Here is a 133,876-nt window from a genome sequence, read left to right as displayed (position 1 = left end):
TGCGCCGCCTCACACCCGCGCTCTCCCCGCAGACCCCGACGACCAGTACAAGCTCACAGAGGACACGCGGCCGCTGGGCCTGGTGGTGTGCAGGGGCACCTCGGTGGTGCTCATCTGCCCGCAGGACGGCATGGAGGCCATCCCCAACCCCTTCGTCCAGCAGCAGGAGGCCTAGCGGGCGGCTCACCCGCACGAACGGACTTCCCTTTTTGTATAGGTTACGTTTTTCTTTTGTTAATAAAATCGCAAACTTCTGGAGCCCCAGGACCTTGCTTTCAGCCTCGGTTTTCTAGCAAAACCTGGGTCCCAAGGACTCGGTTTGGCCGGCAGGGTTTGTCGAGGGCCGCCCTGGTCCAGGCCGGGGATGGGATCTGAGCTGACCGCAGCCTTCACCGAGCCCCCGAGCGACTGCACGCCGTCTCAGCGAGCGTGTCTCGGTGGCATCGTCTCTGCCTCTGCTCTGTGTCTTCAGTGCCTCCATGCGCGCCAGCCGGAGGGTCCCCAAACCAGGGCCTCCGGGTCACGTCCTGTTACAGCCATGTCCTCACAGAGAACAAGAGGGAGCCTGGGTCCCCGCCGGCCCCGTGGCCTCTCCTGGCTGGCCCGGCCTCCCCTGGCCTCAGTCCCGCCCCGGCCGCTGAGGGCCTCTCTCCGGTCCTCTGGGCCCAGGACCCGGCCCGGTCGTCCTCGTGAAGGCCCCCTGTGCCCCGTCCCCAAGGAGCAGGGCCTCTTCCTGGCCCGTCCTCCAAACTCAGTGTCCTTGTTAGGACTCTGTCCCCCGGGACTGTCCTGCCGAGCACGGGCTGTGTCTGTCTGAGCCGTCGCTCAGCCGGGCTGGGAGTCTGTGTGTCGTCCTGGCAGGAGCTGTGGGCCAGGAGCCCGTGAGCTCACAGCCGGGCGCGGGCAGTCTGGGGTCGGGGACACGCCGGCAGCCGCAGCAGGACAGGCCAGGACCACAGCCGGACACGGGCCACGTGGGCTTGCGCGCTGCCCGACCACCTCGAAGACTGAAACCAGCCGGCCCCGGGGAGCTGGGCTCTGCTGCCGGGATCTGTCAGGGGCGCGAGGCGCGGAGCAGACCCCGCTGCTCCTCGGCCCCTGCCCGGCCCCGCCATCTGGCCCGGCCCTGCCTCCCCCGGCTCCCTCATCAGAGGCCTCATCGTGGAGGGAGGGGGCCTCGGAGCAGCTGGGCCAGCTGGGCGCTGGGCGGTGGGGGCGGCCCCCGGGGAGGCTGTGACCTAGAATCCGGGCACCCGGCCTGCCAGCCTCCAGCCCTCGTGCCTCGCTGTTGGGCCGGTTCCCTGTGCCCATCTGACAGTTGGGGGCGGGGGCCCGGGCAGGGAGGTCACACAGTGGGGGACTCAGACCCCAGGCACCCAGGCTGTCCTGGCTGAGGCCGAGACCTCGGGGTCGGGGGTCAGGGGCTTCGACCCCAGGGTGGGGCTGGTTAGACCTCATTAGAGCCCCAGGGGCAGCTGGGGCCAGAACAGAAGGACGCCCACTCTCCCAGCCGCCGGCTTCTCCCGCAGACAGCAGGTTCGTCCCTGGTTCCTCCCTGCCCTGCCCGTTGGACCCCTCACAGCAGCCCCCCTGGTCCAGGCTGCTCTCCGCCCACCCCTCACCTCCCAGCCAGCTGACGAGGGCAAAAGCTGCCCTCCGCAGCCCCAAAGTTCAGAGCTCAAATCCCCTCCCACCACTTGCTGTGTGGCTGAGAGTAGGTGTCCCAACCTCTCTGAAGGCTATTTCCTTTTCTCTTAAGTTCAAGAAAAGGCATCGCGCATCCACTCAGCGGCCAGCACTGGGCCACAGCTGTGTGGGGAGCCGGTCAGGAGCGTAAGGCTTTGCGTCCAAGCCTGAGGATGAGAACAGAAGGCTGTGGGGCCAGAGAGGGAGAGCCTGACCTCCTGGGGGCTCAGGCGGAAGAACTCAGAAAGGAGGGTCCATGAGCCTGCTCACTGGACCCCCCGGAGAGTCACTCTGACCTCGTCTGTAAGGGACCGGCAGTCCCCTCTGGACTCGGGGCGCCTGATTCGATGATACAAATGTGGCAGGAGTGACGTCATGGGGATGCGGCGCATGGTGGGCAAACCGGCTTTCGGACCCCCTTGTCCCCTTGGCACGCGCCCTCAGCCGCCGTGAGGGCAGGAGCTCCGAGGCCTCTTGGCTGACGGCCGGCGCCCACCACCTGCACGCTCATGAGGGTCCCGGGACCTCCAGCCCAGCCGCCCCGACAAGTGTCGACGGCAGGGGGCCCCCAGGATCGTGAGAGATCGAGTGCTTTGTGCCACTGCGCTGGGGAATGTTACGCGATGACGGGTCCCTGAGACGTGCCGGCAGACGCCCGTGCCAAACGGCAGGGTGTCACACAAGCTCGCACACGGGCGCCATCCCGCTGGTTCCAGATAACGGTCTTCAGAAAGGGGTCACGCTTCTGTACTCTGCAGCGTCCAGAGAAAGATCTGGAAGGAGCCATGCTGACCCGGGATTGCAGATGGTGATCGGAGCGGGGTGGCCGCCTGCTCTTAACGCTTTAATATTTCACCAGGAGGAATTTAATATTTCATACTCTACGCTCAACGTTACATTGAAATTTTAATATTTTAGCAGGAGTCCGAGGAGGAGGCCAGAGACAGGGAGACGCAGAGCGTGATTGACAGAGACGAGGGGCGCAGGCGGAGCAGGGAGAGAAACAAGGACAAGGCCAGGTGGCCAGTGACACTGGATCCGGCCACCCGCCCCCCTGGCCCCGGATAAACAGTATAAAGGCCTGGCCACCCGGCCCTGGGCCGCCACCATGCTGTGGGGCGGCCGCCCGCTGAGCCTGGCGTGCGTCCCGCCCTTCCAGCGGTCCCACACGGCCCGCGCAGGAGCGCCAGGGGCCGGGCTGCAGCCCTCGGCCAGGGGCCGGCCCTGCTGCACGTGCCCGCGGTCACCATGGCACACGGCTTCCGGGTGTTGGCGGCCGGGGCCCCGCTCTGGGAGTTGGCACCAGGGGCCCCCGGCCGGCGGGGAGAGAGGCCCCGGCTCCAGGGCAGACCAGCCCGAGATTCCGAGGATGCCACCCCCCCCCCCCCGGTGGACCCCGGAGTCTTCCGAAGGTGGCCCCGATCTTGAGAATGCTGATGGTCGGCCTTCCTTTCCCCCAGCCTAGCTGCCTTGTCCCCAGAGCAGGTTGGGTGACAGGATGAGCTGACCCACACCTTCTGGTTCACTGCCCTCCCCCAAGCCCTTTCACAATCCCCCTTCACAGATGAGGAAGCTGAGGCCCAGAGAGGTTGAGCAACTTTCCTAGGGTCACACAGCCAGGATTCTGACCCAGGAGGCCGGTTCCCTCCAGCAGTGTCTGCCCCCTCCCCCTCCCCTTCCTGTGCCCCAAGGCCCCCGCAGGCTAACTGCCCCTGTCTCATGGGTGCAGAAACAGACCCAAAGCTAGATGGGGGGGCACGGGTGTTGAGGGGGCAGAGAAGGGAAGGAGCCCCCGGCCCAGAGCCGGGAGGGAGCAGGTCCCTCCTTCACGCCGCGGGTCCATCCTGCCAACAGCCAAGGGGAGACCCCACCGCAGCCCCTGGGCACCAGCGATAGGAGCCGACGGTGCCGAGGAGCAGGGGGCCCTCGGCCGCAGAGCCCCAGAGCCCCCGCAGCGCCCGTGCCCGTCGCCGTCCATGTCAGGGTCCTGGGTCCCCGTCAGTGAAGCGGGCGCAGCGTCCAGTTCTGCCCGGACCCGGACTCGGACGCGGCTGTAGAAGGAGGGGGCTCTGGGAACGGGGAAGCTTTGCGCGTGCGGCTGGATCCGGGGCAGGGGGTGCCCGGGGGGTCTCCCGCTTCCCGCAGCTCCAAGCCCACCCGGAGCCCCACTGCCCGCAGGACGAGGGCCCCCCGCCCATTAGACCTGGAGCTTCTGGGGGGTCGGGGGCTCTGATGCTCAGTGAGACCCGGGTCCCACCTCCACTCGGGACCCAGGTCAGCTCACGGGGTCCCCGTGCCCCACACACCGCGTGCCAGCAGGGGTCAGGACGCGCCCAGAGATGATGGCCGAGGCACACGGCAGCACGGCTGCACGCAGGGGATGGGGCCCGGCCATCCGGGGGCAGATGGAGCCCGGGCTCGCGGCCACGCCCTCGGCCCACCCAGTGCTCCCCTTCTGGGCCCCTGTCTCCCCACAGCACCAGACCCACACCCCCTTGGGTGTCGGAGAGGCACCCCAAGGTAACGGGCCCCAAACTGACGCTCTGCCTGCCGCCTGCTGCCCCCGGCTCTCCCCAGCCAGGGACCCACCCCACGGTTCCCCACCTGCTCAGGCCCAAACCTCGGGGTCACCCTTGACCCTCCGCTCTTTTTCTCGCCCTGCACATCCCGTCCGTCAGCAAGTGCTGACACCCCCACCTTCAGAATTTATCCCGCAGCTTTTAAAGGACAAATGACGCCAAACCAAACTGAGAAGTGAGAGGTGTGGGGAACGCTCCCCAGCTGGTAGGAGGCCAGCGTCACCGAAACCTGTCGGAGACGTTCCAGGAACAGAAAACCACAGACCAACATCCCTCGTGAACACAGACGCGAGAATCTGTAAGGAAACACCAGCAGCCTGGGGCCAGCCGTCTACACAAACCTCGTACGTCCCGACCGCCCAGCGGGGTCTCTGCCAGGAATGCAAGGCTGGTTTAACACCAGAAAATCCCTGGGTGGGGGTCACCCCACTGGCCCAGTAAAGGAGAAAAAGACACGATCGCGTCGTGGCCGCGGGAGAGTCGTCTGAGCAAAGGCAACAGGAACTCAGATGAAAAACCCAGCGGGGAGGACCAGGCCGCCTCTGAAAGCCCCAGGCAGCGTCTCGCTGAACCGTCCCAAAGGACCGCTCCGCCCTTCAGCTCAGGGGCAAGGCGAGGACGCCTGCTCTCGTCGCCCCGGAGACCCTAACCGGCGCCACAGGACAGGGAAACGGAACCAGCGAGAAATATCAGGGAGTTTTGCAAAGTCTTTGCTTTTTGCAAAATCGACTTGCTCCTGCAGCATCAACTTGCTGAAGTGCCGTGACTCGCCGAGGGTCCGCGCTGCGGGTCAGGCCCCCGCGTCCCGGATCGTGGCGCCACCTGCCTCCTCTCGTCTCCCTGCCTCCCCTCGGGTTCCCCACAGTCCAGCGGGAAAGCAGACCCCCTCACCCCCTGCTGAAGACCCTCCAGTGTCTTCCTGTCACTTTAGAACAGAATCCGGACTCCTGGGTCCTCAAGGTCCTGCGTGACCCCACCTGTCCCCCTCTCTGCCAGGTGCTCTCCACTCCACCCCGGCCACAGCGGCCTCCCTGCCGACCCTCCAGGGCTCTGGGCTTGCTCCCGCCTCGGGGCCTTTGCACACGCTGTTCGTGCTCCTGGACCACGTCTCCTCCCACACGTTCACAAACCTCACCCCTCACCTCCTCCAGGCTGTCCCTGCAGGGAGGCTTCCCCGGGCCGGCCCGCTGGAACAGCCCCTCCCAGACCACCACGCCCCCAGGCTCACCCGCGGCACCAACTTCCATCCCCACCCGTCAGCCGCACTCATCTCACGTAGTTGGTTGTGTCTCTGCTTTCTGTCCACGTCCCCCGACTCATCCAGAAGCTCCGAGGTCGGAGGCCGCGTTGGCCTCAGTCACCCGTAACGCAGGGAAGACCCAGGAACCCCGGGAGGCGCGGTGCTGGGACAGCGGACGACGGTCAGCAGAGTCCAGAAGTGACTAGATCCTTCAAGAAATACATTGCCGGGAAGGAGAGAGACAGAGACAGAGACAGAGGGAGACAGAGACAGAGAGACAGAAGGAGACAGAGGGGGACAGAGAGACAGACAGAGACAGAGAGATAGAGACAGAGACAGAGAGACACAGAGACAGAGAGACAGAGATGGAGAGATAGAGACAGAGAGACACAGACAGAGACAGAGAGACAGAGGGAAACAGAAACAGAGAGATAGAGACAGAGACAGAGAGACACAGAGAGAGACAGAGACGGAGAGATAGAGACAGAGACAGAGGGAGACAGAGACAGAGAGAGACAGAGACAGAGGGAGACAGACAGACCCCGTGCCTTGACAGAGACGTACCAACCAACTGCATCGAATGGACCCAGTTTGAATCCCGATTTGAACAAAGTATGAAAAACGTTTTACAGGACAGTGGGGGCAGCTGGGCGCTGGCTGGTGGAAGGTTCCGGAACTACTGACAACCTTTGCAGGACGAGGAGGGCGTTGCTGCGGGTTTGCTGCGTCCGCTCGTCTTGGAGGAGCGGATGCCGCCGGGCAGAGAGCGGCTCTGGCGGCCGCTGGGAGCGGAGCTGGCGCCGAGGGAGCGGCCGTCGGCCGCGCGTCGGGGGCACTGGATGGTTTTCTCAGCTTTTGCTCGTGTTTGAAAATTTCCGTAATAAAAAGTGAACGTGAGCGAGGGGCCCCTTTGCTCATCTCCGCGTGTACGGGGAGAGGCTTTTTTTTTTTTTAATGGCGGATGTTCAAACTCCGCTCTGAACCCAGAACTTGCTCTGGGGGGGTGGCTAGTCAAGGGGACACTTCCCGAAGCTCCCGGCTTCTGTACCCAGAATCCTCCCACGTGGCCGCACAAAGCCAAGCCTGATGCTCCCTGCCTAGAACCCTCTGTGGCTCCCAACTCCCCTTCAGGTGAAGCCTGAGCACCCCTTCCGTCTGCGCCTCATGGCCGCGCTCCTTGCGACTCTCTGAGCTCGCAGTCCCCTCGTTGCGACTCTGTTAAGTCCACGGCCGTGGAGCGGAGCCGGGCAGGGTGAGCCGCGGCCCAGGGGATGACCACAAAGGAGCCGGGAGAGAGACGCTCATGCCTCACGGGGCCCTGGAGGAGGACACGGCCGGCCGCGCAGGAGGTCCAGGCAGGTGCAGGAGGGGGCGCGGCAGGGCCGGGGCGCACGCCTTTAGTGGGGTCCCCAGGCTACGGCCGAGTCGGTCAATTCCACCAAGCTTTGCGGGGCGTCCTCGGAGGGGCGCACGGAGTCCCATCGGGGCACCACCTGCTGCGACTGCCAGCTGCCGTCTGGGGCCCCCACTGCCTTGAGGGGCCGCTGTCAGCTTAGGGCCCCAAAGGCCCCTCGGCCACACGACACGGACGCCGGGGCGGTTTAGCCTTGGACCCCCTCCGGCGTCGCCCTCGCCGTGCCCCCCGCCAGCCTCTGTGGCCCACAGAGCTCGTCCTCGGGGGCCCGGCCCTCCTGGGACGCTTGCTCCACAGCTTGCATTTGGGGCCCCTCCGTTGCCCCAGCCTGTGACGAGGTGCAGGGGACGCAGGATCCCATTGCGCTACACACGGTGTTGAGGAAGTGTCGGCTCAGAGAGTGAGAATAGCTGCCCGCTCATGTGTTTACCGTCCATCGGGCACTCTGGTCAGTGTTACCCGGTCTTGTAGCTACTTAGCCTCCCACAGCCGGGACGGATTCGTTATTAGCATTCCGGGTTACAGATGAGGCGACTGGGGCTCAGAGAGGTTAGGTCACCAGCTGGAGGTCACACAGCAGGGACCCAGCGCCACCCCAGGGCTCTGGATTGGGAACCCAAGGCCTCGAGTCACTCATGACCCAGCCCGATGACAGAGGGGAAGACACTCATCTGGGGCCACACCTGCCCCCACGACCCCCACCACTGGCCACGGTTGCTGATCCCACACATCTCGCTGGAGAGCCAGGGCCAGACGACAAGGGCTTTTGATCTTAGAAATAATTACGGACACGTGCTGGCTCTCCCAGGCACGAGGGCACAGGACGGGGACAGCCCGTGGCCCCACTGCACCCCTACCCGGAGGGCTCCCTGGGGCTCGGGGTGGGGGGGAGGCCCTGGCAGGCGGCCCTCTCCCTGCCCCCAGCCCCTCCCGCAGCTTCTGCATCTGGAGCCGCCCTCTCCTCCCGGGGGTCCATCTCCATGGCAACGTCCCCATCACAGGTGGCCGTAACCTTGGCAACCAGGTACCGCCCCCCCACCCCTGCCTGGGAGGCTGGAACCCCTTCCCACGCCCCCCATCCCCGGGCAGCATCCCGCAGGGGATGCTGGGCCCACGTCCCTCGTCCCGCTAGACGCAGCCAACGCGCACCTTCCCGCCATCTGCTGCGCATGCGCTCCGGGGGTGGGCGGTGCGCAAGACGCCGGGGTCCTGCCCACGGCGGGCTCCCCTCGGGACGGGGCAGAAGGGACAGGACGAGCTGCAGTGTCAGGGAGGGACACGGGGTGCTGTTGCCCCACCCAGACCCCCCGAAACCCAGCTCCCTCTACCGCCCTCGACGCCACCGGACCACTCGTTCACCCAGCCCATCTTTATTGGGCGCCTGCTGCGTACCCGCTGGAGCCACAGCCCCCCAGAAGGATGGGCGCGCGGCAGACAGGGTCGATCCGCAAACCACGAAGCGTCCTCACCCGGGAGCCCCGAGGCGCAGCCGGGACAGAAGGAGCTTGTGGTAGAGACGGGCGTCAGGAAGGAAGGGGGACGAGCGCACAGATGTCTTGGGGGAGGCCGTTCCAGGCAGGGGCAACAGCCGTGCCAAAGTCCTGAGGTGGGCGTGTGCCCGAGGCCTCCCCCCGCCCTTTGGCCGCCCTGGTGGCCCTCTGTCCTCGGGAGTGGCGTCCCTGCGGCCCCAGAAGACGGGTTGTGCGCTGATCCCCGTTTCGCAGATGTGGAAACTGAGGCTGGAGGGGATGTGGCAGGACCAAGATTCGAACCCGGGTTAACTTCCCTCCCCCTGCAGGACTCACCTCCAGCGCCCCCTCCTCGGGGAGGCATCCCTGCCCCCCTGCCTGGGGCCCCGCCAGGCATCTCTGCTGAGCTTTCCACGCCCACCTTGTGATTATTTCACGAGGCTGAGTCTGCTCCCCTCCCTGCCCACGGTGAGCTCCCTTGTGCCCCCAGCATCGCCTCCCTCCAGCGCTTGGCCTGGTACACAGTAGGTGCTGGATAAATGCTTCCCTCCGAGAGCCCTGACAGCCTGGTGTCAGGAGGGAGGAAGAGAAGCTCAGAGAAGGGAAGTGACCTCCCTGAGGTCACACAGCATCCGCAGCGATGACTCCGTGCAGGGCTCCGGGCCCGCCGTGGGGGTGGGAACCACGAGGAGGGCAGCTCACATCCTCCTTCGGCCTCCAGCTCTCCGGGGCCAGGACGGGAACCGCCCCCCCCAGCCCGCGGGGGCGCCTGGCCTGCGGCCTCCCGGGATGCGGGTTCTGGGCCTCCAGCCAACGCGACAGTCTGGGAACGGAGCCTGCTTAAGTCACAGGTGGCCGAGCCGACGCCAAGCCACCATGGAAGCGGCTGGGGGGAGGCAGCTGCGGGAGGGGGTCGGGGCGGTGCAAGGTTACACGCCCGGGCCACCTGGCGCCCCTCCCTGGGGACAAACGGCATCTGTCCGTCTGCTCGTCCCTGAAATGGGAGTAACCACAGCGTCCGCCTGGAGCCCAGAACCCAAGCAAGGAGCAAGGCCCACGGTCAGAAGGGAGCCAGGTGGCCTTGTGACCTGGGCGTGCCCTGGGGGACGATGCCCCCGCGCCCCACACAGCACTGTCACCCGCCTCCCACGCCAGGCCCCACGGGGTGAGCCCCCTAAATGGGGCAGCGTGCGCTCCTGGCCCATGCCCGGCAGGCCCCGTCCGGGGGCTCAGGACACCCCACTCCCGGTCCCATTTCTGCCCTGACTCGCTTCCCCTCAGGTGCCACGGTGTCCCAGCCTGGGCGTCAGGGACAGGGGCCCCTCACCCCGATGTTCAGTGATCCCAGGGTGTCTGCTCCGAAAAGACACCTTTCATAAGGCCGGGCGGGGCCCCTGGGAACTCGAGGCCCCGGGCAGCGGGCACCCACTGCTCCCCAAACCGTGAGATGAGCACTCGGCCGGCGGAGGCTCCGGGCTGAGGGCCCAGCCGGGAAAAAGCCCAGGTAGTCAGACAAACACAGGGACCATGCACTGGCCAAGAGAATGAGGGCAAAGGCCTCCCACAGGGGAACAGCAAGTGCAAGGCCCTGAGACTGGGGGGGCGCGGTGTTTCTGGGGATGAGCGAGGGGGAGCGGGAGGGGAGGAAGGCGCGGCCGGGGCCCATCCGGAAGCTTGTGGAGTTGAGTGTGATCCTGAGGGCAATAGGGAGCCATAGCTGGTTCTGGAGCCCAGGGGCTAAGCTTCCTCTGCGGTCCTCGTGGGGCACGGGCTGGAGGGAAGGGTGGAAGAGGCTGGGCAGGTGGGCAGGTGTCCAGGTGCCAGGTGTGAGGCTGGGACCGAAGACAGCGAGGAGGCGACAGGTCCCAGAGGGGCACCGATGAGCTCTGCGTGCCCGGCGCCGCAGCCTCCGCACGCCCCGCAAGGCCACGGGGTCCTCAGACTCGCTCCCACGCGGGCGGGGCGCACGCGCAGCGGCCCCGTCCCCCCCTCCCCACCCCCCCGGATCCCCCCCGCCGCCCTGGCGCGCGTCCCGGCACCTGCGCGCACGTGTCCCCGCGCGCCCCGCGGCCCCGCACACCTGCGGCCCAGCGAGCAGGCCGCGCGCACGGCCCGGCGCAGCCCCGCGCGCCCCCGCCCCGCGCACCGGGGAGAGCGGCGGCGGCGGGCGCGCGCGGCGGGCGCGCGCACGGCGGACCCGGGAGGCGGCGGCGGCGGCGGCTCGAGTCGGCTCCGGGTGGCCCCCGCGCCGCAGCCCGCGCCGTGTCCGCGGCGGAGCCGCCCAGGTGAGTGGCCGCGTGGGGTCCGGCGACCCCCTCCTCCGCCTGCGCCCCGCGATCCCCGCCCGCGCCCCCGTCCCTCGCCCCGCGCAACCCTCCCCGGCGCGTCGCCCCTCGCCAGGCCCCCAGCGCTCCCCCGGAAACTTTGGGGGCCACTCTCCAGCTGGGGTCCCGCCGCCCCTCCCCTGGGGCGCCGAGGAGCTGGGGGCCGGGGGGGGCGTCTCTCTGGGGCAGTGGGGGACCGCCTGGGAGGATGCGCCCCCTCCGCGGGGAGAGGAAGGGGGCGCTGGCTGGGTCTGGAGGGCTGGGGGACGGTCGCGCCCGAGGCTTCAGCCCTGCGCCCTCCTGTCCTTCCCGCAGCGGGGTCTGGTCCAGCCTGGGGGCCGCCGAGCCGCGCGCAAGGCGGAGGGGCCGTCGGGGTCCAGGGAGGCTGAGCCCCCCGCGCTGGGGGCCTGTGTCCCAGCAGCACCCAGGATGCGCTGGGGGCTTCTCTGCACCTCCTGAGCTGGGCCTGGTGCCCCCTGCACCTCTGGGGCCCCGGGGTGGGGGGGGCCATGGTGCCCCATTCAACAAGTTGGGGGGAGAGGGGACAGCACCTGGTGCCTCCATCTGGGGACAAAGGCGACCCGGTCCTCCCTTTCGAGACCACCTTATAACTGGTTTTTCACCACGTGTGCCCCGGGCACTGAAGACGTGGGTACTCCAGCCCCCCAGGTCTGAGGAATCAGAACTTGTATAGGGGTTTGGACCCCGGAACCTACGTTTTCGGCAAGTGGCCCCTGATGAATCCAAGTCTGCACAGACGGGTTAAGAACCTCTTGCCTCTGTTGGGAGGGTGGGAAGTGGGTGTCTGGGGTGACACGGCAGGGAGGCACAGGGAGCGTCTGGGGACCTGATTTGGGGAGGATGTTCAGGGCTGGCAGGGCTGTGAGAGCTGGAGCAAGCCCGGAGGGCTCCCTGGAGTTGGTGTGGAGACCGGGAAGGGTTTGGCGTGTGAGTGCTCAGAGGTGAAGGCCCTCCGGGCTCCGTGTGGATGAGGCGGGTGGAACCAGGTGTCCAGGCACGGAGAGGGTGACCTTTGTTGGGAGTCTGGGCCGGGCCTGGCTGCGGGTGCCTTCCCCTGTGAGCCGAAGTGGCAGCCGCCTGAGACGGCATCGGAGCCGGAAGACCCCGTGGGCCAAGCCCGTGGGCTTTCCCGACAGACCCAGCTCCCACACCCCATCTGGATGACGTGGGGGGAACAGGAAGGGGCCCCCCCAGCCGTGGGATGGGGACTCAGGGGGGGCAGAGCCCTTCCTCCTCCCACTCTTCTGTTCCCGGGTTCCGCTGGTGACCTCCGGTGGGTGCCAGCCCCTCTCTGGGCTCCAATTTCGAGACAGACGTGCACACGGGGTTCCTGGCGGGGTGGAAGGAAGCGGTGTGCGTGGCGGCCGTGGCCTGGGGCAGCCGTGGGCCAGGCGCTCGGTTAACACGGGCCGTCGGGCCGCCCCCCGCGCCCTGCCCGCCCGGGGCCTCCGTGCGCGCCCGTGGAGGCTGGCGGCTGCTCCGGCCGCCCCCGGATCGATCCCGGGCCCCGAGGTTCCTGGCTGAGTGGGAATGCCGAGCGGATCCGAGGCGGCAGCTTGACTTCCCTTCCCACGGCGCTGTCGCTCCCGGCGCCCCTGAGTCAGCGCCGAGTCACCAGGTGGAGAGCCTCCTGGAGGACTCTCCGCGCACAACTCGTCCCGGTGGGCCGCCCACCACCGCACAACTCGTCCCGGTGGGCCGCCCACCACCGCGTGTCAATCCCGGAGCGCCCTCCGCCCTCCATGGGGGCGCCTCTGGGATTGAGCGGAGAGGAGCTGGCGTCAGACCCGCGTTCGGAGGTCGACTCTCAAGCTTAGGGATGCCGGGCGAGCTGGGGACCACTCTGACCCTCAGTCTCCTTTTCTCTTTATTCTCACTCTCCAGGCTGGGCTTGTGGGTGAGCGGGCCGCACTAGACCGTGGGCGTTCGAAAAGGGGTTCCGGATCGAGAGGCCTCACCTGCAGAGGGCGGTCGACAGCCAGCCCCATGCGCCCCCCACACCCCCATGCACAGACTGGTGAGGAAAGTGGGTCGGGAGGCCCCCAGCCCCCCGAAGGGTTAACAGGGACAAACAGCAGACGGAGGCTAATTAGGGCTTAATGAATTGTCACGGATGAGAGCCCCGGGAGGACCCGGATCTAGGACGAAGCATGCACCGCAGCCGGGGGTCAGCACTGTGTCCCCAAAAGCAGGCCTCCGAGAGCTGGGCGCTGCCTGAGCTGGGCCCCCGCCTCCCACGTCTGTCCCTCTGGAGGCGTGAACGGGGTCACCCCGAGGGCACTGCCTGACCTCGTCCCCTTGCTCCCTCCCGCCCCAGCAGTGGTGGGTGACAGAGAAAGGGATGGCCTGGGGACAGAGGGGCCGAGCAGCCCAGCTCCCGGCGTCTGTCCCCCTCGCCCCCCCGGGGGGTGCCTGGCTCAGCCTTGTCCCGGGGCGTCCTCAGCCTCCCCGGCCTGGGACGGGACGGGAGCATGTGTCCCACGTGGCCTGGGGGGGAGGAAGCTTGTGGGGGTGGGGGAAGGGGCTGGGGCCCGGCCAGACCCCCCACCCGGGAGCGGGGCCGCCTCCATCCGAGGGGAGGGGACCGGCCGGCTGGCCTGAGGGCCGCGTGGCACGTAGGTCCTGGACAGCCTGGCGCGGACGGCACGGGGCTCCAGTGCCCGGATCCAGCCGCGATGGACGGATTTCGGGGCCCCTCCCCGGGGGCTGATGCTGATGGCAGACCCCGCGGTGAGGACTCGGTCCCCTCCACCTCAGGACGGCAACGACTGTCACAAAGCCAGGGGCTTAAAACCACACACATTGGTCATCTCACATCCTGGGGTCAGGAGTCCTAAACCCAGGGCGGGTCCCCCCGGAGGCCCCAGGGGAGGAGCGTGTCCCGCCTCCTCCAGCTTCCAGAGGCGCCGCGTCCTGGGCTCAGGGCCCCTTCCTCCGTCTACACGGCCAGCAGCGCAGCGTCTCCATCTCGGCCTCTGACCCTCCCGCCTCCCTCTGCTCAGGACCCTGGGCTGACCCTGGGCCCCGGGAATCCAGGGTCACCCCCATCTCGAGCTCTCGTATCAGCATCCTTAACCGCATCCGGACTTAATCCCTTTCGCCTGCAACGTGTTGCATCCATGCGTCCAAGGACGTGGGTGTCCTTGGAGGGGCCCCAGGGCGCCCCTTCCCGGCTGCCCACACGCGCCCTCCACCTGCCCCCCTTCCTTCTGTTCGTCACCCGGAGACACCGTGGCAGGATTTTGTCTGTTTTGTTCAAAGCCGTTTCCTCAAGAACTAGAACAGGGCCTGGCACACAGCAGGCGCCCATTAAGTGCTTGTTGAATGAATGAACGAACGAATGAGGTGAAGACTTGGCCGAAAGCCTGGGAACAGGGCCTGGGACTCAGGGCTTCTGACCCCAGCCAGCACCCAGCAGACTTTTCTGGAAGGATCCCGGTGACAAAGTCCCTTCTCGGCTCGCTTCTCATTCGTCAGCTCCTATGGGGCCCCGGGGTCTCGCTGGTTCTCTCCCGCCTTCACGGAGATTATGGGGCCCTTGGAGCCCCCCGCCCCATGCATGCTGGGGGCGGACAGGGGAATGATGTGGTCCCCGCTCGCGATGTCGCTGTCCGGGCGGGAGACAGACTCTCCAGGCTCAGGGGACGCAGGCGAGAGTCAGACCCCACGGAATGGATGCCGCCCCGTGCTCCCCCTCAGACCCCCCATAGCTCCCTACTGCTCTGGGCATCCAGCCCGAACACCTCATGGGGGTCCGGTGCCCTTGGTAGACCCCCTGCCCACCCCGACTCCCAGCCCCAAATGTAGACCCGGCCCGGCCGCCAGCCCCTCCTCCTCCTGCTCCTCGGAGCCCCGAGCCTTCGTCCCCGAGGTCCCTCCACCCAGCACCCGCCCACTGAGTCCCCGCCAGACGGTCTAGGCTCTAACGGGCCTCCCCCCGCCTGGCCACAAAGGATCAGGCGGTGACAGACACCACTGTCCCCACTTTCCACTTCTCGTGTTTGTTAGGGTGACTCCTGTCCGCTCGCCCCCCGACACAACGCTCAGGGAGAGAAGCAGACACAGAAGGACACACGGCGTGTGACCCCATTGACGCGAAACGTCCAGAACAGGCAGATCCACAGACAGAGAGCGGGCTCATGGGGGCCGGGGGCTGGGGAGGGGGTGGGGGGGATGCTGATGGGGACGTCCTGGGTTCCAGGCTTGCATGTGCTTCTCCCCCGTTGTGTGGCCCTGGGCCGGTCGCTTCCCCTCTCTGGGCCTCTGCTTCCCCGTCTGTAACACAGGCCGATAATCAGCCTGTTTCCTCCTGGGGCATCAACCGGATGCCCCCTCTGTGCCCGGCGTCCCCTAGGACAGGATCTCCCCCGGGGCGGTGCTGCCCCCCAGGGACACTGGGCCATGTGACACGGCCGGAGGCGCCCACAGCCGCTGGTGCCGGTCGGCGGGGACGCATGGAGGCTGCGCTGACGGGTCCGGCCCGGGCGAGGGGAATGGGAAGGGGACGGCGCCCTGTGCCGGGTGACCCTGGGCCACCGCGGGGCCTCCTGGGGGCGGTCAGGGCTGGAGCTCAGGGGAGACGTGTGGCCGAGCGGAAGGTCAGGGGTCACCCAGGAGCAGATGGCGCTCGGTCCAGGAGGACGGAGCTGGCCCTGTGGTGTCGCCTCATCCCGCCGTCCGGCCGGGTCCTTTGTCCCCACTGCGCCCGCCACCCTTCCCAGCGCCTCCTGTCTTGAGAACCCCCCGGAAACGGGCCGAGGCCCTAGAAAGTTTGCCTGCGGAGGGACGACCGGGACGCAGACCCCACTGGATTTGGGAACCAGGGATCCCGGCCTCAGGGAGCGGAAACGCCCAGAGAGGGTCTCCACCCGCCGGGGTGCCCAGCCGCCCATCGAGGGGTGGCAGGAATTGGGGGCGTCTCGGCGGAACCCCAGCCGGCGAAGGGCCAGTCCCTCTCCAAGGACGTGCTCGTCCCCAAGGGGCCCGGAGCCCCCCCGCCGGGAAGATGACAGGGCCGCGCCTGCCGCCAGAGGGGAGAGTCGACAAACTGGGTCACAGCTCGAGTGGCCCCCGCTGGGCAGCAGGACCAGCTGGCCACTCATCCCAGGGAATAATTATAGCGCTGAAGCTCAGCGCCCCGGGTGCTCGCTCCCTGTGACAGGCAAGGTCCAGAGAGGGTGTGATTTTCATCAGAGGTCACACAGCACGGCAGGACCGAGGTCTCCGCCGGCCCTTTGAGACTGGATCGCCGTGGCTGTGCCCTGCCCGCTCCGACCTCGTGTCACTTGACTGCTTCCTCCCTCGGTTTGTCCTTGTCCGCTGTCGACGGCAACTGTTTGTCTAACGTCCTTTCCAGCTGGAAAATGGTCAGCACACGGTAGATGTTTGTTGACTGACGGACGGACGCACTGGATCCACACAAGAGGGGGAACCTCGGGGGACGATGATCACATCGGTCCAGCAGAAACAGACCCGCGTTTTAGATTCCAGCTGACGAGCCACCGGGACCTGGTCCCCGGCTGTTTGTTAAAAAAAGGTTAGCGAGTGTCCCTGAGACTTTCCTCTGCTGCCTGTGCTGCGCTGTGGGACCCCGAGCGGGTGACTCGAGTCCCTCTGAGCCTCAGTGTCCCATCTGCAAAGTGGCGGTGACAGCGGGGACCCCCGTGAGCTTTTGTGGGGACCAAATGGGACGACCCAGGGGCTCAGGACTGAAGAATGTGGGCCACTTTGCTGACGGTGACGATGTTCACAGTCCAGGTGGAGATGCCAGCATCAAAGAAGGGATTAAATGGCATTTCAGAGAAACGAGGGTGGGGACTTGAGTCCAGAGAGTCACCGGGGACGTGACCTTGGGGGTGAGACCCAAATAAAGTCAGAGAGAGAGAGCCATGCGCGGAAGGGGTTCCAGGTATGGGGCACAGCCCGTGCAAAGGGCCTGGGGCAGGACCAGGTTGGAGGGACCGCGAGGAGGTCACGTGGTAGAGCAGAGTGACCCAGTGGGGACGAGGGGAGGACTTGGAATTAAATTTTCCTTTAGGGCCGTGAAACCCTCTTCTGCAGACAGAACGAACCGGGCAGCTCGTCCCCGTGTGGGGACAAAGCGACACCGGCCAGTGCCTCCTCAGGGCAGAGCCAGCGAGGTCCCGACCCCCCCAAAGCCGGCTGCTCACTTCCTGTCCCCCATCCCTGGCTGGGGGACCACAGGCAGTGGCACGGGCCGGGACGGGGACCCGGGAGTGACCTCCAAGCCGGGGACAGGTTTAAGGTCAGACGTTGCCGGCGGCGCGAGGTGGGCAGGTGGACGGGGCGGTCGTTGGCGCTCGGTCCCCTCCCCGGACACAGCCTGGCCAAGCGCTCGGAGAGAATGACCTAGAAAAGCGGCCTGGGACCGGAGTTCGCCTTGGGGAAGGGATTACGTGCCCCGCGAGGAGGCCCAGGCCACGATTAAGGACAAGCGCGGGGGGTGGCAGCCACCCGGCCTCGCTCCTCCCGCTGCCTCCCGCCCTGCTCCCCGGGGGGACCGAGTGGGGGCTGAGACCACGACCTCCCAGCAGCCGGGGGGGCGACCCCTCGGCTTCTGCAGCCTCAGCCCCGGGAACCCCCTTCCTGCCCCTCGCGGGCCGCTCCGTGTGGCGCGTGAATTCCCGTCACCCGGCGGCGCCTCTGTCTGTGCGCCCACCCTCTCGTGGCTGGAAGCCGGTCTGGTGTTGCATTTGATTTTGCCACGAATAGGATGGTGCTGCGTGTAACCCGGATTATGTCCCCCCCGTGTCACCATATTTCAGCCATCGTCCTCGTGGGCACCTTCCGATCTCCCAGCATTCCACAGTAACGGCTTATTTGACTGATCCCCTTTGGATGGGCACTTAGGTTAGTTCCCCTTTTGTCTCCTTATACCTACATCTCGGCTCGGCCTTCTCTGTTGGTACATACGAGCCGCCTGGATCCCACAGCAGGCGGGGACCACAATTTAACCAATCCCCTTTGGATGGGCACTTAGGTTAGTTCTGGTTTCCCCCCGACCCAACCACCTCATTATAATTGCCTCTCTGCTGTCCTCCCTCATCAGTACATACAAGTCGCCCTGTGTCCCACAGCGGACACGGACCGCAGTTTATTCACCTGATCCCCTAGCGATGGACACTCAGGTTAGTTCCAATTTTTTGCTGTTTCGGACGACAGCACACCAAGCCTCCTTGTTCCTGCCCCTCTGCCCTGAGGTGTGAGTTTTTCTCGAGGGCACACAGATACTCGTTCGGGTCTCATCCGAGGGTCCTGTGGCTGCCAGGATAAAGTCCCACAAGCGGGGAGTCTGGGAACCCCAGAAGTTTGCCGTCCTCTCTGATCTGGAGGCCACCAGCCTGAGGTTGAGGTGTCGCAGGGCCCTGCTCGCTCCAGAGACTCCGGGTGTGGTCCTTGCCTGCTGCCCGCAGCGGCCGGTGGCTCCCGGCCACCCTGGGCGTCCCTCGGCCTGTGGACGCATCCCCCACCCCCACGTCCCACGGCCGTCTTTTCTGTGTCCGCGTCCAGGTTTTATAAGGACACTGCTCACTGGATCCGGGCCCGCCCTGCTCCGGCGCGACCTCATCCGAACTTGGTGACGCTGCAGATGCCACCTCTGCCCCCACTTTCCTGCGGCTCATCTCCAGCGTTAAGCGAGCGGTTGCTCGGGGCTCGGCGTGTGGCATTGTCACCTTAAATTCCCCAAAGGGCCCGGGGAGGCAGGAGGAAACTCGGCCGGGGTCCCCAAAAGCTAAGATGCCCAAAAGGGCTGCCCGGCAGGTGGGGCGGCCCCCATGCAGCTGCCAGCTGGCTGTCCCTCCCTGCCACCCCCCACTTGCACCCGGGATCTGGGCTGCGGCCAAGCCGGGGGGGCGGGGTGCAGCTGGCTGCCAGGAGAGATGAGCAGCGTGGAAAGGCCAGGTGCAGAGGCCCCAGCGTGCTGGCATCTGTCCCTCATGGGCTCCAGGCTGTGCACCATCCGGCCTCAGTGACTCGTTCAGCGCATGTCCCACTCCCCCCCCACCACTTGCCCCGGTAGAGCCTTGCTGGCTGCCCCTCTGCCTCAGGGCCTTTGCACAGGCTGTTCCCCCAGCCTGGAACTCTCTTCCCCCAGCGGGGGCACCTTCCTGCTCATCCTTGGGGTCTGTGTGAGCTTCCTGTGGCCACCAGAACCGAGCACCACAGTCTGGGGTGGGGGGCTCCAAACGACAGAAATCTCTGCCCTCTCCATTCCAAAGGCCGCAGGTCTGAGATCCCGGTGGGCGGGGCCGCGCTCCCCCTGGAGGCTCCAGTGGAGGGTCCTCTGGCCTCTCCCAGCTTCCAGGGCCCTGGGCGTCCCTCGGCTTGTAGACGCATCGTTTCAGTCCCTGCCTCCTGCCAGTGGCCTTTGTCCCCCGGTTTGTGTCTGTGTCCACATGTACCTGTTCGCCGAAGGCCCCAGTCATTGGTCCCAGGCCCACCTTCCTCCCCAGAACCCCGTCTGCGCTCGTCACAGCTGCAAAGACCCTCTTGCCCCGCAGGCCCCATTCACACGTCCCGGGCTCAGGACTCGAACGGATCTTTTTGGGGGACACAGTTCAACCCACTACGTAGTCCCGGCTGAAGTGTCACCGTAACGGGTCAGAGGCCGCCCCCTCCTTCCACCCTGACCGCCGGGACCCTCCATCCATGCCGCGTCCATCCTCTGGTCTCGCTGCCCAGACGCGTCGATGTCCGTGGAGCCGGTGCCGTGTCTGGGGGACAGATCTAGGCCCCGACGGAGCTGAGGCGACGGACGCAAAGGCCTGGGAGCGCTCATGAGCCAGTTGGAGGTGACAAGGAACATTAAAAGCTGTTCTAATGTCACGTGACGCATGGACCCGTGCGGACAAATAAACAACATAGCAGAGGGGGGACGAGGTGGGCGGGCAACCTGGTAAGGCCCCTTCAGGGGGAGGGGACATTTGGACCACCTGTTTGTTCCCCGTGACAGACGTGAGCCCCCGGGGAGGGCAGGAGCTAGTCTGCCTTCTTCTTTAGGGCATTCAAAGCCTGGTATACAGTAGGCACTCAATAAATGGGGGGGGTTGGCATCAAAAATTTTACATTAAATTTGCATCGTTCTTCTCCAGTTCAATAAATACTTTCTCTTGCAGTTTTGTTTTAGACAAAATTCAAAAAACATAACATTCACCATTTCCAAGTACACAATTCAGTGGTTTTGATATATTTGCAAGGTTGTGCCATCACCACCACTATCTTGTTCCAGAACATTCCACCACCCCAAAAAGAAACCCCGTCTGTTCCCATCAGCATCACCCCCACCCCCTCCCCAGCCCCTGGCCCCCACGAGCCCGCTGTCTGTCTGTGGATCTGCCTGTTCTGGACGTTTCATGTCCATGGGGTCACACGCCGTGTGTCCTTCTGTGTCTGCTTCTCTCCCTGAGCGTCGTGTGTGCAGGTCCGTCCACGTGCAGCTGTGTCAGGGCCTCGCTCCTCTTCCCGGCTGCGTGATGCTCCAGCGTGTGGGGGGACACGAGTGTGCATCCATCCATCACCCGTGGATGCGCATTTGAGCTGTTTCCGCTTTCTGGCGATTGCACCGCTGCTGCTGCTGCTGCTGCTGGGAACGCGCGTGCCCAGGGTTCCTGTGGACGCGCGTGCTGGGTCCTCTCCGGGTGGGGTGGGGGGACCCCCAGGCGTGGGATCGCGGGGGGCCACGGGGGAGACCCGCCTCCCGCGCGCCGCTAACGCTGCCTCCGCCCGCAGGTGCCCCGAGGATGGTGGCGCGGCCCTAGGCCAGGCTCCGCACCATGACCTGCTGGCTGCGCGTCCTGAGCCTGCAGCTCCTGCTCCTGCCCGCCGCGCCGCCGCCGGCGGGGGGCTGCCCGGCCCGCTGCGAGTGCAGCGCGCAGACGCGCGCGGTGGCCTGTCCCCGGCGCCGCCTGACCGCCGTGCCCGACGGCATCCCGGCCGAGACGCGCCTGCTGGAGCTCAGCCGCAACCGCATCCGCTGCCTGAACCCCGGCGACCTGGCGGCGCTGCCGCAGCTGGAGGAGCTGGACCTGAGCGAGAACGTGATCGCGCACGTGGAGCCGGGCGCCTTCGCCAACCTGCCGCGCCTGCGCGTCCTGCGCCTGCGCGCCAACCTGCTCAAGCTCATCCCTCCCGGGGTCTTCACGCGCCTGGACAATCTCACGCTGCTGGACCTGAGCGAGAACAAGCTGGTCATCCTCCTGGATTACACCTTCCAGGACCTGCGCAGCCTCCGCCGGCTGGAGGTGGGCGACAACGACCTGGTGTTCATCTCGCGCCGCGCCTTCGCGGGGCTGCTGGCGCTCGAGGAGCTGACCCTGGAGCGCTGCAACCTCACGGCGCTGTCGGGCGAGTCGCTGGGCCACCTGCGCGGCCTGGGCGCGCTGCGCCTGCGGCACCTGGCCATCGCCGCGCTGGAGGACCAGAACTTCCGGCGGCTGCCGGGGCTGCTGCACCTGGAGATCGACAACTGGCCGCTGCTGGAGGAGGTGGCGGCGGGCAGCCTGCACGGCCTCAACCTCACCTCGCTGTCCGTCACGCACACCAACATCACCGCCGTGCCCGCCGCCGCGCTGCGCCACCAGGCGCACCTCACCTGCCTCAACCTGTCGCATAACCCCATCAGCACCGTGCCGCGCGGGTCCTTCCGCGACCTGGTGCGCCTGCGCGAGCTGCACCTGGCGGGGGCCCTGCTGGCCGTGGTGGAGCCGCAGGCCTTCCTGGGGCTGCGGCAGATCCGCCTGCTCAACCTCTCCGACAACCTGCTGTCCACGCTGGAGGAGAGCACCTTCCACTCGGTGAACACGCTGGAGACGCTGCGCGTCGACGGGAACCCGCTGGCCTGTGACTGTCGCCTGCTGTGGATCGTGCAGCGCCGCAAGACCCTCAACTTCGACGGGCGCCTCCCGGCCTGCGCCACCCCCGCCGAGGTCCGCGGCGACGCGCTGCGCAACCTGCCCGACTCGGTGCTGTTCGAGTACTTCGTGTGCCGCAAGCCCCAGATCCGGGAGCGGCGGCTGCAGCACGTGACGGCCACCGCGGGGGACGCCGTGCGCTTCCAGTGCCGCGCCGAGGGCGAGCCGGCGCCCACCGTGGCCTGGGTGACCCCCCAGCACCGCGCGGTGACCGCCGCCAGCGCAGGGCGCGCGCGCGTGCTGCCCGGGGGCACCCTGGCCATCCAGGACGCGCGGCCGCAGGACAGCGGCACCTACACCTGCGTGGCCAGCAACGCGGGTGGCAACGACACCTACTTCGCCACGCTGACCGTGCAGCCCGAGCCGGCCGCCAACCGGACCCCGGGCGAGGGGCGCAACGAGACGCAGGCGGCGGCGCGCGCCCCGCTGGACCTCACCACCATCCTGGTGTCCACCGCCATGGGCTGCATCACCTTCCTGGGCGTCGTCCTCTTCTGCTTCCTGCTGCTCTTCGTGTGGAGCCGCGGCCGCGGGCAGCACAAGAACCACTTCTCCGTGGAGTACTCGTTCCGCAAGGTGGACGGGCCGGCCACCACCACCGGCCAGGGCGGCGCGCGCAAGTTCAACATGAAGATGATCTGACGGTCTCGGGGGGCCCCGCCCTCCCGCTGCCCTCGGCCTGCTGGGCCCGCCCGTGGCCACCTATGCACTTCCAGGGTGGGGCGGCTGCCAGCCGGCTCCTGGAGGGACTTCCCTTTTTTGTAGAGACCCGCCCGCAGGTCTGTTTTTCATGAGGACGCATCTTTTGCAGAGTTTCTCAAGCGTTTTCTAAGGTTTCACCCCAGCTTCCTGCCCTGACGTGGCCGCCCGAGCGGGGTGGGGCGGGGTGGGGCGGGCCGAGACCCCAGGGCCTGCCCCCCCTCGGCTCGCAGGTGACACACGGGCTGGGGGGGGCAGGGAGCTCACACCTGGGGGAGAGGTCTACACCCTGGATGCAGAGAGAGTGCACAGAGAGCCTGGACTGTCATACCTGGACACTCCCACTTCACCCCAGTGCACACGTGTTCACACCCAGGACACACAGTTGGACACACGGCTCCAGGGTGGGACATGCACGTGTCACACACACCTGACACTAGAGTGGTGCCCCCCGCTCCAGAGCTCACCGCAGGCACGCGGGGCCCTCACGAGGGCACAGCTCACACCCGGGACACACGCAGCTCACACGAGACACACCCAGCTCACACTCGGGACACAGCTCAGACCAAGACACACGCAGCTCACACGAGACACACGCAGCTCACACGAGACACACGCAGCTCACACCAAGACACACACAGCTCACACCCGGGACACACGCGGCTCACATGAGACACCCAGCTCACACTTGGGACTCACGGCTCAGACCAAGACACACGCAGCTCACACGAGACACGCCCAGCTCACACTTGAGACACGCCCAGCTCACACTCGGGACATGCACAGATGACTCCCGGGACACAGTTCACACCCGAGACACACTCAGCTCCCGTCTGGAGCACACTGAGCTCCCACCTGGGACCCGCTCGGCTCGCACGCAGCTCCTGCGCAGCCAGCCGGCCCTCGGGGAGGGTCTCGGGCGCCGGGCTCAGGTCTCGCCGAGCGAGCGGGTCAGGCTCACCGGGGGGCCCCGCCCCAGACGCCCTCCCCCTGGGAGAAGCCGTCCCCACTTCCTCCACCGTCCCCAGCCGCCACTTGTTCCCATGTGCACCCCTGGGCGCAGCACGTGGCCTCTGGGGGGGCGTCTCCTACAGGCCAGCTGGAGAGACCTCCAGGCCCCAGTCCGCACGGCCCCTGAGCCAGCCCCTGACCCGCTGCTCCCCTGGGACACCGGAGCCCCGAGAGTGTGGGCAGCAGGGAGGAGCAAGGCCAGGACAGGCGCATGGGCTACAGGGAGGCCTGGACCTGGGTCACTGGGAGAAGGTGACAGAGACGCCTTGGTCTCTGCAACTTTCTGGCAGATCTTGGGCCAAAGAGTAGGGACATCACAGGCCAACTGCAGCTCAGGCTAAGGAAGAGATTCCCCAAGGGCACTGTCCTGTCGCTCTTCAGAGAGTGAGTTCCCCGTCACTGGGGGTAAGCAAGCAGGAGCTGAGGTTTTGCGGCAGTATTCAGACACCAGACGGGGACTGTCCATGACCCCTGCCTGCCCCAGCCTGGTCCTCGCCCCCACTCTCTACCTCGGCCAGATGACAGGGCATCGTTGTGGGGGACGGGGGCACAGTTGTGTGGCCCAACCTCGGCCAGAAAGGAGCTTAGCCGCCGACCAGGAGATGAGGACGGTATTCTCAAGGACCTCGGAGGAAGGCTCAAAGCCACCTCTGTTCCTGCCCGGCTGGGGAACCTCAGTTGGCGACTGAGGACCACCTGGACCCTCGGCGTCCTCATCTGTGAGATGAGTCGGAGGGTGGAACCCACCGCTACGCACGCAGAGGCCCACGGGTGGGCCTGACGGTCGGCCTGGGCCCGGGACCCTCGAGACCTTTCTGAGAGGACCCGGAAGGGACGCTGGCCGCTCTCCCCGGGCTGTGGCGGGAGACATCGGAGACCCCGGTCCCCGAGGGCCGAGTGGCGGCTGCTGGCCACGGCCAGCCTGGGTGGGGACCCCGCCCCAGCCCCAGTCACGGTGGGGCGTAAGCGGCCCCCTGGTCCCCCCGAGTTGGGCAGAACCGACCGGTTTTCGTCCCCAGCATCCTCCTGACCTTGGTCGCCATGACAACCCGAGGGCCTCCCCCCCACCCCAACAGCAACATCCAAGTGCCTTCAGCATCATCGCGGCGGCGGCAGGGGGCACGTTCTTGGCGGCAGAGGGACTCAGAACGTCAGTGTGTCGGCGTCTCCCGGCCCCCCCCCACCCGCCCGCCCGCCCGCCCCCACCCCGGTCCCCACACCAACCGAGTCCCCCCAGGTCCCCACCCCCGCCCTGCTGCATTGGATTGGAACCCAATAAAAATGAAACCGATTTAATAGCAAGCTTCAGGGTTTTCATATGATTCTCATGGGAGGCGTGGGGGCGGGAAGTAGGGCCACGGAGGTCCCCCGGCGGGGGGGGGGGAGCTGCCCGGCCCCAGCCACTTCAGGAGCGCCCACGCTGTTCCCATGCTGTTCCCTGCGCTGCCCGTGTTAACTCCTTTCACGCTGATGACAACCCTGCGAGCCGGGTCCCCTTATGAGCCCACTTTACAGGGGGCAAAGGGAGGGTCAGAGGTCGGAGGGCATGTGCCCCGAGTCCCCAGCCAGGGAGAGGTGGCCTGCCTCTGAGGGTGCGGTGGGGGGGGTGGGGGGAACGCAGGCGACCCCAAGCGCTGGAAGTAAGACTGAGAAAGCGCTCTGTTCTCACTCCAGCCCCCAGTGGATGGATGGGGAAATTGAGGCACAGGGCCCCATGTCGGGACTCACGCCCGCTGGCCCCTGAAGGCCTGTGCTCTTTCCGGAAGGAGGTGGACTGAGTCAGGGCGGTCGGCAGAAGCCACGGCCAAGGGCAGCCTCTCACTTGCCACCCCAGCATGGCTCTCGGGGCCTCGGTTTCCCCGTGTGAACCTGGAAGAAGGTGCCCCCGTCTATCAGGATAGGGACGTGTTGGACGCTATGGGGTGACTGCCCCCCACCACCTGCTGGGGCCACGAACCCTCCCCAGGGTCTCATCCCCCTATTCTTCCTGTAGCAAAGGCAGGTGAGCGATGGCCTCATGTGCCTCAGTTTCCCCATCCGCAGGGGCTGCCGGAGTCCCTGGTTCAAACTGGGTACAAGATGCAACCTTTCCCAAATCCTCTCTTATTCTTGGGGTGTGGCCGAGGGGGCCTCCTTCCTGGGGTCGCCAAGGCCCAGCTGAAGGGGGACCCGTCCTGCTGGTGGCCGGAAACCCCAGGAGGAGCCCCTCAGAGGGGTGACTGTGGGGTCCCCCAAAACACAGGAAGGCAACCCAGCCATCGGCCCGTCCTGGGCGCGGGGCCCCTTCCTCCGTCTGCACCGCCAGCCGCGCAGCGTCTCCATCTCCGCCTCTGACCCTCCCGCCTCCCTCTGAGCAGGACTCTTGGGGTGACACGGGGCCCCCGGGAATCCAGGGTCGTCCCTCCTCTCATCTAATTAGCAACCTCGCTTCCACCTGCCACCTGAGGGTCCCCTTGTCACTCACGTCACGTGACGTGTCCACAGGGGCTGGACACGGGCAGCTTTGGGGGTCGTAACTCCACCCACCAGCAAGACTGGGGCTTTTTCCTTCAGACGCCAAAGTCGTGTCCCTTGACGTCCCGTGTCCCCTTCCGGGCGATGCCAGGGATATAGGGAGGCCCCGTTCCCGGAGCGTCACTGAACGCTTGTCCAGCGGGACAACAGCTTGAGCGTGTGGGGACGATCTGACCCTGAGGGGGGTGGCCGGGCGGGGCAGACAGACACGGGGGCGACCCGCGTCGATGGCCATTTTTGGGGTGAGCTGAGGCAAGCGGCCCCCGTTTCTGGGCCTCAGGGGAGGACCGTCCCACGGGGCTCAGGAGGGGACCCGGCACGTCGGGGTGCTTCCGCGGCAGGGCCGGGGCCAAGATGGGGTGACCGAAGCTCTCACCACGCGCACGACGTTTACGGGGCGCCCGGGACTCAGTCATCAAGATGGATGCTGCGTCACCAAAACATCGCCACCCCAAGAGCACGAGGGACGAAATACTGGCCTTGGAAAGAAAGCTGCCCCCCCGACCCCCCGGCCGCACCCCACCCGGCCCCGGTGCCGATAAAACTTTATCGACAATGACAGCGGCCGGCCCCGGGGGCCACAGCCCGCCGCTTTGGTTTTTTTTTTTTAATTTTATGGTAAAACGTTATTTGTCTTGATCACTGAGGGGTTTTTCGTATCCCCCTTGAATTCCGTGTCCGACATGGGCGCCCCGCACGGCTCACCCTCAGCCGGGAACGGAGCCCTGGCTCGGCCCGGTGACCCCGTGGCTCTCAGGAAAGGAAGAGCAGAATCCTGTGGGCAGGGGTTCGGGGGGGCGAGGAGGCCGTGTCCTCAGCACTTCCGGTCCCTTCTGTTCCACCTGGAACAGCCCCGGATGGGTGGGACCCGCCCCTCGTGTGATTCAGACTCTCCCTGGGGCCCACCGTGCTCCCACCGCACAGTCCCGAAACCCACCAAAAGCACGGGCTGCCCCGGGGCGGGGGGCACTGGGTGTGGAGCTGGGGTGCCCCTCGTGGCTCGGGACAGGCGGGACAAGCGTCGAACCCCAGAGCCGCCTCAAGGGGCGCGTGCTTCCCCCAGAATGTCACGCTGGCCGGTTTTCCCCGGATTGTCCCCGTTTCTGATTTGCCGCGCACGGTGATGATAAATTAAATGTCTTTCTAAATAAGTCCATCAAGGCCATGGGGGCAGGGAAGGGAGAGGGTTAAATGTTTTAAAGAAAAACCCAGCTGCTGTGGCTGTTACGAGGCCGCAAGGCAAGTGGGACCCGCTTTTTGTATTCCCCGGAGCACAGAGAGGGGCGGTGACCTGCCCCGAGTCACACAGCACATCAGAACAGAAATGGCTCAACGGAGGGGCACCTGCCTGGACTGCGGGAGGGCGGTCAATCGGCGACCAGCCTGAGGGTCCCAGAGGGTGGGCGGGAGGGGGGCGCGCCCGGGGGGCCCCTCCGTTGGTCCCAAAGAAGAGGAAGTGGTTCGGGAGGAAGCAAAAGCCGCAGAGGACAGAGCCGCCTGTTGCATTTCTCCCGGACCAGCCGGAGCTGGGGTTCCCTGCCCTCCCCCCCCACCAGGGAGCCCAGAACGTGTCACTCCCCAGCCGCCCACCCAGCGACCGTGACCTCAGCCCGTCTCCTGCACCCCTCCACCCCCGACGGCTTCAGCCCTGGAACCACTTATTTTCGAGTCCCACCTTCCGGGCTTTGCCCAGGCTGTTCTCTCTGCCGGGAATGCTGTTCCCTCCTGGGGGGCCGAGGGGCAGTGAGCCGGAAGCCCCCCCGCCGCCCCGCCCCGCGCCGGCCTGCGGGCTAACAGATTGCACCGGCGTTTCCTGTGACAGGTCAGCCGGTCCTGGGAGGCGGCCCAGGCGGCCGTTCTGGGGAGTCTGTCCCCAAGGACCCCCTCCGCCCCGCAGTCACTGCCATCCTGAAGGTAGGGGGTCCCCGGGGGGGGCTGGGGCAGGGGTGGGCAGAAGCGGCTACTTTTCGAGTTCGGGGGTGACCTGGGATCGGTGGGGGAGAGCCAGGGGCCGGGCTGAGCTCCGGGGACGAGGCCCCAGCGTGGGTGCTGTCGCCCATCCCGGCTGTCCCCCCAGCGGCCTGCCCTCAGGGCTGCACGTTGTGTCCATTTCACAAAAGTACAGGGGTCCGCTCCCCGCCCTGAAGGGTTGATGGGTGACATTCCTGTCTCACGGGTGAAAACGGAGCCCAGAGAGGGCAAGAAACCCATCCGGGGCCACACAGCAGGGTCAAGGCTGGGCCAGAGGACCCAGGTGTGCGCGGCTGACCCCGCCTAGGTCCCCGCACACCCACCCACGTGGCGCTCACGGACACCCCGCAGGTGCCACCCTCGCACGCCCCCCACTCTGACCTCCTCCCCCAGCATGAGTGGCCCTGAGCCCCCCACGGAGACCCGGGGGCCCGACGACCCCACCTTGCCGACTCAGCCCACCTACATCAACCTCGGTGAGCCGCCCAGAGGGGATCCCGGGCTGGGCGGGCAGGGGGGGTGCCTAGCAGGGGTTGGGGGCCGGCCCCCAAGGAGGCTGGAGCAGAAGGGCTGGGTCTCTCCTGGCCATTTAGGGAACTTCCTGCCTCACGACAGTGACTGTCACTGTCTCTAATCCGAGCCCGTTAGAAAGAAGCTGGAGTCACCAGCTTGTGAAAACGGGGACGCCGGAGTTCAGAGAGGTGCGGCTGTCCGCCCAGAGCCACACAGCGGGACGGGGGTCCAGGGGGGCTGGGCCGGACGTGGCTCTCCTCTGAGCCTGTGTCCTCGTCTGTGAAGATGGGGACGTCCCCGCCCCACGGGTGTTAGCATGACACCCATTTTCCAGATGGGGACACCGAGGCCCAGGGGTGCAGTCCTGTGCCCAGGGCCCCCCGCACGTCCTCAGCGCCCCACGCTCCCCCCGCAGGGGAGGTCCGAGCCCACCTGCTGCCTTCCAAGGCCTGTCGCCCCCGGACGACCGAGGCCCTGCCCACCGCCCCGCAGCCCGCGCCCCCACCGCTGCCCAGGAAGACGCTGACCAGGACCCAGTCCGTGCCCACCCACCGGCCCGCCAGCCCCGGCCGCGCGCCCCGGGGCCCGCCGCGCAGGCCCCTCCTGGGCTCCCGCAGCCTGGACGAGGGCCAGGCGGGCGGCGACGAGGCCGGGCCCCCGTGTCCCCCCGCGGAGCCGGCCCTCGGCCCCCCGGACGCGGCGCTGGGCCTCTCCGTGCGCGACCTACAGCGCCCCGAGGCCGTGCGCGCCGCGCTAGAGGCCTGGCAGCTGGGGGCGCTGCGCGCCGTGCATGCGCGCCTGCGGGCGCGGCTCCTGGGGGGCCACCCGGGCCCCTGCCACCAGGGCCACGCGCTGCGCCTGCTGGACGGCTCGCCATGCGCCGAGAGCGGGGACGCACTCTACTACCGCGTGGTGCGTGTGGACGGGGACGCCTGGCACGTCCTAGCTGCCAAGGTGAGCCCCTCCAAAACCCAGCCCGAGACCCCCGCGCCCGCAGCTCGGCCCGTCGGCTGCTTTTGTGACTAACAGGAGTCCGCACAACCGGGCTGGAACCGCCACAGTCGGCGGCAGTCCCTTCCTGGCCTCTGGGGCCCGGGAACCCACATTGTCACTCACTCCCCAGTGAAGTCTGGTGCTTGAGAGCCACTGAGCTCACCAGCCATGGCGGCTGACAGCTACCACTTTAAATAATAATAATAACAATAATAATCAGGAGGCCTAGCAGTTCAGTTCGGCACACTCCGCCTCGGTGGCCCGGGTTCTGTTCCCGGGCACAGACCTACACTGCTCTGTTAGCAGCCGTGCTGTGCTGGCGGCTGATATACTAAAAAATAGGGGAAGATTTACACAGATGTTAGCTCAGGGCACATCTTCCTCAGCAAAAAAAAAAAAAAAAAAAAAAGATACTAATAATAACCAACAGCCGCCAAAATGCACCGAGCACTTCCCTGTGCTGTTCCAAGGACTTTCAGACGAATTTATTTATCTAATCCTCACGCCAGCTTTACGATGGCGGTATCACCCTTCCGTCATAAGACACTCTGTTTTATGCACCGCTAAGAAAAAAAGAATGATTCCCGTTAAATAACCCGCCAAGCGTCAGACGCATCCCCATCCTGGAGGGATCTGGGTGATTTGACAGAAGGCGCTCCTTCCTGCGCATTTTCCAGACGGTTGTGGAGAGGGAGGGAGTCGCTGCTGGCGGTGAGCTCGTTCGCTTGTCCACAATGCCATCCCAGAGGCCCCTGGGGAGTTTATTTGTACAACACCCACCCCCGGAGCACCTGTCATTTTTAAACTCCCCCCAAACACAGGTGATTCTAATGTAATCCCCAGACCCAAGGTCCTCCCAACCTTTTTTTTTTTTTTTTTTTTTTCAGGAAGATTAGCCCTGAGCTAACTACTGCCAGGCCTCCTCTTTTTTTTGCTGAGGAAGACTGGCCCTGAGCTAACCTCCGTGCCCATCTTCCTCTACTTTATATGTGGGACGCCTACCACACAGCATGGCATGCCAAGCAGTGCCATGTCCGCACCTGGGATCTAAACCAGCGAACCCCGAGCCACCAAAGCAGAACGTGTGCACTTAACCTCTGCGCCACTGGGCTGGCCCCCCCTCCGACCGTCTAGAAAGAGCTTTGCCATCCATGCAGGGTTCGCGGGTTTGGATCCTGGGCGTGGACCTAGCACCGCTGATCAAGCCATGCTGTGGCAGGCGTCCCACATACAAAATAGAGGAAGATGGGCACGGATGTTAGCTCAGGGCCAGTCTTCCTCAGCAGAAAGAGGAGGATTGGCAGCAGACATTCGTTCAGGGCTAATCTTCCTCAAGCTAAAAAAAAAAAAACCAGAAATTACTTTCACCTGTCTATTTTCACATTGTAAAATGTTGTAAAATGTGGCTGCTGGAAAATATTAAGTGACACCGTGGCCCCCGATGCATTTCTCCTGGGCTGCCCGGCTCTGGCACCTCCGCTGTCACGTCCCTCCTTACAAGCGGTCAGACCCTGCCCTGGGGCAGGCCGGAGAGTCAGACCCCTAAACGCCGTCCTCCCCGGGACGGTTTTCCGGAAAATCATGGCGGCCGCTAACCTCTGAATGAACATCGAACTCTGGCTGCTGGAGGCCACGCAGCCGCCCCCGCAAAGCTGGAGTGGGCGGGCGGGGTAGGGGGCGGGCTGTGCTGGCGGGGGCTGTGCGCTCAGGCCCTGATGGCCCCCTCTGCCCCGCAGGTGCCCAAGCCGGGAGCCGAGGAGCCCCACCCCTGGGGCCTGGAGCTGCAGGCCTCGCTGGCCCCCCACTTCAACCTCCAGGGGCTGTGCGGCCTGGTGCCCGAGGGCGCGGTGCCCCAGGCTCCCTGGAGGGGCCCCGTGGCGCTGGCGGCCGAGGTGCCCGAGCGCACGGTGGCCCAATGGCTGGCGGAGGAGGGCGCAGTGCGGCCACTGGTGGATGTGGCACGCGCGGGGGCCCTGCTGCTGCTGCAGCTGAGCGCCGCTCTGGAGCTCCTGGAGGCGCGGGGCGCGGTGCTGGCCGAGCTGCGGCCCGAGAACCTGTTGCTGGCCGCGCCCCGGGGCTGCGCGGCCGCCGGACCCCCGCGCCTGCTGCTCGCCGACTTCGGCCGCGTCCGCCCATGCCCCCGGGGCCCCCCGGGCACCCACGCGGAGCCGTTCGCCCACCTGCTCCGCACGTTGCTCGGCCCCGCCGTGGCCTCGGCCGCGCCCTTGGCCCGGGGCCTGGAGCGCCTGGCGACCCAGCTGGCCCTCTCGCGGCCCTCGGCGGCCCAGACCCGCGGCGCGCTGCAGGCGCTGCTCTGGGGGCCCGGGCCCGAGCTGCACGGCCGCGGGGCCCCGCTGGGGCCCTGGCTGAGGGTGCGCCGTGCGCTGCTGGTCCTGCAGCTGGCCGAGCGGGCGGCGGGTGGGGAGGCGCCCGGCCTCGAGGACTGGCTGTGCTGTGAGTACCTGGCCGAGGCCACCGAGGCCTCGCTCAGCCATGCCCTGGCGCTGCTGTGGGGCTGACCCCTCCCCGGAGCCACGCGCCTGTCCCAGGGCTGGAGCTGGTGGCAGGGTCTCCACGGTCGGGGGGACGCCCCTTCCAGAAGGAATCAGGGTGGCCAAGAGGGCACCCGTGTGGACACTCCCATTTCCAACGCCAGCCCCACTCTGTGCTGGGCACTTAGGCCCGAGGCCTCCCCAAGAATGCAGGGGACCCCATTCCCGGGCTGCGAGCTGAGGGCCAGGGCCAGCTGGGGCTGCCCAATGCCAGGGCTGCCACCCGCCTCCCCGGGGGCACACTCCTGCCAATCCACCATCATCTCCGAGTGTGGGGAGGCCCTCCCCTCCTCCAGCAGAGGTCAGGTGCCCTCGTGGTGCTGGGCTCTGAGAGTCACCGTGGCCCTAGCAGCATCTGGGGGTTCCTGGCCCCGGGGCACCCCCTTAGGCTGAGCGTGGCCAGCGGTTGCGTGAGTGTGTCTTTGTCACAAACTGTCATGGTTTTGGGGAGGGGCGGCCCCCCAGCACAGCCTCCTGGAGAATCTGAAGGCACCTGCTCACCCGTCCCGTGGCTTCCCTGCCCTGCCACCTCCGCCACCCCCTCCCCGCTGTCCCTCTGTGACACTAGGAGCTGCCAGCCTTTGCAGGGGCTGTTGTCTCTGTTGGAGCCCCAGCTCCTCTAAGGAAATAAAGGCGCCTCCTGGCCCTCTCGCCTCCTCCCTCCCTCCCCCCGCCTCTGCCCCCACTGACGAGCACGCAGCGCCCGTGTCACCTGTCCCCGTCCCCCCCCCGCCAGGCTGAGAGTTCCTGAGGGCAGGGTCCAAGCTTAACACACAGTAGGCGCCTTCCGAGTATCAGAGGTTGGAATAAACTGTCACACGAGACTCACGGGGGACCCGAGGGAGAGAACGTCTCAGCTCACGCCTCTGGAAATGGACACAGGAGCCCTGAGGGGCCCCACCGCCCCCGCCTGGGGGCTCAGTCTCGCGCCCTCCTTGCCCCCATCGCACTCCTAGGGGCATCTTTCCAACCCCAGACGTGACCTGGTCCCTCCCCTGCTCAGACGCCTCCCCGGGCTCCCCAGCACCCTCAGAATCCTGCGAGCCCTCCGGCCGCCCCCTCGCCCACCGCTGGGGCTGCTCTCCCGCCTCCAGGCCTGGCCCGACTGTTCCCTCCACCGGAAGCGCCCCACCCCCGCCGCCTCTGCTTCAGACTCCTACTCTCCTTGCAGCGCCCCAGCTCCAAGACCCTGCCCGGCCCACAGACGGGCAGTGCGTCCAGTTCTGCCCCACGGTCACTCGGGGCTGGATACCCCACCCCACCCCACAACAGGGGTTCGCGGCCCTCCGAGCTCCGTTCCTCCCCCGTGAAGCTCGCCCCACCCAATTTCCGGGCCAAGGCCGGGACGCCATCCCCGGCGAAGCTCCGGGCGCGGCCAGCAGGTGGCGCCGCGGTCACTCCCAGCGCGCCGCCCGCGGCCACCGCGCCACCTCCCGGGCTGCGCCACCGCCGGGCCCCGGAAACGCCCAGGCGCCGGGGAGGCCGCAGGGGGAGCGGGACCCGGCCTCCCGGGGAAGGGCGCCGGGCGCGGGCGGCGGGGGACCCTCCAGCTGGCCGCCCGCAGCAACCCAGCAGCGTCCCGACACAGCAGACTAGGCCCCCAACTTCTGTGCCCCAGCCTCAGTTTCCCCGGGAGAAGAGGCGTCACTCAGCTCACGGTGCTTGCAGCACCCCACCCCAGGCGCCCTGAGGTGCCCGCCCCGCCGCCGTCCAGTCCCGGGGGCCACACGAACACACGGAGCCACACGGGGGCTGGAGGTGTCAGCACTTTTATTCCGGTTTGGGGAGCAACAGACGCGCGGATTAACACCGATCGGGCCGAGGCACGAGGCCAAGGCCGTTTGCAAAGGACTCCAAACGAGGCATTCCTCCTCAAGCACAAGGATCACCTGAATCATCTTAACCAGCGATAAAAAAGTAAAATATAAACTTTTATTTAGAATTAAAGCAAACACTTCAATCTCGCAAACACGACGTTGAACTGCAGGAACACACCGCTGATTTGCAGTGAGCGTTTATTTGCACAATCACGACACGCGGACACAGCGGGGAGCGGCCCGACCTCCGCCCGGCGCCGCTGTCACCCGCCGCGCGGCTCGGGGGGACGCAGGCTCCGGGCGCGGGGGCCCTGCTACTGCTCGTCCCCGGAGGACTCCCGCTCGAAGGTGTAGGCCATGAAGCAAGCTTCGGGTCTCTTGGGGACAAGGGGGTGCCCCGGTCTCACAATCTCAAAGCCCAGAAAGCTGAAGGTCCGGAGCAGGGCGGCTGCGGGGGACACGTGGTCAGAGCCGCCGCCGCCGGTCCCCAGGGAGCGCGGACGGGGACGGGGTGCCCCTCCCTCCCTCCCCCCGGGCGCCCCCACCTCTGTCGTCGCGGTTCTTGTGGAAGCAGATGAAGACGTGGTCGGCGCGAAGCTGCTCCTCGGCGAACTCCAGCAGCACTGCGAAGCTGCGGGGCGGTCAGCGCGCCCACTCCCCGCCCCCGCCGCCCCACTCCCCGCCCCCGCCCCCCGCCGCCCGGCCACCACCTGCTCGGGACCGTCCCGGGCGCGGGGCGTCACGCAGCGCCCGACCCAGCCGCGGCCCCGTCCCCGGGCCAGGACCCCGCGCGGCTCACCTGTCCTTGCTGCCCTCGGGCAGCGCCCCGCCCGGGATCTCGATGTACAGGGAGCCGCCGCGCAGCACCGCCCTCCAGTCCACCTGCCGGGCGTCGCGGAGCCGCGTCTGCACGTGAAGGATTCTCGTCTTGTCGTTAGACGTTAGTTCCTCTGTTACATTCAGCCGATTATCCTGCGGGCGGGCGGCCCAACTGAGACGCGGCCTTCGGGGCCTCGCTGCGCCCGCCCCGGGACCCCAGCCCCTGACCCCCGCCCGCCCGCCGGACCCGCGGGGCCACTCACCGAGTAAAATAAATTAGCTGAAAGATTGTGATCCCTCTGACTATTCCCTCGCCCACCTGGGATCTTCAGGGGTGGGTGAGGGACATCAGGAGCACCACCGAGGCCCCGGACCCAGGTGACTACAGCAGCTGCCGGACAGCCTGGAACTGGGGCGGGGGGGAGCCGCGGTCAGCGCGCGCCAGGCAAGACCCCGCGGCCCCGGAACCGCCTCCGTCCACACCGCACAGACGGTGGGCCGGACGACCGCTGACCAACACCGACACGAGGGATCCCCGCCCGCTCGGCCCGCCGGCCCCCAAGTGCCGCCCGGGGCGTCCCGGCTCAGGACCCGGCCCCGCAGCGGCCCCGGCGGGAGGCCCGGGCGCCGTCCACGTGGCGCCGCCTCGCCCGCGCGCCCTCGGGGCTCAGGAGGCTCGGGAGGCGGCGGCCCGGGGGCGCGGGTGGGGCCCGGGCTCGGCCTGTCCGCCCCGAGGAGCCCGCCACGCCCGCGGCCAGCGCGGCCCCCGCCGCCCCAAACCGGCGCCCTCCCTAAACCCGACCCCGAAACCGCAAACCACACCAGGAAGCCCCGCGCCCCTAAACCCGATCCCGAAGCCCCAAATCCCAACAAGGACCCCCACGGCCAAGCCCAATACTGAGCCCCCCAATCCAACGAGAATCGCTACATCCCCCAAACATGACCTAAAATCTCCAAACCCAACCCAGGACCCCCGTGTCTCCCAAACACAACCAGGCAGCCTCTCGGACCCCCAACTCCGACCAGAGACCCCCGCGACCGCCAAACCCGACCCCGGGCCCCCGGATCCAACCAGGTACCACTACGCCCCCCAAACCCAACCCTGGACCCCCAAATCCAACCAGGATCGCTGCGGCCCCCAAACACCATCCAAGACCTCCAAAATCCAACCAGGAAGCCCCCGCGCCCACCAAACCCGACCTCAGGCCCCCAAATCCGACCAGAGACCCCGCGGCCCGCAAATACCACTACATAGCCCTCCCGCACCCCCAACTCCGGCCAGGAACTCCCGCGGGCCCCGTGTCCAACCAGGGACCCCTGCGTCAGCCAAACTCGCCCCCGACCCCGCGGTCCTCTTCCAAAACTGACTCCTAACCTCTAAACCAAACTAAGAACACAGAAGCCCCCCAGATACAACCAAGTGGAACCCCCCTGACCCGCTAACTCCGATCGAGGATCCCCAACTCCGATCAGGGGCCCCGGGGACCGCCAAACCCGAGCCCGGACCCCCAAGTCCGACCCGCAAGCCACCTACCCAACTAAGGACCCCTGCGTGGCCCCAACTCGCCCCGATCGCTGCTCCAAACCCGACCCCGGACCCCAGAAGTCCAAGCGGGCACGCCCCAGTTTCCCAAACCCGACCACGTACCCGCAGGACCCCACTCCCGCCCCCGGCCCCCCACGATCCCCGCGCGCCGCAGGCCCGAGGCCCCCGGGGGGGGGGGGCGCCCGCCAGCCCCGCCCCGAACCCGCCCCCAGCGCGATTGTGGCCTCGACAAAGGGGCGGCCCCGCGCTCCCCGGACTTCCGCGGCCGGCCCCCCGCGGGCCTGCGCGGCGGCGGCGCTTCTGGAAGCTTCGGGCGGGGGCGGGGCGCTCACCTCCCGCTGCTGCGGCCGCCGCGGCTGTGCAAGCTGAGGAGCGGCATGGCGCGGCTGGCGTGGACGGTGGCGCTGGATTTATCCCCCTCCTTCTCTCGGGCGAAGCAGTGGCTGTTGAGGATGCGCTGCAGGGAGGATTTCACCATCCGGCCGCTGGGGTCCGAAACCAGCAAAACCTCCGCTGCACTCTCCGCCCCGCCGCCGCTGCTCGCCGTTCGCAAAATGGCGCCGCCGCCGCCGCCCGCCTTTATAGGCGCCGCGCGCGGGCCACGCCCCCCACGCCGCCGGGAGCGCGGCCGCGCGAGGGGGCGGGGCCGCCGGGGCCGCCGGGAAACGCAGGCGCCCCCGGGGGCCCCTCTCGGCGTCTGATTGGCGGACGGCGGAGGGCCCCGCGCCGCGGATTGGGCGGCACGTTTCTGGGCCCGCCCCCCCCCCCGTCGTCCCCCCCCTTCTTGCGTCACTCTGCGGGCGCGCGGAGGGGGCGGGGCCGCCGTGGCTCCGGGCACGCGCAGCGCGCCCCTGGCCCCGCCCCGCGTCCCCACTGCCGGGGTTTGGGGGCGGGGGCGCTGCGCGGGGTCTGGTTTTGGGGACCTCGCGGTGGCCGGGTCCCCGTCGTGGTCCCTGTCGCCCTCTCTGGGGGTCCCTTCCCCCAGCGGGCCCCTCCCCCGGGCGGCCGGGAGCGACAAAAGCGCAGGGTGTTGGGGGGGGAGGGTCCCCAGCGCCCCCACCCCTATAGGACAGAATTATTTTCACTAATAACCTCGGTTATTCATCATCGATCAGAAGGATGGTTTTCCGGATTCGGTGTGTCACGTTTACAGACGGCCAACAATTAAAAAGAGAACTTTGCATGTTGAGATGTTATCCCGATTTGGTCAACGATGTCGTGTCTCGTTGGCAGAAATATTCTTTTTTGCAGAAAAACTCAGCTATTTGTAAAACTGAAATTTGCCCCCAAGCAGACATATTCCTCTTGGGGGCTCAATTCAGAAACATTTCACGTAGAAAAACCGAATTTCGCCCCTACAGGCAGCACACACCTTCTTCCCGTGGGTCCCACTTTCTTGGGTGGTTTTACGGTTTTTTAAGTACAGAAAGAAACTCGGAATTACACAGAATTAAAGCGACTGCTGTTTGTTTCCTTGTCTTTACGACCGCAGGCCTCTCGGTTTTATCTCATCCGATCTGTCGTGTGCATTTGGGGTAGAGACACAAACTTCCCCCGAAGCGACCTCGAGTGATTAGAAAACCCACAGAAACGGACCCTGCGGAGCGTGTGGCCGGGTCCCTCTGCGTCTCCAAATTCCCTTCCACGTGGAATGCAGCATTTATTAACATTTGCTTACACGATACTTCTAAGCAATAAAAATGGCGAACTTACAGCTTCCGTGTTTACAGGATTAAAAAACTCAGCAAAAACTGTAACATTTGCAAAGCTGAGGCCAACCGCAGAATTTTCCCAGGGAAAGAGTATTGAATCGGTGGCATTGCTTAGCATTGCACGGTGAAAATAAAGAGCAGATGGGTTTCTCATGAACTTTCTCATTGTTTTTTCATTTTTCTGCGGGAGTCCGTGCTTTTAGGCCGAGGGGCCGGCTCCCAGCCACCCGTCCACCCAGCCTCGGGGGATGTTTGAGCGTCCTCCCTGTCTGAAGGGTTCGCATCTTTGTGGTTCCCGAAGGCCTGTTTGCTTGAGGCCGGAAGAGCCTGGGGTTTCGAAATCTGTTTTGCCTCTCGGTAGCTCCCTGGTGTCTTACGTAAACGGGTGTGTCGGGGCCAAGAGTCCGGGAGCGGACTTGCCAATGGCCGGCCGCCGGTCACCGGGTCACACTGTGTTTACCCACCCATGACTGAGGCCTGGAAGGGACGGAGGTCACATGGACCCCCAGCACAGTGGGCTGCAGACAGTGGCCTCGAAGGCCACGCAGAAGCTGGTCTGTGAGGCGTCTGCAAGGACCCGCCTGTGGGGGCAGCATCTGGGCAAGGAAGTTTAGGCAACAGCCAGGCCTCTCTGGGCCCCGGGGACCCAGCAGACGTCTCGGGGGCCCAGCAGACGTCTTGGGTGGGGACGGGGGAGGGTTCGATCTTCCCTGGCAGCCTTGTGCCCTTGCCGGCCCAGCCGCTGTTTGATGTGGAATCATTGTGGGTGGAAAGAAAAAAAAAATGCAGCCTCTCGGTCAAAAACAAGCTGCCAGAGCTCGAAAAAAAGCAGAGGTGGGGGAGAAGACAGGGTGCCGTGAGCTCCGGGGTGGGACGTGTCAGGGAAAGTCGTCATGGGGGCTCGGGGCCTCCGAGGACCCCTATCTCCGGGCAGGAATGTGGGGAGCCGTCGTGTCACCGTCGTGGGGAGGTGGGTCGGCTCTGGGGACCGCTCCCCCCGCCTGCCCTCAGGGAGGAGGGAGGCACCCGGATGTGGGGTGAGGAATGTTTTCATCTGCTTCACGCCCTGTGTGCGTGGGTGGGGGAGGGGGCACGGAGGCACCTGCCACCCAAGGATCGTAAACACCGGCCGGCCCAGGATCTCCTTCCGGCTGTCGTCCGGCTCTGAAGGGCTCGCTGGTGGTTGGGCCTCGGTTAGCGAGCAGTCAGCACTCGGGTGTTGAAGCAGAAATGAATTCCCACTATCCACATCAGCCCGGTCACTCTCTGGGGGGCCGTCCTGGGTGCTGTGGGGGGTCGAGTAGCATCCCTGGCCCCCACCCCTACTCGATGCCAGGAACACCCCCAGTGTGACACCCACAGATGTCCCCAGACGTGGTCCGGCATCTCCCAAGCGTCACTTTCTCTCTTCTCTGTCTAATCTGGGGGCGCCAGCGAACTCTGAGCCTGTGCGAGGGAAAAGGACACGCAGCTGATCGCGGTGGAGGGTCTCAGGATGGGCGCGGGGAGGCGGCCCGCCCTGGCTGGGCTTGCAGGGGACTGAAGGAGATCAGAGGAGTCTGTGAGAGGCGAGGAACCCCTAGACTGCAGGGAGCGAAAGAGGAGGTCAGGGAGGCCTTCCTGGAGGTGGTGAGAGCAGAGCTGCTGGGAAGGGACAGTGGAGGGCATGGGGGCATGTCAAGGACGGAGGGCCCATGCCTGGCATCCCGCTGAAGTCAGTATGGTGAGGTTAGGCCTCTGGAGGCGGGGAGCCGGGAGGCCAGGGGGCTCACTATGATGTTTAAAAAAGGATCCGTGGAGCTCCCAAAGACGTCCACCCCTAATCCGTGGGCCCTGTGGACGTGTTACCTCACGGGGCAGAGGGGACTCTGCAGATAGGTTAAGTCGAGGCCCCTGGGATGGGGGTGACCCTGGATTCCCGGGGCCCAGGGTCATCCCAGGGTCCTGAGCAGAGGGAGGCGGGAGGGTCAGAGGCCGAGATGGAGACGCTGCGCTGCTGGCCGTGCGGACGGAGGAAGGGGCCCCGAGCCCAGGATGCGGCGCCTCTGGAAGCTGGAGGAGGCGGGACACGCTCCTCCCCTGGGGCGTCGGGGAGGACCAGCCCTGGCCACCCATGGAATTTAGCCCCGTGGGACCGTGTCGGACTCCCGATCCCAGGACTGTGACGTGACGAGTGTGTGTAGTATTAGGCCACTGAGTTTGTGTGACCTGACACAGCAGCCACAGGACACCCATCCATGGGGGGACGGGAAGGTTTGGCGTCTCGATGGGTGACATTTGTTGAGCCCATTTGACAAAACCCATCTGACCACACTGTCCCCGCCCATTTCACTCCGTGGAAATTTCCCGTAGACCTTGAAGCAGGCGACACATGCTGGCGTCTAGCAAATGGCCTGCCTGCAGCTGGCTTGGAAGTGAAATGTTGCAAGTGAGACGGGCAGACGGAGGCCAGGGCGGAGGGATGGAGACGGACCGAGTGAACGCAGCGAAACAGCACCGGGAGAGCCCGGGTGGCGGGCAGGTGGGTGTTCACGGGGAAATTCTCCCGCCCTTTCTGTGCGTTTGAAAATTTCATAATAAAATGCTAAAGAGTCAAACTGAAAAAGGATTGCATCTCCTTTCACCACATCCAGCGTCGTTTCCCAGCCTGGCTCTGTCTCCTGTCTTTCGTCACCGGAACAAAAAGCCAGAGGCCTTTGGGTCTTGAGCAAACAGCCAGGAAAAGGGGAAGAAACCAGAACCACCCAATTTTAATGTGCGTCAGACAGCCCCGGGCGAGATGCAGGCCGGGGAAGGCCTCAAACAGCCCGAGTGTGGCCACAAGTCCCCACACACATCTGGCGCCCGGCGATAAGGCGCAGGACGCTGCGCGGGGCTCTGCAAACACGAGAGAGGGGACGGGGCCAGCTGAGCTTATCTCAAACTGCTGGGCTGTTTTTTATCTTATTTTTATTTTTTATGTTCCTCGATACGTTTTTTGGTCTTTTGCTTTGCAATATTTCAAACGTTTTTACAAAGCTTCCGTTACAGAAAATGCAATGATTTGGGGGCTGACGCCCAGACGTCGCTGCTCTGCCCCCAGACTTTCTGCTCCTTGGTGCTTGGGCCTCTGTTTTCACCACATTTATCTTTGTTTCTTTTTCTTTCTTTTCTTTTTTCTTTTGAGGAAGATTAGCCCTGAGCTAACTGCTGCCAATCCTCCTCTTTTTGCTGAGGAAGACTGGCCCTGAGCTCACATCCGTGCCCATCTTCCTCTACTTTATATGTGGGATGCCTACCACAGCATGGCTTGACAAGCGGTGCCATGTCTGCACCCAGGGTCCGAACTGGCGAACCCAGGGCTGCCAAAGCGGAACATGCACACTTAATCCCTGCGCCACCGGGCCGGCCCCTATCTTTGTTTCTATAAAATATTTGTTGCTAAATATAAGCGATGGATGCTCACTGAGGAAACTACAAATATATGCGTGTAATTCTTACTGGATCTATACTATATATGTCTGTGTTTATAGAAATAGATTTATTTACTTATACATAATATTATGGATTATGTTTGAATAATGTATCTATTTATATTTTGTATATAATGTGCATTACATATTTTCATAAAATATGTATATATTTATAAACATGTAAGTACATTTTGCTGTTCCTGATTTCATAGCCTTTATTTATCTATAGGCTAAAGTGCTTTTTTGGAACTCCAAATCTTTCTCAACAGCTTTATTCGGATGGAAATCACATACCACACAATCGACCTATTTAAAGTGTACAGTTTAATGGTTTTTAGTATTTTTACAGATGTGTGCGCCCATCACCACAGTCAATTTTAGAACAGGTTTATCACTTCAAAAAGCAGCCCTGTCCCCACCAGCATCACCCCCGCCTCCCTCCCAGCCCCTGGCCCCCACGAGCCCGCTCTCTGTCTGTGGATCTGCCTGTTCTGGACATTTCCCGTCAATGGGATCACACGCCATGTGTCCTTCTGCGTCTGCTTCTCTCCCTGAGCGTCGTGTGTTCAGGTCCGTCCACGTGCGGCTGTGTCCGGGCCTCGCTCCTCTTCACGGCTGCGTAATATTCCAGCGTGTGGACGGACTACATTGCGTTTATCCGTCATGCATCGACGGACGCCTGGCTTGCTTCCACCTTTTGGCTGTTCTGACTGATGCTGGTGTGGACGTGGGTGTGCAAATACCCCTTCGAGTCCCCAGTTTCATTCCCTTTGGGTCTATATGTTGGAGCGGAATCACTGGACATCCGGTAATCCTATGTCTAGCTTTTTGAGGAACGGCAAATCACAGTATCCTCTTAAGAGAAAAAACATAGGTTGCAAAACAAAGTGTTCAGACATTCACTAAGGATGCTCATTGTGTAAAAACAAATACATCAATAATATTAAAACAGAAAGTTGCAAAAACATCCAAGGAAAGAATACTGAAATATCATACAGCGTCTGAAGTTGCACGGGGCCATGGCGGGCGTTTGACAAACTGTCCTCTCTGAGCTTGTCCCCATTTTCTAAACATTCGGCTTTTGTCCGTGTGATGAGGGAGAAAATCAGAGTTGCGGGGATTTCAGGGAGTCGGGAGGGGGCAGGGGGCGCTGGCCTCGGCGGCCCCGCGTGTGCTCAGGTTCCCGAGTGGCTCCTGCGGAGGCCGTACGTGCCCAGGAGTTTTCCCGGCGGCAACTCCCTGCCCGAAGCCACTTCCCCTTTCCACTCGGGGGTCCCAAAGTGGCCCACGCTTTGCAGCTGCAGACCCGTGGCTGCAGGTCTCAGAATGCACCTTTGAAGGCCAAGAGGGGACACAAGCATTCAGGCCACAGTGGACCCCCTTCCCAGATAAGGTCACGCTCCGAGGCGCTGGGGGTCAGGACATGAACGTGCATTTTTTGGAGGGGCGACCCAGCCGTAACGGGGTCAGGGGCGTGTCTGGAAGGTGAGCCTTCTGTAAAGGGCCTAGTGTGCACACGGGGTGGGACCGAGGACCGGGGTTGGGGGACGGGACCAGGTCACGCGGGGCGAGGGCGCTCCTCACCCGGGTGAAGCCGGGTTTCCCACAAACACCCGGGAGAGTTTGCTGAGCGGGGCGATGTCCACAGGGAGCAGCATCGGCCGGGACAGGGGAGGGCTGGCGGTCCCCCTGGGGTCCAACTCACGGCCCACCCTCAGTCCTTCCCTAGGCTCGGCCCGCCTGTCCTCACTGAGCGAACACTGTGACACCAACGGACGCTACTACGAGCGAAACTGAGGACAAGGTCTGTCCTGACGGCATCCTACATGGTGTCACGTTTGTAAAAGTCTAAATGGAACAGGGTCCCCCTCGGCACGGTGACATTGGGGCCGGGTCACTCTCTGGGGGGCCGTCCTGGGCATGGTGGGGGGTTGAGCAGCATCCATGGTCCCCACCCACTCGATGCCAGGAGCTCCCCCAGTGTGACACCCACAAATGTCCCCAGACGTGGCTCAGTGTCCCCCGGGGGGCAGGATCACCTCCTGTTGGGAACCACAGACCTACAGTTACAGAAATCACATCCTTTTACAAATTTTAAAACACATGGCTCCTCCAGAGGATTTCAAAGCTTCCCAGTGCTTTCGAGATAAGCTGGTGACTTTGCCCGCCGACATCGCGTGCCGGTGACTTGTCAGGGCTCCGTTAGTGCAGACGGCCCTGCGGGAGGCTGTGACATTCGTCCTGGCCGCGCTGGCCGCCGTTTGCAGAGCTAGCACCAGGGGGACAGCTTAGGGACGCGGGGTGAGCGGTGTCTCGAGGCTCCGCCTGAGCTCACAGGGCCTCTCACGTGGACCCAGCCGCACTGCACGGACTTCAGCACTGAAAACGGCACGCTGCTCGTGGGCGAGCAGCACGGGGGCCCGTGTTCACAGCAGCCAAAGGGGGAAGCAACCTGAGCGTCCATCACGGATGGTGGATGCACACACGGGGACCTCCACACGCTGGAATATTACGCAGCCGTGAAGAGGAGCGAGGCCCTGACACGGCTGCACGTGGACGGACCTGAACACACGACGCTCAGGGAGAGGCGCAGGCACAGAAGGACACACAGCGTGTGATCCCATTGACATGAAACGTCCAGAACAGGCAGATCCACAGACAGAGAGCGGGCTCGTGGGGGCCACGGGCTGGGGAGGGGCAGGGGGTGACGGCTCATGCGGAACTGGCCTGCTTTTGCAGTGATGGAACGTTCTAGAACTAGATAGAGGTGATGGTTGGACATCTCTGAATGTACTAAAACCCACTGAATTATACACTTTTAAAGGATAGGTTTTATGGAATATGAATTATATCTCAATAAAGCTGTTATATATTTTAACATTGGCCCTGTGCTAACACCTGTTGCCAATCTTTTTTTTCTGCTTCTTCTCCCCAAAGCCCCCCAGTACATAGTTGTGTATTTTAGTTGTGGGTCCTTCTAGTTGTGGCATGTGGGACGCCACCTCAACATGGCCTGATGAGTGGTGCCGTGTCCGTGCCCAGGATCCAAACCAACAAAACCCTGGAGCCGCCGAAGAGGAGTGTGGGAACTCAACCACTCAGCCCTGGGGCCGGCCCCCAATAAAGCTGTTATATTTTTAAAATGACAAAATAATTTCCCATACACCTGGGCCGGGCTGGAGTGGGTGTTGGTGTGTTTGATGACTGACTAAACGAGGACGTCAATGTTTGAAGAGGTGGGATGACACAAAAGCAGTCCAGGGTGACCGAGTGGTTACTTAAGCAGGATTTTGACCTCACCGCCCCCCTTGGAGGAAGTGATCCCACTTTGCAGATGAGGAAACGGAAACGAGGCCTCTGAGCTGGCGAATCACCCGGGTCAGCCAGCAGAGCCCGCATTCCACACAGCCGTCTTGCTCCTCCTCCAGGAAGTCCTCCGTGATGCCTCCAGACTCCACAGGCCGCATGGGCCTGGGGTAAGGCCGCTCCACGCAGTTGGCTCACACCTGGCGCTCCAGAAACGCTTGCTGGCCGACTCCGAGAGAGAGGGCAAGGCGACCACCCTTTGTGGGTGCTCTCGCCTCTGGACCCCCTTCTCTGAGGCTCCAAGACAGGAAGCAACGTGCCCAGGGTCACTCGGCCAGCCTGGGGGTGACTCTGTGCTGAAGGAGGGGTGGGGTCACCCTCGGCCAATGCCCAGTCCTGCCCCAAGGCGGGGGACGCCCCAGCGGCCATCTTGTGCCCGGCCCTCCTCCCTCTCGCTCCGCCGGCCCCGCTGATTGGCCCACCCTGCGGCCTCTGGCCACCTGTCGCTGTCTGTCTTGGGGCCACCCTCCCCGCGCTCCATCCCGTCCACCAGGCCCGGCGCCACGGCTGCGGGGTAAGTGGGGCAGGGGGAGGCCCAGGCTGAGGTGGGGGTCCCCGGGGTCTGGAGAGTGCATCTCTGAGGTCCACAGGGGTCCCCAACTCTTGCGGCTGCCCCCCCCACACACCTAGGGGCACCCACCTCCTGCCCACTTGGCCCCTCCCCCACTGCTCAGCTCCAGCCCCCAGGAAGGGTCTCCTCTCTGCCCAGCAATGGGGACACCCAAATGCTGGCAGCCAGAGGCACTGGGGACCCCAAAAAGCATGGCTTTGGGAAGCCAACAGACCTGGCTTTGACCTCAGGCTCTGCATGACCTCTGGCCTATGGCTGTCTCCAGCCTCAGTTTCCCCTTCTGCCCTATGGGAGCAGAGGCAAGGAGAAGGGGCAGCGTTGGGATCGGGGGACCCCTGGGACCCCTGTCTGTCCCTGCCTGTCATGGCTGGAACGAGGCTGGTCCTGGCTGCTGGGGCCTGAGCGCCTAGATTTAGAGAGCTGGGGAGGGGGGTGCCAGGAATGGTGGGTGAGAACAGTAGAGAGGGAGACCCCGTGGGGGCAAAGGCCTGGGAGGGGCCGGGCTGCACGTCCGCCTGTCCCGCTGGCCTCGGGCACCAGATAAAAATAGTCCTGGTCTCAGAGAACATGAGCCGACCCGGGGGCCAAGGGTTCTGGTTTGGGCTGTGTCTTTGCCCATCTCTGTGTGACTTGGGTGGGCCCCAGCCCTCTCTGGGCCCCAGCAGCCTCTGCTGTGCGCTCAGGGATGCTGGGGCACCGGAGAGGCTGGCCTATGGGGAGGGGTCCCAGGGCGGGCCTGGGGGGCAGGGAGGGGGCCTGGGGGGGGCCAGCGCGAGCGTGATTTGCCGAATGACGGGGGCCCCAGGCAGAGGGATGGGGCTGGGGGAGCCAGGGCTGGGTGATCCCTGTACACGGAGCCCCCTCCTTCTGGCCCACAGCAGGGGCCCAGCGAGTGAGGACGCCTCCTCCTTGTCCCCCCAGCCCCGCTGTGGACCCGCTGCTGCCCAGACGTCGCCATGACAACCAGGGCCGTGGAGGAGCTGGACGGTGGCCTTGGCAGCTGCCAGCCGAGCGAGGACCTCCCCACGCTGGCTGAGCTCTGCCCAGGCCAGCCCCCCGAGGACCGGGCTCGAGGTACCCATGGCGGTGGGGGAGGCGGGGGGGCTGGCAGGCTGAGGCCCACGTCCCCATCCTCCCGTTGAGCCACGTGGCTCAGCTTCAGAGACCAGGACTGGGCTCCCACTGGACTGGCTTCAACGGCGATCCCCGTTTCTAACCCCTGTGACCGTTCGTGCCTTGGGGGCCCAGAAGGAGCCCACAGGACATGGGTGCTGGGCCACACAGGTCGAGGCTCGAGTCCCACTTGCCAGGGAAGTGCTGGGTGCCTCCGAGCCTGTCAGCTTTCGAAAGTGGAAAATGGGAGCAGTCACCTGCCGCTTGCCCAGCAGAGCCCCGTGGAGGGCGGGATCGGCCTGGGGTCCCCACGACTTGACTCTCCCTCTTTTCCCACCAGCAGCGACGCCCAGGCTGGCCGACTCCGGCGGCTGGCCCCACGTAAGTAGCCGGAGCTCTCAGGCTTCAGTCCAGGATGCCCCTGCAGTCGGGAACACGCTGGCCAAGGGGGGTGCGTTCCTCCAGCCCACGGGAGAGGTTTGGGCTCCCTTAGAGGAAAGATGGGACCATTTGTGACTCCCCATAGGACTCCCGGGAGGCAGCAGCTGAGGGCAGCCCAGAAGGCAAAGTGGATGCCAGGCCCAAGAAGACAGAAAAGGAGCCTGTGGCCAAAGAGGCCCCAGGACCCGGGAAGGAGAAGCTGAAAGCAGGTGCAAATGGGTTTGCAGGAGGCAGGGGTGAGGCGGGGAGTGGGTATGGACGGGTATGAGGGGTTGTTCCTCGGCTGGGTCCTTGGATGAGGGGTGGGAGGGGAGGTGTGGCTCATGGAGGCTCCCGCTGAGTGGTGTCCCGATGCCCCAGGCAGTAACTAAATGGGCCGGGAGCCTCTGCTAACCAGCTAAAGTGCTGCTAAGCTTCAGCTAATTATCTTCTAGAATATTCTGGGCATCCCAGAGAAGCTGCCAAGCACGCAGGGCTTAGTTCTCCCGCCAGGGCGGCACACACAGAGCTGCGTTTAGGGCGGACGTGTGCCCCCGGGTACCGGCGCCCAGCCCCGCCCTTGCTCCTGCAGCCCCCCGGAGCCCCGCGCGCAAGAAGGCGCAGAGTGCGCCGCCCCCGCAGCCGCCGCCGCCGCCGCCGGCCCTGAGCGAGGAGCTGCCCTGGGGGGACCTGTCGCTCAACAAGTGCCTGGTGCTCGCGTCCCTCGTGGCGCTGCTGGGCTCGGCTCTCCAGCTGTGCCGCGGTGAGCCTGCGCCCCACGGGGGGCTCCACGGGGCGCGCGCTCCTCCGGGGAAGGGTCGGGTCTGCGGGCCTCCCCTCCCCAACGGACAGGCCTCCTTCCCCCAGGATGGATCTTGTGCGCGGTCCCCCCACCCCCACCCCGCTCAGGGATGGACATTGGGTGCCCTCGCGATCGGGCCCGCGGCCCTCTCTCCAGGACCGGCTTTAAGCGTCCCTCCCCTCGCGCCCCACTATGGACCTTGCGCGGAGCCCTTTCCCTCCCAGTGAGGACCTTGCTGCCCCTCCCTCCCCTGCGAACACACCCTCACCCCCGCGGGCCTTGCATGCCCAGGGTAGGCGGTGGGCGCCCCCTCTCGGCGCGCGGGCCTTCCTTGCGCGCCTGCAGCCCGCGGAGAAACACGACCGGTCCTTTTGCAACCGCAATGAGGGAGATTTGGAGGGGAGGGGGCGCGCGCTGCAGCGGAGACACGGAACCCCTTCCGAGGGCTCCGAGGGACCCAGTCCAGCCTCAGGGTACCCGGCGGCGTCCGGCGGGGCCCCCTTCGCTGGTCCCCAGGGAGAGGGAGCTCTCGGGGCGAGGGCTAGGATGGACGGCGACTCGCATCCCCTTGTGTCCCCTCCCAGACGCCGTGGCTGGGGAGGCGGTCGCCCCTGCGCCTGTCCCTGAGCCGTGGGTCCCGCCGGGCTCGGCCCCCAAGGAGCCAGCGTCGCCCTTGGTAAGCGCTTCTTTCAAGTGACCCCGGGCGTCGGGTGCTCATTCGGGGGAAGGCCTGGGCCGGCCTGCGCTGACCCCAGCACCCCACACCGTCCCGTTGCAGCCGAAGCCCGTGGCCTGGGCGCCCCCATCGGGGCCGCCTGCGCCCCAGGTGGAGGCAGAGAGGCCCGGGGTTCCCGTGAGCAGGGAGGCTGCCGAGCAGGACGAAGGTGAGCCTGCGGAGGAGCGCGCAGCCGTCGCCGACCGAGGGTCCAAGGAGAGGCCACGGAAGCAGAGGGCGCGGAAGGAGAGAGCGCGGAAGGAGAAGAGGCCGCGGAAGGAGAGGCCGCAGAAAGAGGAGAGGCCACGCGCCGCCAGGGAGCCCCGGGGAGCCCTACCCCGGCGCTGGGAGGCACGTGACGCCGGCCGTCGGCCATGGGCGCGGGACTCCGGACACCCCGAGCACGGGAAGAGGCCGGCCTGGGCCTCCCCACGGCGCCCCAACGAGGAGGACCGGCCTCCGGGCCGCCAGAAGGCCCGCGCGGGCAAGGGGCGGGACTGAGCCGGATCCTGGGACCCCTTCTCGGAGGCCCCGTGGTTCCAGTAAAATAAAGCGAGCGAGCGGCTCCGCGTCGCCTGCTCCTTTGCGCTTCTAACCTGCCCGGGGCCTGAGTGACGGGGATGGAGCTTCAGGCCGGCGAGAGGCAGTGGGGCCGAGGGGGACAACCCGGCCCTGCGCACCAGGAGGAGAGCTGGCTGAAGGAGGCCCCGCCCCCAACATGCACGGACACCCGAGCTGGGTGCTTGCTGGTCTTTATTGGGGCGATGATTGGGATCTGAATAAATATGGGCAGGGCGCCACTGGGAGCACGCGGCGGGTCACCGGCAGCCGCACTCGGTGGCCACCATGTTGGGCACGTGGTGCGCGCTGATGCGCTCCTCGGACAGGCTGATGAGCAGCTTGCCCGCGTAGGCAGTGGGCACGCAGCAGGGCGCGCGCGCCAGGGCGGCGCCGCGGGCCTGCATCTTTAGCAGCAGCACCACGTGGTTGCCGTAGCGCGGGTTGCGGTCCGACTGCGGCCAGCCGCACGCGCCCTGGCAGTTGTTGGCCTGGTACGTCTCGGGGATGAGCACGGAGCGCTCGGCGCGCAAGTCCACGCGCAGCTCGCGCAGCGCGCACGGCCCGTCGGCGGCCCCGGCCCCCGCGTTGCGCTGCGCCCGCCCGGGCCCGCTCCGCTCGCGCCCGCGCCACTCGGCGCGCAGGCCTTGCAGCGCCTTCAGCAGCAGCAGCGCGCGCAGCGGGCCGCCCGGGCCGCCCTGGTCCTCGGCGTCCCCCGGGCACAGTGCGAGCAGGCGCGCCAGCAGCGGCTCTGCGGCGGGGGGCAGCCCCGGGAGGCTGCGCAGCTCGGCCGCCGCCGCCTGCAGCTCGGCGGCCACGCGGCGCGCCAGGCCCGCGGCCCAGGGCGCCGACGCGGGGTCCGGCAATGGCGCGGGGTCCCCGGCAGCGGCCGCGGTGGGCGGCAGCAGCAGCAGCAGCGGCTCCTCGCCGTCGAGCAGGCGCTCCAGCGCCGCGGGGTCCGACAGGTTGACCAGGCCCTGCGGGAAGCTGGCCAGCGCGCCCGGGTCCAGGGCCAGGCGTGGCGGCGAGGCCGGAGTCGGGGGCCCCCGCAGCGCGCGCACCAGGCGCGTGAGCGTCTCCAGGAAGGGGTCGGCGCTGGGCCGCGGCTCCTCGGGCTCCGGGGACGGCCTGGAAGGCAGAGTCGGGGGCACTGAGCGGGCGCGAGGCTGCCCCGCCCCCACCTCCCCGCGTCCCCAGGCCAGGGCTTGCGCGCACCTGGCTGGCGGGAAGGGCACCGTGTCGAGTCGGCCGTGCGCGGGCATGGGCGCGGGCCCCGGCCGCTGCAGCAGGAACAGGGCGGGGGTCATCCGCGTGAAGCAGCGGGGGTCGGCGCCGAACAGCAGCGTCTGCAGCTGGGCCGTGCTCAGGGGGGCACCTGCACGGGGTGGCGCCGGGCGGCCTCAGTGGCTTGAAGCCAAGGGCATCCCTGTGCCCCCCGCCCGGTCCCTCTGGGCGCCGGCCTACCGTCTCCGCGAGGCTGCAGGGTCAGGATGAGCCCAGGGTGGCGCCAGGCCCGTGCTGGGTGGTCGACGGCCAGCGCCAGGTAGCGGGTGTCCGGGGACGGGCAGAGGCTCTGCGGAGATGGGGGCTCAGCCCGCTGGGTGGGCGCGGGATACCAGCCCCGCTGTGCCCGCTGCCCTTAACACCCCTTCACGGTTCCAGCCTGGACCCCTGGAGCCTTTCCCTTAACTGCGGCTTAACCCCCACCCTGCAACCCCCGTCCCAGGCGTGCATGTGGGCTCCTGAGACCCGGGACTGGCCCCCTGAACTGCCTGGTACCTGGGCCCCCGGCAGCCCGGCCCCCGTGACAGTGACCTCAGGGCCGGGCCCGGCGTACAGCACCAGCAGCGCTGGCTCCAGGGGGCTGGCTCCTCCAGATGGGGGCTCCTGGAACCTCAGCGAGGGCGTCGGCTCCCACATCACTGTCACCAGGACAAGGGAAAGGGGGACGCCTAAGCCATTGAAGCCGGGGCCCTTCCCCAGGCCTGTTGCCCCACCCCCCTGGGAGCCTTGGGGAGCCTGGTGGGAGGTTGACGTCTCTGGACACCAGGGGCAGGACCTCGCTGGGACATGGTGGCCAAGGAGGACTGACTGACAAGGTCGGTGGGGGGCCAGCTGCCTGTCACCCTGATGTCTCTGGGTCTGGGGTCTCTTGGGGGGCCCCTTCCTGCCGTGGGTCTCTGAGGCCAGTGGCCCCTGAGGACAGGCACCCCCTGCATCTGGCTCCTGCTGGGTGGGAGGACGGGCGTCCTCACTGGGCCCTCGGGGCCTTCAGGGGCGGAGTGGGCCACCTTCCCTGATACTGCAGGAGGGGTGGGCCTGGGAGCGGGCACCGGGGACCTGCCTCCAGACACGACAGAGGCAAGGTGCCCACCTCCTGGCCGTCGGCCTCCACTTGCCCTGGAGGCGGGAGGGGTCCGGGCGGGGGGCTCTGGCTGTGCCGTCTCAGGAGGAGGGGGCTGTCTCCCATCTTGGCGGCCTAGAACCACATCTCCCGCCAGCTCCAGGCACGGCCCCCACCTACCTTCCTCCAGGTGCAGGACCACCAGCCGCTGCCCCCAGGGTGCCCCCAGCCAGGCCTGCAGGCGCTGCAGAGATGGTACGGCCGCCTGCCGGTCGGCAGGGGAGCAGACCCCGAAGGTGGGCAGGTCGCGGGGGCTCCAGTGGGTGCGCTGCACGGCCTCCAGGAAGGCCTGCTCGTAGCCGCTCAGGGCCCCCGCCACCCGCAGCGGGGCGCTGCTCTGGTTGCCACCCTCGTCCAGCGTCACCAAGCACCCCAGGGGTTCTTGGGGGCTGCCTGGCGGCCAGTCCCAGTCCTGGTGGAAGATGAGGCCCCCGGTGCCTGTGGCTGGCTCCCCAGGCAAAGCTGGGGTGCTGGAGACCTCTTCTCCGGGGGTCCCGGCCCTCAGCAGAGCCCCCACAGCTGACAGCACAAGCGCCAGCCACGAGAGAGACGGAGCCCGCATCCTGGGCGCTGCGACGGCCCGGGCTGCCCGGCCTATATGGACGAGCCGGGGATGTTTGTGCGCGAGGGCGGCCCTATCTCCCGCGCCGTGACCTTGGGGGCCAGTGCCCGGCGCCCTGCCGTGAGCCTGGGCGGCCGGGCGGCCTCCTCAAAGCCCCTTCTGTTCCAGCCCAGCTGCCTATCTCCCCCTCACCGGCGACAGAAAGTGTGGCCTGTGCCCAATTGTCCACAACTGTCCTTGACGGGTTCTCCCCCTGGAGACAGCGGGAATGTGAGCAGGGAGTGACCGGCCCAGACTGTCAACAGCTCCCAGCCGGAGGGGGCAGGCACGGAGCGGGTAGGGCGAGCTGCAGAGCCCCCGCCTGGAGGATGGGGCCGGGCCCTGAGGGGCACCAGATGGCTCGGGGCTCAGAGCACTGGGTGGGCGGGCCTGGCTGGGGCTCCCGTCTCCTGCTCACTTGCTCTGACCCGGGGCCCGTGAGGCCGCGGTAGACCCCCAGGAGAGCGGGCAGCCTTTGCTCTGCTCTCCGCAGAGGACACACCCCAGACCCCCTGCGTGGCTGGCTGGTGGGGCCACAGGGACGCCCGACCCTGAGCCACCCCCACACATGGTGGAGAGCACCCCAAGGCGTCACTGACAGCAAGTGGGTGCTGTCTGCCGGCGCACACAGCGATCCACTCCAGACATCAGGAAAGCTGTTTAATGCGTTTTGGGGACACGGCTCAGCCCCGTACAGAAGCACGGACTTCACTCCAGGGGAAAATACAGGAATCAGAACCAGACGTGCCAGGACGGGGCAGCTTTTCAGTTGGCAGGGGGAGGGGGAGGAATGCTCCCAGGACCTTCGGAGGGCAGTGGGGGCCTCAGCATTGGGGGCATGGGAGTTGGGGGGTGGACCCCGGGATTGGAGGGGTGAACTCCAGGAGGCTGGGGGTGGACCCCAGGAGCTGGAGGATGGACCCCAGGAGGGGGAGGGTGGACCCCAGGAGGCTGGGGGTGGATCCCTGGGGCTGGGGGGTGGACCCCAGGAGCTGCTGGATGGACCCCCGGGGCCTGGGGGTGGACCGCAGGAGCTGGTGGGTGCACCCCGGGGGCTGGGGGGTGGACCCCAGCAGATGGGGGAGGATGGACTCCTGGGGCCGGTGGGTGGACCCCTGGGGCCGGAGGGTGGACTCCTGGGGCCGGAGGGTGGACCCCGGGAGCAGGAGGGTGGACCCCAGATGCTGGGGGGTGGACCACGGGTGCCGGCGGGTGGACCCCGGGGGCTGGTGGGTGGACCCCAGATGCTGGGGGGTGGACCACGGGTGCTGGGGGGTGGACCCCGGGGGCTGGCGGGGGCAGCTGGGGGGGGCCCGGGGGGCCCGAAGGTGCAGGCCCACTAGGCGGCATGGGTGGCAGAGGCAGGCCTCCGGGTGGGGGTGGGGGCAAGGACTCAGGCAGTGGTGGCCGAGGGGGCAAGCCATTCATCAGCGGGGGCGGGGGCCGCTTCACTCCAGGAGGCCCGGCCGGGAGGCTCGGCGGTGCCGGTGGCTTCTCCATCTTAAAGTGGAACTGGAGAAAAAACTGGAGAAACAGCAGAGGCTGAGCCGGCCCGCAGAGCCTCAGGTGGGGGACAGGCTGGCCCGGCAGCTGCCGAAGGCCCCGGAGCGGCTTACCTGCTTGGTCTCCCGGTTCCAGTGAGTCCAAAACTTGCCTTCAGCCTTGTCAATCTCCCTGCTGGGCACCTGCATGGGGAGGGGCAGAGCCGGGCCTTCAGGACCACGAGGGTGGACCGGGGCACGGAGCTCAAGGGCGTCCCTGCCCGCCCCTCGGCCTCAGAGCAGGCCCGGCGGGGAGGCCCTCTGTGAGGGACCCGGGCTTGGTCTCGGGCTGACGGACTCAGCTTACGATCCAGCTCTGCTGCTTAGCACCCTGCAACCCAGGGACGCCGTGCCCTACGCTGTCCTGTCCGTCCTGCGTGTCCAGGCACAGAACGCGGTTACAGAGCCCCCGGACAGCCCGGCCACGGGGGCCACTCGCTGCTGGGTGTCTTGGGGCACCCACCTCGGGCATGCAATCCCCAGCCCTGGCTGCACCGTTTGTCCCACTCTCAAGAGGCACGCGTCCACTGAGGGGGCCCTGGAGGGGCCGGGAGCCACCTGCCTGCCCCGAGCAGACCCCTCAGCTCACTGCCCGCCTCATGGGCCTGGCAGGGCAGGGACGTGGGGACCTGGAAGGCAATGGTCTCGTAGGGCCCTGGCGCAGCGGGGACCTGGGGACTGGGGGACCGTGTACCTTGAAGGCGATGGTCTCGTAGGGCTCGGCGGCCATCAGCAGGTACTGCCAGCGCCGGTCCGGAGGCTCGATCCTCTGCTCGTAGGCGGACATGAAGCGGTGGCGTGGCATGATGCCCTCGGCGATCTCTGGGTAGTCAATCTGCAGGGACACAGCCAGGTGGCAGCAGCGCCCGCAAGCTCCCATTGGAGCAGCGAGCGGAGCCTGGCAGCCCCTGCCCTACCCCACCCCGGCCCCAGGCCCTGTCTCACCTGGAAGAGGAGGCTCTGCTGGCCCATCTCCGTGTCCCTCTGCTTGGTCACTGCAACACACGAGGGTCTCAGGGCCAGGCCGGCTTGTCCTCCCCAAAGCTCAGGGGGCCTGGGGGGCTCTACCGCCACCCACTAACAGGAAGGCAGACGCCAGGGGAGGTTGCCCAACCGGTGAACTGGAGCCCTGCCCAGGCCAGGAGGGTGCACTGCAGGGGACGGCCCAGGTGTGTGGCGGTGGGGCAGGAGAGGCCTGTTGCCCTCACCCCTGGAGGCCTGGGGGCACCGAGCACACGGGCCAGTGCAGCCTGTACCCCTGCTTCTGCGAGAGGGCGCCCTTCCCAGTAGAGCTGTGGCTTCTAGGCTCTTCTCCACGCCACCCCCCGACGCCTCCGCGCTACAGAGACCAGACAGCCTATCATGGTCAAAGGCCTTTGGGGGCCTCCCCAAGTGGACGCTGCCGTCCCAGCCCTGGTTCACGGAGCAGGCCTGCCCCGGGGCCTCTGCATGCTGTCTCCTGTCTGGACCAGTCACACACAGGCCGTCCCCACCTCCTGCACAGACACCAGCCAGGCAGCTTTCCTCCCTTCCTCCCTCCCTTGTAGCTCCCTGCAACAGTCTCCTGAATTCTGGCGGGCACGTGCCCCGCTCTGAGCCAGGGAACCAGGGCGCTCCCCTGCCAGCGGCTCCACTGACAGCTGCTGCTCACACGACCCCACCTCCCCTGCTCTCTCTGCTCAGGTCGAGGGGCCACAACCCGGTCCCCAGTCCAGAGGAAAGGGATGCACCAGGCTCACTGGCCCCTTTCACGCTCCCCCTCAGCCCCAGGAGAGTCATGGTCATAGCTCCCCCGACACGGCGCAGGGATACTGGGGTCCTCACGGGAGAGGAGGGGAGGATTTGGCCCCAGGAGAGGAATCCTTCTGAGGGAAACGGTCGCAGGCTCCCCAGAGGGTGGGGCGGGGTCGGGGTCCCGGGCAGAGGGCTCCTCAGGCCTGGTGCCAGCTGCAGGCCCAGCCCCCTGGACACTCACCTTTGTAGCCCGGGCGGCCGATCTTCACAAACTTCTTCACCTCCACCTTGACCTTCTCCGGCGCCGGCTGGGCGGGGGCCTCCTTGGCCTCCTTGGCTGCTCGCCGGGCCCTGCAGGCCGGACAGACACAGCACTGCGGCCCCTCCCCACAGCCGCCAAGGCCACAGGCCCAGGTGCCGGGAGCCGCCCCGCTCTGCCCCTGGAGCCTGGAGCTCATCTGCATGGTGAGCGGGAGGGGACAGGCCTGGCCACCTTTCTCCTCCTATCATGTTGCCCACTGTCCCTTGCTGAGAACCCCAGAGCCCCCCACTACAGAAAAGCTTCAACACTGGGTGAAGAGGGCCTCCAGCCCCGGTGGGTCCGCCCGCCTGTCTCCCCGCGCTGGCCCGAGGCGCCGGCTGGGCACGGGAAGGGCGGCGAGGCACTCACAAGTTGGTCTGATGCTTCTTGCCCTGGGTGTGCGCGAGGTAACTGCCCTGCAGCGGGAAGAGGGGCACACGACAAAGGACAAAGTGAGCAGGAGAGAGAGGGAGGAGCCGGTCTCTGTCCGCAGGGCCCAGGACAAGGGCACCCGGAGGTGGCCGGACAGACAGACCCCGCGGATCTGCACAGAACAGAACGAGACAAACACGAAGCCAGAGAGGACGAGCCCCCAGTGCCGGGTCTGAGAGCCGAGGGACCCGGAAGTCTCTCCCACTGCTGGGGACACCAAGGGGCCTGCTGGACTGAGGACGCTCCGTGGCAATGGCTGGAAAGTCCACACGGGAGCAGCCCTGTGACCCTGCGGTTCCATTCTGATGACCCCACAGGAAGCTCTCCGACGGGGGCAGGATGAGACATACGGATTGTGGTTCTCAACCTGGCAAGGACTGTTCTGACCACTCAGGGGACGTCTGTGGCTGTCACACTGGGGGTGCTCCTAGCATCGAGTGGGTGGGGCCAGGGATGCTGCTCAATGGCCCCCACAGCGCCCAGCACGGCCCCCCAGAGAGTGACCCGGCCCTGATGTCCGCAGTGCCAGGGGGACGCAGACAGCTGAGACTGTTCGGGTCGCCACTGTTTGCAGCTGTGAACAGACTGGAAGGCGAACCGAACCTTCGAACGCGGAAAAGGACAAATGAAGCCTACAGGACAGTGGACAAGCTGCCCGTGGGAGCACTCATTGAATGGTCATTCAACCTTCCGGTTGTCAGAAGACGAGGACCAGAGCCACACCAACTAAATCTCGAGAACCCGAGGTGGGATGTTTTGGGCTGTGCCCCACGTTCGCAGACACACACACATAGCCGCAGCATTAACGGTACTGAAGGAAAGGGAACTGGGAGGAGGCTCAGCGAAGACACAGCGCTGGGGGCCTCCAGGGGCGGGGACAGAGGGGGCCCGGCCTCCACCTGGCGCCAGCAGGCCTTTGCCCTCAGCTCTGAGTGGCGGCCCCAGGCAGAGCCCCTTTGTCCTCGGCTGCATTCCCGACGGCATCCCAGAATCAGCCAGGCAAGAGCTGCGAGAACGAGGATGGGGGAGCCGGGGGTGGGCACAGCGAGCCCCGCCTGAGAGCTGGGATGGCGGCACTGGACCGGGGGTGGGGGTGGGACAGGGGAGGGCCCGTGTGGGAGCGGGTGGTGGGCCAGCAGCCCGGGCCTGGGCACACACCTCATTGTTGTGGAGCGTCAGGCACAGCTTGCACTCGTACGAGCCCAGGTGGTTTTTCATGAAGTAGGGGTCCTGGGTGGGAGGGAAGCAGACTCCATCAGATGGCGGGAGGCGGTGCCCCCCACCCCGCAGGCGAGGCCTCCTGTGTGGGGACTGAGGGGCGGCTGTCTTCCCCGTGAGCACACGTTCCGGGAAGGAGCACCAGGAGCAGCCCGGGGCCCGGCAGGAGCCCCTAAGGCAGCAGCGCTCGCCCCCTGGATCGTGGAAATGCAGAGCCCGCTCTGCAGGCGGGGTGCCGACCCTCTGCATCCGCAACGCGCTTGCGGGGGGGAGTGTCTGTGCGGAGTCCCTGGCCCCACATGCGTGGAACTTTGGGACTAGAAAGAGGCAGAGCTGAACCAGCACTGCCAGCTGTCCCTCTCCCGGGCCGGCCGAGGACCTGCCCGCCAACCCTGGCAGCACCCCCAGCGTCGCCGCACACAGGCGGCAGAGGAGGAGCGCTGGACCAGATGCCCTGAGCCCCGTCTCAGTGAGCGGGCAGGGCTCCTGGCCCGACAGCTGATTCGCCACCAACAGAGGCAGCAGCACACCAGCCATGGCTCAATCCTGAGTCCACTACCCGGCCTGTCACCTCCGAGACAGCTGTCTACACCCCCCCACCTGGTCCTCTGCGGAAGGGGGGGGGGGGGGGGGGGGCAGGGCAGCACCCACCTTGTTGATGTCAATGGTCTCCAGCGCCAGCTGCCGGAGGCGCTCCCTGCGGTCGCGGTTGCTCTCGGAGGAGGAGGCCACGCCCCCGCTCCCGGTCTTGCCCCCGGGGCGATGCTGGAAGTCCATGGTGAAGGCCTTGGGGCTTGATCAGACTGGGACGCAACCTGCGGAGGCCCAGTGAGAGGGTGTAAGGCGGTGGCAGGGGCTGGGGCCTCCCCGGGCAGGCGGAACCCCCTGGCTCCAGCCCCCTGCACTCAGGACCAGTCTGCAGCCCTCTCTTCCAGCAGGCCGAGGGCCCACGGTGGGCCAGGCCCACAGGAGAAGGAATAAGGATAAACAAGGACAACGGGGCGTCTCCAGGGACCAAGGGGGTGGACTGGAGGGACGTCACCCCAGCCGAGGAGTGCCAAGCCCAGGGGCCCGAAATGGCAACGGGGAAGATGAGCCCAAGTGCTCACTGACGAGTCTCACCTCCTCCAAGGAGCCTCCCCGGACAGCCCGAGCCAGGGTGTTCCCTCTCCTCGGAACTCCCTTCCCGCTTGTCTACACTCGCTTCTCCCAGCCAACCTCACCTCTGCTGCTTGGGCTCAGCTGTGAGCTTGTGGAGGCAAGGCGGACACACATCTATCCTCTTATTCGCCCTACTGCCTCACGCACCGGAGGCCTTCCAGACCTGTGTGCGGCCGAGGAAGGCTCTCCTGGGTCCTCCACATCCTCTTCCAGCCCCTCGTCAGCCAGCCCTGCCCCTGGGCGTCCCACAGTCAGGCTCAGCCCAAACCCACCGTCCAGGCACCTCTCGCTGATTTCCCAACACTCTCTCTCTGGATTAGCCTATGGTATCTCGTCTCTGTTGGAGTGAGCTCACAAGGACAGGGCCCAGGAGTGAACACGACCCCTAAAGACGTCCCCGTCCTCGTCCCGGGACCTGCAGATGTGTCACCTCACATGGTAACTTTGCAGGTGATACTGAGTAAAGGACACTGAGATGGGGGGTGACCCTGGATTCCCGGGGCCCAGGGTCATCCCAGGGTCCTGAGCAGAGGGAGGCGGGAGGGTCAGAGACAGAGATGGAGATGCTGCGCTGCTGGCCGTGCGGACGGAGGAAGGGCCCCGAGCCCAGGACGCAGCGCCTCTGGAAGCTGGAGGAGGCGGGACACGCTCCTCCCCTGGGGCCTCCGGGAGGACCCGCCCTGGACACCCTGGGTTTAGGACTCCAGACCCCAGAACCTGAGACGATAAACGTATATTTTTTTAAGCCGCTGAGTTTGTGGTGATTTGCTGCAGCAGCCACAGGACACCACCACATGGGGTACAGGCCAGTAGTGAAGTGGGGTCACGCCCCCGGAGGACCAGACTTTTTATTTCACACAAATCCACTCACAGCTGCCAACTGTTCAATCTCGTCGGCCACAGCGTGAGACAAACCCCCACTGACTATCAGCCTCGCTTCATCAAACAAAGGACACTTCAACGTGCAAAGAGGACACGATACCAGGACAGCCCCGTGCCAGGAACGCAGCCTGCCCGCCCAGTGGAACCCTCCTGCCTGGCCATGCTCCCCGAGACCAGGGAAACCACGCCTGGCACCTGCCGCGGCTGTTGGCCCAGGCCGCCCTGAACTCCGTGATCCCACTGCCAGTGCCGACCACAGGCCCCTGGGGGAAGGCCCCGAGTCCAGCAGCACATCCGCCCTGTGGGGACGCACCTCGACATCCCTGCCGTCAAGGGATGGGAAGCTCACACCAGGCACGTGTGAGACTGAAGGGTGCGACCCGCTCTCCAGCCCCAACCCAGAGCAAGAATCCAGAGGCCCGGGAGCCGGCTCCCTCGGGTGACAGATGACAGGCCTCCCCTGGAGAAACTCCCACGGTGGCAGAGGACGGCGTTCACCCCAACACTGAAGACTGGGGGCTTCTGAGGGGGACTGTGCTCTGATCAGCACAGCTGGCCGACAGGTACCTGGAGAGGTGCTCGACATCACGCACCATGAGGGACACGCAGGTCAGCCCACAGCGGGACGCCACCCACAGCGGTCAGGAGGGCGGGGATCAAAAGCAAAGACAACCACAGCCAGCTCGCGCTCTGGGAGTGAGCGCCGGTCAGACTAGGGACCTGCGGCACAGCTTCTGGGGCTGGGACAGAGAGCCACCAGTCTGCTGATGTCCTATTTCCCGCCACACGTCAGTGACATCTTCAGAACACTCTCCTGGCCCCATGGTTGGGAAGAGCTGGAAAAGTGACTCAGAAGGCAACGTGCTAGCCAAGCCAAGAGCGCCGATCTGTTTGGGGATGAGCCCAGTTCCTTCCTAAACGGCCAGACCCCGCTCCTCGGTCCCAGCGGCTGGCTGGGAACGTGCACAGGGGTTGCAGGGGGAGCCTGCTCAGAGAACCTGATGGGCTCAAGGGAACCCAAACGAAGACATTTGCTCACTGCTCACCAAACGAGGGAAAACCAGTAACTCCCAGAAACCGAAACTGCTGGTTACTCGCAGCCCACTGAGCACAGATCATCGTCCCCAGCCGGACTGAAACGAGAGCCCTCGCCCAAGGGGAAGGTCACATGCCCAGGCACCCTCGACTCCCGGGCAGGGCAGTTTTATTCTCAGGAGAATTGGGACGACGGGCCTCCCAGCCTAGAGAGCCCAGGGTGAGGGCCAGGCTGAAAAGCCGGGATTCCATGAACATCTGCCCAGGGAACGGCTGGCAGTCTGCCCCCGACGCCGCGGCCAGAGGGCGGAGGCCCAGCCCGAGCCCCCAGCCCAGGGGACACCACGACTCTCTTCTGGGGAGAGCACCCTCAGACACTGACGGCTGGGGTCCCCCACAGCCCAAAGAAAACACCAGCTCCCGTGGGGCCTGCCGAGCTGGAGGCGCACCAGACGAGGAGCAGAGCTGGCGACTCTAGTTACGCAGATGCGAAGAGCCAGCACGGATCCCAGGAAGAAGGGGCCTCAAAAGGAGATGCCGACATCCTCCTTAACTGTCAGGAAAGTCACCTGCCCTCCCAGGAAACCAGAACAGGAGGCCAAAGGTCAGCACGGCAAAGCAAGACCAGAACGAACCCTTGGAAAGTAAAGACCAGGTGATCTCAACCAAAAATGGAATACGGGCGCTCGGAGGTAAGAGTCAAAGAAATCTTTCACAGAGGAGGAAAGAAAAGGAAAAAGCAGGCGGCACAGCGAGAAGCTGGATGAAGTTCCACAGTGGGGACAGAAAGAAACACGGAGTGTGCCATCACACAAGCAACATCCGAACACGATCAGGCGAAAAAAAAGAAACCGTCCCAGGACCGAAAGGACCTATTCTTCCAACAGGACAGCCTTACCCAGGTCAACACACAAAAAGACCCTCAATAAATGGATCCCGAAACTCCACAACACGAAGGAAAGCTGGCAACTTTTTACTGCACAGAGAGAAAATCAGAAACAAGAGATCAGAAACCAGAATAGGACCAGACCGTTCAGAATGGGACTGAAAACCTACGGCGTGCAAATGTTTTCACGGTTCTCAAGACGGATGTTCAATCTAGAATTTTACACCCAAATTTCTAGCTCTGAGGATCAATAAAGCCGTTTTCATGTAACCAAGGACTCAAACCAATGAGTAGGTTTCTTAAAAGCTCTTTCAACCTGCGGAAAAGCACACGTGTGCGGTGTTGGAGCTTTGAGAGAAAAACTAATAACGGACAAAGAAAATCAGTCCCATAGGAAAAACGAGGAAATCGGGGGAATTCAGAACGCTACGAGAACCACGACATGGTTAAACACGCTGTTATTTTCCGTCTTAGGAAACGGGACTAAGGCTTCGACTACAGCTCGGGGTCTACAAACACGACCGGGGTCTGGAGGGTCAAAGTGGAGCGGGTGGGCGAGGGGCAGAAATAACCGCCATCAGTCACGGTGGGAAGTCAGCAGGTCGCGTCTAAAACCGACACACGCAGAAAGCGTTCGGGTTTTTACAAAGATGAAGGGTGGCACTTAGAATATTAGGGGAGGAGCGGCCTCTGCGGCGGGACGACGGCGCAGGGACCAATGACAGTTTTTGGTGAACACGCTATTAACCCCGTAAGCCCGGCAGACGGAACATTTCCGGGGGCTCCTCTCGGGGGTTCCGCGCGGCCAAAGGGCAGAAGCGGGAAGCGGGCATCAGGGTCATTTAAGCTCGGGGCCTCGCTCGCCAGACGGGGCCAGCTAACGGGCTCCGGGTGCCCTCGGCGCGGGGCTGGGCGCTCCGAACTGACCTGGAGCCGGTGACCGCCGCGACCCCCATCCCACAGTTACCGGAACTGGGGTTCCCAGGGGACCCCGGACGGCAGAGCCAGTCAACTAACACTCAGATAGAAGGAAGGAGCCCCGGCCCCAAGGCGGCGACCCCGACCCTTCGGGCCTCTGGAGGGAGAGCTCCGAGCGGGCAGGGGGCGACGGGACGCAGAGGCCCCAGACCCCGGGGAGGGGGCGCCCCCCGCCGCAGGCGCCCCTCGCCCACGTCCGCTCCCCTCCAGGGAACCCCGGGCTCCGGGGCCCCCGCCCCCGCCGCTCCTTTCCCGTGCCTGAGGCTGAGATACCGTTGTCTTTTCAGCCGCCACCGGGACCGCCACGACTTCGTCCTGCGCACGCGCGCCGCGGGCTAAGGAAGCACTTCCGGAGGCAAACGGGGCGGGGCCTCCGGTGTGCGCATGCCCACGCCGTCCGGCGGCCTGGGGAGGACGCTCTAGAGGCGCGAGGAGAAAGGGGAGGGGCTAAGAGTGAGGGCTGGAAGCAGAAGTGCGCGTGCGCACCAGGCTCTCGACAACCCTCGGGCTGCTCCAAATCGCGCGACGCCAGTTCTCGCGGGAGGGAGGGCTGCGACTCGCCCACGGCCCGCCTGGTCCTGTCCGCTTCAGTAAAGGGGGTGCTTTATTCTGTTTCCACCCTGGTTCTGGCTTATTTCATGGTTATATATAACGACCGTCCGTCTCGCCTACTATCCCGTACGGCCCAGAACGGCTTCGCTCCGCCCGGGTGACCCCTCTGACGTCAGCGCCACGCACCGGTGACTGACAGGCCGAGCGGAGACGCGGCCCGCGAGCGCGCAGGCGCAGTAGCTCCGGGAGCGCTTCCGGGACGGCGCCGTGGGACTTTTCTGGCGCGATCGGGGACGGCGGCCGAGAGGGCGCGGCCCGGGGTTCGCGTTCTGGGTCCCGGCGGCGCCATGCGCTACAACGAGAAGGAGCTGCAGGCGCTGTCCCGGCAGCCGGCCGAGCTGGCAGCCGAGCTGGGCATGCGGGGCCCCAAGAAGGGCAGCGGTGAGAGGGGCCGGGCCAGGCCGGGGGGGCCGGGGCGGGGAGGGCGGCCGCCGAGTCCGCTGAGCCCGCGCGAGCCCGCCCTGTGCCCGCAGTGGTGAAGCGGCGGCTGGTGAAGCTGGTGGTCAACTTCCTCTTCTACTTCCGGACGGACGAGGCCGAGGTAGGGGGGCGGGGGCGGGCCGGGGCCGGGGAGGAGTCGGGGTCGGGGCCGGGGTCGGGGTCCCCGCCGCGGTCCGCCCCCATCGCCCCGTCTGCCCCCAGCCCGTCGGAGCCTTGCTGCTGGAGCACTGCAAAGTCGCCCAGGAAGAGCCCAGCGGCTTCTCCATCAGTGAGTGTCCATCACCGAGTGCGGGGGGGCGGGGACGAGGCCCGCCGTGACCCAGCTCCGCCCGGCCCCGCCCCAGAAACGGAGTCCCCCGTCCCGGGCAGCGGCCCCGCCGGGCTCACTCGGCCGGGCCGCTGCCCTGGGGGCTCAGGCTGGGCGCACCCGTCGCAGCCGCTTCCGAGCTGCCACCCCGAACGCCGCCTCTTGCTGGGGAACACTGCCCTCTCGGGGTGCCTCGCTGTTGTCTCATCTGCCCTCGGTGCCCGGCCCTCTGCTGGCCCCCCGCCTCCTCCTGCCGGAGGATTGTCCTGGGCGGTCCGGAGAGGGGCTGGAATCTGCGGGGGAAGGAGGAGCCGCTTCTAGTTTTCCGCGGCTACAGGCTGGGAGGCCTAAACGGCAATAATTCATCTTTCTCGGTTCTGGAGGATAGAAGTCCGGGGGGCGGGGCTGGGGCAGGGCAGGTGCGCTCCGAGGGAGAATCTGTTCCATGTCTCTCCCGGCTTCCGGGGGTCGCTGGCTGTCCCTGCTGTCCGTTGCCTCATAGGAGCATCGCCCCATCTCTGCCTCCGTCTTCACATGGCCTTTCCCCTTGTTTATGCCTAAGTGTCCCATTTTTATAAGGACTCCAGCCGTGTTGGATTAGAGTCCCCTGTATTCCAGTGTGACGTCATCTTCACTGGTTACACTTCCAATGATCATCTATCCAAATATGCTCACGTCACCACTTCCCAGGTGCCAGGACATATCCTTTTGGGGTACACAGTTCGATTCATGACTGGCAGCAAGGGATGAGCCCGTGCTGGGGCTGGAGGAGGGGACAGTTGTGGACGGTGGCAACGGGAAGCTGAGGCCTGTGGCTGTCTGGGGGGTGGGTGTGAGCGGGGACGCACGGGGGCCGCTCTCTGCAGGCTTCGTCGAGGACCCGGAGAGGAAGTACCGCTTTGAGTGCCACAGCGAGGAGCAGTGTCAGGAGTGGATAGGGGCTCTCCGTCGAGCCAGGTGGGGCACAGGCCGGCCTGGGGGGCCCCGGGCGGGGCCAGAGCAGGGCCCTGTGAGCGCAGGCTGCTTTCTTCCCCAGCTACGAGTTCATGCGGAGGAGCCTCATCTTCTACAGGAATGAGATCCAGAAGGTGACCGGCAAGGTGCGCACGGGGGCCGGGGCGGGGGTACAGCGGCCGGAGGTGCAGGCCTCCTGGGCAGGGCTCACAGCTCCCCGTCCACCCACACAGGACCCCCTGGAGCAGTTCGGCATATCGGAGGAGGCCAGGTTCCAGCTGAGCGGTTTGCAGGCCTGAGTCCCGGCTCTGGTTCCTCTGATTTCCCACTGGGGCTGGGGCGAGCCCTCCTCACCCTCGCTGGGCCCTGGGTTTCCTGGCCGCGCCTGAATTTGCCGCGGGAGGTGTTTTGGTTTAAAGACTTCAAAAGCCCAAGGCTGCCAGAGGTGGGCAGTAAGGTCTCCTCCCCATGCCTCAGGGCCCACTGGACTGGCCTGGCACCTCTTGGTGCCACATGCTGCTGCCGAGGACGAGTGTCCACTCCCAGGAGCTGTGCCGGGCCCCTTGGGCCCGTCTGTCCAGGGCCTGGCAGGCCCCTGGGGCTGGCGCAGCTCTCCTGCCCTGCGCAGGCTGAATGTACAAAGCTAGACGATGCTGTGAAGGGCGTGGGGGCCGTGCCTCCCGGGCCACTGTGAATTCTCCTGCTGACAGGGCGGGCCCTGGCCGGACATCTGCGGCTGGCGTGCTCCTTCTGTTCGAATAAAGGTACCTCTTTTCCACACGGGGCGGTGGTGCAGTGAATGCAGAGGCATGTGTGTCCACAGGCCGGCGGTCCAAGGCGGTCGGAGCAGTTTCCCCAGGGAAGCGAGGCTCCTGGGGACAGACGTCTCCTCCAGACTTGAGGGTTAAGTGTTCAGGAGGCCAGGGTGGGGCCCCCCGAATAAAGGGAGACCTGGGGAAGGCAGTGGGGCTTGCGGGGGAAGGGAGGGGGTATGTGGTGGAATCCTGAGGTGCCCCTGAGCCCACCCCGCTTCCCAGGCCTGCCCTGAGTACAGCGGGCCCTCGGGGAGGGTTCTGCCCATGTTGTGAAAGGCTCCTGTCAGTTGGTGTTAATGAATCGAGGAGGCTGTCCTGGGCAGGCCTGACCTGCGGCAGGGGTGGGGCACGGGCCTCCCCAGCTGTCTGCCACGGTCACAGTGGTGGCCTTCAGGAGCATATGGGCTTCTGCCACTGTGACTGTCCTCCCCACTGAGGGGCAGCGAGAGTGGCCCAGGGCCCTCGGCTCTGCAAGGCCTTGTCGTGTCGTGACGAGGAAGAAACGCTGCCACCAGACGGGGTTCAAGTGGAAACAGATATTTTATTACAGCGTCCAGAGGTGGGAATGCAGAGCGCAGGGGTTAGGGAGAGAGGGGCAGGCCGCGCCAGTGCCCCCACCTCCAACAGTCTCCCCGGAGAACACAGCGGAGCCCGTCTGAGTTACAAACTGAGGTCGAGACATGAGAAACAAGTCGCGTGGAGGGGCCAGGTGACGGGAATGATGGGGCGGCGCGAACAGCCTCTTGCTGCGGGCCGGCGGATAAATAAAGGGGCGGGGGTCTTAAATAAGTCAGAGTCAGCAGGGAGGAAAGGCTGGCCCCTCCTGATGGAGGGTGGTCTTAGTAGTTGGGGTTTCCTGAGCAAAGCGACCGTGCAGCCCACTGGCTTCCCTGAAGGTGCCCGCTGCCCACTGTCAGCAGCACCGGGCACTGTCCCGAGCCACCTGGAGCCCCTGGCCTGCTGCTCCCCACCAACCCCCCGGCGGCCTTCCTGCGCAGAGGCTACTCTGTTAGAGGGCCGGTGCAGAAAGGAGGCACCCCGGCACTTGCTGCCAGGGCCCCCCCCAGTGGGCGCTGCTGCCCAGCCTTGTGTGCGCATGCGGACACGGGGAGGACAGCTATGGCACGTGAGTGGCCGCCCACATGAGTGACACAGGGTGCCGCAGGCTTGCTTGGTCGTAGACGGGGACTCGCTGCGTGCGGGCATTTCTCTGCTGTCAGCTCCGCAGCATTTTAGGGAGCCCTGTGCTCCCGACGTGTGGAGGGGACAGGCCAAGCATACGCTACCTTGTCCTGGGGGCTGGGGCGCAGGGTACGAGGGTTCACGGGGTGAGGCACAGCACCTTCGTACGCTGAGAGCACCGACCCCGAGGGCAGGCCCCAGGGCAGCCAGTTACAGAGGACGGGCTGGTTCCCGCCACAAGCACCATCTTCAACTTCAACTATTGCTCTGGGCCGGGGCATCAGCCTGGCCCCGCAGGAAGGAGGCTCTTCCAGGCCCACCCGCGGCAACCAGGGGTCCAGCCACTTGAAGCTGAGCCAACGGCCAGGCCTGCTCCACACGGGTGGCTCTGTCCCTGGGAGGTGGCTGGAGGCAGTAGACCATCCTGCCATGCACCTGCTGGCCTGCGTCCCACCAGCCTCTGCCCATCTGGCCATCGGACCTGTTGCCAGGGACGAGGAGGAAGCAGGCCAGTGTGGGCTGCCATACCTGGCCTCTCAGACAGGCAGAGGGCCCCTGGCACCCACATCTGGAGGGATGGGCCATGCCAGCCAGGCTGGGCGGGGCGGGAGCTCCAGGCTTTTCCTCGAGCAACAAGTTAAGTCCTGGCACAAAGCCCCACCTCGGCGAGAGATGAGTTCCACCCCTTCCCTGGCAGGCGCCACCTCACGGGGGCAAGTGCCACCTTGAGGGGACAAGCACCTGAGGACTGGGCTCTGACTGCACCCACCCAGCCCTTGCTGGAGCACCCTCCTCAGGCTCTGGGCCCCCCTGCTAGGACCTTTGGCCGATGTTGGCCCTTTCAGAGGACCAAGGGCTTCTGGACATGCCCTTTCAGGGATGATACACAAACGACAATGCTTGCCTGAGGGACCCGGGGCCAGTCACGGACCACTGTGCTGGAAGGAACCCCCAGCCCTGCTGATAGCCTCTGGAAGCATCCAGAACAGCTCTCCTGCCTTCCTGCGAGGCTGCAGCCTTCGCCCCGGTCGCCCGCCCCAGCGCATGCGTTCACAAGCACCTCAGAGGCGGCTCCAGCATGGGGGCAGCTGAGGGGTCGGAGGGCCAGTGGCGACCTGGAGCGGCTGCATGGGCCAGCCCGGGCCAGTGCCACCTGTGTGCACTTGAATAAATAAAAAGGTTTTCTCCCCTCACTTTTCTTTCTTCCTTGTTTTTTAGTTTACTGTGCATTATACAATCTAAAAATAAATGAAGTCAAGTCTATGAAATTTATAAATTTTCATCACATCTCTATAAAATACTGTCACTCGTCACTGTGACTCTCTTCTGTACAGACACAACCAGGCACCCACGACTGACCTGCCCCGCGTCACCGGCTGGTGCCCCATGAGCTGACCGCACTCTAGCGGACCGCGGGGGGAGCCCAGACGAGCAAAGACGTACAAAAGTAATGCACTTGTTCCAGCAGCCAGCGCGCCGAGCCGTCCGCACGAGCACCACTCCCAGCGGGTCCCCTCGTGGCTCTGCCGCCGCAGCCTTGCCGAGCAGGATGGAGAGGCCTGGCCGCGCCCGCCAGGCCCTTCCTATGCCAAAGGCGCTGCTCCCGGACCGAGGGGCTAACAGTCTGGTGGGGAGCCATTCACAGTGATGGGCGCGCGGGCGGGCGGCGCCCTCTGGGCGACGGGCCTTTTCTGAGGGCCGGCACGCGGCCTGTGGGATAGGAAGAGCCGCGGGAATCAATGGGCGGGTGCGTCAAGGACTGGTCTGGCGTGGGTCAACCTCGAGTCAGCACCAAGAGAACGTGGAGGGGCGAGCCTGGCGACGATAGCACCGGGACCGGCGGTCGGCGTCTCCGCGGGCGGCCAGTCCTTCGGGTAGGTGTCTTTATATAGATCCTCTCATATATAGTATTTACATTTCTCAATAGGTTGCCTTTATGACTTCGGTGGAATAAAATAAGTCAAAGTTGTTTATACTTTTTAAAAAACGATAAATACTTTATCTAAAACTATGAACAGTACGAGCCGGAGCCAGGCCCCCACTCTCCCGCAGATCTGCGCAGCACTGATTCACAGTAGAACTCGCCTCCTGTCCTGTCCGTCCTCGCCGTCCCGTGGCCGGCCGCCAGCACCGCGGCCCCCGTCCTTGCATAGGTCTCACGGGTGAGGTAGAAATCCTAGTTACCTGCGGAGAGCGCGTGGAGAAAGGCAGGACAGTGTGAGCGTTCCACCTGGGGAAGCCCAGACATTTCCCCAGGCCAGGGAACCAAAGCCTCCTACAGACAGACAGACGGACAGATGGACGGAGCACGGCTGTTGCAGGACTGCGGCCCTACCACTCCCGGAAGGGACCTCCATGCCATGCCTCTCGTCCATTCAGAGGCAGGAGGTCCCCATCCCAAGACCCTTCCCAGAGCACAAGGGGCGCTGGTCCCGGCCTCCCCTCCTCCCCAGGAACTGTGCATCTGAGGTCCCCCTTGGTCGCCACATGCCGGGCCCTGCTCCACAGCGGGCCTGCAGGCGGCCCCACTGGCAGGCCTGCGTGCCCCATAAGCGAGGCTGGTGCTGTCCAGCCCAAAGAGACTGCCTGGGAGGGGCCCAGGACAGAAGGACAAAAGGCAGGTGCCCACTGTGGGCCAGGACGGGGCCTGACACCCAGATGCCTCCTTGCGCACAACTCTGATCCCTTGTTCACGCTGGTCACAGCTGCGCACCACCTTCCCTGGCAGTGTGCGGCCACTGTGCGCTGAAGGAGCCCTACCTTCTGGGTTTCTCCAACAGCATTGAGGCACGGCCCATCACCAGACCTCAGATGAGGCTGTCCGCTGACCCGCACCCTCACTGGGAAGCTGTCAGACTCCAGTGGCCTCACGTCCGTTTGACATAAACACACACCAGACCCTGTGCCTGGCCCCTGGCACCCAGCTGGCGCCCAGCTCCGTTCCTCAAGTCCTTGGCCCATGGGCTGTGCACCTGCCCAGGGAGGCCCCTTGCCCCAGGCACGTGAGGCAGCACTGGCAGTGGCCCAGCTCTCTACCGCCGTCTTGCGCCCAAGGAGGGGCAGACGGCCCCCCCGAAGGCCTCGCAGACCCCTGGTCCTACTTCCACGGGCAGGCCCTGCCTCACTGCTCTCCGCCGACTGCACTGCCGGCCCCAAGTGCACGGGCTGCGCTTCTCGAGGCCAGAGGAGCTGTGCCCGTGGGCCCGGGAGCCCTTCCTCTGGCCGGTGCCGGGCTCACCATTACCCAGCAGCTTTCAGGGGGTGTGAGGGACCTGCAGACAGGGACCTCCAGCTAAGGAGCCCGATCGATGGACCACCACTGTGTTTTGAAGGCCGCTACAGACCGAGGGCTTTAAGTGGGTTGAGTTTTCCTAACCCTACGAGGTGTGTTCAAGGAACCAGGCTGAGAGAGGCCCTAAAGCGGACAGACGGCGAGGCTGGGACTCTGAGCTGCCCCATGGCCCCACACGGGCCTGCTGGGCACCCCAGCCACTGCAGACACGTGGCCCGGGGCTGGCGCAAGCTCAAGCCGGGCAGGACGGCCAGGCTGCTGGCCGTGCCCATCGCCTCCGGCTCCCCTCCCTGCACGGCCCCACTGGCCTGGGTGGAGCAGCCCTCCCTAGCTCCACGGCGCACTCAGGCTGCCCCAGCCTCCTGGTCCCGGGCTCCTGCTCACTAGCACCTCTCAGAACTGACTCTCTGCCCGCCGGCCGAGGCAGTGCCGCCTCGGTGCCGGGCCCGGCCGTTCCCTGCAAAGGCAAGGGCAGGTGAGAATCTCACACGGCCGCCTGGCGGGCTCTGGCCTTACCTGACGGCATATGAACGGCTAGCTAAGCAAGGTCTTTATCGCGGCTTAACCCCCGCAAGGCGCGCGGCACACGGAGGCGGCATGCCAAGGGAAACCCACACGGCGGACGGCCCCGTGGAGCTGGCCTGCGGGAGCACGGGCGCCCGGGCCAGGGCCAGGCCGGGCAGGGGCTGGCGGGGCCCGGTGAGGGCGGGGCGGGCGGCCTTGTGCGGGAGGGAGGCGAGCTTGATGGACAGAGAGGCGTTAGCAGGCGGCAGGGAGGCGGCAGAGGAGGCAGGTAAGAAAGCTCGGTTAGCGGGGAGGGACGCGAGGCTCTGCAGAAGCTCGGAGTTAGCCGGGAGCAGCGCGGGAGGAGGAGGCAAGGCGGCGTTAGGCGGGCGGGGGGCGGGCAGGGTGGGCGGCCCCGCGGGAGGCCGGCCCGGGGGCGGGGGTGGGGGTGGCCGCGACTCCACCGAGGCGGGGGCCTGAAAGGAAGAGGCGGGGGTGGCGGCCACCGCCTGCAGCGGGGTTAAGCTCAGCGTGGCGCTGCGACACGCGGCCCCGCTGCCCGCGAAACTGGCTCCAAACGGATGAGCAGAGGCGGAAGGCACCGCGTGGTTAAAGACACCTGCAAACAGGAGAGAAAAACTCAGCTTCAACAAGCGGGCATTCTCTGGTCAAGCTAGAGCGACACGCAAGGGGCAGCAGACGGCAGTGGCGGCTCCGCGGGTGGCACAGGGCAGGGGTGCAGCGCAAGCAGCGGGGCAGGCAGCCAGGGAGACTCACCTGCAGGCGGCCCAGGCCTCAGCCCTCTGGGCACGCCCGCCGGGCTCCCCCGGAGTGAGGGCCTCACTGCCCGTGCCCGGCCCGGCCAGGTCCGCCCTGGCCCTGGGGCTCCTCTCCACCCCGACCCAGAGCCACCATGCAGCAGGCGCTCGTGGCCAATCGCTCTTCCCCAGCACCAGCCCCTGTGGCCGCCCCGGAAGCCCAGCTGTGTCCGGTCTACAGGCGCCCTCCGCTGGAGGAAGGAGAGCCCTGGCTCGGGCTCCCCAGCAGGCGGGAGGGACGCCATCACGACCAGAGAGCCCAACACGGGCCGACTCACACGTGAGTGCTCTGCCCACACGACAGGCACGTCTGCATTTCGTGGGAAGGAACGAGGTGGCGGGAGCAAAGGACACAAAGGGACAGGCGGGCACAGCCTCTCGCCCCCTAGGGGGCTCTGGAAGGGAACCTGCAAGGCAGTCGTGGTTAAAGCTGGCGCTCCAGGAGAGTGTCGGCGACGGTGTGCGGCTTCATGCCTGCTACCCCAGAGCAGGCCCGCGGGACCCGCAATGCAGACGGCAGGGACGCGCTTCTGCCTACCTCCAACTGCGCCGCCTGCTACCCCGGAGGAGAAGCTGCCCATGGCGTGCGAGTTGGTCAGTCTGGTTGCGGCGGACGAGACGTGCACCAGGCCGGCGGCGGCCGGCACGGAGCTGAACAAGGACTGCAGCACAGACGAGCCCAGGTTGGCCTGCAGGGACATGGGGCCCAGGGCAAACTGCGGGCCGGGGGTGAAGGAGCCCAGGAAGGGGCGGTGCGTCTGGGCAGAGGGCGTTGCGCTGCCCGCCGAGGATGCCGCTGTGGCGAGGCCTGGTCCACTGAGGAGGCCCCCGGGAGGCACAGTGGCAGCAGAAATGAAGAGATTGTGGCCATTCTTGGAGTCGGGCTCGCGGTCGCGGCCCTTGCCCACCTTGCTGTGCACCAGCAAGGCCCTGTCCGAGGGCCCGACCACGGGCAGGCCCAGCTCGCCCACATCCCTGCCCTTGCCCCCCTCGCCCTTCGGGCCACCCAGTCCATCCAGCTGCCTCTTGTTCACAAATGAGCCAGGCTCCGCGGCACCGGCCTCCTTGCCCCTCGGCGCGGGAAAGCTCGGGGCGGCACCCAGGCCGGCCACCTCAGGGGCCTTGTGGGAGAGAGCAGCGCCATCACTGAAGCTGTGTGCACTGAGGTCAGCAGCCAGGCCCCCGCTGAAGGCGAAGCCGTTGGGAGGGGTGCTGCTCGGGCTCAGCCCGCCAGCCCCTGCCAGGGCGCCGGGAAAGCTCTTCCTGGGGTGGGCGGCCAGCTTGGCGTCAGCCGAGCCGGGCTCGTCCAGGCCGGGCCGGAAAGCGAACAGGGAGTTCTGGCTCAGAGTGGAGCTGGCCTGCAGCGGGCTGTCGGCGGCCTTGGCCAGGCCGAGGTCGGAGATCGGGGAGAAGGTGGACTTCCACTTGCTGCTGTTGACGGGCTCGCCGGCGGGCGTCGGCTTCCTCCCCGCCAGGCCGCCACCTGACAGGGAGAGGCAGAAGCTGTGAGGCCCGGGCGCCTCTAAGAGGCCAAACTGGGAGGAAGACATGGTGTGGGGTCTCTGAGGGGATCCACGAGGACACTGCATAGGGGCAGACCACCGCCGGCTCGGAAGGACACCTTTCTGGCCGAGACAAGCATGTTTAGGTTCACAGGTGCCTCTTTCGGGAGGACCCGGTTCACCCCGAGTCTGGTGAGGGTGGGGCTGGAGGGGAAGCTGCACACAGAGGAGGCTTCTGTGGGAGGGCAGGCGCATTCAACACAGAAAATCAGACTGTGGCCCAAATTCAGCCAGGAAGGAAACAGGACTGCCGCCCAGGCCACGGAGAACGCAGCCCACGCAGCACCAAGACCAGCCCGGCCAGTTACCACTGCCTCCCAGGCGGGACTCAACCCCACCCAGAGACAATTCCAGAAAGGCCGGGCAGTGTGGTCGACCCCAGGTGTGAAGGCCACCCCTGGGGTTGCATTACCTTGCCCCTCGGAGTTATTGCTGGGGAAACCGTTACTCACCGTTTTCCAAGGTTTTTGGAGGAGATTTGCTTTCTAAGGAGATAGTTGCAATTTTTCTCTCAATTCTGTGAAGAAGCGAAAAATCCACAATGAATGTCTGAATCCAAGTGTGTGTGAAAGAGCGGTATCCTTAAATGAAACTGCCCAGGGAGACCAGGAAGCAGCTGGACACACGGCCTGCTCACCCTCTGACTCCCTCAGAGGACCGCCGGGCAGGGCCCCAGCCCTGGCACGGTGCTGTCAGTGGTGGGGACAGGGAGGAGGAACGGGTGCCCTTTCCCAGGACAGAGACACCCACAGTCCCAGACAAGCGTCTCCGTCTAGCTTCTCTCTCAAGGCGCGGTGCCGGCTCCGCGTTACTCACAGGGTCTCTAGCGCACCCGCCCGCCCGTGACAGAGCAGCAAGCTGGTGCTCCAGCAGCCCCGGAGTACACAACGGTCTGTTTGTGTGTCAGTATTGTTATGGTCTGTCCCAAAGAACGCTGACCTCCAGAGACCCAGGGGAACTCCCGAAAGAAGGCAGAAGCCATGGAGTGGGGCATTCCCAACACGAAGGAAGAGCGCCCAGGTGCGATACTTTACAAAACACAATTCACATGTGGCAGCGACAACATGAAGTAACGTGGACAGACACCCGAGCAAACGGGCACCAACGGGCTTCATCACCCTGAACGGTCTGTGCTTCAGAGGACGGCCGTGAGAAAATGGGAAGAGCGCCCCAAGCACGGGGCGAACGCCTGCAGACCGTGTCTCTGAGACGGCACTGTGTGCAGCCCGCACAAAGACTTGTAACGTCACAGTAACAGTAAAGACAACCCCTGAAATAGCGCGCCAGGGACCACACACACGTCTCCAGAGAGAACAGCCCAAGGGCCAACTGGCACCTGAGAAGACGCTCAACGTCACCAGGCATCCTAATGACACTCCACTCCACACCCGTGAGAACAGCAATCACGCTAAACACCAAGCCTGAAAACGACAGGTGTTGTTGGCAAGGATGTGGAGAAACGGCCCCCGGGCACAGGCTGACAGGATGCGACACGGGGCAGCCACTGGAGAATGCTCTGGTAGGTCCTCAAACAGTGACACACAAAGTCTCCCCAGGACCCAGCAATCCCAGGAACAGGGAAATGAAGACACGTTTTCAAACAACACACACGGCATGTTCGCAGCAGCGTGATTCAGTGCAGCCAAAAGGCGTGTCCATGGACACATGAATGGTCCACACAGTGTGGTCCATCCAGACACTGGAACATCACGCAGCCTTGAAGAGAAAGGGAGTCCTAACACCTGCTCCAACGTGAGCGGACCTGGAGAACGTGATGCTCAGTGACATGAGCCACACACAGAAGGACACACATTGTGTGACCCACTCACAGGAGGTCCCCAGAGGAGCCACATCCACAGAGACAGAAAGTAGATAGGGGGCCAGGGGCCAGAGGAGAGAGGGGGAGTGACTGCTAATGGGGACAGGGTTTCTTTTTGGAGTGATAAAAATGTTCTAAAATCAACAGCCTCAGGGCAGGTGGCAGCTGCCTGTCCCTGCCCCGCCCCGGGAGGGGCACGCTGAGCACGAGGGGAGCCTCCCAGTGGACGCCCCTCCCACGGACGGAGCCCCCACTCGCCTGGCGCTGCCGGGCTCGTCCTCGGAGCCCTGCTCCTCGTCCGAGGTCAGCGGGGAATAGTGGGCCCCGTTGGTCTGGCTCAGGGGCTTCTCCTTCTTGAGCACGGGCGGCTGGTCATTGTCCTGGTAAGGGACCGGGGAGCTCTTCAGGGAGCTCTCTGGAGACGAGATGGCCGTGATTTCCAGAGGCTGGTTGATGTTGTTGACCTGAGGGCCAGCACAGACAGCACAGCCCTGTCAGCAGGCTCCCGGGCGCCCGCCCCCCTCAGCTGGGCCTGGGGGCAGAAGGCGCAGCGTGCAGGCATCAGCCTGTCTGGCCCGGGGGTGGGGAGGCTGCCCCAGCCCCCCCTCAGCTTACCATGGAGTTGAGGTTCAGGGGGGACCCTGAAGACTGCGTGAAGAGGCCGGCGACGGATGGCAGGGCCCGGCGCTTGGGGGACACACCCGAGCTGAGGCTGGGGGTCCCCACCGACGCCCGCTTCCTCCTGCCCCGCTTGCGGCTGTCCTGCCCGTGGCTCTGGCCGCTGTCCCCACGGGCACCTGAGGGCAGGGGGCTGTGCTTGCTGGAAGGCGACTGCTTGGAGCCGGGGGCACCTGCCGAGATGGTGAAGACGACCCTCCTCCTGGCCTCGCTCTCCGGGTCGGAGAGGCCGGACTCGCACGGAAGGTCCACCTTGCCGGCATCGGGGGGCGGACCCTGGGCGGCGCTGAGCCGTGGACTGGCGCAGAGCTGGTGGGCGGGCGAGGCCGAGCCGGAGTTCCGCGGCTGCACAAGCAGGGGGGGCTGCTGCGGGGTGGAGCTGCGGGACCCCATGGTGGCGAAGAGGCTCCCCGAGCTGGAGGACTCATCAAAGGCGGTGGGCTCGACTCCAGGAGCGAGTGGGGCCGGGCTGCCCGCCAGGGCCCCACTGATGGCCACGGAGCCAGCATAGGAGAATCCTGCGGGAGAAACGCGGGTTCCTCAGGGGGTCTGTGCCAGGAGACCCCCAGCCTGGCCGAGGACGGCGCCGGCCCTGGCGGAGCTGGCTCAGCACCCAGGAACCTGCCGTCTGTGTGGCAGCGAGCCCCCCCGTGCCCAGAGATGGGCACCAAGGAGCCAGGCAGGCACCTGGGAGGCCCTGCCGGGCAAGAGACCACGCAGCCCCGGGCCCTGTTAGGCGCTGGCACGAGGCGGCCACGCTTTTGGACGTGGAATGATGGGAGGTGGAGGAGCCCGCCCATGACCCCGGAGTGGCCCCTGGCGCTCCCCACACCGAGCCCTTTCTTGGGGCCCCTGGAGGCTCAGGAACCCAGATGAAACCCTTGTGAGAGAAGATGAGAGCCATCAGGCCGCCAGTGCTAAAGAAGGTGGATGCTAGAAGAGTCTCAGCTTGGCTGGGGCCCCTGCGTTTTACTGTTCGCTCCTGGAGAAGTAATTACCCCATGGCCACGGGCTACACAGGGGCTCAGCCCGCGGGTTTGGTGGTTCGGCCCAGCCGTGGTGGGAACCAGTTTACTGGCACACACCCACCCATCGGACTGTGGCTGGCGCCTCCACACTGTAGTGTTAACAGATGTGACAGAGATCCCTCGGCGGCAGGGCCCCAAGTGTCTGCTCCACCGGGCCCGGCACAGATCCGCTGGGCACTGTGCTGACACGCAGATGTGTCAAGAATCAGAGCTCTCTGAAGAAGAACTGGAACCCAGCGGGAACTGGGCCGCCCAGACGCCCCTGGCAGCGAGACGAGGACACCATCTACCAGGGGGAGTGCACATGCCAGGCTGACACCAGCCAGACTGAGCAGCCACGTCAGGAAGGCCCACACAGGCTCGCCGTGCCGCTGAGACCACAGCTCAGACCCCAGGTGGGAGGGGCCGGGCCGGCTCTGAGCTCGGCCTGGCATCCCTGAGCCTCATTCGGAGACACCATGCTCCTGCCTCCCGTCCCCAGCCTGGGCCCTCCCGCTTCAGAGAGCGGCGGCGGCAGTGGCTGGAGGGGCCAGGCCGAGCTTGCGCAGAGGCCAAGTAGGGGGAGGGAGCCACAGCAGCAGGCAAGGCTCTTACCCGCAGGTGCCAGGGCGAGGCCTCTGCCTCCAGCAGCGCTGCTCGCGGCACCATGGGCACAGGCACCCGGCTGCTTCTCCAGTGTGGATGAGGAGTCTCGGGGCTGCGGCACAGGGCTGGGGGTGCTTCTCTGTGGAGAGGAAGCGCACACCATCAGCTGAGCTGGGCGGCAAGCAAAGGTCGGGGAGGGGGTCCTGGGCAAAAGCCATAGGAAATGCAAACGGCCCGAGGAAGAGAGAATGGCAGGTGTGTGAGAGCCATGCGCTCAGGGTGTGAACGCAGCGGGCAGCCACCCAGAGTTCTGACAAGATAAGGGACAGGTGTCTGGCGGGGCTTCTACAGGATCGCCTGGCTGAGGAGCCGCGTCAGGCTGAGGTGAAGGGACAAGGAGGGCAGCGAGGGGCTGCAGTTACATCCGACACAGCCCTTCCACTCCTGGGGGACAAGGTGAGAGCAGCCGTCCACATAGAACCTGCACACGCACGTTTAGTGCAGCGTGACACAGGACAGGAGAAGTTGGAACAACCCAAATGACCATGAATAGATGAACAGATACACAAATGTGGCCCACCCACACGCTGGAGCACGACGCAGCCGTGAAGAGGAGCGAGGCCCTGACACGGCTGCACGTGGACGGACCTGCACACATGACGCTCAGGGAGAGAAGCAGACACAGAAGGACACACGGCGTGTGACCCCATTGACGTGAAACGTCCAGAACAGGCAGATCCACAGACAGAGGGCGGGCTCGTGGGGGCCAGGGGCTGGGGAGGGGGTGGGGTGACTGCTGATAGGGATGGGTCTCCTTGGGGTGATGGAATGTTGTTCTAGAAGCCACTAAAATGTCCACTTTAGATGGGTGATTTATGAGTTATATCTCAACAAAAACCACAAAAAGGCTGCATTATACAAGATTCTGGTATTCGTGTGTCCACACGTGTGAGGTAGGAGGATGCAAATGTGGCCTAAAAGGAAGGGAGACAGGTTGCAAGCTTCCACCAAATCCGAAGTTTTATCCCCTCTCTACCCGCACACACCACCTTTCACGCAAAAAACCTGAGATAAAAATAGCAAAACCTCACTGCAGCTAAACTTGGATTTTGGACGTTCTATCTTTCTCAGAGCACTGGGACATTAAAAATTCAACAGCATGCAATCTAACAAGAAGGAACCAGGTCTCGAGGGGAGAAGAGCAGGCGCAGCACCCTCAGGTCCACGTGGCGCTCTGGGACGCCAGGCTCCCAGGCCGGCCCGCACCTCCCCGCGGGGCACTCACCGCCTTCTCGGCGCGGCTGGGCAGCACCACGCTGGCCAGGGGGATGCTGACAGGCAGCTTGCTGGGCTGCACGGTGCTGAGCGGGATGCTCACGGGCAGGCTGGTGATGGCCTCCCCGCTGCTGGCGTAGGCGCGCTCCTTCAGGCCCTGTGGCACACCGGCACAGCCGCTCACTCCGCTGAGCAGAGTGCAGCTGGAGCACACCACGGCCCTCCCACCTCAGGACAGGGCCCACGGCAGCGGATGGGCCCCCGCCCCCAAACTGCTCCTCCTGACCTTCCGGGACCCCCGCCCACCTGCACCCCATCCATCCAACCACCAGCTCCTCACGCTCTCCCTTTCCCCGTATTTCCCGAACCCGCTGCCTTACATGCACAAAGGAACCGCCCAGAGCGGCTCTGCTATCACCCCATGTGCTGGGCTCACCCCGAGGACAGCGTGGTGACCACAGGCGGGACACAGCAGAGCCCGAGCCCCCCACCTGGCATTGCCTCCCGCCCGGCCTGACCGCTGGCTCCCCCACATCCGCCCCACGTCCTCCTCAGGCCAGACTCAGGCCTCCCAGGACAACATCCCCTAACGGACTCGTGGAGAACACTCTCCGAGGGGGAGACCCGCCCACCTTCTCGCTGCCCTTCTCTCCCGTCATCTGTAAGGCCACGGGGGACGAGGGCCGAGGGTCCTGAGGGCTCAGCTTGATCCCGTTGGCGATGACAGGACTCTGGTAGGGAAGGCCGTTCTCCTTGGCGTGCTCAGCTCTGGAACGAGATGCGTCCGTTGGTCATTCTCCGGGGAGCCCACAGCCACGTTCCACAGGCTGGCAGCCTGGGCCTAGCAAATCCCCCGAATCCCTTCCAAACTGATGAGCTCACGCTCAAAAGACCCCAAGGCAGCCGCAGGGCACCCGAGCGGGGCAGCAGGCAGCAGGCGCAGAGCCCGTGGGCCCGCGCACTCACCTCGGGTGCAGCTCGCCAGCGGCTGCCTTGCTGCTGACCGCGTGGTCCTGGCTCAGGTGGCGCCTCAGCACCAGCTTGGCCGGCGAGAGCCGGGTGTAGTCAGGCAAGGCCAGCCCGGACAGCTTCTCGAGCCTCGGCCGGCTGCCGTGGCTGGGGGTGCAGGGCACGACCTCCTGGTCCAGCGGGGAGGCCAGGTACTGGGGGGTGTTCTGCTTGGACGAGGGCCGGCTCAGCGCACTGCAGAGCTCGTAGCCGGCCGCGTGGCCGTTCATGGAGAGCTCCGGGCTCATGCTGCTGAAGTGGGGCAGGGAGAGCTTGGAGCAGTCCAGCTCCAGGGGCAGCCGGCCGGGCTCCGCCTCCAGCTCCCGGCCCAGCGCGCCCTTCCCGCGCAGGGGCAGGGGCAGGCCATCGTCGGGCGGCACGCAGGACTTGAGCTGCAGGAGCTCCTGCTGCCGCTGGCTCTTCTCCAGCTCCACGATGCTGATCTGAAGACAGAGCGGGTGTCAGGCCTGCCGCTTGGGGGAGGCGCCCCCACCGCCGAGGGCCCAGCCCCAGCCCGCAACCCGCCAGAAGGGGCCTTCCGGGAGAGCACGAAGGACGGGAAAGCCCGGACAGCACTTTCTTTGGGGGGTGGGGACGCGAGCCTTTGTTTCTCGGTTTATCCATTTTGGCTTTTTCCCTTATTGTGAACATGTGTCATTTCTTTATCACACAAAAGAAATGGAACGCAAACATATTCCCTTTCCGAGACTTCCGTGCAGGCTGGTGTGTGGACAACACCTGGCTCTGGTCACAATGTCAGCGACCCTCTGTTAGGACACACGCTGCTGGCTCAGCGAGCGGGACACCCCTGGGCCACCAGCCCTTCAGAAGCTGCTCGGCAGCGGATCATATGGGACCCTGAACTGCCCCTCTTAGAGACGGGGAGCACATCTTTAGAAAACATCCTTAAAGTGAGTGGGTGCAGAGAAACCCGCCGCGCTGTCATCTGTAATAAGTTACTTCCAAGAACCACAAGGTTCTGGGGTCGGGGAACGCCTACGTGAGTTATGAAGGTGCGCCGCCAAGACACAAACGCAGCGGGGCCCCAGCCTTCACACACAAGCTTTAATCACTGACGCCGCCGGCAAGCGTCCTGTGCACCTTTCTGACTGAAAGCCACACCCGCAGGGAATCAGCTGCCAGCAAAGGCCCGAGGGCAACAGACCCGGAGGCTGCCCTCTCCCTTTGTCCCACACCCCCTCCTAGCCGACCACCACAAGCAGCCCACCCTCAGCCACAAAGACACCAGCCAGTTGCCTTTCACGTAAACACACATCTCCTCAGTGACTGTTCCAGAAACAGTTCACCAGGAGCCCTCAGGAAGCCCCAGGCGCAGACTGCAGCCCGAGACGCCCTGGGAGCGCACCCTGCCCACCGCACTCATCGCACTGACGACGGGGACGCCCGGGGTGACGTGACTGTGACGCCCAGAACGAGTACCCTGTCCTCAGGCGGATGGCCTCGGCAGGTATACCGAGGGCACTGAGCACACCCCTGGAGCCCGCGGAAGCCCAGCGCCCGGGCCCGGCCCACCTGCAGCTCCAGGCAGTGCCGCTGCTTCTCGGAGATCTGGCTCTTCAGGGCCTGCTTCTCCTTCAGCAGGCTCTCCAGGGACAGCGTGGACCAGTCCAGCTTCAGCTCCTCACACCGAGCCTTGAGCTGCGGGGGGGCGATGGTGGCCATGAGCCGGGCCAGGCTGGCCCCTACCCGCGAGCATGCGTGGCTGTGGGGGGATGGGACGCGCCCTGGGACGCGCAGCAGAGGGCTCTGCTTCCCGTCCCCACACTGGGCTCGGGGGAAGAGACGGGCCGGGGGTCTGGGCAGGTGTCCCCACAGGCCTGTGTTCTGGGAGCATGGAACCCATTTCTGGAAGGCCAAGCTGAGGAGGCAGCCCAAGGAGGAGGCCGGGGTCCCCAGAAAGGAATGTCCTACAGGGAGCAAGGGGAGGGTGCCCACAGGAGGGACTAGAGGCCCCGTTAGAAGCGAGGCTCCTGCCCAGCCAGCGACATGCGTCCAGGGTCCCCAGGGGAGCAAAGCTGCATGGCCTGTACCCTGGGGCTCCCTGAGGAGCCCAGCACTGGGGCATGGAGAAACGGGAAAGCCCAGGACGCCTGAAGGGGCCTGCGTGCTGTCACAGCCCTACATGCCCGACAAGTCTCAGAAACTGCCTGTGGCTCTAACATGCTCTGAGAGCCACGAGTGTTCCGAACACGAACGAGGACAGGGGGATGGGGCAGGGGGTCCTGGGACCTCCCCCCCGCCACTGCAGACTAAGCGAAGGACAGCCCAGGCCCAGCAGGCACCCTCGGGCCATCTCTGTCTCGGGACGCATATCAGGGCACCGGGCTCCAGGCCCATCGGTCGAGGGATGCCCGGCCCTTCCGGTCTGGGGTGCAGGAGCCCTGCGTGCTCCGGGGCGCTCTGGGGCACTCTGGAACAGACGACCGCCCTCCCCGCGCCCGCCCAGGCCCCGCGCACCAGCTGCAGGCTCTGGCTCCGCAGCTCCTGGTTGTCCTTCTCCAGCTGCTCTGTCTGCTCCCTCAGCTGCTGGTTGTGAGCCGAGATCTCCTTCTGCGCTTGGATCAGGTCATTGTAGGTCAGCGCCTTCACTCCCAGCTGAGGACACAGGATGGCAGAGGTGGGTGTCCACGGAGAAGCACGGGGCAGTGGATAAAGGGGGGGGCAACCCAGGGCTGGGGCTTCAGTGGTGGGAAGGGGAGGGGGCTGGCTTACACCAAATATGACCACGGTGGCAGCCATGCTGGGATGGCCCCTAAGACACAAGCCTGCGCCCACCCCACGCGCTGAACGGGGCACAGCCCTCGGACCAGAGCCCCGGTTCCAGGCCGCCCTGTGAGGAAGACGCTCAAAGCCAAGAGCACCCGACGAGGAAGCGGGCCTTCTGGATCTCAGCCGCGCCAACTGCACCCCTGCCCGCCCCCCATCCCACACTTGGGTCGTTGCCGGGACGGGGAGCCGGGGCAGGGGCGCACGCCTCTACCTCATCCAGCTTCTGCTGGAAGAGCCTCTTGATCTCCTCCTTCTGGGCCTGGCAGTGGCCAAACAGCTGCTGCGCGGCGCCCAGCAAGCGAGCGTTCTTCTCCTGCAGGGGACGGGCCGGCAGGGAGGGCTGGTGACCATGCAGCCCGTGCCCCATCCCTGCCCTCAAACACGCTCCGAGGGCCGCCTGACGTGAGACGCTCCAGCCCGGAAGGCTGCACAGCCTCCCAGCCCTCTCAGGGATGAGAAAGGCCGGCGCTCAGCGAGGGAGGGGCCGACCCCTCTCCAGACTCAACCAGGGCCCCACACACACCACGGGACCGGCCGGCTCCCCTCCCACCGCTCCGTCCAAAGGCCGTGCGACACGAGTGGCGTTTTGAGTTACAAACTGATGAGGAGCCACAGAGCCACATCCTTCCCACTGGGCGGCCACGTCAGGGGAAGTGAGACAACTTCCCCGCGAGCCGGGGGCCATCGGTGCCCGGCAGCTGGTGGACAGGGGCCCCTCCACCGCCCCGCCAGCCCCCGTGGAGGACATCTGGAACCCAGAGGCAGACGCTGGCCCCTCACGAAGCCCACCTTCTCCTGGTCCAGCAGCTGCTGCAGGTTGGCCTTGTACTGAGGGGTCTTCGTGTACGCCAAGAACTGCAAGTACTGAATCTTGAAGGACTCTAGGGGAGAGCCGAGGGCGGGGTTTTCACGCAGAAATGCCCCAAGCGCGGTCAGCAGGGAGGCAGAGGGCAGCGACGCGGCCAGGCCGGAGCCCTGATCTCAATGGGGGCTTGCTCGGTGCAGCCTCAGATGCCGCTTAAACGTGTCTGTTCGCCACTGTCATCCCACCAGGGCCTTCGGTGCCCACGCTGCCTCAGCGCCTCCACCGGGACCCTCCCACGGCCCCTCAAAGCCCTGCCGTCGTCACCCTGCACTTCCTTTCTCCCCAGACCACGTGGGTTTCAGCTACCAAACCTGCCAACTTTCCCGAGTAAACATGCCACGGACGCCGGACGGAGGAACCTGACGGCTCCCACCGCGCGAAGGGCTTTCCTGCTTCCAGGCTCAAAGTGGCCAGAGGCACCGGGATCTGGCCCGTCGATGTGAGCACATGCTCGGCTAAGCCAGAGAGGGCCCTGCGCCCTGGTGGCACCAAGCTCATCCTGACAGGCCCATCCCCCACACGGCAGACACTGGGGCCGGGTCACTCTCTGGGGGGCTGTCCTGGGAGGGGTGGGGGGTAAGCAGCATCCCTGGCCCCACCCACTCGATGCCAGGAGCTCCCTAGTCTACCCTGGGGGGCAGAACCTCAGCCTCAGACAACCACACGGCCCTGCTGACCCGGAAGCCCCGGGGTCACCTGACAGGACTGACCCTGGCCCTGTACCTCTAGTGTGGTCACCCGTACAATGTGGCTTTCACTGGGGTCGCTACACAAGCAGAGCCTCAGCCCCGCCCCCTCCCCAAGAGCCACGGGGTCGGAACCTGTGGAACCCGCAGACCCCGCACGCCTGGCGCCAGCTCACCTAGCAGCTTCTGCAGTGCGGGCGGGGTGGGGGCCAGCAGCAGCTGGTCGGGGGGGTGCCGCTGCACGCTGGGAGGTAGCTGGTAGAACGGGCTGTGAGGTGACTTGTACGCATCTGTGGGGAGACAGCAACAGCCACGCTTCAATAACTGCCCGGCACTCCTGGAGAGTTCCAGAAGACTGCTCCATGGACTTTTACCAGCTTTTTTAAAGATAAGACTCAGTACAGCTCCTAAGGTCCAAAGACGCCATCAGATACCACATCTCGGCGCTTCTAGAAACAGACAATGACCCCTACGATCTAAGACATCCCTGTGGCCGCGTCGTTTCTGCCGTGGCTGTGCAGCCAGCAGAGCCTTGGCCGGCAGGGTGAGCCAGGAAGCCCCGCTGCGCCTTGCTCTCGGGCAAACTGTAGGGGGCGGCGAAGCCGGGCAAGCGGCGCCGCACTCACAGCCCAGGACGTCCCACCCTCAGCAGGATCTGGAAGTCACGTGCCGACCCATACAGCACAGGACACCGCCAGCAACCTCTGCCCTTCCACTGCCCCGAGCTGGTGGGCCGTGCCAGGGGCAGGAGAGAGGCAGTGGGGATGCCCAGAGAGCCGCACACCGCGCCGAGGCAGCGCAAGGACGGGGAGCCGCCAGGACGGGCGGACGACGCATCTGAGGAGCACAGCGCTTGGGCCGCGGGGCGGAGGCCATGAGGGGCCGTCTGCACTGGGAGACGCCGGGAGGCGGGGCTGCTCACCCTGCGGCGAGGGCGACGCCGCCTGAGACACGGTCTGCGCGTGCAGGAGGTCCAGTGCAGTTTGGGTCTTCTTGGGCTTACGCTCGGGGTTCGCAGTGCTCGCCTTCTTGGGACGCCCGCGCTTCCGGCCGGCCATCTTCCGGCCCTTCTTGTTCAGCTTCTTCTTCCGCGCTTTGGACGGGGACGGCTTTTTGACGGCGGTCGCCCCAGCTTTCTCGTCCTCAGCACCAGAATCCTAGCGGACAGGTTGGGGGGGGGGGCGTGTTGGCAGGAGCCAAGCCCTTTGTTAGCACCAAGCATGCGACATGGGCTCCAGGAGAGCGAGGGGAGGAGAGCAAGTGCCGCGCACCCAGGACCAGGCCTGGAATCCCGGCCCTGCTCCGGCCTGGCGAGGGAGGGCGCCTACCAACGCGCACATGCAGCATCGCCCTCCCTGGCCGGGTCCCCACAGGTCACTGTGGACAGACGAGACACTCCCGCCAGGACCAGGGCAGCAGAGCCAGGGCGCGCGCCCTCGACGCCAGGCCGTGGGGCCACTCACCATGGGGGTGTCCACAGGCGCGGCCGCCTTGCCCTCGGGCACCTTGGTGGGAGTGGTCGTGTTGCTCTTGGCGTCCCGCTGCTGCCGGCGCCGGGCTGCCTCTTGCTCCTCCTGGAAAGCAAGTGCGGCCGTGTTCCCGAGAGTGCTGGCGGTCGGGGCCCCGGCCTGAGGAGACCCGGAGCCCCTGCTTGAGGTCCACTCATGTCCACCCCTCTGCCCTCTGCACAGACGAGGGGACTGAGGCGCCAAGCAGCCCAGGAGCCTCCTGAGGCCCCACAGCCGGCCGCAGCCTGTGAGCACATCTGCGTCTGCCGGAGGCGAGCAGAGCCCCAGAGCTCGGTCATGGGAACTCAAATTACAGACGAGGGACCCTCAGTGCAGGGACGGAAGCCACTGCCAGGCGGTCACTTCCCTCTGCCCCTCTGACAGGTGTGCCAAGGGCCCCAGGATGGCGTGTTTCCTACACAAGAGAGTCTGTTCTCTGAAGCAAGATTTGCTACAGACGCCATGACGAAAGGGAGGTAACACGGGGCGACACCGGCAAGCTTAAGCTGCTCTGTGTTCTTGGCGGGGGATGACCACGTAAGACCTGGCTCCTGCTATGTACGGCAGAAGGACACAGGGTCCCGGGGGCCGGGGCAGGTCATTTCCGAGGGGGCTTCTTCATGCTCAGATACTTGTCTGAGCCTCAAAGAGAAAGACACTTAGACAGACGTTCTCTGAGGCTTGGAGGCTGGAGAGGCGAGTCCTAGGACCTGGCCCTGGGAGGGACGCCACAGGGGTGGCAGAACCACACGGTCAGACTTCAGGCCGGCTCTCTCGACAGCCAGCAGGCACCCCGTGTGCTGACCGGCAAGGCCAGAAGCAGCCGCACCATGCCCGGACGGGGCGGGACACGCCGGCCGCCCCAGCTCCTCGGGTCCCGTGTTATGGATGCGGTGGGTCAGGGTAACGAAGAAAGAGCGGTTCGCCCATTCTGTGCTTCAGCACAACTCACCAAATGACCACAAAATTTTCAAAGACTGCAACTCATTCAACCCATTTCCCAAAAAACAGTTGCTCACAAGAAGCATGCCCAGCGGGAGCTGGGAGAGAGGAGGCGGACATGGGCGAGCGAGGGCCGGAGGAGACGGGGCAGGGCCGGGGCCTGCAGGCCCGTGGAGCCGCCCAGACCCGCCGCTCCAACAGCGCTCCTCACGCGGCCACATGGCACACGGGCAAGCTTCCGGCAAGCGGCACACCCACGTTGTTAAGTCAAGGAAAAAAACACAAACTTACCCTGAGTTTTGGGTTTTTCAGACTAGAAAAATAGTTTTCAAGCTAAAAATGGAGAAAGAAAAGAAATACTCGTATTAGAAGTCAGTTGCAACCCTGTCAGGACAGAAGCGACACCCCAATGCGCTAGCGTCAGATGCCACTAGAGAGCTGGCAGCATCGAGGCTTCCAGACAGGCCCACGACCTCGCCTCCCAAGGGGAATGCATTCTGCCCAGACCCTCCCCGACCACTGGGCCACGCTCTCCGGGGTCGTGCAGACCCTCCAGAGCCATCTCACGAAGCGGGCAGACACACCATGGGTGAGCCCAAGAACTGGCTTCCAGCCGGCCCAGAGGCCCCTGGACACCAGAGGCCTCAGATGCCAAGGCCAAGTCCATTATCGTCACGTGTCACCCAGGACCACGTCTGTCCTACACAAGGGCTGAGAGCAGAAAAGGGAAGACAGACAAACGCCTCGACCTCCTGGCCACAGCCATTCCTGCTGAGAGACAACTGTGACAGCTGAGGGTAGGGTGAGAGTGCTGGGGAGGAAGGCGCTCGGGGTGCAGGCCTCAGCAGCGATGAGGAGGGTGCCAGTCAGGACAGCCCAGGGAGGGCGCAGCACCCGCCACGCGGGGACACTCACTATGGTGCGGTCGATGGTGTGCAGGTAGTAGGAGACCGGCTTCCCCGTCCACGACACCGAGCCCTTCAGTGGCGAGAGCTCCACAACGCGCATGATGGTGCCGATGTCTGCGCACAGCAGGCAGCGTGTCAGGGCCTCAAGCACCGGGCAGGGAGCCGCGGCGAGGCCCCGGCGTGCAGTTTCCTGGCAGTGACCTCCTGCCCAAGAGGCACCCGCAGGAGACGAGGCAGGAAGCGGGCAGAAAGTACCTCGCACCCACATCCTCACGGGCCCGTCCACGGCCACCAGGCCAGGGAGGCACCTGGAGGCCAGCCCGCAGGCAGATGAGAGAGGCGCACAGCCTGCACATGCCTGAAGGCAAGTCTGCTAACCCACAGGGCTCGTCAGAGGAAAAAGGCAATGAGCTCAACCAGGTAGGATCGAAAAGCACTTGTAGGATGATTTCGAAACACGGCTACCAAAGCACCCAGCACCCAAACACCAGAAACCCACAAGGCTGAGCACCACGGAGCCAACGTGGCTCCCCCAGGGGCCAGGGTGCCAGCCCCTCCCATCGCAGGCTGTCTGCACTGAGCCCCTCGCCCACCCAGGCCCTCAGTGTGAATGCAGAGCAGCCTTGTCACCTGCTCCTTTCTGGCTTCGTAAACTCCCATCCAAGCTGTGGGCCAACCCGGGCAGTCCTGCCCCCAGGGGACCCCAGGTCATGTCTGAGGACATCTGTGAGTGTCACTGGGGGTGCTCCTGGCATCGAGTGGGTGAGGGCCAGGGATGCTGCTCAACCCCCACAGCGCCCAGGACAGCCCCACAGAGAGTGACCGGGCCGGATGTCAGCGGTGCTGCAGGGACCCGGCATTAACGCACGTCAGAGGCTCAGAATCACATATATTGATAATTTAGCAAAACGAAAGTTTCTTACCACTCAAGTTTCTACTGTTTATTCTGAAGTTCAGAGGTGCAAAGGGCTTCGAGGACACAATTCTGCCACCTGAAACACAGGAATTAATCACTGCCATCCGTGGACAACAATCGTACGCTTAAATGAGAAAACTCAGGATGAGTCCAACTGAGCACGCACATGCCCCACAGCCCCTCAGTCACGAGCAGCACCCCGACATGCAGCCGGGTCTCTGAGAGCTGTCCCCAAGAAGGCGGCGGGTGACATGGCCCAGGGCCGAGCCAAGCCAAGGTCAGGTGGCAGCCTCGTGGTGCCAGGGAGAGAGCAAGAGCTCAGAGGGCCCAGGGCCTCACAGAGGCCCGGCGGCCAGGGCCCTCGCAGCACCCACGGGGCGTGCTGAACCGCGGGAGCATCCAGGGCGCGTCACGGGATGAGGAAACAGAACCTCGAGTCCTCAGAGTGGCCTAACTGGGAAACAGCAACCTGCAACAGGGCCAGGAGGGGCTTCTGAGTGTGCACCCCTGCAGCACACAGCTGGTGACCAGAGGGATGGGCAGGCGCCCCCCCCACCCTTGGTCCCGAGCTGGCCCTAGTTCGACAAGCGGGCGTTTAGGCCCACAGGAGACAGGGCACAGAGGGGCAAGGTCGAGCTCACCACGGGGGATGAGCCCAGGATGGGCTAAAGGCGACCAGACAAGGGGTCCACTGGGGCGTTGTCAAAAAAGACGGAGGGGCTGCTCTCAAACGTCAGTGGCAGAGGCCCGAAGGCCATGTGTCAATGTCATGGGTTAGGGGCACAGCAGAAGAGGTGTTCCAGGCACAGCTGGGCTGGAAGGTTAGGGACACACAGAAGAGGTGCTCCGGGCACAGCCAGGCCGATGTGGGCTCTGATGGGGGCCTGCATACTCGGGCTGGGGGCACGTGTGCAGGGTGAGTGGGACAGCTGCAGCTCACTCAGACAAGATCATGAACCTGTGCCACACTCACCTGCACACAGACATGCACTCACATACACGCACACGCACACACGCGCACTGAAGCTGCCACTGCTGAAGGAAGCCGGAAGCCACCTGGCTTGATGCTGAGAGGTCCTTCAACTCTGCAGTTTGCTTGGAACAAACGTGGGAACCATCCTGAGATCAGGTGGCACTCGGGGGCCTCCCTAGAGGCCTGGTGGTGGAAACAGGTGGGAGCAGGGCAGGGAAGACGCCCTGAGCCAGGCCACCCCGGGAGCACCTCGCGTCTGTCTAGGCCATCTTGGAAGGAGGACCAGCGCAGCTCACTTTATTAGCCACTCTGATTGGCCCAAGGGGGAAGGGCGCTTTCTGGGGGACCTCCCTGCAGGGCGGGTGACTCCTGCTGTCTGTGTCATCACTGGCGAAGTGCGGGGACACCTTCTCAGAGCCGCGCGGCTCCATCCCTCCATCCACGTCCAGGAGCTTCCCTGTTTGGGCCATGAAGGGGAGCTGCTGACCCCAGAGCCGGGGGGGGTGCTGACGGCTGAGGGGGCTGCATATCCAACTTCTAAGGTCACAGCCCACAGCCCAGTCTCCTCGACAGGGCATGCCCACTGGGGGGCCCAGGAGACCCGCCAAGTTCATGTCAGGAGGACCCTGGAGAAGGATGGGCATCTGAGGTCAGAGGACGCCTGTGGGCTTTCCCTGGCTCGACTGCCCATGGGATTATCGATGGTGCTTTCTGTGACTAAATCCAACGTGGACGACACCACCGTCGTCTGTGGGAGACAAGACTGGCGAGGACCTGCCCAAGCTCCAGGTATGGCCTCGCCCGCAGCACCCCAGATGGCGCTGGCTCTTCTGTCTTCCCCTCCTGGAACACACTGGGTTTTCTCCCCTACTTTCTGAGTCAGAGCCTGACATACTAAAATCCAGGGGCAGTTACAAAATCTGAATCAGGGTTCAAATAAAATGAGCTGGCTCCCATCTACTTAGAAGGTTCTAGAACGGGGTGTTCTCATCAGTCTGACATTCTAGCATGCGAGGACGCCCCAGACATAGCAAAGGGACAGGAGACACTAACGTCTCTGCCTGAGTGACTCCCTCCTGGGTGGCTAACGTGGGGACACGCATGGAGCTTCCCCCCTTCACCTTCTGGGGGACGCAGAGCGGGCATGCAGCCCGCAGCACACACAGCTCGGGCACGGAGGGAACTCATACAGTTCACCACAGGCCGAGGGAGGAGCTGGGGACACAAGAGTCAAAAGAGGGAAGCCCCACGTCCCCAGGGAGAGGCTGGCTGGGTGAGGGGGTGAGGGCCGCAGGGAGCTGCGGCCTGCACGGGTTCCTCCCCATCCACCGGTGGACTGTCAAGATTTCAGAGACAGGGCACCTCCCCTTAAGGTTTGGGCCAGATCCCAATAGAAGAACACACACTGCACAAAACCGCCAGGGGAGTCCCGAATCTCAAAGCTGTCCTGGGTATGGGGAGAACACAGCTCTTCCCAGTGCTCGACAGACCCCAGGGCAATGGCCCGACAGCTCCAGGCTCGAAGAGGCCACCGGCGGCTCTCAGCCGCGCTCCGCGACCTGCATGGGCAAGCTCCGGCCGCAGTGCTGAGACTCAGACACAGGGGAGCCGGCCCTGCCTCTCCCCTCCGGGCTGGACTGGGCGGCCACCTGCTGCTGCGGATGGAGGGCAGGGAGGCAGACAGAGCAGCAGGGGCGGCTCTGGCCAGGTGGGGACGGGCTCAAACGAGAAAGGCCCAGAAAAAGCCAACGGAGTCAGCCTGGACAGCCCCAGAGCCCTCAGCGTCCCAGGTGAGGGCTGCCAGATAAAGCAGGGATGCCAGTCAAGTCTGAACTTCAGATAAACGATGAATGACCCTTTTATCTAAGCTGGGACATTAGGTAGTCACCCGTTGTTTAAGGGCCACTCCAATTTCACCGACAGCCCAGGGCTCTCCTTGCTGGTCTGGCCGCCCCACAAGGCCCTGGGGCCAGCGGGAAGCTCCCGCCCAAGCAGGGGTTGGGCCACGCCTGCTCCACTCCTCACTGGACTGGAAGACACAGGCCTGGGACCCCGCTGCTGAGGCCCTGCGATGGGGCACTGAGCTGGATGGGGTCGGGACCGACCCAGAGAGCACCAGCACCTGCAGTTGGGGCCAGGACAGACGGACCGCGGTGGCCGTCTGAGGGCGCGGTGCACAGGGCAGGGCTGGGGTACGTTACCTTCCTTCATGTTTGCAAATCGCTCCTTCAGCTGGTGATCCACCTCAGGACCAAAGGCAAAGTTATTCACAAATATAACACTGCAAAATAATATTCCAGTTGAGTAAAACGAAGGTTCCATTTCCACAGTGTCTAGAGCTCCGGGGCACACACGCCGGCCGCCTCCAGTGCCAGCTCGGGGGCCGGCCAGCCCAGGCTCTGCCCGCACCACCACTGCCCAGGCGGGGATGGGCTCCTGGGCCCGCAGGGTAGGACGGCTGCCCTGGTTTGTCACTAACATGGATAACTCAGAAATTCTCCGTGACAATCAGACTGCTGGCTCCTCTGGAAAAGCCCAAGCAGACACGTGCGGGCCAAGGCGGCCCCAGTCCTCGCCTCCCCCTCCCACTCCCTCCACTGACTGCTTGCTCCTCCCTGCCCGCCTCTCAGACGTCCCTGGCTGGAATGGGGTGGCACAACCGTCGCCTGGGGACAGCAGTGTGAGGGTGACCAGACACCCAGACAGGAAGGCAGCTCGGTGGGGTCAAGCTGCGTTTGAAAGGGAGCCACTTGAGGGTCCACGGGACCAAAGCACAGTTCTAAGGGCGGGGTGGCTCATCCTTTCCTGTTTTCTCCAACGTTCTCTGGCCCCAGATGACTCAAGGACCCTAGACTTGAAGGCTGCCCACTCGGGCGGTCCAGGAAGCTGCCGTCACACACCAGGGGGCTGTGTCACCTGCCTGTGCACCCGCCTGCCACGTTCCACTCGCCAGCTCCCTCATCCGCCCGGGCCAACACTCGCTAACCCAGAGAAACTCTCCGAATGGCTAAACTCTAGAAACACCCATGCAGCTGGTTCATGGGAGGACCTGAAGACAGACCATTCCATCCTTAAAATGACGCAGCCTCTCTCTCCGGCGTGCGCGCCTGTGCACTAAAGCCACGCCACGGCCAGGCCTAGGCCATGGCAGCAGCACCGTGGACAGCGCCTCTCCAACCCTCACAGAACCAGCCAGCGGGCTCCCCGCCACGCTGCTTGTTTCGAATCTCAATAATTTTAAAGTCAAGAGTCTGGAACCCTTCACAGCAGCCCAGACAGAGCAGAGCAGACTGCAACGGGCAGAGCCGCAAGACGAAACACCAAAGGTGCAAGTAAAGCCCAGCTCCCTCCATGCGCCTCACACAGCAAAGTGCACAGAAGACACCGGGCCACAGCCTCTGGGCTGCTGGCGGACACAGCTGCAACCAGACGGGCGAGCAAGGAAGCTCCACGGAGAGCGAGGCTGGCCTGGCTGGGTCCCCACTCCAGACCCGAGCTTGGGAAGGTTGGACGCCAGAGTCTCAAGGTGACCAGGGCATGAGCCAGAAAAGCCCCCGGGGACCACCGTGACTGGAGAAGGCTCCTAAGGCCATGGCCCCCTCACATTCCAGACACAAGGAAACTAGGGAGTTAACCGAAGCCAGGCGAAGCACTGATGGATGCCCTCAATGACAAGGAGCTGGAGGGGGAGGGGACACCCTTGACAGGAAGCAGAGCACCTAGGGGAAACGGGGGCGGGGGGGGCCAGGGCACTTGCAGAGTTGCACGGCACTGGGACCATGCCACGCTCTCCAGTCACTGAGGCCCATCCACGCCCTGCCCGCAGGAAGAAGGGGCTGAGCCCATGGGATGGGTCCCAGGCCAGGTGGCGACAGGTAGACGAGGCAAGGGTGTGGTGCGCTCTCAGGGAGCTCCTATATCACCATGACACCTGGAAGACAGGACACCTCAGCCTGGACGCTGCTGGTCAGCACTTGGCCCACTGGGGAGGGCCCCCCGCTGCACCCTGAGCACGGCTCAGCCCACCACAGCTGCAGCAGAGCCCAGACCCCAATCAGTGGGATCAGCATGGTTCTCCCAAGCAAACGGTGGGGGACCCAGCCAGTGGGGGACAGAGGGCCCGCCTAGGGTGAGAAGTTCTCACGGGAGAGAACAGGAAACACGCTGTGCAAGAGGGACACCTGCTTCCCATCTGCCCCAAGAACCGGGCAGTGGGAGGAGGGGCAACCTGCAGGAGGTCCCCAGGAGAGAGGACAAGACTGCAAGGCCAGACTCCACCTGTGCGGGCTCCACATGGCAGCGCAGCCAAGGGCCAGCAACCTCTGCTGACCCACGCTAGGTGCTCGCGCTCCCACGCTTCTTCCTGCTGACCCAGCAAGTGCTCCGAGGGCGGTCACTGCCAGATGCCAGGGCAAAGCAGAGATCCAGCCTCACTCCCCAGACCCCTGGCCGGAGGCAGCGGCAGGACAAAGGAAGATGGCAAGACAGGACAGCGGAAAGGACCACAGATGCAGCCTCAGGAGCCAGAGGGCACTGAGGTCACGCATCAGCCCCACAGGGGAGCGCAGAGAAACAGCCCCCAGCCAGGCCGAGGAGGAGGCAAAGGCACCAGCCTGGGTGCTGCTACACAGCAAGACCCACCCTGAGCGCAGGCCCAGAAGGGGGCAGGGTGGGGCCCTTCCTGCAGGCAGCGGGGGGCACGAATGGGCCTTGAGCCTCTCAGCCCAGCCCTGCCCAGCTATGACCACCTGCTCTGCTGACAGCCCTGAGTGACCCCTGGTGGGAGGAGAGGCGCCCGGGTGGAGGAGGGAAGCTCTGCGGGCCTCTGCCGGCCCTCTCTGCCCTGGGAAAGGCAGCCGCTCAGCGAGGGCCGTCCGGCCTGGACCTGCGACAGCGGGGCCCCCCAGCGCGCACCCTGCCCAGCCAGGCCCTGGTGCTGCCCTCTCGGCCCCCAGAGCCCCCGACTCGCCCACCCCGCGTACCTTGTGTTGGCAATCCGCTCTCTCCACTCTTCCGAGAGGAAATCGCCTCTTTCCAGCTGAAAGGAAGAAGACAGGGACAACGCTCACTCTCCACTCTCGCTCGGCCGCTGCACCCCTACCCTCACCCCCCGCAAAGAAAGGATGAAATGAGCACAAAGTCGCCAATGTGGGAGGGACACGAGATAAGGCCAGGCAGCCGGCCGCCGGCTCCGAGGGGAGGAGGGGACAGTCGGGGATAGCCGAAACCACACACTGCAGGTTGCCATACGATGTGCGGGTCACCAGGCACGCAACTTGGCAGGAAGGGCGCCTAGGGCTCCAGTGCCCATCCCAAGTGTGGGACACAAATGACGACGAATGACGAGGACATGGCTCGTCGGGGCTGAAAGTGGTTGCAGCCTCATAGAGAATGCAGGGGAAAGCCAAGATGCCGTGTCCAGGCCGAGCCAGCAGGGCGCGCCCCTGAGCCACGGCTGTTTCGGACTGAGGCAGGCTGCCAAGAGCAGACAGAACTGTGGGCCTGCACGCAGGGGAGCGCCCGGCACAGACCACGCCAGGCCAGACACCACGCGGCCAACGGCCCCGAGACAGCACCAGCGCACATGGCAAGGCGCGGCTAGCCCTCTGACACGGGGACAGGCCTTCACTGGGCAACCTGACCTCAGTTCCTACTGCTCACCCACCCGAGAACGGCCCTGTCTTTGCCCCGGCCTCCCGCTCTCTGTGCTCTTTCTATCAGCAGATGAGCATCACTGTGCCCCACGGCCAGGCCTGTCCAAGAGAACACAGTTCACGTAAAGCCAACTGTCCAGAGCGGTAAGGTCTAGCAAACCAAGAAACATGGCTTTATAACTCCTCAAAAAGGCTCTATCACCACTCCTTGCTATCCACTCAAGGCAACTAAAAACGTCCACACAAAAACCTGCACACACATGTTCACAGCAACACGATTCACGACTACCAAAAAGCAGAAACAGCCCAGTGTCCACCAATGGATGATGGACACACAGAGTGTGTCCCCTGACGTGCTGGAGCACAACACAGCCGTGAAGGGGAGCAAAGCCCTGACACAGCCGCACGTGGATGGACCTTGAACACACGATGCTCAGGGAGAGAAGCAGACACAGAAGGACACACGGCGTGTGATCCCATTGACAGGAAACGTCCGGAACAGGCAGACCCACAGACAGAGAGCGGGCTCATGGGTGCCAGGGGCTGGGAAGGGGTGGGGGTGATGCTGATGGGACCTTGTCCCCACCTGCACGAGTGCCATGAGGTGAGCAGGAACCCCCCCACGAAGACAGCAGGAGCCTGATGGGGCACTGTAGCCCCCAGGAGGCCCAGTGCCCACCCAGAGCAGACGGAATTGAGACTGAGTAGACAAGGCCCTGGGAGTACTGCTGCCCCAGAGCAATGAGGCCATGTGAGGGCAGGAGCAGCTACACGTCTTCCATCCTTGAGCGCACACAGGGGAACTGCCCGGGTCACCGCGTGATGTGACACGACATGACGGCGCAAGGTGCACGGTGTGAGGAGGTGAGCCAGGGGAAGGCAGTCCAGGTGTAGGGGGAGGGCCCGCCCACGTCCCAGTCATGCCCGAATCTGAATCCCATCCCCACCCGAGGAAGCTTCTGCCTCAGCCGCTGCTCCTGGCGCACAGCCCAGCCAGGCCTCGGAGTGACAAGTCCAAAGTCCCGACCAGGCTGGACAAAAAGAGCTCGCCCACAGGCCTCAGGCTTCTGTTCTCAGAGAGGCCGGCTCGCCAGGCTGGCCCCTGGTAGCATCTGGACCTGGACTCGGTCTCGGCCACCCACGCTGCCCAGGCTCCCAGCCCTCAGCTGTCTGTGCAGACACGGGGTCTGGCCGAGCTTTGCTCTCCTCCCGTGCCCAGAACCCCATCCATGCCGGGCAGAGGCCCTGTGCCCAGCCCCCCAAGAACCCTGTCCTGGTCTCCGAGCCCTGGGGACGGCCCCTCACACATGCCGTCACATCTGGTTTGGGGAAACCAGGCACGTCCTGTGGGACTCCCCTGGGAGAGGACTCTGGAAGCTTCTGCCTGGTCTCTCGCCCCCGCCCCACATGCCCTTCCCTCTGCTCATTTTGACTCATGTCCTTTCTCTGTATAAACCATGGCTGTGAGGACAACCACTGCTGAGTCCTGGGGTCCCCAGGGGTCCCCACTCCTGGGGGTGGTCCTGGACTGACAGGTGCCGCCAGGCTCTTCCTGATGGGGCCTCTCTCCTTGGAGGCTGGCCCATCAAGGCCACGCTGTTTAAAGCCACAGCACCGCTGCTCAGTTCTGGTCTCACGTTCAAAGCAAGAAAACAGCTACCGTCCTGGCTCTGCTGCCCAGCCGCCCTGCAGCTCTGTTGCTGGCACAGACAGGCTGTGACCGTCTGAGCGGAGTGACTGGCTGAGTTGGCTCTGTCACTGAGGCCAGTGTGCCTGAGTTAACATGGCCAAGAAGATGCACATGACCTTCCTGTCCCTCCCTGCCTCCAGTCACCCTGGGACTGGCTCCAACATAACAGACCTCCAAGTATGGAGAAATGCACGAGGGGACAAGAGAGTCCAGGGGAGCCCCCAGCATGCACAGGTGCAGACGGCTTCAGTCTGCACAATCGTCCTTCCACAGGGAGGCCAGTGATTTGCTTGTGGGCCCAGGCCAGCAGGAAGGTCCAGGGTCCAACTCAGGCAGGGCAGGTGCCATCCCAGGCTGCTCCACCTCGACAGACACTCTCCTGGAAGCCACTACCCACACCTGCACAGAACACACATGCTCTCAACCTCGCGGCCTCTGTGAAGCACCCCTCCAATGGGGAGACTGAGGTAAGCCACTCGGAGCCCAGGGGATGAGAGCCACCAATGGGTGGCCCTGGGCTCTGACCTGCTAACCCGCCAGGAGCAGCCAGCCACAGCTCAGCTGAGCCAAATCCCGTCTCCCGGCCGCCCCTGACTCCCAGGGACTCGACCTGGAGCAGGAGCAGCGTGAAGGCGCAGTGACGTTTCCGAGACATGCGTGGCTCCCTAAGGAAGCAGCAGCTACCGCCAGCGTCCAGCCGTCCTCTCGTGGATGAGCCTACAGGGGCGGCACTGCCTCGAGAAGTGCCCGCGCACGGGGGCAGGAAGCACCTGGCACAGCTATGTACACAGTGCCGAAGCCCCTTCCCCACACGGCAATTCTGTGAGGCCTGATGGGGGAAGCCGACTGTGCCAGGCCCATCGGCAGGCGCCAAGGGCACAGGAGTCAGCCCCGAGCGGGACGGCCGTGGTGTGCGGGAGCTCTGGGAGGGCCGGATACCAGCCCGGGCAGGGCATTGGAGGATCATCTCCTGGGTGGAGAGGCACCCTGAGGCGTGACAGACACGGAGGCAGAAGCCGAGGGGAGGGAGAGGAAAGGGCTCTGACAGCAGGAGGGCGGCAGGATGGGGAGGCAGGGAGCAGAGGTGGCTGGGGGAGCCCCGGCTGGGAGCGGACAAATGGGGAGGCAGGCCGCACGGGGATCCTTGGCCTGGAGAGGCAGGCTCTGGGGCCTGGAAAAGCACGCTGGACTATTTTTAGGCTCCCGCTGGCTCTGTTTCCTCTTCAGTTCTTACGTAAGAGGACGCAGGACTCCGCCTGCCAACCAGGGCGCCTAGTCAAAGCCACAGAAAGCTCCCGGGAGGGCCTCCCAAGACCCAGGACACAGTTCCCGCCAAATCCGGGCGTTCAACGGTCAGGCAGACTCACCACACCCTCCTGGAGCAGGGCCGCGTCAAACAGGCCACTCTCTGGAAACAGGTGAGAGGACGCCAGAGGCCCAGACGGCCACTCGTCCTGTGGCCAGCTTGTTCCAGGCACCCAGCGCCAAGGCCATGACCAAGTGTCCTTTTACCCGAATTCTGCTCCCAGCCATGTCGCAGGAGCCATGGCAGGGCTACTGAGCACCTAAACCTCAGGAGACCCAAAGAATGAGACGGTTTCCACACAGGGAGCCCCTCCCGTGTGCCAGCCGGTGCACCGCAATGCTCAGACCCCCAAACGCCCACCCTATGACGAGAGGAGCAAGAAGGAAGAAGAAATGACCCCCTCGTGGGGCGGCCCCAGGGGTTCCCCCTGCCTCTTCCTCCAGCCACAAGGATCATGCCAGAAGCCAAAACCACGCTCCGAAGAAAGCGCTGGAGGCTGTGTGTGGATCGCTCGGGGCCGTTTCTGGGAACCGTGTCAACAAAAACTTTCACGCTATGTGCCTGGAACAGTTTGGCTCTCACCAGGAGCAGGAAGGATTTTTTCAAATTTCAAAGCCTGTGTTTTAGGAAGTCAAGAGGTCTTAGGAAAATGGCAAGCCACCTGGGAACTCTGAGGCAGCATGCCGGGGGACGAGGGACGGGGCCCGAAGTTTCCTAGAGACAGAAAGCAACTGGACTGACGCCCGGTCAGCCTGAATGACAAACACCGCAGAATCGCAAATGCGGGAGGACAGGGGAGGTCAAAGGACACAAGCCTCGCCTTCACGGAGGGCAGAGAATTCTGGAAGAAACTACACCCAGACAAAGGGGAGGGGAGCTGGGCCCAGGCCCTGGGTGTGTGAGTCCTGGTCCGAGGGAGGCAGAAGAGAGGCAGAGGGGGCATTTCCCAACTCCCGCCACGAGGCCAGCACCCCTGACGCCAAACCAGAGACAGGAGAATGAGGACCACGGGCCAGTCTCCCCCCCGGACACGGCAGACACAAACATCCTCGACAAAACAGGAACACGCCGCACAGCCACCACGTACGCCAAGAGCGCACACCACGACCACGCGTGGAGGGCTGGCTCAGCCTCCGCACACCATCACATCGATGGACAGAGGGCAGGAACCACAGGATCATGTCGGCAGACCCAGAAGAGGCACGTGACAAAATCCAACACCCTCTTGATGAAGATTCTCCACAAACTGACCAGAGGGGACTTCATCAACTCGATGGAGAACATCCACAAAAGGCCGACAGCTGCCAGCCCACTTGCTGGCGAGAACCGTGCTCTCCCGCTGCCGCCAGGGACGAGACAAGGCCGTCCCCACCCCCAACAGCATACGGCAGGTCCGAGAAGAGGTACACAGACGGGGAGGGAGACGCCAGACTGTCTTTGTTCGAGGATGACATGCTCATCTACGTAGAAAACCCAAAACAATCAACAAAAAAACCTGGAACTAACAGCAATTACAGCAAGGTTGCAGGATCAAGGTACGATCGTATGTTAACATACAAAATGCAAAGGTCAACTGCTCTCCACAAAGCAGCGAGGAACAAGCGGAACTGAGATTAGAAAGACAACACTGTGCATATCAGCACCAAAAACAAGAAAACACTTACGCATAAATCTAACAAAGTACGCACAAGATCTATTTGAGGAAAACGGCAAAACCCTGATGAACAAAATCAAAGAATACATAAGTACAGTCATGCGTCGCTTAACGACAGGGATAGGTTCTGAGAAACGGGCCGGTAGGTGACTTCGTTGTCGTGGGAACATCACAGGGTGTACTTGCGCCAGGCTAGATGGCGCAGCCCACAGGACGCCCGGGCTCTGAGGTGCTAATCTCACGGGACCAGCGTCCTATATGCAGCCCGTTGGAGAGATTCCACGTTCACGGGCAGGAGGACTCAACGTTGTCAAGACGTCAGTTCTTCCCAACTTGATCTATGGATTCAACGCACCCCAATCGAACCCCAGCAAGTCACCTTGGGGACATCGACGACCTGACTCTCAAGTTCACACGGAGAGGCCAGAGCCGCAGAGCAGCCAATGCCACGTCGGAGGGGAAGGACAACGTCAGAGGATTGACGCCACCGACTCGAAGACTTCCTGTGCAGCTGCAGGAGCCGAGGCAGCGTGCGGGCGGCGAAAGGACAGACAGACAGGCCAAGGGAACAGAATAGAGCCAGAAAGAGACCCACACAGACGCCGCCAACTCATCTCTGACAAAGGAGCAAAGGCAATTCAACGAAGAAAAGCGGCCTGTGCGAGAAGTGGCATGGAGCCGCTGGACACCCACACGCAGAGAAACGACGCCAGACACGGACCTTCCGTCCTTCCCAGAGATGAGCTCAAAACAGACCGCGGACCTAAATGTAAGACGCAAGCAAGACGAGGCCTGTAAGCACCCGTAGGAGTAAATCCAGGTGACCTTAGGTATGGCAATGATTTCCAGACACAACGCCAAGAGCACGATCCGTGAGAGGGCAACGGCTTGGGGTGTTCGCACCCCCAGTCCGCTTCCAGCCCATGGAAGCCCATGGAAGAGGTTCTGTGACCTCTTCCGTCTCCCTCACAGACAGGGAACGCTGGTTCTCACTCAACATCACCACCCCACGGGGCGCCCTGCTCCAGGCTGCTGACAGCGGAGACGGAGACAAGTGACCAGCTGCAGGAAGTCTTTGGGAGGGAGCAGCAACAGGATAGAACATTAGGACCAGGCGGAATCAAAACGACTTTGGCCTCAACCACTGGGTGTGTGGCGGGAACGAGCGGAGATGGGACAAGAAAAGCATGGTAGGGACACACTCTGTGATGCCCCAGCAGAGGACAAGTGGACAGAGACTGCACAGCAGCTGTGTGTCCACAGGCAACAGAGAAAACCCGGGTAGACAGATTAACGGAATCGTCCCGAGCACGGAAATGCATTTCAAGACATGGACGCAGACGCCCTGGGCAGAGAGGGAACAGAGGCCTCAGGAGCCATGGCGTCAAGAGGCCGGGCTGAGCGATGCAGACCGAGGGCCAAGGGGAGGCCGGCAGCTGAGACAGCCCATGGAGCGTACTGCCCCAATCCAACATTTGCCAGGAAAAAGGACTCGTTGGCGGGGTCACACGCTGCTGGGAAGGCAAGCAAGAGAACCACGCCACTCAGCCAACAAGGGGACAGGGAAAAGACCGTGTCACCCCAACCACATTGCCTAGCCTCACACCATCTCTGCACAGGTGTATGACACCAAAGGAGGGGCTACGCCTAAACAGCCCCAGGGGCCCCCAAGACCTCGGTGGGGACCAGGGACACATGGTGGCTGAGTAACCTTGTGCAGCCGAGGGCTGAGAAAGAAACGGCACACGTGCCACCTCTGTTCTCCGAGCGTAGGGCAGCAGCTGCATGCCTCCCCAAGGCGGCCCCGAGAAAGGACAACGAGGGTGGCCAAGAAAGCGTGGAAAAGAAACACGGGCGAGGGGACTTCAGGGCGCGCAGAGCTGCCCATCCCAGGGACTCCTGGAGGGAGCCAAGCGGGCCTCCTGCCGCAACACCGTGGGTGGCTCGGCACTGCCAGGCCATACAGGCGCTAGGACGGGCGGCGAGGGCAGCCCGGGGGGAGAGGAGGACGGCGGGTCAGGGGAGGAAGCACAGAGGACTCGGGCTGGACCGTTAGCCGCGGGCATGGAGCGATGGCACTCACTGTGTATTCTGCATGCTTTTTTCCATACCATTTCATCCACTTCCTGAACTCTCGGTCCATGGTCTGCAAGGGAATGAAATCGGACAAGCCGTCAGACACCTGGGACTGCCAGGAGGACAAAGGAGGGCCCCTCAACATACCTGGGTGGTCTGTCTGCAGCTCCCTGTGGCCCCCCCCCCCGCCTCACCACCCTTCCGCTCTATGGAATCGGATAAGCTGGGACTGCTGGCTTGCCACCCCCCGGCACAACCCCTTTGAGAGCAGGCACGGGATGGCACTGGGGGGCCCAGGGGAGGGCAGACTGTGGGGCCTGAAAAGGTTCCCGACTTCAAGGGAACTCGAGTCCACCAGACGCCCGAACCCCAGGCTCCGCGGGGACGAGACCCTGCTCAGCCACATCCACCCCCCAAACCCTGCTATCCCCACTCAGGCAGACACTGGCGCAACGGGGACCCAGCTGACCCAATGGTGCGTGTGGAGAAGGCAGGCCTGCCCTGAGGGAACGAGGCTGCAGCCCTTCGTGGGCAGCACCAAGAGGGATGCAGCCGGGACGGCCTCTGGAAACACATGGAGAGGGGCCCAAATGTGCATGGGGACCAGGGAGCCTCGGAGCACCCACCCCGGACCGTCCTTCCTTCTCGATGTCCCCACACACACCTCCCCCTGGCCCCGGGGGCCACGCCAACAAAGGTCTGAAAGAAAAGAGACACAAACGCAAACACAGGCCCGCACCCAAGACCCGCTCACCTCTGCGTACTTGGCTGGGATGTCAGCTTTCTCGACGCCATAATGATGTTTGCAGTTGGTGGCAGCGGCGACCTGCAGTACGACCTGGCCCACTCCTGCAGAGAGGGGGAGATGGGCTGTCAGAGCTGTGGCACAGTGACAAGGGCACGGACTACCTGGGGGGCAGGGACACCCACACCACAGCCGCGCCCCGCCACCACGGTCACCAGGCTGAGGCCATGGGGTCTCCACGAAGGTGCACCAGCACTCTCCGAGGTCGCTGGGCCTACTCAGATGACCCAGGCCATGAGCTGAGCCCCCCGAGGGGACAGCTGTCTCAGTTACATTTCATCATCAGCAGACACCACACCAGGGCTCCTGCAACTGGAATCCATTTTTGGTCTCCGGGCCCTGCTCGGCATTCTCTGTCCAGACACAGACCAGGCTCCATGTGACCCTCTCAGCCCAGGAAGGCTCCCTCCATCCCACATCCCCCCACAGCACCACTGCAGCGCACCACGGCTGAGCACGGCCAAAGGCACCTGAGCATGCCCGTCCGCCGCCGCTCAGCATCGCCTGGGCTCTGACGCGGGCTGCAGAGGTGGCAGGAGAGCCCCGGCAGCCAGAAACGGGGTCTCCGGACATGCTGCCTGGTGGTGTCAGCGCAGCCAGTGAGCAGGCCAATACTCCCACACGCCCAGTGGGTTGGGTCCCAGGCAGGAGGCTGTGGCACCAGCGTGTCCACGCCACCCCCCCTCTAATTCAGCCTCACGCCCGCCAGGGCAGCTCTGCACTTCAACCAGCTCTCAGAGCCCTGACCTCCCTGCTAAACAGGAGGTGTGCAAACCACCACCACACACGCCACTCAGAGACACGGTGTGGACAGCGAGGCCACAGCGAGAGGCCGTGCGACCACTGCAGGGCACAGGAGAGAAGGGCAGGAGCTGTGCGCAGAGGACAGCACCGCTCAAAACGCACACCTTCCAACACACAGACGCGCGGACAGCCGTCAAGATGACGGACCTGCACTGCACGCTCAGGAAAACATGGACTGCGCAGTCGGTTAAGCCTAACGCAGTGACGGCTCCACCCAGGAAGGCATCAGTGTCCCTGTCCACAGGGCCTGGCTTCCAGCGCTGAGGCCGGGCCTGGCTAACACAGGACTTCCGAGTCCCTAAGCGTGAGGGTCTCATGGCAAAACAAGGTCACGTTGGGGCAGCAGATACCCCAGAGGAGGGCTGTGCATGGGCTCCCGATGGAGTGGTCAACGGTCCGACAGGCGGCCACACCATCGGCTGTCACCTCGACCATGTCCATCAGGAGCCCAGCAGCCCAAGTGCTCACTCAGTGGACAGTTTCCCATGGGGACCAGGACGTCCCGTCACAAAGAGGCAGAGCGCTGGTCGGGGCGGGGCAGTGTGGGCAAGGTGGGCAGGGCAGGTCCCTCATGTCATGGGGGCCGCCTCTACCCAGAGCCAGGAGCACGCCCCAGGAACAGGAGTGCGTCTTGCAACGAGAGGAGGGGCGGGAGAAGGGGGCCTTCGGGAGCACAGAGAACCGGGCCTCCCCGCTGAGCAGAGCTGAGCGGCCGCAGGGAGGGGCGGGCCAGGAGCTCGGCGTGAGGGCTGCCAGCACCAGGCGGCGGGGCGCGGGCCTGGCTGCCGCTGCAGGTTCTGGCAATGAGCCCCGGGGGGCCCGCGGGCCTGGCTCACAGGCTGGCTGAGCAGCAGCAGCAGCAGCGGGGGCAGTGTGGACCCCGGGTTTCCGGGCACGGGAAGGAGGGGCTTGCTTCAGGGCCTGTTGCGCGGGAGCTACTTCCTCTCCACGCGAGGCCGGGTCTGGGGGAGGGGAGGGGAGGGCCGGGGAGTCCCGCCCTCAGCTACCAGGCCCTGCAACCAGACGGGGCGGCCCCACCGCGGAAGCGCAGGCCTGGAGGGCAGGGTCCACCACACTCACCGCTGCCCAGGTCCACGAATAGGTCGTCCTCAGTCATCTTGATCTCATCGATCATCTGCGCCACCAGGTCGAAGGAGGTCTCGCCGTACACCTCCGGGGAAAAGGGCTCGTAGTTGTTGAGCTTCTCGGGGTCAGTCACCGAGTGGTTGTACACCTGCTGCAGCAGGTGACGCAGGAGCCCGTTGGACGGCCGCGTGTTCAGCTTCATGGGCTGCGTGGTCCCCTTCCACTAGGACAGCAGAGAGCCCGGACGCGTCACACATGCGGCCAGCCACCCAGAGACCGTCCCACCCAACGCGTCTTACTGCTGCCTCCTGGGAAGGAAAGTGCGTGCACGCGTGCGTGTGCTGTGTGTGTGCACTGCATGTGTATAGATACACACGTGAATATGCACACATGTGTGCGAATGTGCACATGTATATAAGCACATACATGTGTGCACATGTGGGTGGGTGTGCATATGTGTGCGCATGCGTGTGTACATGCGTGTGCATGCACAGCTCCTCCCAGTTCTCCTCTGCAGCCGGGGAGGGAGACTGCCAGGGCCTGCTCGAGCCCTTAGTAGACAGGGCGGCTCCCCAGCCCCAAACCCTACTTCCAGTCAAAGCAAAGAGAGTTGGTCCTGGGAAGCCACCGGGCATCTGTGCCGGCGCCCTGCCCGGGCCCCCGCACGGGCCGCTGCCTCCCTAGATCACAGGGCCTGTTAGCCTCGTTGTCTGCAGAACCCTGGCCTCAGATGGCGGCCTTGGCCTGAAAATCTCCTCGGGAGAAGAGACCGGCCAAGAGCAGGGCCGGAGCCAGCCCCCCGCAGCTCTGATGTTGGGCCCACAGCTGCGACCCCACCTGCCTCAGGGGCCACAGCCGGCCCCTCACCCACTTGCACACGCCGGCCCGAGTAAGGAGTCACCCCGTGCCTGACACTCGCCGGCCCTCCCTGGGCCATCCCGGGCTCCCAGTAGGGGTCCCAGTCCTGGGGCGTCCCTGAGAACAGTGCTAACCCCTCAGGGCCCAGCCTCAAGGAAGGTACCCCGAGGCTTGCTCTCAGCCCTTCACGGGCTCAGACCGTCTAAGACGCAGCTCACCAACATCGCCACACCCCCTCAGATTCACGGCCACGGCACTTCAGCCCCCTGCAGCCCTGTGACAGGGCCTGGGACAGCTGCTGGGGGCTTTCTCAGCCAAGGGAGGCACAGCCCAGGACAGGCCACCATTGTGCAGGAGGCTGGAGACGACACAGGTCAGCCCCAGGGCCTCAGGCCTGGCCTCCTGCTGGGGACAAAACCGATGGGACACTCCGAGCAGAGGTGGACAGGTGGGAGCCACACAGCTGACACCCAGGGGTTCTCTGGGAGCTCCAGGCCCTCGCACAGGAGGGCCCTAACACACTCAACCAAGTGTCACCTTCCCCACCCGCCGCTGAGGAAGGCGAGGGGCCTGCCTGAGAGCCGGCCCACTCCAGGGACCCGCGCTGTCCAAGAGGGGAGCCCTCACACCCTCACACCAGTGGCAGCGGGCCCTCTGTGGGGAACGGTCTTCCCAGCTGCCCTGCCCTCGCTGTTCTCTGCATGCCAAGGCCTGTCCGGGCATGAGCAGAGCCCCAGGCCTCCCATGCCCAGAGTGCCCCAAGGGGGCCGGCTGGAGGTGAGAGAAGCCCCCGGAAGGCTAGGCCACGGCACACACGGGAGAAGGGAGACAATGACACAGGACACACCTGCTGAGAACAGACCCCCTCGGTCCTGGCAGCAGCTCCCTGGACACCCCACACTAGCGGCCAGCAGTGCCCCACCCACGCCACACACTGAACCCCAGGGCGCTCTGTGGGCCGGCATGCCAGGGCCATCTGGAGGGGTCCAGAGGCACGTCATTAAAACTGCCAGGTGACGGGACGGGAGCAGGGTTGCGAATCACAACACAGGGGTCCCAGCCAAGGAGATGGGCCTGAGGGGAGGGCAAAGGCCACCTACCAGCTGGTGGATGCTGTCGATGGCCCGGTTGTACTTGTCACAGAGCCTCTGCATGCTTTCAAAGCTGAAAAAGGCAAGGGAGAGGCGCTGGTCACTGCCGAGCTCAGAACAAGCCTCGCGGGCAGCACGAGGGACAGCCCCCGGTGAGTGGGCAGGGGGCACAGGGCACTGAGGAGAGCCACGTGGGGGCCACGAGGCGGCAACCTGTGCTTCGAGGGCTCAGGTCACACAGAGGTCACAGGCGTGCCCTGCAGGCGCTGGTGGAGAAGAGGGGCCTCACAGCCATTCACACGGCACGGCAGGCGGTGTGCAGGCAGGTGGCGGGCACAGGGTCCTCCCTTCCCCATGGGGACGACTTCCACCCTCAGCCCTCCCTTGGCCGGCCGGGAGGGTCACCGCAGGCCGAAAGGGATCCCCGGCCTGATGGACCGCAGAGGACGATGCCCAACAGCCAGACCCTGCAGAAGGCAGGGCAGCACCCCTCCGCGCAGCATCGCTGTCACTAACGTGCCAGAAGTCCCTGCGCTTCCACGGAGGTGAGCGGGGCATGGCAGACTGCAGACTGCGGGGCAGAGAGCTGCTGGGAGTTTCTAAGAAAACTAGATTCTCCCGAACACGATCAGTTTGATTTTAGGTGTTCCTTTTCAGTGCAATCCCCTACCTTGGGGGGAAGGGTGATTCTGCCCCCCAGGGGACACTGGGCCATGTCTGGGGACATCTGTGGTTGTCACACTGGGGGTGCTTCTGGCATCAAGTGGATGGGGCAGGGATGCTGCTCACCCCCCACCGCACCCAGGACGGCCCCCCAGAGAGGGAGCTGGGCCCTGACATCCACAGTGCCGAGCAGGGACCCCGCACCAAGTGTGTGTGCTGTACAGAAGGCAGCGTCACTCAGGGGCTCTCTCTACGCCACCTGCACGCACAGCAACAAGGACGCTTCCTCCCCGCATGAGACACCAGGAGCCTGGGAGATGCTCAGCAACACCAGCTGAATAATGGGCTCCTCCACACACAGGGAGATGGGGACTGATAGCTGCTTCACGGGGTCCCTGAGCTCCCAAACCCACCAGCCCCTCTCCCCAGCTGCACCTTTGCTGTCCACCCGTCCCTCACCCTTGGCCCTAGAGAGTGTAGGTGCCCTTCCGTTTCTAACAGAAGTAACCGGACCCCAGTGAGACCAGCGCCCACGTGACACCTCCACACCTCCCTTGAATGGCAGCTGCAGTTGAAAAAGCTAGAGTTCGAGAGCAGGAAAGAGCAGAGGCCACGGAAGCCTGATGCATTCTCAGAGAACGAATGGCAACAAATAGATAACACACGAGAACGCCCCACCTTGAGAGAGTGCCGGTGTGAGGACAGCGGAAACCCCCAGGGGTGACGCGGGGGTGCGACGGGGCTCAGGCCGTCTCCCCAGTGGAGCGGTGGGCCAGGCAGGGTCCCAAGGAGCACAGGACCGTGCGTCGGCTCCAGGCCCAGCGCTAACACCCCGAGCCCAGTGTCTGAGTGCCACTCTGTCCCTGTCTGGCCCTGGTCTCCAAATTTGCAAAGCAAAAGGATGAAGTAAACGCCAGGCCCGAGATCTCCGGCTCACGCGTCCTCACACGGCCCTCAGGGAAGAGCAAGTGCTCCATCGTGCGGTTTGATTTCACGTATTCCAGATTTCACAGCTCTCCTCCGACCTCGCAACTGGGACCCGCTCCCGCCTGACGGGCCCTGGAGGAGACTCCCTCCCGCAAGGTGAGCAGACGTGGGCTCGGGGCCTGGCCCCACACCCTGGCCAACAGGCTGAGCGTGGACCTCTGGGCTGGCCCTGCCGTCACCTTGCTTAAGAGAGAAACAAGGATCTCCCACCACGTGCCTGACCCCAAACTCGCACAGGCCTCCCACTGACCTCTCCAGCCTCTATATCCTTCCGGTCTTTTCCAAGCCGACTGAATATTGAGGAACGAACATCAAACCCCTACCTGCAAGCATTGTAGGAAAAGCATCTCTACACACCCCGGCCTCCAGGCCAGGCACACGGCAACCATTCTGTCATTAAGGCCTCACTGGCCGCGGGACTAATGCCCAAGGGACTAATGCTCAGCACCCACGCACCCTCTCCCTGGGCAAGAGGGGTCTCGCTCAGGTCCCCAGCACACATCAGTACTGACGATGAGCCCGCGCCACCTGACATCGGTGGGGGAGCCACCTGACACTCCAGGGGTCCGAGTGCTCCAGAGACGAGTGAGCACCGGTCCCTTCTTTTTAAAACATTGGGTGCCGCTTAGTTAGCAGAAAGGAGGGCAGTAGGTGAGGGGACAGGGCCAGGGGCTGACTGAGGCTGGAGATGCTGACCCGCAGCCCAAGAAGTCCTCCCAACACAGAAGTGAACCCGGAGATCCAGTCAAGGGCGCCGGGGGCCGGGGCCTGTGGTGGCTGCAGGGGCCTCTGGGCTGTGTTCTTCTCAAGAGCGAGCTACTTAAGCCCACAGACGACACAGTCCCTCAGGGAAGACTGCCGGGCCGACGTGGAGCCTGCCAAGAGCTAAAACAGGCACGAGTGTGGAATGTCGTCCTTCCTCCTCAAAGAAAAACAAAAAGTTCCAGGCAGGCATTCCAGAGGCGGCCTCGCCCTCCTCCACCCACAGGACTCTCCTCTAAGATCCAGGATGTGCCTGCAGGAAACGGCCAGAAGCAGCCAAGGGGCTGGGCACCCGGTTACTGACCAAACCCGAGAGAGGCCTAGACGAGGCTGGCCAGAGCCCGGCACTCGGCAGGCCAGCCCAGCGGCGCGGCTGCCGGCAGGAACGCGGGCTGCTGGCAGTCTCGGCCGCGAAGACAGCGACGACTAGCTGGAGGTAATTCACACATGCCAATTCCAGTTTCCGCAGTGTGGCGTTTCCAATTACGTCCTCACTCTGACAGCCTCCGCCAATATTTGATAAACATTTCCTACCAAAATAACTTCGCGGAGGCTACAGCCAACTCTAAAAGGAAATTTCAGATCAGCTTGCACCATCGAAGAAGAACTAATTTGAGGCTCTGTCCCTACAAAGCGCCGGCTGGCCCCAGTGGAGGAGCAGCCTGGGCAGAGTCTCACTCACCTTTTGGTGTCGTAGTCGATTAAAACATAGTTCTCCATGGCAAGCTTGAGATCTGGGATTTCTTCACACACCCATCTGAAACATAAGAGCAGAGACAGCGGCGAGGACGTTATTAACACTCTATTTTTTAACTCTCAACTTCCCTAAACACCGTTTACTCCCAAATATAAAAACAAAACATCCTCACGACTCAACTCAAAACATGAAAGAGAGAAGGGAGGCAGGACTTCAAAGCAAATGCTGGAAAGCTGACGCCGCGGTAGCGAATCACAGACTTTACGCAGCTTCAAGTTCACACAGCGCTGGCTACTGGGAGCGAAATTGGTTTACACGTTTCAGGGTCTAGGAAACCCATCGGCTCAAATGAGCGAGTGTGAGCAGCAACGTGCGGGCCAGAGGTCAAAGGGGACTCTCACTCGAAGAATTAACTAATCCCAAGACCAACGACGGGGCTTCCTCAATGAACACACTGCAGGAAACGAGGAGGGCAACCGACAGATGAAGACACAGGAAAACGCGTCCCCCCAAGCCCAGGGGCGGCGCTCACTGGATCCTGACACGACCCCGAAAACCTCATGAGGGGGCGTCATCGCTCCGACCTCACAGAACGAAAAGCAGACAAGAGACACGGTGACAAACAGCACGAACGGATCCGCAAGCTTCGATGAGCTGGCCGAACTCCTTCCTCGGAGGGCTGGCCCAAGGCGAGGGGGCACACCAGGCAAGCGCCGTCCCCAGGAAGCGCTTCACCCCCTCGTCAACACCCGCCCATGGAGCAGCCGCCTGGCCCAGGGGCCCCACGGCGAGTGCCACCAATGGCTGAGAAGAAACAACACTCGTCCTTCTCAGTTTCTTGAGGTCACGTGACCCCGACGCCAAACCAGAGAAAGACCAAGCCTCGTAAGACAAAGTCGTCGCCCCAAACACACAGACCCCAGGGACCCCTCAGAGGTCCAGGCCCCCACCCCGCGAGACCTGTCCAAACTCAGCCACCAGGTTCCAGCTGGGGAGCACCTGCCTCCAGGTGGCATCTCCCTCACGCTCCCTCAGACCCCAGGGTCCCGGAGTGGCTGTGCCGTGATGCGTCAGGGCGTTCTCCACCCTGGCACACAGCGCACGCACCTCTTCTCCCAGCGCTTCTCGATGGCCAGTTCTCCGTGGCTCCGTCCGGAGACCCGACGGTACCGAAACCACGACCCTGCAGCCAACAGCAAAGTGGCGGCGCCATACCCAGCACTCCCAGAACAGCAGGCACAGGCGGGGACACTGCGGTCCCCACTTCCCCTCCACACCGCGCCGGAGGTCCTGGCCAGCGCCACGGGGCACGGAAAACGAAGGAACGCCATGAAGACCAGACAGGAAGAAGCCGAGAGTCTCAACTCGCAGAACACGACTCAAGACGTCGATGACCCTGAGGAGTTTACAGAGAAGCTACCAGAATCTGCGTGACCGCAGCAAGGCCGCAGGACACAAGGTCAACGTGCAAAAATTACTCTGTTTATACATACTCCCAACAAAGAACTCAAAAGAGAAACTTTTTAAATGCCACTCAAAGTAGCATTAAAATATCAACACTCAGGGACAATTTTAGCGAAAGATTTCTATGCTGAAAACTATAAAACATTGCTGAGAAAAGCTAAAAACTTTTCATATTATATTTAATTAAAGATTAACTTGTATTAAAGAAAAAGAAAAAAGAAAAGAAAGAAATGTACTATGTTCATGGAATGGAAGACCCAATGTTCTTAAACCCCGTCAAACTGCGCTGGAAACGCGGGGTGACTGCCAGCCGGCTTTTTTGGAGAAACAGACAAGCTGATTCTAAAAGTGACGCGCAAAGGCGGAGAACCTAGAAGGCCAAAAGGATCTTCACAAAGACACCGTGGGGAGAGTCACACGACCTGGTTTTGAGACCTGCTGTAAACCGACAGTAACCAGGAGGGTGTGGCGTTGGCGCAGAGAGACAGACAGATCGACGGTACAGAACAGACTCCAGAGAGAGGCCAACATGTCCACAACTGACTTTTCACCAAAGCACCACAGCAGGATGGGGAAAACAGACTCTACAACACAGGAAGCAGGAACAACTGAACGTCGGCTGGAAAAAAAATGAACCTTAACCCCCGTAAACGTAAACCCCCATTTGACATAAACAAAAATTAATTCACAGTTGATCTTAATCCTGAACGTAAAAGCTAAACCCACTGAGCTTCCTGGGGAAAACAAGAGAACAGGTTTGTGACTCGGGCAGGCAAAGATTTCCTGGATGGGACCCAGACGGCTGACCATCCAAGAACGAGCTGACAAGCTGGAAACTCGCACTCATCCAGGTGCCCTGAAAACCGCACGGAGCCACAGCCAGGCAGGACGGCGCCCCACTCGGCACTCACCGCCAGAACGCGCCGCGCCACCAATTCCCACAGCTCGGTGAGGAGAAGACAAACAAGCCCACCTCAGAAAGACAGCAAAACCGTCTCCGGGGAAAGGAACTCGAGCTCCTCGGAGAAGCGGCTCATTCTAAGGCTGGGACGCAGGAGAGTCCAGATGACTGGCGAGCACTGTGTGGCTCCAGAAAGTGAGGGTGTGCTCAGAACAGGCAGGGGCAAGCCAGAGGGACTCGGCACAGACTGAGAGCCCCCACGGCCAGCAGGGGGACGATCTGAGTAACAAAGCGAACGACGGTGAGGCTGGGCTCCAGCGCACCAGGTGAAACACACACCTACGAAGGAAACGCTCCTCCCGACAGCAGAGTCCCAACTAGCGGCCATGCGGAGAACGAGGGCGATGGATGATCTCCTCGGGAGGCCCCAGAACTGGGCGCTGCGGGTCACACTCCCTCTGGATGCTGAAACCGGGGGCACGAGTCCAAGGAGAAATGCAATGTGCATTGTGTCCAAGTATTTCCTCAAAATATTTACTGATTAAAAAGGAGGAAACAGTAACTTTCCCTTGGAGAAACGTGGCAGACACCATGTTAACCAGGGGACCAGGGTCAATGTCACACACGGTAAGACACATGGAACCCATGTGCCCTCGCTGTGCGGGAGCTGGTATCAGGAACAGATACCCTTGGTCCAATGCTTTTCCTGCACCCATTTCTTCTCATTCAGAAGCAGACCACAGACTCGACATCATTTCATCCACTTTATTCCGCATGCCTCTATAAAAGCTAAGGACTTTTTTTTTTAAAGAAGAAGATTAGCCCTGAGCTAACTGCTGCCAACCTTCCTCTTTTCTCTGAGGAAGACTGGCCCTGAGCTCACATCCGTGCCCATCCTCCTCTACTTTATATGTGGGACGCCTGCCACAGCATGGCTCGATGAGCAGTGCCATGTCCGCACCCAGGATCAGAACCAGCGAACTCAGGCCACCGAAGTGGAACGTGCGCACTTAACTGCTGCACCACTGGACCGGCCCCCAAAGTTAAGGACTTTTAACATAACGACAATGCCACCGTCACACCTAGGAAAACATCAGGCACAGTCAGGAACATCTCAAATCCACACAGGGTCATCATCTCAACGGCGAGAGACCGACGCCAGCTGTCACCGCTTCTCTGCAAAATTGGGGCGAAGGTCCTAGACAATTCAATCAGGTCAAGAAAAAGAAACAAAATCACAAAGACCGGAAAGAAAGAAGTGAAACCGCCCCTACTTCTGGGTGATACAAGTATTTCCACAGCGAGTCCCAGGAAATCCACAGAGCTACTACCGGCATCAGTGAGTTCAGCACAAGGTCAGGGTTAACACACGAACATCAAGCGTGTGTTTCTTGACGAGCAGCAGGCAATTGGAAAATAAGATTTAACACGCAATCCCATTTACAGTAGTGCCAAAAGCATTAAGTATGTCGGAGTAAATCTAACCAAAGACCCCCGTGGAGCGGCAGAGCGTGGCTACAAGCAATGCTGGCGGACCTAAACTCGGGGGCAGGGGCCCACGGTCACGGACTGCAAGACTCAGTGTGGACGGCAAAGCTCTCCGGAATGACCCATGAGCCAACGCCATCGGAATGACCCATGAGCCAACGCCATTGCTCACAAGTTACGCAAAAACCCACGAGCTGATTCTAAAATGCATACGGAGATGCAAAGGAGGTGGAGCAACCAAAGCGGTGTTTAGAGGGGAGCCAAGGTGGGGGACGTCTTCTGCCCAGGCCCAGAGCTTACGACAAGGCGCCCGCGACACGGGCTTTGTACTGGCCAAAGGACAGACACGGACCACTGGACCCGAACAGAGGCCAGAAATAGGCCAACTCGTATGCTGTCAGGTGATTGCTCACAAAGATGACAAAGAAATTCCACAGAGAAGGGACAGTCTCACCAACAAATGGTGCTGGAACCACCGGACATCCACATGTAAAGCAGTGAACTTGAACATCACCTCGCACCCCACGTTAAAATCCACTCACAATGGATGAAAGGGCGTAAAGGTAAAGCCTGAAGTATAAAACTTCTAGAAAACGTAGGAGAAAATCTTTGTGACTTCGGGCCAGGCATATATTTCTTAGGATGCAAAAAAACAAAAACTATAAAAGAAAGAAAAAGTCGGTCAGTTGGACTTTTATCAAAATTTAAAACATCTGCTCCTCGAAAGCCACTGTTAAGAACGCGAAGCCACCGACTGGAGAAAACACGTGCGCACACACACCTGAGACAGGCCGGCGCCCGCAACACAGAAAGAACGCCCACCATTCAAAACCAAAGGACTGATTTTTAAAATGGGCAAAAGAAGATGGACACCATTAGCCATGAGGAAACTGCACATTCAAACCACAATGAGACACCACCACACGGCTCAAAATAGAACAGGAAAAAACCAAACCAACGCCATCCCCATCACCCGCCGTGCGGACGCTCCCGCACCGCCGTGGGGGCGCAGCGTGGGGCCGCCTTCGCAAACTTTGGGGCAGTTCCCCTGAGAAATAGCTGCCACACACCCAGAGATTTACCCAAAGCAAAGGAAGGGTGTCCGCACAAACCCCCTGTGAACGTTTACAGCAGCCTCGCTCATAAGCGCCAAAGTCGAAACCCACCCAGACACGCCCATCAGCCGTGGTCCACCCACAGCAGAACACACCTCGGTGACAGAAAGGAAAACTACTCCCCCACCCCACAGGGTGAATCTCAAGACGTGTGCCGAGTGAAGGAAATCAGGCAAAAAAAAAGGGAAAAAGCACATACTGTGCAAGTCCATGTAGGCAAAATTCTAGAAAATGCCAAGACACCCCAGTGGTGGACAGAGGACCAGGGGCTGCCTGGAGACGGGAGTGGAGAGAGACGGACTCCAGAGGACGGAGGAAGGGAGGGGGCGATGGAGGTACTGTCACTGCGCCTGCCTTGCGTGGACGTGTGGATCCCACACCGGTCACGCTGGGATGTGCTGCCCCTTGCCCTCCAGTTGTACCTCAACTGCATGTGTGAAAACACCAACACGTGACTGAGGAAAGCGGACGGAGGGACAGACGGAACTGAGGGGCCATGGGCTGGGGACCGTCAGCCTGGACGACGGCTTCAAGGGCTCCTTCCACCCTCCATCCACCTCCGCGTGTGACAGAAATTCTCCATTCTAAGACGATGACAGACAGGACTAACTGAGGGAAGGGAGCAGCTCTGCCAACGAGCAGGACTCATCCGCGGGGACGAGACGGAAGAAGGAAGCTGTTCTGAGGCCCAGAAGATGAGGCTTGGGCCTGCGGATCGCCAGCCACTGCCAGCGCGGGAGAGGCCCAGGCCAACAGGAGACTCCAGGCCCAGGGCTGGCTCCCCAGCTGCCACACCAGTCCCGACACCCACGCTGCAGGGCCAGACCCCGCTTCGCAGACGGGAGACAGAGGACCGCCCACTGGAGCACGCACTCTGGGGCGCGGACGCGAGCGCAGGCGGCCGGCGCAGGGCCCTTCATCTCAGCCACGACGCTCCCACTCCCAACAGCAGTTCTTTAACCTACACGAGCAAGCGACCCGACAACACTGCTGAGTGGGTTCAGGCCCAGCCAATGAGATTCACACAAATTCTGTCTCCTGACCCCCAAACGACCTGGCAGGGAGGCACAGCTCAGCCTGAAGAGCAAACCAACAGGCTCAGGGAGCCCTGGGTATGGTCCCTGCAACCAGGCGGCAGGACGAGGACTCACATCACGGAGGGGCCCACGTCCTGACTCTTTCACAAGGTACCACCGCCGGGCCCTGCCACCGGCCGCTGCAGCTCCTTGAGGACAGCATGGTGTGTGGCCCTGGCAGTGGCTACGCAGTTGGGGATTTTAAGGGACAGAGCAAGAGGCCAGGGCCACACACACACACACGCACACACACACGCACACACATGGCTTTACTGCGGGTGATGAAGAAGCTCGGCGTTTCCGACCATGGAATATCTAAAGCCCTGAAGCTGGGAGAAGTCCACACAGCGGCCATGGTGGCCCCCGTGCTCGTTCCAGGCCCTTGAGTCCAGCACAGGCAGAAAGCCCACGAGAAACCGAGGGCGGGCGGCCTCCCTCCTGGCCCCTGTCAGGGTCGCCAGCCCACACGCCCTGCGCCCTTCTCTGCACACTCACGGAACGGGCCGCAGACGGGCGCCGGGGCCCAGCAGCGGGGGCTGAATCAGCAACAAACCCAACGGGAAGAGAGAAGGAAACACGGGGAGAGGGGAGGAGGGGAAGCGGGGAGGGGTCCCCCGACACCCTGCCGGCCCAGGGTTTCCACCCCCTTCCACGGGAAGCCGAGGCTCAGGGAAACACCAAGACCCGGCGCAAGTCACACCCAGACGACCTGCACTCCTCCCACCAAGTGGTAGCAGCTTCCCCAGTCTTCTCGGGATGCGGACGCGGATCACGAGAGGAGCAGGGCAGAGCGGGATGAAAGCGGGACCCTAAGCCCGAGTCCCTGAGAGAGCAGGGGGGTGGCCCTGGATCCTCGGGCCCCTGCACAGGAGGGCTGGGGGCTGCTAGGAACTCAGGAAGGTTAGCCCCCTCGAGGCGCGCCCCCACGACCCCCCCCCCCACAGGCCCAGCCCAGCAGGCTCGCACGCGCACTCACCGGATGGTCTCGATGATCTCGTGAGCAGCATCGTGGTGCTTGTCCTGAAAGACAAGGGCACAGGGTTGAGAGCAGCCCAGCGGTCCCTCCACCCTCCGGTGATGGCGGGTCAGCGGTCCCGGGCGCAGGGACCAGAGGAGGCAGTCGCAGCAGCCCCTGGCCTCCCCATCTCTTCACTCCCCACTCCCCACACAGGCAGGCCCTACCAGAGAGCCTGCCCATGGCACTGGGGTGCTGGCTGGGCCCCCTGCCCACGCAGGACGAGCTGGCCTCGGGGAGGGCCTGCGCCTGTGGCGTGCTCCTTCCCCAGCAGGCAGCAGGAAAGCGGCCTGGGATGGTGCCTCTGCCCGCCCCCTCGTCTCCCCAGCTTGCCCCCAGCCCCTGCTGACTCCTCACCCGCACCCCACCAGCCCGGACGCCACAGGCTTGGCTTTGAGCTACTGAACCACTCTGGCCCCCGCTTACCCTTCCCCATCTGTAAACGGGGAAACCAGTAACACGACCACACCACCGGGAGAGGCGTGTGGTGGTCCTGCCGCCCAGACGCAGACACCTCCCACCGCCACTGATCCTGCAGGGTGCCCGCCGTGCCCACCGCGGGGGGCTCGCCCTGGCTTCTTCCTCAAAGAGGGAGCTCAGGGGTCACTCCAGGCCTTTCACCAGGGTCTCGGCAGCCAGCCGACCCAAGACCTCACAGAAACCAGGGTGAGGTGCCTGGCGGCCTCTCTCTGCCTGCGTCCTTCTCGGAGGTGCCTTCCGCACCAGTGAAGGCTCATCCCCGGGGAGAGCAGGCTGGGTCACCGGAGAGGACGGGCTCGGAGCCAGCAGCGAGCAGTTCACGCCCAAAGATGCCAACAGCTGCTCTGTCGCAGTGACTGCGCCCCTCAGCCCAGCCCACACGTCCCCCGCTCCACAGGACAGCGACCGCAGGCAGAGACGCCTGGGGCCCGGCTGGCAACGCCCGGGAGGGCCTAGGACAGTGCCCCGCACGGTCCAGTGCTGAGTGACGGCATCCAAACGGCTCTTCAAGTACCCTGGAGTCCGAGGCCGCCTTCCTTTAGTGACAGCTCTGTCGAGACACAATCCATGCAGGATGGAGCACACCTGTCTCAGCACACAATTCGGTGGCTTTAGGACAGAGGTGTGCAACCATCACACTAATTCCAGAACATCCTCATCACCCCGTCCCCAACAGCAGTCGCTCCCCATCCCCACAAGCCCCTGACTACCACGAGCCCACCCTCTGTCTCTGTAGATGCGCCTGTTCTGGATATTTCATATAAATGGAATCACACACTACGTGGCCTTCTACGCCAACCCTTATTTTTCAAGGCAAAGGAAAAACCAACCTGTTAGTGTTCTTAATAATATCCTCCAGTTTACTCAGGATCAAGGCCCAAATATTACTGGGCCTCCTGTCATTGGAGAAGGTGGGGGGCGGGAGGGAGCGGACACGGGCCAGCGTAGGGGACAGCCTCGCAGGCCAGTGGTTCCCAACCTGGGGGCTCCTGAGCGGCAGTGCCAGCACCCCCTGCTCAGTCAGAAACTCCGGCTGGGGGCCCTGATGGGAACGAGTGGCCCCAACACCTTGTGGGAAGTGTCAGAAGGCACCAGGCCAGCTCTGCTGGGCAAGGGGGACAGCCTCAGCCCGAGTTCAAAAGGTCTGAGAGGAAAAACAGGAAGCGGCAAAAAGGAGAGGTGGCCGCAGGCAGCAGGCACAGGAGTCCCCGGCCCAGCACCCAGAACCCCTGGCTTCTTCGAGGGCGACATGGAGATGGCAGGCACCCTGGACCTCTGACACGGGGCCTGGGCTTTGCCCATGGGCTGTTCCAGCCTACACGACCCTCTCCAGGTCCTGGGAGGGTCATCTGGCTAACGTAACAGCACCCACCACAAATGGTCAGGAGGGAGGAGCCGGGCGACACCCCCAGGGAAACGCTAGTCTGCTCAATGCAGACACATCTGCAAACCTGCGCATCATCAAAGCCTGACTCCTCTGATCCGAGCATCAGAGGGACTGACGGGCCGCCTCCCGAGGCCCGACAAGGCCTCACGGCACCTCCCGATCATTTCTGCAAATCCACCACAAGGACAAGGAGATGGTGTGGTGACAACCAGAGTGTTTGTAAACAAGAAAGAAACCACAACTCCGTGGGGGCCGGCTCCGTGGCCAAGTGGTTAAGTTCATGTGCTCCAGCTTTGGCAGCCCAGGGTTTCACCGGTTCAGATCCTGGGCGTGGACATGGCACCGCTCGTCAGGCCACGCTGAGGCGACATCCCACATGCCACAACTAGAAGGACCCACAACTAAGATATACAACTATGTACTGGGGGGATTTGGGGAGAAAAAGCAATTAAAAAAAAGAAGATTGGCAACAGTTGTTAGCTCAGTTGCCAATCTATAAAAAAAAAAAAAAGAAACCACAACTCCTGAGGCTCCGACCGCTTGTCCAGGAGGCCAAACCAAGGAGCACCAACATGCACCCCCGACAGCACCGTCCTCAACACAGGTCTACTGCATGCACCGAGTTCAGGGCGCCGCAACTACCGAGCTCGCCCATGAGCTCAGCCGTCTACTCTCTAGGTCCACACCCGCCATCCGGCACCAGGCAGGTTCAAGGCCCAATGTCAACAGCAGCAGGTGGCTGGATCCACGGTGCTTGGGAGAGTGGGTGACACACTGGCGGTAATGTGACACCTCCACTGAGCTCAGACGGTGCCGATCCCTCCACGTACGTACGCAGCCAGCGGTCCTCCCGAGCACCAGCCCGTTTTGCAGATGGAGACACCTGTGCCAACCTGCCGCAGGTGCCACGGCTCCTGCGAGGCTGGGAACCAAGGTGGGAAGCGAGCCCAGGAGATGCCGCGGCGCCCCTGCCTGGAGGGCACGTGCCCACCCCTGGAGCAAGCCCTTCAAACTCCAGGGGAGAAAGCAGGGAAGTCGGGCTCTGTCACAATCAAACGTCTTTTATGCTTCAAAGAACATCATGGAGAAAGTGGAAAGAAAAACCTCAAAATGAGAGAAAAGTTTTGCAAATCGTCTATTTGGGAAAAGATCTGTATCTATTATACATGAAGAACTGTGACAACTCAATAACAAAAGGACAAATAAGCTCATTTAAACACGGGCAAAGGAACTGAACTGACAGTGATACAAAGAGAACATTCCAGTGGCCAATAGGGACATGGAAAGACGCTCGAGCTCCTGAGCCAGGAAGGATGCAAAGCGAAACCGCCAGGACAGCCAGAATCACGGATGGGGGGCCGGCCCCGTGGCCCAGTGGCTAAGTTCACGCTCCACTTCAGCGGCCCAGGGTTTCCCTGATTCGGATCCTGGTCATGGACATGGCACCGCTCATCAGGCCATGCCGAGGCGGCACGCCACATGCCACAACTAGAAGGACCTACAACTAGAATATACGACTATGTACTGGGGGGATTTGGGGAGAAAAAGGAAAAAAAAGAAGATTGGCAACAGATGTTAGCTCAGGGCCAATCTTGAAAAAGAAAAAGACGGACAATGACAAGGGTCAGCAAGGCTGTGGAGAAACGGGCACCTCTGGCCCCGCCTGGTGGGGATGTAGAAATGTGCGGCCACTGTGGAAACAGTCTGACGCTTCCTCAAACGGATAAACAGAGTTTCCGCACGACCCAGCAACTCCACCCCAGGTGTCCACCCAAAAGAAACGAGAACGTACGTCCACACACAAGCCTGTACGTGAATGTTCAAGCAGCACGATTCACAAGAGCCAAAAAGTGAGAACAATCCAAATATCCATCAACAGACGAATGGATAAGTAAATACAGCATATCCACAGGCTGGAGCACGACGCAGCCGTGAAGGGGAGCAAGGCCCTGACACAGCCACACGTGGATGGACCTGAACACACGATGCTCAGGGGGAGCAGCAGACACAGAAGGACACACAGTGTGTGACCCCATGGACGTGAAACGTCCAGAACAGGCAGATCCACAGACAGAGAGCGGGCTCGTGGGGCCAGAGGCTGAGAGGGGGTGGGGGTGACTGCTATGGGAGATAGGGTTTCTTTTGAGTGACGGAATGTTCTCAGATTGACAGTAGTGATGGTTGCACAATTCTGTGAATACACTACAAACCCGTGCACTGCACACTCTAAATGAGTTGTATGGTATGTGAATTAGAACTCGAAAAGGCTGTTAACAAGAACCCACAGGCATAAGTGTCGTCTATCATTTAAAGGCCCCACCCCAGCAGGAAAACAGTGCGTTTATAAGACACTCACGCGACTAACCCACTCTGTTGCTGGTCGACAACGTTTACTGAGACCCAGACATACGGTCTCGGCTCCGGCACCCACTGGCCCTGCAAAAGCACAGAAGACGCCAGGCTGTGTCGCAAGGTCCACGGAAGAGACGATCAGACTCACACAGCAAAGCACACAGGAGAAAAGCAGCCACGGGGATGCTGAGGGCAGTGAGTCTGAACTCCCAGCGCTTCTCCCTCCTGAATCACTCTCTCTAGGAGCAGTCCTCTGGAGAGGCCCCGTGGCGAGGGGCCTCCCGCCAGCAGCCGTGCGAGGGAGCCATCCTGGAAGCGGCTCCTGCAGCCCCAGTCCAGCCCTCAGACGAGGCAGCCCGGCCGGCCTGTGTGTTGACTGCAACCTCGTAGGAGACACCAAGCCAGAACCACCCAGAACCATTGAGTCTGCTCCCAGATCCCTGACCCTCGGAAACCGTGGGAGTAATAAACGTGTGTTGTTTTAAGCTGCTAAATGTTGGGTCGATTTGTTACAGCAATAGATAACCAATACAGATTTCGAGTTAGGCTGATCAACTACTTGGGCGCGGCCCACGGGAATGAATTTTACAGGAAGCGGAGGACTCGAGAGCGACACTAGAAATGCCCCTCACCAGGCGTTTCTGATTCAAGTCACTGCCATAAAGCTACAGAAAGGGGGCTCACTCTGGGGAGACTGCTCCTGAGAGCGTGTGCCACGTGCGAGCACAGCCAAGACCACAGCGCAGAGGGGTCCCTGCGGGGCTGGGGTGGGTGGTGCTGGACTCCACTGCCTCGCCCAGTCCTCAGAGAGCCCCGAGGCAGCCAGTCCCAGCAACACGCTCACCTTACACGGGACTGTGCTCGAGCCCACAGGGCTGGCAGGCTGGGCTGACCCGCAGCCGTCTCACCAGGCCCGAGCCCGTGCACCAAAGCAGGCAGGCCTGGAGAGCGCTGGGGCCGGGAAGTGGGGCTCCTCTGTGCCGAGACGGAATCGAGCTTTCCTAAGCTTTAAGAACAGAAAAGAAGGAAGAAAAATGTTCCAACTGCACCTCCTGAGATCTCAGAAGGATCCTTTCAGGGACTGGCCAGTTTCCACCCTCGGTCCTGGGACGTGTAACCGAAGATGCCCTGGTCACCATCGATGACTCAGAAGCTCTCACGACTCCCTGGCCGGGGCTCTTCTCACCACCCGACTGGCCCTTAGAACAGAGGGACCCAAGAGCCAGAAGCCGACCTGGAAAGGTCGCACTGACAACAGCCCGGAGGAAGCCTGGATTTATGAGCAGCCCTCGTCTCATTACAGAGCAACACACACACCCCCACTCATCCTCTCCTCCAGCGCAGGAGCCCTAGAACCCCCGGTACGACCCAGCCCTCGTCTAATTACACAGGGATGGCCCCCACACGCCTCCCCCAGCACGGGAGCTCTGGAATCCTGGGTACGACCCAGCCCTCGTCTCATTACACAGGGACACCCCCCACACGCCTCCCGCAGTGTGGGAGCCCTGGAACCCGGGTATGACCCAGCCCTCGTCTCATTACACAGGGACACCCCCCATACCCTCCCCCAGTGCGGGAGCCCTGGAACCCCGGGTACGACCCAGCCCTCGTCTCATTACACAGGGACACCCCCCACATGCCTCCCCCAGTGTGGGAGCCCTGGAACCCCGGGTACGACCCAGCCCTCGTCTCATTACATAGGGACACCCCCCACATGCCTTCCCCAGCGCGGCCACGCTCCCAGCCCAGCGCCGGCCCATGCCAGGAACTCCCGCCTGCTGAGTCAGTCTCCTCTCGCTAGTTGCGTCGGAGCATCTCATGCAGCAGCTGAGAGGTGCTGCCATGTAAAAATCTGTCTCTCGGAATGGGGCTAACTGGGAAGGCTAGGGATGGGCACACGGTTCACCAGTGCCTCCACGTGGGGACCATGTGGAAACGCCCCTAAGTACAGCTGTGCCATCTTAAACTGCACACGGCCCAGGGGGTCACCATCACGCCTGGAGATGATGTGAAACCCTCTCCCCCTCCTGCTACTGCTCAGCTCCCCAACTCAGGGAGGGCAAGAGGCCCGTGGTCTGCTTCTTCCAGACGCCATCAACCCTCACGTCCTCCGCACCACCAGGTACAGACTGCATGTGGAGGGGACACACAGAGGGGCGGGGCCGGGTGTGGGGAGTCCCAGCTGTCACATTCTGCAGGTGACCAGGTACAGACTGCATGTGGAGGGGACACACAGAGGGGCGGGGCCGGGTGTGGGGAGTCCCAGCTGTCACATTCTGTAGGTGCCCAGGTACAGACTGCATGTGGAGGGGACACACAGAGGGGCGGGGCCGGGTGTGGGGAGTCCCAGCTGTCACATTCTGCAGGTGTCAGGCTTGACAAGCATCAGGGTCCCCTGCAGGGCTCGTCAGAGTGCAGGCTCCTGGGGCCCACCCGTGAAACGGGAGATTCAGAGGGTCCTGGGGCCCGGGAAGCTGCGTTTCTAACAAGCTCCCGGAGGACGCGGAGGACGCCGGTCCAGGCCCCTGAGAGCCGCCACCCTGAAGAAGCTGGAGGCCTGCGCGCCGCGTCCCTGCCCGCTCGGGGTGAGCTCACTGGCAGCGCTCCAGACCTGGCCTCCTGCTTAGGTCAGGGCTGCAGCTGGAGGCGGGGAGGGACGTTTGCACCAATCCCCTGGGGAAGTGAGGACAGCGATGGCTCCTGAACACCCCGGAGACAGAGGACAGAGATCTGCCTGGGCCTCGGGCCCCGCGACACGTGCGTGCTCCTCCCAGCCACCCAGCAGGCTGCAGGGAGACGTCCTACAGTGGGGGCGCCCGCTTCCCAATCTTCGGGGCGCTGCTTTCTTTCCTGGGGGTTCCACTCAACTCTGGGGCCCGGGGTGGGGGCAGTAGGCCACTCCCTTCACACAGGGTCCCCAAAGCCAAAGCAAGTGGAACAAGATGGCAGCTGGTGCAGACCACACAGACTCAGGACTGGCCGTCACACAAGCATGCTGCACAAGAGGGCCCCTCACAGGCACTACGTTAGTGGACACAGTAGGGCCAGCCCGGCCAGGGCGGACACACAGGCAGCGGAGGCTGTGACATGGGAACCACCATGGACAGAAAATGTGACGTGTGGGCAGAGTTTTAAAAAGCAGAGAAGGACAAACGGTGGAGATACGACATCAAACGTGGGGTGACAGAGCACGGCAGGAGGTCTGTCATCTGTCCGTCTGTTTTAACAGTAGGGCTCTGATAGCAGAGATCCGAATAGAGGGGAGAAGGGATATGGTGCAAAATCAACAAACATCCAGAAAACTCTCAGTCCGGGAGGAAACCAGAGGCAGAGAAGCCAGGCAGGTGAGCACAGAAGGCTGCAGCCTGTGAGTGTGAGCCGCGGTTGCGCCTCACACGGGGCGGTGCCACACCCAGGAGTAGGGCGCAGGGGGCGGTGGTGAGGGTGGAGGGCGAGCGTGGTGCGGGCACCTGCCGGGCCCAAGTGTTCAAGAAGGGATACGAAACGAGTGACTCTCACACAGGGGCGGCAGGGAGAAGCAAGGCTGCACATCCAGGGTCAGATGTCACAGCCCCAGATGAGCGCAGGCCCTGGCAAGGGGAGCACAGGCGACAGCAATGGGCTGCTGCCTGCCCGGGGAGCTCCAGGGAGGCGGTGGACGCAAGCCCCGCCAACCGCACCAGAGGACGGGCCAGGCCACAGCCAAGGTCCACAGGACAGGGAGCAGCATCGTAATGCAACGCAAAGCAGAGTGCACTGTGCCAAGGCCAGGGGCGGCACAGGCAGGAGGCCCAGGCCAGTCAAGTGAGCCGCGTCTCCAGCAAAAGACTCCAAAACCCGGAGAGTGAGCAATGGTGCTGACACAGAGCCCTCCCGGGGCTGACGGAGGCTACCGGGTCAGACAGGAGATGCTACGGACTGAACGCTTGTGGCCTCCCAAATTCTCATGCTGAAGCCCTGACCCCCCACCCCCGCCCCCGTGGGATGGTGCGGGGCCTCTGAGTGATTCGGGTTAGATGAGGTCATGGGGTGGGGCCCGCGATGGGATTAGTGTCCTTGTAAGAAGAGGAAGAGACTAGAGCTCGCTCTGCACCACGTGAGGACTCGGGGAGGGGGGCCTTCTGCAGGCCGGGAAGAGAGTCCTCACGAGGAGCCGACCCTGCTGGCCCTGATGGTGGACTCCAGCCTCCAGGACGGTGAGGAACTAACGTCTGAGGCTTAAGCTGCCCAGCCTGTGGCATCTTGTGACAAAGACCCCCAGGACGCAGGCGGTAAACGTAGGCAGCATTCACAGGGTGACTCGAGAGAGGAAGGGGGTGAAGAGAAGCCAGGCCGAGAAGGGCAGCCTCCAGGCCAAGAGCAGAGAGGAGGGCACAGGCGGAGAGCAGAAGTCCAGCAGGGAGCGGCAGCTAGGAAGGCGCAGTTTCACCCGGAGCCACAAACGGTGCCAACGAGGGCGAGGGTGGGGGGCCGCCATGGGTCAGCAGTTACTGACTCGCGCCACGCAGGCTCTTGCAGGCTGGACCTGGAACCCAGGGGGCAGGTGGGCGTGCAGGATTTCTAAATTCTGAACTAAGGTGCCGGGAGACTCTCAGAGGTACCCCCCACCCCGCCTGACAAAACATACACCCCAGGAAGTCCCCCTCCTAAGGATCCCTGGGGAGAGACGGCCCCTCTTGGGAACGGGGGCGCTGGGCAGGCAGACAGCTCCTTGCATAAACCTCCCAAAATGCAGGTTTGCATTAGTACACATCCGCGCTCATTCCCTGCTCCACGACGCTCTGCAAAGGAACCAGGCTCCGCGGAGAAATGGCTGGTTCCAGAGCTGGGGCAGAGAAAACCCAAGATGAGCCTGGACAGCCTGTGTGCCAGGCAGTAAACATGTGCCCAAAAGGGACGCAGGCACGCCGAGGACCCAGGAGGCAACCTGAAGGCGCTCCCAATGGCCAACGCCAAACGTGAGTAACACGGTGATGACAGCTGGATTACGACCCAGAGAAGGAAGCAAATATCCAGGAGCCCACATCAACACAAAAACGTGTAAACAAACAAGTGGAGGGAAGAGGCAGGTTCTCCTACAGAGGAATCCCAGCGAACGGGCGGGAGGAGGAGGGAAGCAGAAAGCACTATTGGGCTAGTGGTCTGGCAACCGGTGCCGGCGAGAACCGCCGCCAGATGCTAAAATTCATGCGCCAAACTTTGAGGACCAGGACACCTGGACGGCCTCATGTATCTCCCCCAGGATAAGAGAGAAAAGCAAGAATTTCACGGTGGAGGGACTCAGAAGATGCCACCCTAAGCAGGGGTCAAGGTCAATACCGTCAGGAATAAGATGCATGGACAGGGGCCTCCCGATACGCCGCACCGAGGAGGGCACAGCATCCCGTCTGTGGGACTCCTGCGAAGAACCTCAGCCCCAGGGGGAGGGTCCCCAGACAAGGCCACATCAAGGGGCGTTCTGCCAACGGCTGACCACTTCTCAAAGTGTGCGGGTCGGGAAAGAGGCCGCCTTTCCTGGAGGACTGAAGGACCGCTGCAGATCAGAGGAGCTCAGGGGCCCGACGACTAAACGCAACGGTGACCCGGGACTGGACCCCGTGGCAGAGAGGGACGAGGAGTGGCTGAGTCAGTAACACTGTCCCAACGTGAATTCCTGGGTGGACCCTGGTACCGCAGGCAGTGGAGTGAGAGGTACAGGAACCCTGGGCTACCCTGGCAACTCCCTCTCAGTCTAAAATCCTTTCCAAGCGAAGTGTAAAAAGCAGCACTGGGGAGGCAGCCCGGTGGCACACTGGTTAAGTGCACACATTCCGCTTCAGCAGCCCAGGGTTCACCGGTTCAGATCCCAGGTGTGGACATGGCACTGCTTGTCAAGCCATGCTGTGGTAAGCGTGCCACATATAAAGTAGAGGAAGATGGGCACGGATGTGAGCTCAGGGCCAGTCTTCCTCAGCAAAAAGAGGAGGATTGGCAGCAAATGTCAGCTCAGGGCTAATCTTCCTCAAAAAAAAAAAAAAACAGTACTGAAAGCTCAGATCCAGTCGCTTCACGAAACGAAGACAAACGAGAACCAGTGCTGCCAGGGTCAGCATCCTGCTGGGCTGCAGCCGTGCTGAGAGCCACCCTTCCCAGAGACCTTCCCAGTCACTGAGAGTGACACTTCCTGCTGCCTGTTTCTGAGACAGGGATGCTGCGTGGTACACAGCACACTCGGTCTCTTGATCGTGGTCATCATCCCATAAGCTTCCCAGCGCCTCTGCCCAGCTGGAATTTTACATTCGTCCACACTGACGAGCAGGGAAACTGTGACACGCACATACACGCACGTCAGGGATGTGGTACACGACCGCCCGAAGCTACTGAACGTCTCAAAACTCTTGTGAGGTCGGTCCGCTGTTTTAATAATCACCCTAGATGTCATCCAGAAGCTTCCCTCTCATAGATGTTACGACGTGGCCATGTGACAAAGTGAACGCTTGGTCTCGACTGCTTTAACCAAGGAGCACAGCATCAGGCTGAGTTCACATTAATTTATCGTTTATTCTTAATATGACCAACTCAAGGATTTACAACGATAAATCATCACTCACCTTTACCAGTTCAAACTAAGCAAAAACCCAAAAAAGAGAGGCCCTGTGTCCAAATAAATGAAGAGGGAAATCCGACTGTGGGACAGCCTGGCAGGGGAGGGGCTGACCCCCTAAGATCAGCCTGGAGAGCAGGCAGGTGGCCGTCGGTCCCCAGAGGGGCGGCGACACGCTGGGAGCCCACCCGAGGCAGAGACTTCGGGGGTAGGCGAGGGGTCAGGTTGTGCCTCAGGGCACAGCAGAGAGACGGCAGCCAGGAGAGACAGAGCGACCGGCGGTGCGGGCCAGGCTGAAGGTGGCGGTCAGACGGCCGAGGCGGCAGGGGACAACAGATTAGTGGGGTGCGGCAAGAGGAAAGGCAGGCCCCCGTTCAAACAGCCAGCAACTTGAGGATGGTGACAGCAGACGTCACACCAAGCTCGGCCCTGCCGCGTAGAGGCGTGCGGTCGGGACGAACAGGAGGCTGAATCCACCTGTGCTGCTTCTGGACATGGGACCCCGGGTGGCTCACCTGACCTCTATGCGTGGCGCCCTGGTCTGTACATGGGACCCCTGGGGACGCACCTGTGCTGGAGAGCCCTCCTGAGTGTCCCGGGGCTCCTGCCCTAACTCTGCTCTCAGTGGGCTGGTCTTCAGACATCAGAGGCTCTGGGCCTGCAGCCCGTGCCAGGGAGCAGCACAAGGAGAGAGGGCGGCCACCAGAGAGACTTCTCAGTCAGTTACTTAAGACCCACACAGCGACTATGGGGACACCCGCTGGGGACACGCTGCTCCCAGAGCTCAGGGAGGAGCACGGTGTCAAACGCACCCCTAGAAGCTGCAGAAAAAGTCAGCTTCCCCCAGGCAGTGCTTTTCAACTTCACTAGTTTTAAGAACTATGCGTACATGGCCCCCAAAATAACGTCACGCTGCAAAAGGGGACAGAGGGAGCAGGGGGCAGCGCCAGCCTTTCTCAGGGCTTCTGAGTCCCTCACCTGTGACTCAGCCCCGCTCTCAGGGGATGCTTTCTGCTCAGATGAAGACAGAGGTGACAAGAGCCAGCAATGACTCACCAGGAAGGAGGGCTCAGCCAAGCACGAGGGGACACTCGGCGAGCCACAGGCAGCCCAGGGGGACATAATCCCGTTACCCATTCTAAACAGATCACAGCCAACACAGCCGTCCAAAGCAGAAGTCCTTCCAAGAGAGAGGCCTCCGAGCCGGGCCACATGCCACCGTCTCCTTCTGCTGGCGGGCAGCCCCTGGAAGCCCCTCCCCACCCCGGAACAAGGAGTGTCGGGTTTTTAAGCGACAAAAGTGTTATGGCAGGGCTAACATCTGCTGCCAATCCTCCTCTTTTTGCTGAGGAAGACTGGCCCTGAGCTCACATTGGTGCCCATCTTCCTCTACTTTCTATGTGGGACGCCCACCACAGCATGGCTTGACAAGCGGTGCCATGTCGGCACCCGGGATCCGAACCGGCGAACCCTGGGCCGCCAGAGCAGAACGTGCGAACTTAACCACTGGGCCGGCCCCGAGTGTTGGGTTTTTAAGCGACAAAAGTGTGATGAGAGTTAACATCTATCATACAGGCGAGGCGGCAGAGCCCTCGACCTCCCAACCTCCAGGTCGTAAGAACACTAGGACGGGTGGCCCCGCTGCAGCACCCAGGTGCCGGGCTGCAGACGGCAGAGGGACCAGTCAACACAGGGGCCCTGCAGCAGAGCCCGCAGGCGAGGCCCTGCCACAGGGGACAAGGGTGGGGAGAAGAGAGGATCGGGGAAAGAAAGAGAAAGGCAGGTCAGGAAGAGAAGGAACCAGAAGGGCAGGGAGCAGAGGCAGGCGAGACAGTGAGGAGGGTATGCGGGCTGCGGAGGGCCGCAGAGAGACCCCTGTGCGGCACCCCCCGAAATGTGGCAGGTCCTCGGTAAACACCCGAGAATCACTCAAGGCCACACAGACGCGGACTAGCAGGAGCCCGGCTGTGGGAACGGCAGGGACAGCTTGAAGGAACAGAGGAGGCTCAAGGCGCCCGGCCTGAGTGAGAGAAAGGAACCGGGAAGGTGAGCCCACGGCCGGGGAGGCCAAGGCTCGCTCCCAGTGGGAAGAACGCGCCAGAAGCCCCAGGACGTCAGAAAGAAAGAGCAAGAGCAGCTTCCTAAGAGGAGAGCTTGGGGCCGGGACCTGGGGACGCGGATGCAGCCGGTTAGCACCCTGCGGGCCCCGCATTCAAAAGGGGACCCCAAAATGCTCTGTACCTTGATTGGCCCAACGTCACCGATCTAATTATCTTGTTCTCTAGTTTTGTAAAATGTCACCACTGGGGGACACTGGGTGAGGAGAACATGGGGTGTCTCGGAGTCATTTCTTACCACTGTGGGAGAATCTGTGATTATCTTATATGTAAAAGCATAATTAAGAAAAAAGGACGGAGGTCCCAGAGGGTCCGGGGCCCCTGCAGCTCGGCCACCACCTCCCTAGTGACTATCCCAAGTCCCCGGCTCCCTCTGGCCTCTCTCCATCAGGATCTTAAGGACCAGAGCGTGGAAACAAACAGCCACACGTGGAATTCACGGCTCTTCCAGGCCCCTTCCCCTTCTGAAGTGGCTCCTTCACCTCCGCGACGTGGAGGAAGGGTTAACCAGCCTTCCACCTGAGCGCCGATTACGCACGACTCACTCAGCGGAGGTCAGATCAGAAAATATCTTCTGAGTCACAGGGAAGGATGGCTCACGCGCCCGCCCACTTCTGCTACTACTCACTGACCGAGTTAAGGGCATTCATCAGAGAGCGTGGGTTCCCCGGAGGCAGCAGAGGGTGGGGACAGGCACGCTGGGGCCGCTCCCCGCCCACGGCCTGAGTAAGTCCCGAGGGGAAGGACCGCCACCTGCCCTCGCAGGCTCTTGCCCTGCCGGCCTGGCAACCCACGAGACCACTGACTCCCTTCCAGGCTGAGACCTCATTTTCCCACCAAAAGGGCCGAACTGCTTTAGAAAGGCCACCACGAACTCTAAGTGGCTGTCCAGGAACCCAAGTCACCGAAGGAGCGAAACTCTCCCTGCCTCCCCCTCTTATTTGTCAATTGTGAAAAAGAACACCCATTTCCGCGGCTGGACGCTTCCGAGTGTGGACAGTCACGGCTGCCTGCACTTCCTCCGAGAAGCCACCACACCTCCCCCAGGGCAGGACGGCCAGCCCCTCCCTCTGGGACGCAGCGATCCATCTACACCGCACTCCAACTCTGCCGAGCTTGTGTTTCCAGATCACCTACCCTCCTTCATTTACGACTTTCTGGAGAAGGACATTGTCTACTGTCCTCCGTGCCCGGGAACAGTGTCAATACGCAGGACGTGCCTGCGGAATGAATGAATCAATGGACAAACAGGCTCAGTCGTTTCACACGACCGGTCACATGAGTCATCTGACCTTCTGAAAAGTTAAGCTTCTAAAGTAGCCCAATTTCTAAATGTGCTCATCGTCGAGTCATCACAAATACGAGCTCTTACGAGGCAGCGCCCCCTCGTTTCCTGTGAGAAAGCAAAATTCCTCAGTGGGGACACGGGGGGTGAACAGACGTCACCACCACGCCGTAGGCAGGCTGCTGCTCGCACTGCAGCTGGCTGAGAACTTCCCCGGGCCCGCCCGCCCGCTGGCCTGGTGGCGGGACAACCACACCAGGAGAGGGCCTGCTGACCGCAGGCGGAGCACCCAGCCAGGCGGGCAGCACACACTGCCAAGCGAGGCCCGGGCCAGCGGGGGAGGCGCTCTGCATTCAGAACCGCCCGCCACTGGAGAGCCAGGTCCCGCCAGTGCCCAACACAGGAGGCCTTATTTACAACAGGGAGTCAGTCACACACAGTGTCCTCGCTCCATCCCGAATAACAGACAGAGAGGGGGACAACGTGACCGTCTCCAGATGAACTCCCATCTTAGCACCCAATGCCCGGATGCTGGGTCACAGTGGGTTTCTTAACTCCTCCAGTACTCAAAAATACCAATTTCTAAAACACAGAAATGTCGTTAAACACACACAGTCCTACTCCGGAGCATCTTCCCAAGTGAGGCAAAAACTCAAGTTCACATCAAAGCCTGCCCTGGATGTTTGGAGCAGCTTTATTCGTAATCCCCCCAAAAGTGGAAACATCCCAGAGCAGGCGAATGGATAAACAGGAAAGTGGAATAGGACAGGGCAAGAAAAAGGAGGGACTCGTGAGGCCGCAACAGCACCGATGAATCTCAGACAATTCTGCCCCGTTTTGCTGGGTGAAAAGCAGCCGGAATCAAAAAGCCGCATGCTGTTCATTCCATGTCTCTGACTTTCTGAAAAGGCACAACCGCTGGGGCAGAGAGGAGACGACTGGTGGCCTGGGGTAAGGGGCCGAAGGGACGCTGAGGGGTGACAGATAGCTCTGCTGCCCGACTGCCGGGGATCTGTCCAAACTCCTGCAACTGCCGCTAAGGGGAGTGAACCACACCGCATGTCAGCTGAGGATCCAGCAATAATCAAATTTTAAACAACGCACCGGCCAGCCTCCCAGCGCACGAGGAGCGCTGGCTGCGCCGGGGAAGGGAGGCGGGGGGCCGGAGGACCGGTCCGTTTGAAGGCTCTCCCCGCTTTCCGTTTCCGTCGCCTTGGACGTCTCCCCGCCCTGCCCACCGCCGGGAGGAGCTGCCCAACCAGAAAAGCCGGAGCCCAGAGCCGGCCTCACGCCCGGCTCCAGGGCCAGGTGCCAGCACCGGCGCCCGGGCGGTCCCTACGCCCAACCCCGCCCCCGGCCGCGACGTTTCCAAAAACTGACACGCTCGGAGCGCGCGCGAGGGGCGGGGCGCGCGGGCTTCCCCGCCGGGTCCCCTGGAGGCCCCGTGTCCCCCCCCCCACTCCCCCACCCCGTAAGCCGAGCGCGCGAAAGGGCGCCCCAAAGACGCCCGCCCACGGCGCCGGCTGCGCTTTCCCTCCCAACGGCACAGCGCCCAGCCCGAGCGTGGACCTGGGGACACAGACACTCGCCCCACGCCGCCACCCTAGGGGCCAGAGGCCGGGACGCCCGCGCCGCGCCCCGCATATCTGGAATCGCCCCGGGGACGCCTTTGTAAATTTCCGCTCGGCCTGTCATTTTCCAAGGGTCACTCAAGATCCGAGGGACGGAATGCCTGGTTTCCAAGGGTCCGGCCAGCCCACCCGCTCAAGATTAAGGGGACAGAATATCTAATTTCCAAAAGTCCGGCCAGCCCACCCACTCCAGATCGGGGGACAGAACGCCCCGTTCCCAAGGGTCCGGCCAGCCCACCCACTCCAGATCGGGGGACAGAACGCCCCGTTCCCAAGGGTCCGGCCAGCCCACCCACTCCAGATCGGGGGACAGAACGCCCCGTTCCCAAGGGTCCGGCCAGCCCACCAACTCCAGATCGGGGGACAGAACGCTCCGTTTCCAAGGGTCCGGCCAGCCCACCCACTCCAGATCGGGCGACAGAACGCCCCGTTCCCAAGGGTCCGGCCAGCCCACCCACTCCCGACCGGGGGACAAAATGCCTCCTTGAAATAGCCGGGAGGAAGGAGGAGGAGAGGGTATCCTCAAAAATAAAAAACCCGGGCGCACTGACAGAGCAGGGAATAAACTCCCCAAAACAAGAGAGAAACCCCGAACGTCAAGACGCAAAGTACAGACGGGGGAAACCGGGGGGGACCGGGGGTCCCCGCCCCGCCGGGGCAACGGCAGCCGGGACTCGGGCGGCCCCGGGAGGCGCGGGGGTCCCCGGCGCCCGCCGTCCGCGCGCGGCTGGAACGGCCGGGGCCCCGGCGGGGCGGGGACGGGGGTCCCCGGAGCGGCTTGGGGACGCCGGGCCCGGGGTGTCGCGGCGGGGCAGGGGCGCGGAGGGGCGGCACTCACGTAGACCGGCAGCGGCCACGGGTAGACGGCGGGCTCGGCGCCCACGGGCGACTTGAGCCTCAGCTCCAGCTTCTCGCCCATGTCGGCGCGCTCGGCCGCCGCACCATGCTAGGCGGGCGGTTGGGGGAGGGGCGGGGCCCGCCGGCGGGGGCGGGGCGGGCGGGCGCGGAGGGCGGGCGGACGGGCGGGAGGCTGGGGGGAGGGGGCCCGGCCTGGGCCTCGGCCGCCGCCGCCGCCGCCGCGCTCCCGTCCGGCCCCCGGCTCCCTCTTTGTGGTCACAGGCCCGGGGCCTCCAGCGCCGCCGCCATCTTGGGCCGGCGTGAAGCGAGCACAATGAGCCGGGGGCCGGGCCGAACCACTCGCCGCGCGCGCGCGGGGGGGGCCCGGCGCGAGGAGGCGGCGCGTGCCCGCTGCCCCGCCCGCCGCGCCTCGCGCACCACCCCCCCGCCGCCCCGCCCCGTGGGCTCGCCCGCAGGCACGCACGCACGCACGCACGCACGCACACACGCGCGCACGCGCGTCCTCGGCTGCCCTCGCCCGCCCCCGCCGGCCCGGAGCGGGGACCCGGGGAGACCCCACGGAGGCTGGAGTGACGGGTTCGAGCCCCGCCCTCGGAGGCCTGGCGCCGGCCCTCCCTAATAAAGCCATAATTCCTGATTAAACAGGTTGGGCCGAGTCCCGCCTCCGCGCCCGCGCAAAGTACACGATCTGCTCCACAAGAATGCCGTTTAGGGAGCGTCTATTAGGCGCCAGATCCGGGGCTCTCAGCATGGGCAAAAAGGAACGACCCCCCCCCCACCACCCGCACAGAGCTGCCGTTTTAATTGGAGTAGTAATGACAGTGATCGTGGGGGAAAATAAGGAGAGTATCATAAATGCCACGGGGATAGTGACTCTGATATGTCCGCTCCGCTGGCCCCGGAGCCCACAAACGTTATTCCTGATGTGACCCGGAGGTATTTTCCAGATGAGAGTAACATTTGAATCAGTCGACTTTGTGTAAAGGAGATTATTACTGCAATAAGGTGGGTGGGCCTCGTCCAATCAGTTGAAAGCCTTAAGAGAAAAAAAAAATTAATTTTCCCAGAAAGAGGACTTCTGCCTTCAATGGCCTCCAACTACAGCTGCAGGGTCACATCTTCCTTGGTGTCCAGCCTGGGGTCCCACCCCAGAGACGGCTGACTTGCCCACTCTACAGTCAGGAGGGCCAATTCCCTAACATAAAACCCTATCTATGTATATGTATACGAATGTCCCCAACTTAGGGATGGTTCGACTTAGCGAATTTTTGACTCTACGATGGTGCGAAAGCGAGACTCATTTAGTAGAAACCGTACTTCGATTTTTTTTTATTTTGCCCTTTTCCTGGCCTGGCAATATTCCGGACGATGCTCTCTCTCGTGATGCTGGACAGTCGCCGGTCCCAGTCATCCACGCCGTCCCGAGGGTGAACAACAAATACACTTACAATCATGCTGGACCCTACAGCCACGCCGGACCCATCCCACCGTTCCTTTTCACTTTCACCAGTCTTCGGTATATTACAGGAAATATTCAACACT

General features: G+C 63.7%; 9 protein-coding genes across 35 annotated transcripts in view; 5 read left to right on the top strand and 4 right to left on the bottom strand.

Moving 5' to 3' along the window:
* LSM7 (LSM7 homolog, U6 small nuclear RNA and mRNA degradation associated) overlaps positions 1-258 on the top strand; it is a 4,634-nt gene extending 4,376 nt beyond the window's left edge. The window contains exon 4 of the mRNA XM_070622436.1: positions 33-258. Coding sequence (XP_070478537.1) covers positions 33-175 — 143 coding nt within the window. The 3' untranslated portion in view covers positions 176-258. The remainder of the gene's footprint in view (positions 1-32) is intronic.
* A 10,287-nt stretch (positions 259-10,545) lies between these two features.
* On the top strand, positions 10,546-24,676 carry LINGO3 (leucine rich repeat and Ig domain containing 3). Of its 9 annotated transcripts, none has more exons than XR_011540689.1 (7): positions 10,546-10,673; positions 12,618-12,750; positions 16,090-16,269; positions 16,771-16,998; positions 17,519-17,603; positions 17,803-17,881; positions 18,264-19,855. XR_011540689.1 is itself a non-coding variant. In XM_070622431.1 (4 exons), the coding sequence occupies exon 4, from the start codon at positions 20,528-20,530 to the stop codon at positions 22,304-22,306; it is 1,779 nt and encodes a 592-aa protein (XP_070478532.1). In that variant the 5' UTR covers positions 10,555-10,673; positions 16,090-16,269; positions 16,771-17,603; positions 17,803-20,527; the 3' UTR covers positions 22,307-24,670. The 9 variants fall into 9 exon arrangements, 2 of the variants coding, with proteins under 2 accessions (XP_070478532.1, XP_070478533.1); XR_011540688.1 differs by having other exon boundaries at positions 17,466-17,603; XR_011540690.1 differs by lacking the exon at positions 18,264-19,855 and adding an exon at positions 18,022-18,140.
* Positions 24,677-27,686: 3,010 nt separating this feature from the next.
* Positions 27,687-32,562, top strand: PEAK3 (PEAK family member 3). 2 transcript variants are annotated; one of them, XM_070624709.1, is made up of 4 exons: positions 27,687-27,802; positions 28,253-28,335; positions 28,788-29,326; positions 31,102-32,562. In XM_070624709.1, exons 2-4 carry the CDS (start codon positions 28,254-28,256, stop codon positions 31,882-31,884), a joined length of 1,404 nt encoding a protein of 467 aa, XP_070480810.1. In that variant the 5' UTR covers positions 27,687-27,802; position 28,253; the 3' UTR covers positions 31,885-32,562. The 2 variants fall into 2 exon arrangements, with proteins under 2 accessions (XP_070480810.1, XP_070480809.1); XM_070624708.1 differs by having other exon boundaries at positions 27,691-27,802; positions 28,211-28,335.
* Positions 32,563-33,670: 1,108 nt separating this feature from the next.
* OAZ1 (ornithine decarboxylase antizyme 1) lies at positions 33,671-36,672 on the bottom strand. Its single transcript, XM_070624710.1, is given in 6 exon segments — positions 33,671-34,182; positions 34,280-34,365; positions 34,534-34,706; positions 34,817-34,903; positions 34,905-34,962; positions 36,432-36,672. Coding segments are annotated over 6 exon segments (684 nt in total). The 5' UTR covers positions 36,578-36,672; the 3' UTR covers positions 33,671-34,048.
* Positions 36,673-44,588: 7,916 nt separating this feature from the next.
* On the top strand, positions 44,589-48,815 carry JSRP1 (junctional sarcoplasmic reticulum protein 1). 5 transcript variants are annotated; one of them, XM_008511301.2, is made up of 7 exons: positions 44,589-45,143; positions 46,122-46,274; positions 46,657-46,694; positions 46,840-46,963; positions 47,326-47,496; positions 48,120-48,211; positions 48,314-48,815. In XM_008511301.2, exons 2-7 carry the CDS (start codon positions 46,157-46,159, stop codon positions 48,749-48,751), a joined length of 981 nt encoding a protein of 326 aa, XP_008509523.2. In that variant the 5' UTR covers positions 44,589-45,143; positions 46,122-46,156; the 3' UTR covers positions 48,752-48,815. The 5 variants fall into 5 exon arrangements, with proteins under 5 accessions (XP_008509523.2, XP_008509520.2, XP_008509522.2 ...); XM_008511298.2 differs by having other exon boundaries at positions 44,634-45,143; positions 46,654-46,694; XM_008511300.2 differs by having other exon boundaries at positions 44,668-45,143; positions 46,079-46,274; positions 46,654-46,694.
* A 171-nt stretch (positions 48,816-48,986) lies between these two features.
* AMH (anti-Mullerian hormone) lies at positions 48,987-51,915 on the bottom strand. Its single transcript, XM_070622421.1, has 5 exons — positions 51,333-51,915; positions 50,588-50,730; positions 50,273-50,381; positions 50,024-50,183; positions 48,987-49,936 (listed from the first exon to the last, which is right to left on the bottom strand). The coding sequence occupies exons 1-5, from the start codon at positions 51,772-51,774 to the stop codon at positions 49,069-49,071; spliced, it is 1,722 nt and encodes a 573-aa protein (XP_070478522.1). The 5' UTR covers positions 51,775-51,915; the 3' UTR covers positions 48,987-49,068.
* A 545-nt stretch (positions 51,916-52,460) lies between these two features.
* SF3A2 (splicing factor 3a subunit 2) lies at positions 52,461-62,684 on the bottom strand. Of its 5 annotated transcripts, none has more exons than XM_070622422.1 (9): positions 62,255-62,684; positions 57,691-57,854; positions 56,980-57,051; positions 55,759-55,805; positions 55,330-55,439; positions 54,300-54,349; positions 54,049-54,189; positions 53,430-53,498; positions 52,461-53,337 (listed from the first exon to the last, which is right to left on the bottom strand). In XM_070622422.1, exons 2-9 carry the CDS (start codon positions 57,814-57,816, stop codon positions 52,579-52,581), a joined length of 1,374 nt encoding a protein of 457 aa, XP_070478523.1. In that variant the 5' UTR covers positions 57,817-57,854; positions 62,255-62,684; the 3' UTR covers positions 52,461-52,578. The 5 variants fall into 5 exon arrangements, with proteins under 5 accessions (XP_070478523.1, XP_070478524.1, XP_070478526.1 ...); XM_070622423.1 differs by having other exon boundaries at positions 62,240-62,363; XM_070622425.1 differs by lacking the exon at positions 62,255-62,684 and adding an exon at positions 61,931-62,206.
* Positions 62,685-62,704: 20 nt separating this feature from the next.
* On the top strand, positions 62,705-65,075 carry PLEKHJ1 (pleckstrin homology domain containing J1). The gene is made up of 6 exons (XM_070622430.1): positions 62,705-62,974; positions 63,067-63,134; positions 63,236-63,302; positions 64,208-64,298; positions 64,378-64,441; positions 64,529-65,075. Exons 1-6 carry the CDS (start codon positions 62,881-62,883, stop codon positions 64,592-64,594), a joined length of 450 nt encoding a protein of 149 aa, XP_070478531.1. The 5' UTR covers positions 62,705-62,880; the 3' UTR covers positions 64,595-65,075.
* A 556-nt stretch (positions 65,076-65,631) lies between these two features.
* DOT1L (DOT1 like histone lysine methyltransferase) lies at positions 65,632-132,501 on the bottom strand. 10 transcript variants are annotated; one of them, XM_070622410.1, is made up of 30 exons: positions 132,315-132,500; positions 115,603-115,646; positions 108,568-108,642; positions 105,483-105,546; positions 103,519-103,747; positions 101,584-101,678; positions 100,837-100,899; positions 93,432-93,487; positions 90,651-90,730; positions 87,484-87,552; positions 86,568-86,674; positions 85,944-85,985; positions 84,666-84,776; positions 84,125-84,359; positions 83,379-83,492; positions 82,441-82,532; positions 81,863-81,964; positions 81,340-81,477; positions 80,395-80,520; positions 78,820-79,304; positions 78,486-78,621; positions 77,864-78,010; positions 76,588-76,717; positions 74,903-75,483; positions 74,546-74,751; positions 72,921-72,985; positions 71,445-72,389; positions 71,185-71,313; positions 70,101-70,707; positions 65,632-68,476 (listed from the first exon to the last, which is right to left on the bottom strand). In XM_070622410.1, the coding sequence occupies exons 1-29, from the start codon at positions 132,393-132,395 to the stop codon at positions 70,136-70,138; spliced, it is 5,319 nt and encodes a 1,772-aa protein (XP_070478511.1). In that variant the 5' UTR covers positions 132,396-132,500; the 3' UTR covers positions 65,632-68,476; positions 70,101-70,135. The 10 variants fall into 10 exon arrangements, with proteins under 10 accessions (XP_070478511.1, XP_070478512.1, XP_070478513.1 ...); XM_070622411.1 differs by lacking the exon at positions 90,651-90,730 and having other exon boundaries at positions 100,865-100,899; positions 132,315-132,501; XM_070622412.1 differs by lacking the exon at positions 71,185-71,313 and having other exon boundaries at positions 132,315-132,499.
* Positions 132,502-133,876: the final 1,375 nt, after the last annotated feature.

This window comes from Equus przewalskii, chromosome 6 (genome assembly GCF_037783145.1).
Source record: "Equus przewalskii isolate Varuska chromosome 6, EquPr2, whole genome shotgun sequence".
Classification (NCBI taxonomy): Eukaryota; Metazoa; Chordata; class Mammalia; order Perissodactyla; family Equidae; genus Equus; species Equus przewalskii.
This window is presented reverse-complemented; position numbering and strand designations above follow the sequence as displayed.

Bases quoted from the DNA above. Each gene is read 5' to 3' on its own strand.
- LINGO3 (XM_070622432.1), top strand. From the start codon at position 20,528: ATGACCTGCTGGCTGCGCGTCCTGAGCCTGCAGCTCCTGCTCCTGCCC.
- PEAK3 (XM_070624709.1), top strand. From the start codon at position 28,254: ATGAGTGGCCCTGAGCCCCCCACGGAGACCCGGGGGCCCGACGACCCC. The intron at 28,336-28,787 runs GTGAGCCGCCCA...CTCCCCCCGCAG, and splicing joins GCCCACCTACATCAACCTCG to GGGAGGTCCGAGCCCACCTG. The intron at 29,327-31,101 runs GTGAGCCCCTCC...TCTGCCCCGCAG, and splicing joins GGCACGTCCTAGCTGCCAAG to GTGCCCAAGCCGGGAGCCGA.
- JSRP1 (XM_008511298.2), top strand. From the start codon at position 46,157: ATGACAACCAGGGCCGTGGAGGAGCTGGACGGTGGCCTTGGCAGCTGC. The intron at 46,275-46,653 runs GTACCCATGGCG...TTTTCCCACCAG, and splicing joins CCCCGAGGACCGGGCTCGAG to CAGCGACGCCCAGGCTGGCC. The intron at 47,497-48,119 runs GTGAGCCTGCGC...GTCCCCTCCCAG, and splicing joins GGCTCTCCAGCTGTGCCGCG to ACGCCGTGGCTGGGGAGGCG.
- AMH (XM_070622421.1), bottom strand. From the start codon at position 51,774: ATGCGGGCTCCGTCTCTCTCGTGGCTGGCGCTTGTGCTGTCAGCTGTG. The intron at 50,731-51,332 runs GTAGGTGGGGGC...TCCTGGTGACAG, and splicing joins GGTCCTGCACCTGGAGGAAG to TGATGTGGGAGCCGACGCCC. The intron at 50,184-50,272 runs GTAGGCCGGCGC...CACCCCGTGCAG, and splicing joins CCTGCAGCCTCGCGGAGACG to GTGCCCCCCTGAGCACGGCC.
- SF3A2 (XM_070622422.1), bottom strand. From the start codon at position 57,816: ATGGACTTCCAGCATCGCCCCGGGGGCAAGACCGGGAGCGGGGGCGTG. The intron at 57,052-57,690 runs GTGGGTGCTGCC...CCTCCCACCCAG, and splicing joins AGACCATTGACATCAACAAG to GACCCCTACTTCATGAAAAA. The intron at 54,190-54,299 runs GTGAGACAGGGC...GTGTCCCTGCAG, and splicing joins AGCAGAGCCTCCTCTTCCAG to ATTGACTACCCAGAGATCGC.
- PLEKHJ1 (XM_070622430.1), top strand. From the start codon at position 62,881: ATGCGCTACAACGAGAAGGAGCTGCAGGCGCTGTCCCGGCAGCCGGCC. The intron at 63,135-63,235 runs GTAGGGGGGCGG...GTCTGCCCCCAG, and splicing joins TCCGGACGGACGAGGCCGAG to CCCGTCGGAGCCTTGCTGCT. The intron at 63,303-64,207 runs GTGAGTGTCCAT...CGCTCTCTGCAG, and splicing joins GCCCAGCGGCTTCTCCATCA to GCTTCGTCGAGGACCCGGAG.
- DOT1L (XM_070622410.1), bottom strand. From the start codon at position 132,395: ATGGGCGAGAAGCTGGAGCTGAGGCTCAAGTCGCCCGTGGGCGCCGAG. The intron at 108,643-115,602 runs GTGAGTGCGCGT...CTTATGTTTCAG, and splicing joins GAGATCATCGAGACCATCCG to ATGGGTGTGTGAAGAAATCC. The intron at 100,900-101,583 runs GTGAGCGGGTCT...ATTCCCTTGCAG, and splicing joins TCCCAGCCAAGTACGCAGAG to ACCATGGACCGAGAGTTCAG.